Source organism: Eulemur rufifrons, chromosome 4, assembly GCF_041146395.1.
Source record: "Eulemur rufifrons isolate Redbay chromosome 4, OSU_ERuf_1, whole genome shotgun sequence".
NCBI classification, from domain to species: Eukaryota; Metazoa; Chordata; class Mammalia; order Primates; family Lemuridae; genus Eulemur; species Eulemur rufifrons.
The window spans coordinates 75,456,098-75,600,276 of NC_090986.1; the positions used below are offsets into that span (position 1 = coordinate 75,456,098).

General features: G+C 39.5%; 1 protein-coding gene, 1 non-coding gene and 1 pseudogene across 2 annotated transcripts; 2 read left to right on the top strand and 1 right to left on the bottom strand.

Moving 5' to 3' along the window:
• The first annotated feature begins 2,678 nt into the window (after positions 1–2,678).
• On the top strand, positions 2,679–2,738 carry LOC138383083 (U6 spliceosomal RNA; annotated as a pseudogene).
• Positions 2,739–61,281: 58,543 nt separating this feature from the next.
• Positions 61,282–112,027, top strand: KATNAL1 (katanin catalytic subunit A1 like 1). Its single transcript, XM_069467391.1, has 10 exons — positions 61,282–61,443; positions 64,395–64,555; positions 84,128–84,296; positions 85,970–86,097; positions 86,499–86,604; positions 87,182–87,340; positions 88,183–88,309; positions 90,510–90,644; positions 110,406–110,532; positions 111,803–112,027. The coding sequence occupies exons 1-10, from the start codon at positions 61,282–61,284 to the stop codon at positions 111,999–112,001; spliced, it is 1,473 nt and encodes a 490-aa protein (XP_069323492.1). The 3' UTR covers positions 112,002–112,027.
• Positions 62,966–63,072, bottom strand: LOC138383055 (U6 spliceosomal RNA). Its single transcript, XR_011233511.1, has one exon. It is a non-coding gene; the product is annotated as a U6 spliceosomal RNA (small nuclear RNA).
• Positions 112,028–144,179: the final 32,152 nt, after the last annotated feature.

A 144,179-nucleotide genomic window follows, 5' to 3' on the forward strand; every position in this document is an offset into this window, starting at 1 on the left:
CCTCTGATAGATCTGCTTGCAGGGGGTGATACTTAAAATATTTAACAGCCAGGCCTGACCAATCAGAGCTGTCACTGCTGCCCCCACCCCCAGCCCAGTCAGCTCCTGGAGGCCCCCTGCTGGGCCGTCTGTGCCCCACCTCCCGTGGGGGAGGGGCTGTTTACCCCCCAGCATGGAAGTGTTTGCATATGAGCCTTCACAGCTGAACCTCAGCCCGGGCTTAGGAGCCCGTGGTCCTGGTGGTCTCTCAGGGTGCCTGGCTCGGCCCGCATGCTCATCCCCAACCATGGTTGGATCAGCCTCACCCCGATCCCTGGCAGGACCGCAGGTATCTGTTCTCCCACACAGAGCCAGGCGGTGCCCGAACATCCCGGTGTCCAGCGGGGTGGCCTCTCCGCCTGCAGCATCCGGTGCCGTTCTGACTTCCGAGGAGCAGGCGGCTCCTGCTTCACCAGGAGGAATCTTCCTCTCCCTGTGTCGCCAGGATGACGGCTAAATTTTCCCCACGCAGCTGGAACACACTGTCGGAACGGATGCCTCATTGCATCGGGAATCCAGGGCTCTTCGTCTGTAAAACAGGAGGGGCCCGGCTTCCAGGACCACTAACAGATGTCTACGTGGCACAGGCTCCACACCTGCCAGGCCTCCGGCTTCCTTTCTCATTCTTGAGGGCTCTGAGTAACAGAGCGTTAGAAAAATGTGTCGTGTGTGCTGCGGTTTCCACTTTCCCTGAAGACCAGCTGTCGAATCTCCTGAGAGTGAGGAATCAGGCAGCCGAGCTTTCGAGCTTTCGAAGAGGGAAGGCTAGTGGTGACACGGGATGCGGTACACATGGTGCTCGGGGGTCCTCGCTTCCGCACACCGGCTGGATGACCGCGTGGGGGGGCTGGGCTTGTCCGGACAGAGGAGCCGGTGAAGATCCCTTTTGATTTTCACAATCTGGAAATTTCTGTTCTGGTGAGGCTCGAAATGGCAGAGCTTCGTTTCATTATTTTTATGTGTATACATACTATTTTTACTTCTAATATATATATAGTTGGAAAATTCAGATATTTACAAGCATTTGTAAAAAATCACAGCCCAGTAGCCTTCTGTCCCACCCACCGCCTCCAGTTACGGCTGCTAGAGTCAGCTGTTGTCTGTGGCTGGAGTTGTACTTCCGGTATTTGCAGCAATCACTCTAATACGTTTATAGAGCTGCATCTTTAGTTTTTAATTTCAGAAATGATCTCCTGACTTATTGCTATAGAAGATGAAAGGGTAGCTTTTCCTTCTGCCCTGAGACCCACTTTTCCTTCATTTCCCAATGAGGTTTCCCTATTTCTTCCTATCTTAGATGCCATCCATGATAAGATTTGCCCTTATTTTATGAGGCACTACTAAAGAACCTAAGTGTTCTCTAGCTATGCTGCAGTGCTTTCATATTATATTGACTATAAGATGTATTCTGACTTACAAGATATTAAAAAGGGAAAAATACATGCATTTTAGAATATGATGAATTATGTGACATCAGATCTTCTGATAAAATCACTGGTCAGTATTTGCATTATTTTGACTATGTAAATATTGTCTGAACTGTACTGTGATTACATTTCCACTCATGTACATCTTTTCCCCTCTGAAGTTAATAATTGCCTTGTCTTTATAAGTGATTTTATTTTATTTTTATTTTTATTTTTATTTTTTTGGTATTTAGGACTTAATACCATTCCTGAGCTTTCCTCAACGTGGGGAGCACACTGGTAATCTCTCAGTTGCGGTTCCCTCCCTGTGGGGATGTCCTCCTGGAGCCCTCTTCCTGCTCCACCCTCAGGCTAGTTTCTCCTCTGGTCCACTGCAGTTACCAGCCCAGAGCTTCCTTCACAACATCCTCTTGGGAATTCTCTTTCCTTCTCTCCTGTGTTAGATTGCCTGTTTCCTGGAGCTTGTATCTTCTTTCTTGGTTAATTCTTTGTTTTGTTGGAGCATGTCCTCTAGTAGCTTCCTGAGAAAGGGTTCATGGCAGGTAAATATTTGGAGACCTTGTAAATGTCCCTTGCACTTTCAACACATTTGTTTTCAACACACCTGTACCCATGCTTTGCACAGAGGGAACCATGATTGTGCGGTGTAGCTGGTTTGCTTCTTACAGATTATCCTCCCTTTGGCTTAGTTTTCAGCTTTCTCTTCACTGATGAATTAATGGCCCCATATTCATCTGCTTTTTCCATTTCCAGAATATTGTCAACATGTTTTGTCTGATATTCTCTCTGTTCCTGTTCTCTCTTTGTCCTTATGGGTCTGCGCAATGGTGTGCTGGTTAATGTTTGACAAACAGCTCCTGGGGGAAGGGAGGAACCCCGATTTGTAGCAGTCCAATTTCTGTGGTGTAAATATATCTACTGTGACTAATTTCAAGGCACCAAAAAGACAGCACTGAAAATGCAGTTGGAAAGAAATGCAAAGTAGCACACCATTATTCAAATGATCCCTGACTTAAAATGGTTCCACTTACAATTTTTTGACTTTATGATGGTGTAAAAGTGATACACATTCAGTAGAAACCATGCTTCAGTACAGTATTCAATAAATCACAGAGGTATTCAACACTTTATTATAAAATAGGCCTTGTGTTAGATGATTTCGCCTGACCATAGGCCAATGGAAGTGTTCTGAGCACATTTAAGGTAGGTTGGGTGCTCGGTTCGGCAGCACATACACTAAAATTGGAACGATACAGAGAAGATTAGCAAGACAATAATTTAAAAAAAAAAAAAGAAAGAAAAAAAAAGAAAAAATAAGGTAGGTTGGGCTCAGCTCTGGTGATGGGTAGGTTAGGTGCATTAAAGGCATTTTTAATTTTCAGTATTTTCAACTTACAAAGGATTTATTGGTATATAGCCCCATCATGAATCAAGAAGCATCTGTATATTTCTACAATATGGACACAATAGACGTGAACAATAGAAGTAAATAACCCCAAGAGAATATATTATTATAAAATTATGACAAAGTGATAAGTTTTGAGAATTTATTAGCTTTGTTTTTAATATTTTTAAATTGTAAGCTTATATATAATAATTCAGTTATTTTAAAAATTGTGATTGTGTTTAACAACCAGCTAGCAAAATTCTTGAGAATTTAACAGTCAGTTCTCACAAGTATCGGCTGACCCTACCATATCACTGCGTTTATGCCTTTGGAATGGTTTTATTGTCCTTTTAGTATAATTATTAATAATCTGTTTTTTAATTTACTGCTCTATAGCATACAATTACCTTTTCTCATATATTGTTAGCATAATGGTAATCCATTCAAAAGTCACATTGTCAGGCCGGGCGCGGTGGCTCACGCCTGTAATCCTAGCACTCTGGGAGGCCGAGGTGGGCGGATCATTTGAGCTCAGGAGTTCGAGACCAGCCTGAGCAAGAGCGAGACCCCATCTCTACTAAAAATAGAAAGAAATTATACAGACAGCTAAATATATATATAGAAAAAATTAGCTGGGCATGGTGGCGCATGCCTGTAGTCCCAGCTACTCGGGAGGCTGAGGCAGGAGGATTGCTTGAGCCCAGGAGTTTGAGGTTGCTGTGAGCTAGGCTGACGCCACGGCACTCACTCTAGCCTGGGCAACAGAGTGAGACTCTGTCTCAAAAAAAAAAAAAAAAAGTCACATTGTCTAATCGTAGCTCTCAAATTGTAGTGAAACAAGGATGACGCCTCAGTGGGACCAGATGATGCCTGATACGAGGGATAAATAGAAGGGTTCAAATAAAATGAGGTGTGGGTAGGAAATCAGTACCCACAGGTGGTACGGAAAGGAAAGTGGTGTCAACACGACTGGGCATGAGGTCTCACTAGAACAAGGCAGCAACTGCACCAACCTTTTCATTCCGATTTAATCTCAGTTTTTAAGAAGATCATTTAGTGTATCTGTGTTTCTTAGTAATGCTCTGAAGTGGTTCCAAGCAACTTCTTACCCTAAACACATATGACCATGCAGGGTCCGTGTAATAACAGCGAGGGCAGGCGCGGAGCCTTTCATTAGGTGAGCTCAAAGCATTTTCCCAGCAGCGCCTCATTAAGTCTCACCACACCTCAGTGTGGGAGTTGAAGGTGAATATCATTATCCCTGTGTTACAGATGGATAAAGCAAAGGCCTTAAAGCAAATCAACAGTAGCTGAGCCTGGCTTGTCTGCCCACAAATCCAGTGTGCTATCTTTTCGTGACAATAGAATCTTGAGCACTGGGTTATATTTTCTGACTCCATCTAGCCAAAATTTCGGGGTACAGTTTTGTTGTCTGACATACTAAGGAGTTCTTTTAAGTCCTTGTATGATTCTGGTTTTGACCTTTGTTGGCCCTCCCACACCTTCCTGCATGTGTGATTGATAGTATCCTATGGTACATTATCCAACATAACTCCAGTCTGGCTATAGGAATAGGGGAGTGTTGACAGGAGCAAAAGTCTGCATCATTTGGGTACAAATTAGAAGACCGGGCACTGTGGTTAGTCTCTGTGTTAAGCAGATAACAAAGCATTAGTAATTGCCAAAATAGACGATAGACTTTTTGAACATTTATTATGTGCCAGATACGGACTTTAGTACTTTATACTATTGCCACATTTAAATTATTTTAATCTTCACAACAACAATTTGTGGTTGGTATTAATATTATCCCTATTTTGTAGATGAAGAAAGCGAAGCTTAGAAAGTCTAAGTAGGTTGCGCAAGGACACACAGCTAGTGCATGGCTTTGAACCTAAGGCTGCCCAGCTCTAGGTCCATGAGCTTGTAGGGGTTATTGCCTTGCCTTTCTACTCCATCTTTTGGTAACAACTGGCTATGAGGATTGGTGTAAAGATGGACCTGGCATCCAACAGAGTCTGAACCCAGGATTTTCCTAGCTGCACCTAGCAGAAGAACCCCTTCTTCTTTGGTTACAGAGATGTTTGACTGTGGCCCCAGGGAGGTGGGCTCCCATGCCCACTGCTGTGTGAGGAAAGAAAGCTCTCTGTAGGGGGAGAGAATGAAATTCACACACAAAGAGAAAAGCAAAGATAAGGATGGGGAGAAAGAATCCTGAGGGCATTCAAATCCTTGCCTTCAAGTCCCTGCCTCCATTACCTAAGCTAGTTTGAGTTCAGCTGTTGTCCCTTGGCCACTGGGAGAGTCCTGACCGGTACAGTTTGCACACCATGCTAGCCTGCTGCTGCACCATGTTGACTAGGATAGGAGTGTTCGCCACCCTTGGACTTACCCCAGTCAATGTCAAATCTGTACGCTGGTACACTTTCCCCACAATACAACCTTTTTTCCACTTCTAAATACATTCTGTATTTCATCTGTAAGATTCTTCTCCATTCCCTGTTACTTGGCCCACACCTCCTAATACCAGTACAGCACGGTATGTAGTGATAACATGGGCAGCTTAGAGTTGACATGCATTTGGTCTTCTAACCTCAAGAGGCAGGAGAACAGTCATGGTACTAACAATATGAACAATATCATGACACTACTGACCTCAACTGCGGGTCCCCAGACTGTACGATTTCACAGGCCAGATTTTTTTTTTTTTTTTTTGAGGGGGTGAGGGTGGGAGAAACTCATAGAGTTGCCAACTTTTTATTTTGCCAAACAGGGCTAGTAGACTTAAATTTACCCTTCTCTAACTCTTCATTCATTCATTCATTTATTATAACAAGTATAGTAGACACTTTTCTGTAAGTCCACAGGTTACCAAGTAACCTTACCCAGTGACTGGAAGACTATAAAGTGTCACATGAATTCTTCCACTTCACTTGATACCCTTGGTTACCGTCTTAGTCAGTTTGCTTGGCTGTAGAGGAATGTAGGCAGTCCCCGGGTGACGGACGACCCTATTTGTGGCGTTCGTACTTACAATAGGCTCCCAAGGCTCCCCATAAGGGTAATTTATAATTAAGCATTGAAATGAATAATTCTGGGACTAGTTTCTTCCGTGCTTGTAAGCAAACCCGCATGGCGTGAGCGGTTCGTTGGCGCAGCACCTCTAGCGGCTAGTCTCATAGACAGAGATGCAACTGGTAGAAACACAAGAACACGAAGAGTCAGAAGATCCAGAGCCAAGAAAGTTTACACTGAAAGAATGAGCTGAAGACTTTTGTCTCATTGAAGCAGGATTTGCTAAGCTTGAGGAGCAAGATCCTAACGTTGAGTGGTTTACAAAGGTTTACTGTGCAGCTAGTGAGAACATCGGCTGCTACAGGCCATTTATGATGAAAAGAAGGAAAAGCTGTGCAAACAACCCTAGATGCCTTTTCAAGAAACCGGCTTCAGTGGTGAGCTCCCTCCTCCAGCCACAGAATCAAACCCTGATTGTCCGGCTCCCGCTCCATCCCCTCGGGCACCGGCTCCATCATCACCTTCCGATCAATGTCAGCTGCCTTCTTGCCTCAAAAGTGCCCCTTCCAGTAAGCAGGACAGTGACGCAACATCAGGTGAGTGTTAACCTGTTATATTCTTTTTGAAAGTTCTCCTATCTCCATCTAAACTTTTTGTATGAGTTTGTTTTTATGTTCTGTTTGAATGAAAAGAAAGAGCACAATAGTTTCTGTAACTTATTATTATAGTACAGGGATACTATTATTGTTAAAATATGGCACTGTATTATTACTACGACATATGAGCCATTATAGTATTGTTATTATTAATGTTATCATCTATGTGCTGTTTGCCAGGGATCCAAGTTACATACAAATCCAACCTAAAGACGTTCTCAGGAATGTATTAATATTTACTATCTCATTTGTAACCCGGGGACCGCCTGCATGTAAGGCTGAGTAATTTATAAAGAAAGGAGGCTCATTTGGCTCATGGTTCTGCAGGCTACACTAGAGGCATGGTGCCAGCATCTTTACCTGGTGAGGGGCTCAGGCTCCTCCCACTCAGGGCAGGAGGGAAGGGGGAGCTGGCATGTGCAGAGATCCCTGGAGAGAGAGGAGGCAGGAGAGAAATGTATTATGTCATCTACAATTATAATTTTAAATGGTTGCATAGTACTCTATTATACAGACGTGTCATAATTTCTTAAGTCAGTTCCCTTCTTTTGGACATAAATTTGTTTTCATTTTGCTATTATAAGGATTGCTAAAAAGAATATGCTTATAGCTAAATATCTGTACTTACTTTGACTTTCTCTCTTAGGATAAATTATTAAAATAGAATGGTTGGATTAAAGCAGATATACATTTTTAAAGCTTTTCCCACATATTGCCAAATTGTCTTCCAAAGAGGTTGTACCAGTCTATACGGACTGAATTTTATTAGCTGCTCTATTTCCTTGTACCCTTGTCAGCACTGAGTAATTATTTTTTATCTTTCTGTCCTTGTATTTATGTGGGAAAAACAAGGGTTTTTCAAGAAGTCTAGCTTACATTCAGAAATGGGCAGCAGCTTCAAGTGTGAGCAATTGGATTGTATAATCCAACACCCAATCAAGTGTGAGGGAATGGAAGTGATGAATTGACTCTTTTTCTCCCAGATTATGCTTAGAAGATGAGAAGAAGAATGTTGAAAATTGTGTGTGTTCAGTATGTAAGAAAGAAGGTCAACATAAAATATTTAAACCCTTTGGCCCTGTAATTTTACTTTTAGGAATTTAGCCTAAAGAAAAACTCCAGTGGAAAGGAAAAAGAGTATACACACAAAAGAAATTTATTAACATTATTTTATTAGGGAAACAATTCAACAGAAGAGAAATAGTTTAAGAAATTGGGGTATATCAAGTTGATGGAATATTAAACACTTGTTAGATTAGTAACTCTAAAGGTTATGTAGAAACATAGGAATATGTTCATGATATAATGTGACATGCAAAAAGAAGGATATACAATTTTTAGCATTTGACAATATGTACTAGTTAAATCCACGTTGATGAAGACTAGAAGGAAATATAAAAACTGCTAACAGTCGTGAAAGAGAGTGACACCCCATGTTTGAAAATTTTCTTTAAGGTCATTGTTGTGCAATTACAATGAAAAGTAATAATTTTGAAAAAGGTGGGAAGAGTTTCACGTAAGAGGCAAACGAACGTGCTACAGGGGCAGTCCTGGAAAACCGTGGGCACGTTCCTGCGAGGCGTTGCTGAACAGCGGAAAGAGCAAGGCACCGGAGGCAGACGGAGCTGGGCTGGGAGCCAGGCTCTGCTTCATACCAGAAGTATGAGCCCAGACTCGCTGTTGAACTTCCTGCAGTTCAGTTTACTTAGCTGTGAAAATGGATGCACAATGCTTGCTTGTGCAGTCGCTGGGGAGGGGACCATGCCTGCTTGGAGGCAGGTATGTAGTAGGTGCTCAGTGGGTGGTGATGATTATAGAAGGCGATGCTGCTCTTTTTCTGTATTCATCTTTTCATAATTATTGATACTACCATGGAGAGAAGGGAATCCTGCTTGTAAGAAAATACTTGCTAATGTGTTTCTGGGAAATGGAAATGAGAGCAGCTGTAAACCACACAGGCTGTCTGGACAGAAGAGAGTGAGTTCCTCGGCTGGACGGTTCTGTGAGCAGCGTCTCTGCTGCCTCTCTGTTAAGTGATTTATCCGGGCATCTGGGTTGATAATGACATAGGACTGAAAAGTATCACAAAACTGCAAACCTCCTGCTGTGCGTTGCAGGAATAAAATTGGCCATGAGAAGGTGATGGCCAGAAAAAATTTGGGGGGGTGGGGAATAGAAAATCTTACATAATATCTATCCCTGTGTTATTTAAAAAAAATCAGTTATACAGTCTAATTTTGAAAACGAAAGGTAGATTTTAGCACTTGTCAATCTAGTGATTTGAAATCAGCCCCAAGAGAGTGAGCTGCGCTGAATTTTGCTCTCTACAACACGATGAAAATTTGCCAATTACATGTGGATTTCTAGCATCTGTAGCACTAGGGAAATTCATAAGATGGAAAGAAAATGGCCTGAATTAGCAGATACTGAGCTGAGACTCAGGAGCCACCTGATGCAGAGGAACCTGTGACCTGAAAAAGTCTATTTGTGTCTCCTCCAGGAATTGAGGCCGAGAAGACAGGGGCAAGTTCCCAGCTCTGTTCCGCTGCTTTTATAGGGAGGAAAAAAAAAAATCAGTGCCTTGTTTGTACCAAGTCCTGTCCGACAAATTCCTTGTTGTATTAAGATGCCTTTTTTTTCTTCTTTAAAAATCTTTTTAGCAGTAACAGTGGCTCAAATAACTGGGGTTATTTCAGCATTGAAATGCAGGCTTTGTAGACCTCAGCAATTTAAAGGAAGCTGCTTTGGCTGGGTCTGTAGTGTTACACTGGATTTGGAGAGTTAATCTTCACCATTTCTGTGGACAGAGAAAAGCAAAGCAGAGCTGCTCTTTCAAATTCCTCCTCCCCATGTGCGTAGTCTCCTTTCGTACCCTGCAATTACTAAGACGGCGAAACCGAGTGGTGATCCTCTAGCCTCTTGAGGCAGGCTGGGCTCACCTTAAAAGTCCCCAAACAGATGGCTGTTGATCATAGTTTTAAAGATCCCAGGATAGACTCTCTGCAGCTTCCGTTGTTAACTGGTATCAGCGTTCAACCTTCTGTCATCTGAATAACTTTTGTTTTTTTATTATACCAACAATCATGGAAATTTAAATGAACCTCCCCCCCAAAATTGCAAAAGCTTACCACCCCAATAAATCACTTGCAGCTATGTTGCTATAGTTTAAGTTTACTACAGAGAGAGCTGAAGTTTAGGAGATACAGCTTTATAAGAATACAGGATTTTTGAGAGAGAGTTATGAGTACAAATGAGGCCTGTTTCTTTTGTCTGCTTCACTGAGAGTCATCCTGTTTTCAGAAACCTCCAGCTAAGAAGCAGGATCTGGCCTCATGCTCATGTGAGTCCCCCGCCTCCAGGGGACAAGCACCTGCGCTATGTTCTCATCACCCTTAGCTCCAGCCCAGGACCGGTCTGGAATCCTGCGGCATACAAGATGTCTGCTGGGAAGTGAGGTGTCACTGTCCCTTCCTGGCAGGCTCCTGCAGTGTCTGCGAGGGGGACTCTCGGATTAAGAATTGGCAAGCTACAGCCAGGGGCCAAGTCTGGCCTGCTGCCTGTTTTTGTGTAGCCCATGAGCTATGAATAGTTTTTACCTTTTTTTAAGTGGTTGAAAAAAAAATCAAGAGAAGAATACTATTTCGTGATATGTGAAAATCATATGAAATTCAAATTTAAGTGTCCATAAATAAAGTCTTATTGGAAGACAGCCTTGCTCATTTATTTATGTCTCATTCGTTATTGTCTGTAGCTGCCTTCACGCTACAATGACAGTATTGAGTAGTTGTGACGGACACCGTGTGGCCAGCAAATCCTAAAATATTTGCCATCTCGCCCTTCACAGAAAAAGTTTGCTGACCCTGTTGTACAGCCGCCCATCACAGCGAGGGAGGCAGGAACCTCTCCTCGTGAGCACAGCTGTCCCCCCTTCCCCAGGCCGTAAACCCCCAGATGGCCTCTCCGTCCCCAGTCTTCTCGTCGGGCTGATGGTGGTAGGGCTCAGTGAACCGAGGTCATGCTTGGCGGGTGGGAAACAGGTGCTCCGGTCCCTGTTGTTTGCAGCAGTCTTTAGAACACAAATTGCTGTTTTTTGACTGTGGGGTGTAATTCCAATTCTGAAGGATTAGCACCAACAGGATGTAGGATATGGGTGCCAAGTGTCAAGGATATGTCTGTTTGGGCTGTGTTGAGAGCCATGTATGGAGGGGGACAGACCAGGGCAGGAACGGGTTTGGCAGGGAGAAGGGAGAATCAAGATTCCACTTTGGCTGGACCAAGTCTGGGATTTGTTGAGAGGACTGGTAGACTGGCCACACGACTCTGGGATGGAAGCCTGAGCTTGCCAGGCAGCAGCAGAGGGATGGTGTGGAAAGCCTTGGTAGTGGATGAGATTGCAAAGGGGCAGGTACGGAGAGGCATGAGGACTTGTAACCGGTCCTTCCACATTTAGAAGTTGGGAAGAGGGAGAAGAACCCATGAAGGCAGGATCCTGAATGTCTTGTTTGCTGCTATATCCCTAGCACTGGACACAATGCCTCGCCCAGACTATGTTCTCTATAAATTCTTTGTTGACCATATAAGTGAACTTGAATTCCAATGAACTAGCATCGTCCACCCTGAAGATATTCCACAGCAGTAGCAACATCACACTTGCCTACCTTCTCTCCCGCCCTCTTCCTCTTCTTGCCTCTCTTTCCCTTTTCTTCTGCCTTCTTCTTCTTCTCTGATGTGTGTTAAACTTCCACTCAGGCCCTGGTCGTTCTGAGCATTGCTTGTCTGGCTACAACTCTGGGGACACCAGTTGCTGGGCAGTGAACAAGCCGATATATCTCCTTCTTTTTGTCTGTATAGATTTTTTTTTTTTTTAAGTTAACACTTGTTCCTGTTGCACCTCGCTCTCTTTGTGAGCCATTTCTTTAGTCAGTTGATGCTATTTTGACTTCTGTTCCTACAGTCTCCGACTAGTGCCTCACAACTTGGTGTCATCTGTGATTTAATTAGGAAGTTCTCAGTTGCGTCGTCGGGGTAAAGACAGATGTTCGGTGCTGGCTTCGCGCTGACATGAGCAAGGTCATGTGAGGTGCTTCCAGGTTGAGGCTGAGTCACCGATAAGCCACCTTTTGGGTGATATTGTTCAGCTTTTGGTGCCTGCACCTAGGAGAAAAGAGTGTCTCCTATTTCCTTCTATCTCATTGATGAAAAGTCGTTAGTGGAGGAATGTAAGGTCATACTCCAGCGCAGAGAGATAATATCTTTCGCTCGTTCCTTATCTACGTGGCCTGTATATCATCGAAGAACGTTAAATTGGTCTGCCGAGATTGGATCTTCACATACCATCGAGATGAGCGGAAATCGATTGCTTGTTGTTGCTGGACTCCGTGGGCTCAGGAGAGGAGGGGACTGTATCTCGCCTGCCGGGGAGCACCTGGGCGAGGGAGAGCAGAGAGACCTGCAGGATCTGAGGCCGTGCTCAGCACCAGGCGTTCTGCCGGGCTCTTATTGAAGATTTTCTCATTTAATGTCCACAACTGCCCAGAGAGGTTGGTATGGCTGTTTCTGCTTTCCAGTTAAGGAAACAGGCTCAGAAGGCAGAGCGTCATGGGCCAGGCCACACAGCTGAAGAGAGGCAGAGGTAGAACTTGAACTTACACCCCGCACACGGAGTCCGCCAGTTATAAATGTGTGGTGTCCTGACCGGTATTGCCTTGTGGGAAATACGGGTCTTTGAACTCCTGAAGCTTCATAAATCACGTGGATACAGATGACTTCAAAATGTATAACTCTGCCTCCACCATGAAGTCCCTGTCTCTGACGGCCTCCTGACGTTTCCACGTGGACACCTTCCCGAAGGCCAGAGCTCAATGAGAAACTCAAACGACCGTCTTCCCCCAGACCCCTGCCTCCTCCCCTCACTGTCCTGTGTTTTCACTGTTGTTGCAAACTCCTCAAAACCTGAGTTATTTTCAACCCCTCCCTGGAGATTCTGTGTCTGAAATATTTCTCGCCTCCATCTCCCGTTTAACACTCCGCCATCACTACCACCCTGGCCTTGATCACCGAGGGGGCGGGTGACTGTGGCAGTGACATATGTCTTTCCCAGCTGCCACAGTTTCAACACTGCTTCATCCAGTCACAGCCTTAAAACTGTGGACCTTGACTTTATCCGAATACTGGAATCCCCTGGGGAATTTAAAAAGCGCTAAGGATTATCTCCCCTTTCAGCATTACAGGGGCCACAGCAGGTGTATTTGTATCTCTGAGACCAACAATGTTGTCATGAGATTCTGGGGCTCAGACGCAGACCCCAGGCGTTAGCGAGGTGTGGTCATACTCTGGTCTCTTTGGGCAGGATGAAGGCAAGCGGTTGGTACTGCCAATAAAACGAGCTAAGTAGGTGAAATTTAGCATCATTGCACATTCCACTTTCCTATATGCCCCAGAAGGTGTCTGTTCTGTTTTCCAGTGACTTCCTTGGGTGATGGTGCCTCTGTGAGGCCTATGACCTGCCCACTAAAGGGCCATGCTTCAGACATGTCAGCTTCACAGTTTACGTATTTTCTGACCAACTTTCAGAGCTCTTACAGAAGGCAGTCGGTTGGCAAGTCTGGTCAACTATCCCAGCATATAATGGCAGGGTTCTTAATTTGTGTTCCATTTAACACCAGTACTGTAAGGCACTCTACAGAAAGGAAAGTTTCATGGCCAAATAATTTATGCAAATCTCTTGGAGATACACTTTGGCATGCTAAAGGCTCTGAGAAGGTCTGCATTAAAAACGTGTTTATTTTAGTTTGTTTCATTATTTTCCAAACTTATTTGACCATGGAACTCTTTTATTTTTAAGCACAACATTCCAGTAAAACTAAGATGTGAGTGCTTGTAAAATGCATTATGATTTCAGAGAGGTAAAATATAAAGCATGAGAAAAATGGCTGCTGCTGCAGCTGATAAGATACATCAATTGTAACAAACATCCTGATTTCAGGGACATTAAAATGTGAAAGATTGTGCATCTTGGTCTTAATTCAATCCAATGATACAGAGTAACTTCCCTTCGGCCTGGGGTTTTGTGGGATACCTGTGGGGAACTGCTGGGCAAGACAGCTCTATTTTACAGGATATTCTGGATATGCCCAAACACAGGCAAGGTGGTAGGAAGGGCAGATGGAAGAGGCATCTGAGGGGAGAAGGGATATCTAGCAGGTGCCACTGCTCTCCTTTCAGGAGGATCGTCCTGGAAAGGAAGGGACAATGTCTTCCTCGCCAGCATCCTGGGCTCTGACTGGTAGAAGACCACAATGACCCCATCCCACCTTGCCTGGACTTCGAATACCGAGAGTCTTTGGACTTGCCCAGTGAGAGGCATCATGGGATAGAAAAAGGTTCATGTATTTTGTTATCTGGTGGCAGGGGAGGGGTGGAGGACAGGTAGCTGATATGAAGAGGTGTTCAACACCAGCTGTGCCCTACTCTGGCCATGTAAATTTCAGTGAGTTTCTTAACCTCCCTGAACACCAGTATCTTAATATACCAGTAGAATCACCGTGATAATAACTATCAGATAGATCATGTTTGGGCTGCATATAACAGAAAGCTGACTGTGGTGTTTTAACCAATGAAGGCTTTTTCTCACATTTCCCAGGAAGTCCAGAGGTAGGCATTTTTAGGGAGGGCTGGTGACATCTGTGTCCTAGGTGGTTTCTTTCTTCCTGCTGGGTGATCCTCAGTGTGAAGCTTTTGTCTTCACATTTGTTTCCTCGTGGCTACAAGATGGCTCCTCTGCCTCCCACCTAAGTCTGCATTCCAGGCAGGAAGACGAAGGAAGGGAGCGAAGGAAGGGAAGCCCCCATACTAGAAAAGCAACACCTTGTCCAGAAATCCCTAGCCAACTTCCAGCAAGAACCGTGGGTCAACATCATATCGCACAGCCACCCTTAATTATAAGGGAAGAATCTGAGCAGGCACGCTTAGCGGGTTCTTTGCCGCTGTGAACAAAATTAGGATTTGTTAGAAAGGAAGAAGGTGAGTGTGGATACTGGGTAGTACTGACCTCTCAGGGCTGTGGGAGGTGCGAATGAGGTAACACACATGAATGTGCCCAGCTCTGTGCCTGACACAGAAAGGACATGCAACAGATATTCTTCATACATGTCCCACAGCCAGTAATGCTTCACCCTCACACAAAAGCAGACACATCGTATAATGAACCTGACGTACCCTTCCCCCAGTCAATTATAAACATTTTGCTATAGTTGTGTAATTTTCCCCTTTTCTTTCCTCTTCCTCCTTTCCCTCCTCTTCCTTTCTTCTTTTCTCCTGAATAGTTCTGTTTCTCCATTTTCTTTCATAACCACAATATCATTATCATACCTAAGAAAATTAACAATAATTCTTTAAATTATTTCAGACCAGACCCATGTTCAAATTTCCCTCATTGTCTCAAAATGGTTGGTTCTTGAGCAACGATCTCCAATTAATGTCCAGAATATGAAATAAGAGCCAGTAATGAATCATCTCCCTTTTTGCATTAAATGTTAGTTTAAATCCCACGTTCCTCCTCCACCCCAGGTACTGTCTGAAAATACTAAGGCTGACCTTTTTGTGGAATGTAATTGTGCTTGTAAAGTTAAAAAGTTGTATTTATCAATGGCCACTAAAAGTGAGAAAACAAGATATAAGCATGTTAGTTGAAAAAAGAGCTTATTTGAAATATAAATAAGACAACCTATGCATCTGCTCTCTTTTCCTTTTTTCTGCAGATAATAGCTAGCATTCTGCCTTTAGCTGTGACCTTTACTTGTAGCCCTGCCATTCTGTAATTACCTAGTGTTTCATGAATGCTTTGCATGCTACGCAGACCATACTATGTAGAATAGAATGCATATTCTATGCGGTGTGCTAAGAATACTACCTTTCGTAGTTTGCTAGGCATAACAAGGTTAAAAACCAATAAGGGGCATGCATATTGCATTAGTCAGCTTGGGCTGCCATAACAAAATACCACCGACGAGGTGGCTTAAAACTACAGAAATTTATCTTCTCACAGTTCTGTAGGCTAGAATTCCAAGATCAAGGTGCCAGCAAATTTTGTTTCTGGTGAGGCCTCTCTCCCTGGCTTGCAGACAACGCCTTCTTGCCACGTCCCCACATGGCCTTTTCTCTGTGTGTGTGCATGCACGTGCAGAGAAAGAAAGCTCTCTCGTGTCTCTTCTTCTTCTTCTTCTTCTTTCTTCTTCTTCTTCTTCTTTTTTCTTCTTCTTTCTTCTTCGAAGGACACCAGTCCTATAGGATCCGAGCCCCACCCATATGACCTCATTTAACCTTAGTTACCTTCTTAAAGGAACTATCTCCAAATACAGGAACATTGGGAGTTAGGGGTTCAAGATGTGAATTTTGTGGGACATAATTCAGTCTGTAATGTGTGTGTGCACGCATGCATGCACACACACCTCCTCCTCAGGATAAAGAGCAATGAGGGGGGAGCGAGGAAATGGTCATCAGATTTGAAATGAGTAGATCTGTAGGGACCTTACTGAGCACACTGCCTCTGTGCCATATAGGGAGTAAAGTATATATTGGAAATTGTCCAGAAGTGATTTCACTTGCAAAGTGGACACTTGAGGGACTTGTATTGGAAGAGGAGGAAAGTCATATCGGGTCAGCATCAGGTTTTTGTGGATATGTGGGTTTTTTAAGGGAAAGGAATGGGGGAATGAGCAACATTGAATGACAGATATTAGATCTGGAAGGAATCTCAAAAAGTCATCTGGTCCGATGGTGGAAGGTGGAGTCAGTGTGGATGAAGATGAGAATCACTGGTTTCAAAACAGCGAAGGGTATTGCTTCTGGAAGACTGGTGAGGTGCTGGTACTGCAGAGAGCGGGAGAGGGAAGGCCAGGATTTTAGAGGCAGATAAAAGTCACGCGAAGTTGGTAGTGGCTAGAGAGTCCCTGTATGACTTAGGCCATCTGCAAAGGATCATTTTCATGAAGTGACTGAAACGAAAGAAGGGGTGACATGTGGGCTGTGGGGGCTGGAATTAAAGTGAGGAGTTTTCCTGCGTCCTTTGACTTGGGTGACTGTCCAGTTCCCTTCCCAAAGGGGGAACAAGAAGACCCTGGACTGGCAAGTTGTATGTGTACCCGGCCACTGATCCTTCTTTCTGGCCGGAGATTTGTTTAAGGTTCTCCATCCGTTTGCAACGTGGACAGACACTTGTCTTCTGCCTTTTGGAAACTGTGCAGGAGATATTCCCTGCTCGGGGGTTTTGCTGTGGAGGTGGTCTGGGGCAGGGAGCCAGCCAGCCTTTGAAACTGAAGGAGCTGAGGGGGCCTTTGCCCTTGGGCCATACTCATGATCTCAGCAGCTGAGGATGAGTTGGATTTTCTTTTTTTGTGCTAGGAGATCTGACAGATAAGTTTTATTGTGTTAGATCCTGGAATGAAGGGAGTATCCCAACTGGTGCCAGCAAAATATCTTTCTAAAAACTGCAGGAAAATACTTGCTCTAGAGCCCCTAGGTTTAGAAATTAGCAATGTATTGAGGAATCCTTAATTTCGTGAACCCCTGTTTTAAAAAAAAAAAAATCTCCTTATTTTAGAATTAATTCCCCTTATTGATAAATTAGACTTTGGAAATGTATAGGGAAGAATTTTTGCTACTATTTTGCTACTACTTTGCTAAAAGTCACATGTAATTGCCAAGAATTTTGAAGAGACTGAGAGTTTACCCCACTTGCAAGCTAACAAGTTAGCTTAGCCCAACTTAGTTTCATGGATATTGGGAAGACATGAGACTGCTGGGTCAGAGAAGGACAGTTTATTATTCACAGCGGTATCAGTAGATTGTTAGTTTCTAAAAATTTATATTGGTTCCCCATGTCTCAAAACGGTGATTGAAGAGGGCCAGGTTACACCTGCACGTGGAGTGGGTTGTGTTTCAGGAGAGGAAGTCTGAGCTTAGGGACCTGAATCTTTTATAAAGGGCACTAAGTATGTATGCCCTTTACTTCAAGGGTAGATATTATCTCTGTCCTCCAAGGATGTAGGCAACCCTGCCCTTTGCTCCAGAAGTAGACATTATCTCTATTTTCCAAGGTTGTTCACTATAGAAATATCCTTCAAAAGATAGTCCAGAACAAAGGGCAGCCATTGCCTCTGCTCAAGATACACAGATGTGCAAGAAATCCAGAGAATTGTATCCCAGCAGTAATGTCATTAAAACCTCACATTCTGTTTCTTTTAGATAGGGTCTTGCTCTGTTGCCCAGGATAGAGTGCAGTGGCATCATCGTAGCTCACTGCAAACTCCACTCCCGGGATCAAGTGATCCTCCTGCCTCAGCCTCTCAAGTAGCTGGGACTACAGGCGGGCACCACTGCACTGGCTAATTTTTCTTTTTTTGTTTTTGAGACAGAGTCTCTCTCTGTCACCTGGCTACAGTGCAGCGGTGTCATTGTAGCTCACTGCAACTTCAAACTCCTGGGCTCAAGCGATCCTCCTGGCTTGGGCTCTTGAGTAGTTGGGACTACAGGCACGTGTCACCATGCCCAGCTAATTTTTAAATGTTTTTGTAGAGATGGGGTCTTGCTATGTTGCCTAGGTTAATCTCAAACTCCTGGGCTCAAGTGATCCTCCTGCCTCGGCCTCCCAAAGTGCTGGGATTCCAGGCACGAGCCTCTGCGCCCACCCTAAATACAACTTTTAAACAATGCAGAACTGAGGTATTAGAGTGGTGCCAAAGGTCTTGTTTTTATTTTATTTCTTCTCCTACAAATGTGTAATTCCTTCTTCCTCCTGTGGGTCTACCAAAAGCAAAAATAATACCAACCCCCAGATATAGAGGGAGAATTATTACTTGGACCAAAAGGGTCTCTGTTGCCAGAGAAATACTCTACATGTCAGCGGAGTGGCAGGTGGTACAGTAGGTAGGGGCTTCAGGACCTGCCCAGGCCTTATTGTACGTTTGTGGGTGCAGCAGCCAGAAGAGAAATGCAGAAGCAGGTGCTTCAATGATGAAGTAACACATAGATCTGTAAGTCCTGATCCAGATGAGTTCAGTTTTTTTCTTACTTCAGACTAGGGGTGAGGGGAGATGAGTTTTACATAATAGTTTTTGTAGGAGAGAGCTGTCCCACAAAATGCATTCTGACTTCGTATTCATTGTTCAGCTCAAATGTGATATTTTCTTTGCTTGAACTGGCAGTGGGGCAGGTGGGGAGGATAAATTTGGCTATAAGCTACACTCAGGGGCAGCAGAAAGCCTGGCTTTGGCCTCATCGATGATATTCACAAGCAGGTGTCCAAGAAAGATGGTAAAGCTCCAAGTATTTTTCAAAGACTAGAAGGTTCTTAACGTGGCAAGATTGATTTTGTGTGTGTACGTTGAGTTCTATGCATTTTAAAATGTATAGAGAATCCAGGTGCAGAACAGCTTCATCGCTCCAAAATTCCTTCATGCTATCCCATTTTAATCACAACTTCATCCCACCCCTGACCCCTAGCAACCACTGCTCTGTTCTCCGTTGCCATAGTTGTATCTTTCTGAAAGTGCCATATAAATGAAATCATTACAGTACGTAACCTTTTGAGTCTAGCTTCTTTCACACAGGGTAATTCTGTCTGTAGATCTTTCTTTAGCAATTCTTCTAGAGCATATCTGCTGCCAACAAATTCTCTTATTTTTCATTCATCAGAGAATGTTCTTATTTCACCTTCACTCCTGAAGGATATTTTCTTAGAATATAGAATTCCAAAATGACAATTTTTTTCTTTCAGCACTCTAACACTGTTGTTCAACTGCCTTCTCACCACCAGTTGTTTCAGGGGAGAATTCCACAGTCATTTAATCATTCCCCTATAAATAATGTGTTGCTTTCCCCTGGTTATTTTAGTGATTTTCTAATTTGCTTTTGAGTTTTAGATTTGTTTCATAGATTTGTTTTTTGGATTTTAGCAGTTTCATAAGGATGTGTCTGGGCATGGATTTCTTTGCATTTGTCCTGTTTGGAATTCACTGAACTTCTTTAATAGGTTTGTTTGTGTCTTTTACCAAATTTGAGGAATTTCTAGTCTTTTTTTTTTTTCAAGTATTATTCTGTATTTTTTTCGGGTATTTTCAAGTACTTTTTCCTGTCATCCTGGGACTTTGATAACACAAATATTAGGCTTTTGTTATTAAGCCCATTTGGTGAGTTTTAAATTTTTATTATTACATTTTTAGACCTAAAATATCTATTTGGTTTTTCTCTTATATCTCCTTTTTTCCCCCGAGGCTTTCTAGACTGTTTACTCTTACTTCTTGAAGCAATTTTATAATAGTTGCTTTCAAGTTCTTATCAGATAACTTTCACATCTGTGCTCTCTTCATATTGACATCCATTGACTATCTTTTCCCTTGTTGAGTTGAGATTTTCCTGGTTCACAGGCTGAGTATTTTCAGATCATACCATGGATATTTCGAATATTATATTATGAAATACTGGGTCTTTGTTCATTTGCTTATGTTTTTTTAGCAGGCAATTGACACAATTGGTTTAGGCTGCAGGTCCTGAGCGGCTTTCTGTGGGTTGCGGTTGCAATGTCCGATCTGTTCTCAAAGTCTTTGTGGTGCTGTTCAGATTTCTCCTGGATGCCTACTATTCATGGCCAGGCGGGGACCTAGATGGTGATGTAGCTGTAACCTCCACTCTCAAAGTCTTTGCTATGCTGTTTGTGATCAAATCCAAGTATGCATAGCTGGAGGGTGGGCCCAAAAGTTAGCAAGTAACTTTATGGGTTTGTTCCCAAGGTCCTTGCTCTCCACGGTCTGCCTGGCACTCTCTGGTTTCCTAGGGTTCCCCGTTTTGGTTGTCCGTGCAGAAAGCTGGAATTGCATTTACTCTGCTCTTCTGTACACTTCTTGTGACTTGGCCCCTGTCCAGAACCCAGCGGTGGGAGCACAAAGAGAGGAAGAAGCATGCTCTTGGGACCATGGCTCCTCTGACTGAAGAGGAAAGTTCCCCTTCCTCAACATCTTCCATGCTACAGGCCTTCTGTGCTGTGGCCATCACTGCCAGGAGACTATGTTCTCTCATTTTAAGCCCAAACTAGAAGGCGTATGCAGGAGCCCTCTGTCCACACGGACGCTCACTTCTGGCTCTCTGGCTTCCTTGGGTACAGTCCAGGGAATACCAGAGGGAAAAAATGGCAAGTCCACAGTCAGTTTGGTGGCACTTTAAATTCTGGTTTTCTTTCCCAATCTACCTGCTACTGTCGACTTTTTCAAGAATCCTCGAGAAGTTGCCCATGCCTTCTCTCCAGCTGTCATAGCTGTATTCAGTAGGAAAAACAGAACTAGAACCTGTACTTTGACTTCTGCAGAGCCAGTTATTCAATATCTCCTTTTTTTTTTTTGAGACAGAGTCTCACTCTGTTGCCCAGTCTAGCGTGAGTGCCGTGGCGTCAGCCTAGCTCACAGCAACCTCAAACTCCTGGGCTCAAGCAATCCTCCTGCCTCAGCCTCCCGAGTAGCTGGGACTACAGGCATGCGCCACCATGCCCGGCTAGTTTTTTTTCTATATATATATTTAGCTGTCTATATAATTTCTTTCTATTTTTAGTAGAGATGGGGTCTCGCTCTTGCTCAGGCTGGTCTCGAACTCCTGAGCTCAAACGATCCGCCCACCTCTGCCTCCCAGAGTGCTAGGATTACAGGCGTGAGCCACCGCGCCCGGCCTCAATATCTCCTTGATCTGAGAACTGGGGACACTTTCCTGGCTGCAAAGATAAAATGGACACTTCATTCTGGGAGTTTATAATGGCAATTGTCAAATATGTGAGTTTGTGTATTTGTGTGTATATGAGTGCTCCTTCAGTGCTGAAAACAGACATTGCGGGCTAATTCAGGCAACATGAAAGCTATAAGGAGGAACCAAATCCTTATCCTAGACTGGAGTGGTGGTCACCTCCTCTTATTCCTAGCCACTGCTAATGGGAAGAGAGCTTCCTCTGCCTGTTCAGTAATTATAGTACCGTGGGCAGCAGCCTGTCTGCAGATGTATTGTAAATGGTCTGTTGGGCATGTAGGATATTTTAAATATGGACCTGTCAGCCTTGCATCTCTTCGTAGGTGCATCTAAAACTTTCTTTCCTTCTCCTTTTATCCATTTCTCCTGCCTGCCCTTTGTTCTAGAGTAATGTGACGTTAGGACAGATGATTAGATCCAAATAACAGAAAGGGAAGGGTGGAGTGTTCATGGGAAGGAACAAGGTTTTTACATGTTGTCAATGTTGTAATCTAGGTTGGGGCAATCTTTGTGGGGAAAAAAGCTGCAATGCAGAAAACTCTTGATTGATAAAGATATAGCTGTGCTTGCCAATGTCACCCAAGGGATAAACAGCTTGGCCGCCATAAAATCTCATTAGTCCTGCCAGGAGAATGAGGAATTGTAAAGATTTGTGGCCCCAGTCTAACTAAGGCCATTATCTCAAGAATTCTCAGCAATGTGTTATGGGCCTATTTGAAGATTTCAATTTACCTGTAGTAGGTTTGCTTTCTTTTCTTCCACTGGAGGAAAACATTCAGCCTGTTTTATGGTTTTGGATTCATTTTCGGAACACTGAAAGCATCACAGCCTTTTCTCCAAAAAAAGTAAAAATACCAACCACTCGGGTGTCACCCCCCAGCACAGACTATCGGAAAGGAGATTTCGGTTTGTGCAGTGACAGGTCAGTTGGGTGGGTGTCCAAGTTGAATGATACAGTTGACACAGCCGTGAATCCATTTGTGTTTGGAAAACATGCTGAGAATCTTTAAACAGAGAGTCTCTGAAAAAGACACTGTAATTGTATTGTTATATTTTTCTTTTTTACATATTTGGTGAGTATAAGAAACATTAAGTCTTTCGACGAATGTTTATTAAGAACCTCTGAATGCATGGTCAGCGTTGGGAGCCGCAGGAGATATAAAGAGTACACTAAGAGCCAGGGTCTTGCTCTCTCACAGCTTGCAATCGGCTTATGAAGACGAGAAACTCGCAGGTGGCGCTATCTGAGTGTTCACTCAGTCGCCAGGTCGGGAAGCTTGGCCCAGCTTCAACTTCGCTGCTTCCTCACTTCCCACGTCCAGTTGGTTGCCAGGTCTTGATCTGATTTCCAAAATGCTTCTCAAATTTACTTTGTTTTCCTCGTCCCACTGCTGCTATGCTCTGTCAGGCTCTTACTTACTAGAATTGCAATTTCCTCCCAACCAATCTCTAGTCAAGTGTCATATCTGATCACATTTCTTCCTGTTCAAAATTTTTTCATGGTTCTTCGTTATGTCCAGAATGAGGCCCTAGCTCCCTAGACATCTCCTGGTCCTAGCGTCTGGCCTCAGCTTCCTCTTTCACGTCTGTCTCCCGCTGCACCTGTGATATTAGCTGCTGTCTGAGGAGGCCATGTATTCGCCTACCCCCAGGCCCTTGTTCTTGCTATTCCTGTTTATAGTTCTCACCTTCTTTTTTTGTGCCAAGTCAAATCAAATTTCTCCTTCAATACCCAGGTCAAATGCTATCTTTTCAGTGTGGCCAGTCAGTGGTGATAGCTCCCATTTCTAGGCTCCTGTAGAACTTGTTTAGGGATAATTCATTCATTTGATCTATTCATTAAATAAATAATACTTTACTACTGGACAATAGACTGGGTGCTGAGAATGCAAAGGTACGACACTCCTGGCCTCAAGAGACTTAGTCCAATGGACAGGTGAATGTGAATATAAACATATGCGATGAGAGAAGATAGTGGCCATAAAGGATGTGTGTACAAAGGTATGTGTGTCTATCTCTATGTCCGTGGGGGGGTCCAGGAGAAGAGCTCTTAAATCTACCTAGAGGAGCTTTCATAGGACAGAGCACTTGAGCTGAGGTTTAATATTTAGGTTATCAAGTATGAAATGTCCAATTTCCTTAAACACTAAGTTTGACAGTTGATATATCTGACATTTCACTTTGACACTTCTTATTTTATTTTTACTGTGAAGGTATATCCTCATTCTTTCAAACGCATGGTGTGGCTTGTGATTATCTTTCAAAATGTTTTTTAGGCCACTTTTTGTGAAACCATGGATAAGTCAAAATTTGTGTTATTTTTGAATATGAGTTCCATTGTGGAACCAATGCAGTGCAGACAGCTCAAAATATTAACCAAGTGTTTGGGAAGGGTGTGGCTAATGAACACACAGTACGTCGATAGTTTGAGAAGTTCAGTTCTGGTGATTTTAATCTTGAAAATGAGCCACATGGGTGACCTGAGACCAAGGTGGATAATGATGAGCTAAAACCTGCAGTGGAAGCGAATCCATCTCAACCTATGCCTCAATTAGCAGCAAGGTTTGATGTTACTATTCCAACAATATTGGACCATTTGAAACAAATGGGCAAGGTAAAGAAGCTGGAGAGATGGGCTCTGCATGAATTAAACCAGCATCAGAAGAGAAAGCTTGCTGTCACAATATAAAGGCAAACAAATCATTTCTACACCAATTGTTATGTGTGATGAAAAATGGATTCTTTTTGACAATGGCAAGCATTCGGCACAATGGTTGGATAAAGACGAAGTGCTAGAACACAGTCCAAAACCAAGTATTCATCATAAAAAGCTAATGGTATTTGGTAGGTCAGTGCTGGTATTATCCACTATGGCTTCATGAAACCTGGTCAACTGATTACAGCAGATGTCTACTGCAACCAGTTGGATGAAATGACAAGGATGCTTGTGCTTAAGCAGCTGAGATTGGTCAATGGAGACAGGCCAATCCTCTTGCAAGACAATGGTCAACCACATGTCACACAAGCAATGCTGATCAAACTACAGATGCTGGGCTTGGAAACTCTCTGTCATCCACCGTATTCACCAGACCTTGCACCAACTGACCACCGCTTCTTCCAGGCTTTGGACCACTTCTTGCAAGGAAAAATATTCAGTTCTCAACAAGCTGTGGAAAATGCCTTTCGAGATTTCATGGCCACCCACAGTCCAGGCTTCTTGGCTGCTGGCACAAGAAAGCTACTGTTAAGATGGCAAAACTGTGTCAAATAGTTTAGGTGCATACTTTGATTAATTGTACTGCTTCTTGTTTGAGATATAATAGACTTTTGATTTGAAATTGGACATTTCATATTTAATGACCTAAATAGTTGGGCAGAGTTTTCCTGTTAGACAAGTGGAAGGAGGAAATTTCAGGTAGAAGGAAGGGCACATGCAAACGCACTGAACGGTGACAGAGCAAGGCACCGTTGGGGACAGGGTTCATATTGACAGAATGCAAAGTGTGAGGGGTGGCTGTAAGGTTTGTAAGGTAGAGTGCAGGACAGTCACAGCTACCAAAGCAGAGGCTGTGTGATTCCTTCTGGAGATAATGCCCAGGGGTTCCTGTAACGGGTGGGAGGTTAGACTGTATGCTGTGACTAGATTCCAGGAGCAAAAGCATTTCAGGAAGATGTATGCTTTTAAAAATGTAGATAAGTAAATCTGTTGGAACCATTTGTAAGGGTACTCTCACGCCCCCAAGTGATAGCAGTATTAGTAAAAGAGTAAGATTATTTGTTTCTGAGGGCTGGGACCAATATATAAATTAAGTCCTCCCATTCTTTTTCCCTCCTTTATCTTCTTTCTTCCCTTCTTGGGAATTACTGTAAGATAGTACTTAAGGGATATATTTAAGTGTTGTTGAATTTTGACTGGAAATAGTAAGTCTAGAATTTAAAAATAGAGGAATATTCCGTATCTATTACTATAAAAACAACTAAATTGATCTTATTTTATTGACTTGTCATTATGCTTCTGCTTCCCACCTCCTGAGTGGGCCATGGCTCTCTTAATAAACACACACACACACACACACACACACACACGGCTTCCCCATTCCTGATGTAAAACATGAGCGCTGGATTCCTCTGCCCCATCCCCCCTGATCCAGGGGGATGTAGTGGGGCTCTAGAACTTCCAACACAAGCTCCCAGGTGACCCGATGCTGCCAAGCCGGAGACCACTTTTTGAGTAGCATTTCTCTACACGCCACTATCTCTATTATTAAATTCAGCACAGAAAACACTAATCCATATGTTACTTGCTGAGTTGAAAGGCATTTTAAGAGGTTATCTAGACTCATCCTCACTTTAAGCTACTATCCAATGAGGTGTCAAGTAAAGGCAGATAACTGTAGTTTCATGTCCTGCTGCTTGGAGAAATAGAATGCAGTTGTTCTGGTTATTACATTCTGTTAATCTTGCATAAGAAATGATCCCATGACATAATATGGGCTATGTTATCATACACATAACAAACACCACATCAACTTCCAAACTACAACAGTTAATGCCTTGGGACTAAGGTAACTGGCTAATTAAGCTTTTTCACTTGACCAAGAAAGCTATCTGAACCATCTCTCTGTATCTTCAACATTAAACCTGTTTTTCTTCCTCATCACCTTTATTGAGAAATAATTTAGGGACAATAAACTGCATCCTTTTAAAGTGTATACTATTCTCACTTTTTAAACTACTAAATTACTAATGACTTATTAATTTAAAATTATTCATCAACACAAATAAAAATAATTTTTAAGAACCCTACACAAGTGGAAGTACTACATCCTTTAAAGGGGAAAGATGAGAGTGTGGTTTTATCTTTTGGATCTGTTGGGCACACACATGATAGAAAGGCAAGAGGAAGTAAGTGGGAGTCAGGATGAGACAGGGACCTGGGAACAGTTTCCTGAGACCTGTGGGGTCTCTGTCCTCTAGTACCTGAAAAGTAGGTGAGATCGGCGGGAGGGGGCGGGGGAGAGAAGTGAGGAGCCCAGGCACCCTGGGAAACGGAACTGGTGCTCCTGAACTCTGCCTGGTGTGCTCAGATGACAGGCTGGTCTAGGCGGCATTTGAGCTGTGAGAATGGAGTGAAGGGGACAAGGACAAGTCTTATTCATGGTTTCATGGCTGTCACTTCCTTTTTGTTCCCAATGTCCCCACTCTGGCAGGTCCTCATCAGGTTATACCTAGATTACTATTAAACACCATCCTGCTTTTCTCCTTGCTTCCTGTCTCCCCCCACACGGACCTCTCTTCCATATCTGTGTTTATGCTGCTTCCCACCCAACAAAACTTCAGGGATGCTCAGGGTAAAGGCAGACTCTTCAATCTGGCATTTGTAGCCTTTACCCGTGTAACCTGTGCTTTGGTCAACCGATCTCACATAATTTCAGACACAGATCACCTGTTCCAGACAGACGGCTCTGTTTACTTGCCCTCACCTTCCTGTCTTCCTGCTGGGAAACCCCTGCACTTTCTCTGCATTTCACGGTCCAGATGTCACTCTCTATCAACTTCACGGACACAATGAAGACTTGTTTCGCTCAGAACTCCTTCCCTTCCACGTTTTGTAGCTCTTGCCATCTGAACTGCTCATTTTATACATAGTCATGAACTGCTTTGGATTTTTGTTTAATGTTTCATGGGGATATATATGTTCTGTCTTTCAAGTGGACTATAAACTGCTTGTGGTCAGGGGCCGTGTTGTGGAATACTTTCTTGGATTTTATGTAATGAAAAAAATGGTGCCTTAATGTATTTGAGACTCTCTACATAAATACATTTATGAATCTGAAAACTTAATCCTTTATTAAACCATGTGTCTTGTTTTTTAGTTTAAAAATATGCTATTTTTATAGGCACTATGGGAAATGCGAAGTGTGGTGATAATAACAACAAACATTTATTGAGTTCTTACTGTGCGTTGGAAATTTTTGCTAGTGCTGTTCCGTCTAATCCTCTTGACAACCCAAGTAGACAGGTATTACTATTATTATCCCATTCTACAGCCAAGGAAACCAAGGCACAAAAAGGTGAAGTCATTGTCAAGGTCAGAAAGCCAGACTTCAGGCAGCTGGGCCTGGTGCCCACAGGCTTAACCACAGCACACATTGCATCTCATTCAATAAGAAACATATGAAATGTAGGCTGTGTTGAGGAATAAATATTGTAATTAGAGGCCAGAGAAAAAGATTGTGAAGACCATGTCAAGATTTATGCCTGAGAAATGATGAGATGGAACATGTTCTCTGTGTAATGAAGGTGTTATAATCTAACTCAGGAGAAAAGAGTTCATTATCTGTAAGGTCTATTTTTAGATCCTTTTTCTTATGTCATTATAAAGGAAATATAAAGTTTCCAATTTGATTACTCTGTATATCATAGGTCTGATGTATTTTTTTTTAAAGATGCTCTCCCTAAACTTTGTACACTTTGCTGAGTTTTCCCATTAAAAATCTCCTTTTCAAACCTAGCAAATGTTTCATCTTCTCCACTTTAATAGCTGGAATTCTCCCTTGGGAGGTTCTAAGCTCTTTAAATATTTTTAGGTTGCCAGATTTCTTCTGTTTGCTCTACAGGAAGCCAATTTTGTTCCTAAACCCCTTAGAGAAGTCCAGCTCCATCTTTTGTGCACTGGCTGAATCACAGTAAAATGCTGCCTAATTACCGCCTTTGTGGGATCCCAGAGGTGTGAGTGTTTGTCTCCAGGCTATTGCTTCAGACTATAAACTCTTCACAGATGAGAGATAAACCTCTTCATTATTTAAATCTCCAGGTCTTGTAACAGGAGTTTCCTCCATTCAAATTGTTTCCAGTCTCATGGAAGAGTTGATCAAAGGAGACACAGCAACTCATCTCAAGATAATTTCTAAAGGGAACAGTTTAAGGGAATGTCCCTGTTGGGTGGTGCCCAGCTCTAAAGGAGGATCCTTTTGTTTTGTTTCTTCATTTCTGCTATGAGATGGGAGTTCAGAGGTGAATAGATGAGGAAGTGTTACTTCCTCTCCTGTACAGGCACAAAGTCAAAGTCTAATTATAGCTGTACTCTGGATTTTAGCTGGATATTTTCTTCTGATAATGGCTTCCTTAAGAAATTTAAGCAAATAGCTAAACTTAGGTTTTTACCAGAATCTATTTTTAATAGACAAGAAATATATTACATTTATGCTTATGAAGTCAATGTAGGCTTATTTGGGTTAACCCTAAAGTGAAAAATCATCTAGAATATGTATAATTTGCAAGTACACTGCAATTCAGCGGAAGAAGTTAATATTAAATAGTGCATGATTATTTCCTTATTATCTATGGGAAAATTATAGGATTGGCCACTAGTTGGCTATGTGCTTATCCTCTGAGAATTTTTTTTTAAAAATCAAGGTATTCAGGCCAGGCACAGTGATTTGGACCTGTAAATCCAAGCACTTATGCAAGCCCTTTGGGAGGCCAAGCTGGAAGGATTGCTTCAGGCCAGGACTTCAAGATCAGCCTGGGCAATATGGCAAGACCCCCGTCTCTACAAAAACTAAAAAAATTTAGTCAGGCGTGGTGGCGTGTGCCTGTAGTCCCGGCTACTCAGGAGGCTGAAGCAGGAGGATTGCCTAAGCCTAGGAGTTTGAGGTTGCAGTGAGCTATGGCAATGGAACTCCAGCCTAGGCAATGGAATAAGACCCTGTCTCAAAAAACAAACAAACAAAACCCCAACCAAATAACAACAATAAACAACTGAGATCACTTTCAGCAGCCACTAAGATGCACAAATAGTCCCAAATAGCAGTGGTTTCCAACCTGAGCTGCATATTAGAATCCCATGGGGGAACTTAAAAAAAATACTGATGCCCAGTTCCTCCCCACCAGATTAAAATTTTAATTGGTCAGGCTGAGGCCTGGATACCTGCATGTGCAAAGCTTCCCAGGGGATTCCGTTGTGCCACAACCTTGAGAGTCCCTGCTGGGAAGTCATGCTGAGAAGAAAGAGCTTCCCCCTCCCTCTGATGGCCAGCTGCTTGTGCACCTTTACAGAGGGTAGCAATGGGGGTGTTATATAGGTGATAAGCTGCAAAATTATTGAATGGCTGCAATGAAAGGCACTATCAAAGTAAAAAGATTATAACAAATATTACTATTTTGTTAGGAAAGATTGCTAATATCTGACATCTGTGAATTGCCACCTCAGGTATAAAGCACTTTCATACATACTACCTGTTGTCCTCACAAGCACCCTTTGAGGCAGATAAGGAAGGTATTGTTACATATATTTTTTTTTTTTTCAAGTGAGGAAATGAAGGTCAGAAAGATTAAAAGACATGACTCAGGTCATACACCTTAATAGCTGGTAGCCTTGGGTTTAGAGTCCATGTTTTTTTGTTTGTTTGTTTGTTTTTTGTTTTTTTTTTTTTGAGACAGAGTCTCGGTCTGTTGCCCGGGCTAGAGTGCCGTGGCGTCAGCCTAGCTCACAGCAACCTCAAACTCCTGGGCTCAAGCGATCCTCCTGCCTCAGCCTCCCAAGTAGCTGGGACTACAGGCATGAGCCACCATGCCCGGCTAATTTTTTTCTATATATATTTTTAGCTGTCCAGATAATTTCTTTCTATTTTTAGTAGAGACGGGGGGTCTCACTCTTGCTCAGGCTGGTCTCGAACTCCTGACATCGAGTGATCCTCCCGCCTCGGCCTCCCAGAGTGCTAGGATTACAGGCGTGAGCCACCACGCCCTGGCCGAGTCCATGTTTTTGATTGTTGTTCCCTTGTAACAGATTGGCACTATTGTGAAGTAGAATCCCAAAGAGTTCTAGTCACTTACTTGCTGTGTGACCTACAGACAGTTGTTTAACCTCCCTGAACATCACTTTCCTCACCTACCTACAAAATGAGGTTAATACTTGTCCCTACCATACAGGGCTGCTCTGAGGATAAAATGAGATAAAGCATCTCATAGGTTATAAAACTTGGTACAAATACAAGCTGTTGCTATTATTATTAACTAGTGGGAGAAGGCAGTATTTTGAGAGAGGTCAGGTTATTTATATGCTGTTTTTCTGCTCTTGGGATTTTAAATTAAGCCCAAAGCATGCGTGGTTACCTTACAATATTTAATTCTTTTTAATATAGCCTGCATCTGGTTTTGGCCTAGTTTATTCATTAATTCACCAGCCAGGGTTGCAGAATTGACCTGAGCAGACTGGGCTTCCCAGGGTCAAAGAAGTGCTCGAAGGGAGTCACTGAATCCATTTGGATCCACATTCCCTCCTCTGCTGCATTCCTGAATGTTCTGCCTCCTAATGGCCTCCGCACCAGCTGCTGTGTGTGTCCTTAACGACCCTTGAAGTCCGTAACATGCCATATTACCTCATTTTGGCTCCCTGGGACTATTTTGGAGGGCCTGAATTAGTCATGTGGAGTACTTGATTAAAAATCACTTGAACAGCTCTGTTCTTTGCTCAACACTGGGCCTCACTGTTCGAGAGCAGACCTGGGTTAGGAAAGCGATGTCTGAGGTTTCTCCCTTAAGAGATGAAAAGAGGGAATCAGTAAAGAGAAGGGATGAAAGAAATGAGTTCTTTCAATCCCACTTTCGTCATTCAATCCACTGGCAGGGAGACATCTGATGGTACTTAGTTGTAGATATAAAGAGTCCTTATTTATAAATACAGGTCATTTTATACGTATTTTTTTATTTAGCACTGTCAAATTCCACTATTTTTTTCATAATTCTCTCTAGCACAAAGTTCTACGTGCAATAGATTTTTCAATAAATGTTGTCAAGAACTTCTTTCTCTGTGACATTCATTTATTTATTTATTCACATAAGAGACATTTATTAAGTTTTTTTTTTGTTTGTTTGTTTTGTTTTTATTTGAGACAGAGTCTCACTCTGTTGCCCGGACTAGAGTGCCATGGCATCAGCCTAGCTCACAGTAACCTCAAACTCCTGGGCTTAGGCAATCCTCCTGCCTCAGCCTCCCGAGTAGCTGGGACTACAGGCATGCGCCACCATGCCTGGCTAATTTTTTCTATATATATTTTTAGTTGTCCAGATCATTTCTTTCTATTTTCAGTAGAGTCGGGGCCTCACTCTTGCTCAGGCTGGTCTCGAACTCCTGATCTTGAACGATCCTCCTACCTCCTCCTCCCAGAGTGCTAGGATTACAGGCCTGAGCCACTGCACCCAGCCCATTTATTAAGTGTTGACTTTTTATCAGGCACTATGCTAGGGCGAGGGCTACAGAACTGTGGAGACCCACTCCCTGTTCTCAAGGAGCTTATTGTTTAGTGGGAAAACGGAGAAGTAAACAGACGATTTGATTCGAGGCAGCATAGTGCGATGGTGGTGGGGGCAGCAGGTTCCATGCGGCACATAGAAAGAGGATAGGGGTCAGAGAATGGGTTCTTGAAGGGCAAAGAAGAGCTAGCTGGGAAAGTAGAAGGCACAGTGGAAGGTGGGCGTAGGAGAAGGAGGAGCTGTGTCAGCACAGAGGTCTGGCAGCATGAGGGAGTTGGAGCACGGAAAATAAGGAAAAGCCAGCACCATATACTCTGTACTATGTCCTGTATTTCTCTACATCTGTTAGTAGTTCACGCATTAAATGTATACGAAACAGAATAGAGAATGTCAGAGCACATAATGTAGTAAGTGTGTCATTTCATGAAACTTAACGTTTCAGTTATAGATACATGGTTGAGTGTGTTTATGTGTGTTTGTACATCTGTACTGAATAACAGGGTTTGATGATTAAAAAACAAGTGTTTGGGATTCTCTCTTGTAGGCTGGAACTACTACTGAAGTTTTACCCAGAGAAGTGATCTGATCAGACTTACAGTTTAACACAGTGATTCTGGCCATAGTATGTAAAATGAATTTGAGTGGTTGGAATGCAGCACCATAGCAAGTGCTGGGCAGCTATCTTGTACAATGAGGTAGAAGCTACATGGTGTGAATGGCAAATCAACGAGATAGAAGGAGCATGAGTTCCTGATGATTATGGAGCTGCCATACCAGCCCTACACTGTCTATCCAGACTTTTAAATGAGGGAGAGATGAATCTCTAGTCCACTTATTTAGGCCACCATTATTTTGGGTCTGTAATGGCAGGCTAACCACTATCGTTAACTCCTGCCTGTGGTGGATAGACCGTAAGATGGTCTGTAATGATGCTCACCTCCTATTATTCATCCTCCTGGGTACCTCCCTCCCCTTAAGTATGGGTGAGATGGGGGACTTGCTTCTAACCAATTGAATATGCAAAGAATGACACTTCTATGAATAGATTACTTAAGATTCTGACTTCTGTTTTGCTAGCAAGTCTCACTCTTATTGACTTTGATGAAGCAAGTTGGCATGTTATGAGCTGCCCTATGTAGAGGCTCATACAGCAAAGAACTGAAGGCAGCCTCTGCCTTCAGAGCCAGCAAGGACTGAGGACCTCAGTCCAATAGCCTGCAAGGAACTAAATTCTGACAACCACCATGTGAACTTGGAAGCAGATCCTTCCCCCATCATGCCTTCAGATGAGACCCCAGCCCTGGCCAACACCTTGATTACAGCCTGGAGAAGAGAACCCATCTGAACTGTGCCTGGATTCTTGACCCACAGAAATCATGAGACGATAAATACATGTTGTTTTGACACTCTAAGTTTGTGGTAATTTGTTATCCTGCTGTAGACAACTAATGTGCTACCTAATTTATATTTGACTTCCTCTGCTTCCTTGGCTTCAGCTCATCTTCCTGACTTGACAACACTCATACAGTGATGCCCACATCAAATCCAAATACGCTTTCATACTCATCAGACCAGCAAAAATAGAAATGTTGAATGATTCCAAGATAAGATAAAGTAGGAATTCTCTTACGTTGCTGTTGTGAGTGTAAATGGATACAGCCACGTTAGGGAACAATTGGTAAAATCTAGGAAAATTGAAGATGAACATGCTTTGCTATTCATGATTCTCCTTCTATTCCTATAAAACCTTTCACACATATGTACAAGGAAATATCCAAGGATGTTTATTGTATACTCTTTAATACTAGTGAAGGATAGAAAAAAACTAAACATCCATCAATTGGGAATGGATGAATTGTATTACATGGTTACAACAATTAAAATGAGTGAACTAAATCTATGTTTATTAACAGGGATAAATATCAGAAACACAATGTTGAACAAAAAAGGTCAATCTCAAGAAAGCATAGTATGACAACATCTATATAAAGTTTGAACACATGCAAAACAATATTATATAATGCTTACAGAGATGTCTAATAATAGTAAAAAGCATGTATCCAAGAAATAACATCAAAATCAGAATGTGGTGGGTACCAGTGGGTTTTTTGTTATGCAACACTCTATGATTTTTTTTTTTGGATGTTTTAAAAGTTAAAAAAGCTCAAAGGCTTATCTGTCATGAAGGTATAAATCCTGGCACAGATCAAGCAAGAAGAAACATATGTTTCTTCCAAATCTTATGTAATTGCCATCTTTACTTTATTTCATCTTAACTTCAACTTCGGATATAAAACCAGGTAACCAGTGATTTGGGGAAAAGGAGTTGGGATGAGGTTGAATAAGTGCCATTAGAATTCTTTACTGTCAGTGAAGGTTTTTCAGAAATGTGAAGTTTGAGGTGAGACTCGAAAAAGGAACAAGGCAGCCTGGTGAGCATAAGGAGCAGACATCAAGGGGAATAGGATGATGAACAGTTTGCTTGAATAGTTAACCATTTAGGAATGACTGGTGTAAGCCAACATTTATAATTTTGTACCATTTATGCACATAAATCACAAAGAAGACCTAAAATGCATCCGAGAAACAAAAGGGAAGAAAGAAAATAAAATTTTCCTCCAAAACTCATCACTGTTAGTTCTCTGTAGTTGAAGTAGAACAGGACCCCGGCACCAATTAGGAAAAGAAAGGATTTCAGGAATGGGAGGGGTCCTCTAGGGTGGAGGTATCTCCTTAGAAGGGGAAATCAGATCCCAGCTGTATTGCTCTTTTTTTTTCATTCAGACTTGAAATGTTTTGCAGTTGGGGCTGCTTGGCACAACACTGTCTTCTATGAATAGAAAACCTGATCACAAGCTGCTTTTCCTCTGTGACATGCCACCTACATTGTAACATGCTTCAGTGGATAAATCAGAAGGTGACATGCTTTTTAATTCACTAGAAGATACTCTGCCTGTCACAAATGAAGTGACTCTTGCCAACATTTGCCTGAGTAATTCACGTTTAGTTATGTATTCCTCTACTAAATGCAAAGTCCTAAAACCGTTAGGTGAAAGAAGTATTGCTAACGTATTAATATCTAGCAGAGTATACATGATGACATACTACAGTGCTCAATGAAAATACTATTCCACTAGCTATCACAGATGACTATATATTCATTCATTATGTGCCCACAACACTCAAAGTGTTACAAATCCACTTAACAGCCTCAAGTCCTGGGTTTTCTGTTCATATTTCTAAATTTGCATAAAGAAATGCAAAATCATAAGCAAGGAGAATCCTCATAGACTACTGCCAAGAGGTTTTGTGTTTATCTTGGCATACATAAGAAATATTTTGAATTCCTAAACTGTGGAATAGTTCTTTTCATTAGGAATATGTGATTAAGTGAGTCTCGCTTTTAATGGGAGACTGCAGCATAAGTATGGTTGGTCCATGAATAAAATAGAGCAAGACTTCATTTTGACTGGATAAAGCAGAAATGTAGGTATAAGGTATATGGTTCTTCATTTTCTTCTCTTGTGTATTATCTCCTCATAATACCTGCAAGAAAAGGCAGCATCAGGGAGACAAAATTGCCACGCTGCAAATACATCTTTTTAATGCTTCTCTTCCACTCATCAAGTTCCACTGTATGAGGTCTCTGGTCCTACTTCCTAGCTTTCTTCATCACTAACTTTCTGCTTCCTCCCCCTTGCTAATAAGGGGTAAAAAGAGGGTAGCTAGTAAAGAAGCTGAGTTTCTGCATGTCTGAGAGGTCAGATTCCAGATGAAGCTTGGGGTTCAGGACAAACTGGTGGACAACTGCAGTTTCACTGGTAGTGATCCCTATAGGGCAGGCTGGGTCTGGGGTCTGACAGTGACAGCTGCTGTAGTGGAATTGGGTCTTTGCTCTTCATGGACCTGAAATTCAGAGTACTTCTACATGTTAGGACTGGCCTCTTGGCTCTCAGGGCAACTGTCTGTTTTTTTAAGAACTCTCCACTCCTCTGAGGCAGTGTTTCTTAAACTCTTTTGTTGGACATTCATAGCAGGAAATATATTTTACTTCCCAATCCTTGTTAGTCAGGAAAACAGAAACTAGATTAAGTATTTCAAAAGAGAGAATTTAGCACAGGGAATTGATTAGATAGATGTTGGAGGACTGAAACATTAAAAAAGGAACACAAGTGACACATAGGTAATACCTGCAAGAAGCAGCTCTTGCCTCTAGAGCTGGAGAGCAAAGAGAGAAGAGGAAATTGGAGTTATCAGAACCCAGATGTTTGGAGGAGAGGCCCTTTGGGGTTATCAGAACCCAGACATTTGGAGGAGAGGTCCTCTGGAAGAGGGACACTGCCTGTCTGATGCTGGGAACACTCTGGAGCAGAGGGAGAAGAAATGTCATGAGGCCAGTTCTGAAGCACATGAAGCTGGAGACAGGTAAAACTGCCACCTGGCTAAAAGGCCATTGTGGAGGGGATGCTGTCAATCATAGTAGGCCAATAGAAAGGAGCAAGTTGTCTTCCTCTCTTCCAGACTTGTGCTCTTCCTCTAGTACCCCCAGTAGCCAGAGGACAAAGCAGAAATGTGGTTTGCACAGTTCCAGCCCCACCAACACAAAACAGAGGATAGAGGTTACAAGCTGAAAGACAACAGCTCAATAACTGCCACAGAATACTGTAACTATGAGCACACCCTCTGAATCTAATCTTCCATTGCATTCTCGTCTATTGTACTTTACCCTATACTACCTTGTCTTATCACATTTGAAATCTTACACAACTAGAAGGGACCCATCACATTGACTTCATGACCTACTAATAGGCTGTGACCCACAACAAGGAAAACTCTGCCGTAGGAGATCTTTACCAGTAGCAGAGAACTGAACATTGGAATTCAGAGCTACTTACCTCCTTAACTCCTTCCATAACAACAGTGACTTACAGGAATTTCCTCCCAAGGTACTCCATCCCCTCAATACACATGGGATATTTAAATTAAGAGGATGCAAATGTTCTGTCTGGTACTGGAAGGGGGAAAGCTACCAGATAAAGGAGGTTTTGCTAAGGAGAAAAGTTAAGGAACCACCAATCAGAATGATTTATTGCGTCCTTACTATATATAAGGTATTATGAAGTCGTTTTTGGGAATACCCAGAAATGCCACATTGGAGGAGCTTGAAATACAGTGAGGAGAAAAGATGAAAGCCAATGAGTAAATAATAGATGAGCTGCCGCTGGGCAGGATGGTTGCTTACCAAGTGAGTGATCTAGGCAGGAAATGTTGTGAGTACAAAGCAGGGTGGTAACGATTGTGAGCAGGAATGATCTGGAAACATGTCACATAGAGGTTTCATGTTAGTTTTTGCAGAAGAGGTAGAATTTAGATGACGAAAGGGAGTGAATCTAATCTTCCATTGCATCTCAGGTGAAGAGGACAAAAGAAACAACAGAACAAGGTGAGGAAGCACAAGGCCTGCTGGGTGCAGTAGTGGAACTTGGGGATCAGAACTAGCAAGAGAAATGTGAGCGTCACCAGAGCTGAGCGGTGGCAGCCTGGAGATGAAGAGGGTTTAGAGACTGAACCTTGGGAACTATCCCTACAGTTAAGGAGCAGGTAGAAGAGCTGGCGAATAACACAATGAAGTCTGGTCGGAAAGCTTTGAAGAGAACCAGTCATAGGCCACCAGCAAAGCCAAATGCTACAGAGGCCAAGAAGACTGAGAACCGAGGAAAGACCTCTGACTTTGAATTAGATGCATTAAGTCTTTTTAACAAGAGTGGCAGATTTTGACCCCACTGCCTGTGGTGATCAATCTGTTGTTACTTTCAGCCCCATCTTTTGGATTTGCACAGTGTGTTTATCATTTGGATGGGTCTAAAGTAGCCAGTGAAAAAAGTAAACTCCAGTTTATCATCAGTCCCCATTCCTTCCCAGCTGTCCATAGCCACGTGAGACGTTTTAAGGTTGTGCTTCAGTAGCTCCTGGTCTTCCTTTGAGTGACTGCTCACCCCCAGCTCTCTGAAAAGCAGCCGTTTCTTTGTGCTGCTGTCATCCATTCTCCAGTGGCTTGTCCTGCTGAGCTGATTCTCTGGGATCCTGGCTTCAAAAAACAAGGAGCACTATGCATTGGGACCTTGCCTTTGGAGATTTCTTCATGGCTGCAGTCTGCACTACAACCCTGGCCAGCTGCCTTGCTCAGACAAGCGACTGCTCACAAGGGAAACCAGATGAGGGATAGATGGATCAGGTGAACCTATCATCCCTACCACAAAAACATGTGTTCAGCTGGTAGCAGATCAGTATCATCACCTCTCAGAGTAAAGGAGAATCTATATGCTCATTACATATGCAGAGTTGTAACCAAATTGCTACAGGTGGTAGGTACAGGTGTTGCTTCTATAAGGATGTCAGGTGGCTTAATATTCAGATTTTGTTCTGGACTTTATGGTTTAAATGCTGTTATTTCTTCTGCACAATATAAACTATGGTTATGTAGACTTTGCTTTTCTTCCTCTTAGACAGCAGATTCCAGCTACTATCATTTGCTTCCTCATTTATACTAATAGAGTAAACCACTATTATGGATGTAAGAAAACGGTTTTCATAATTGAACCCACTATGAAGGTAATAGGTCATGTACGTAAGCTGCTTAATAAACTACACTGTGGACTGAATCAAATAGAATATGAAGATATACACTGGGACCCACAATATTAATAGCTGGCACCAGAGTTCCTCTTGGGGAAGTTACTTTGTGTAGGAAAATACTTTGATAAACAGTTTAGGAATAGTAGGTAGCCATGAAGGTATAGAATAGGAGTTGGAGATAACTAAAAATATTGAATAAAGAGAGAAAAGAGGAGGGGAGAGATAGGACCAGAGACATGGTAGATAGTGAAAAGTTGCAGCTTATGCTGAAGGGATGGGGGTCAGTGGATAAAAATGCTATGAGGGGAACTGGAGGAATTTTAAGAGCAGGGATTTTTAATTTTAGGTTTTTTCATCCTTCTTTGAAAACTCCTCAGTTGCTTCAAACCTTTAGAAGAACCAAAGAAAAGGGGTTGATTTCCACATTATGTGTCAGTAGGAGTAGGAAAAAAAGAGTTGCAAGAGATGAGATGTGAGGGAGTCTGTGTTCCGAGAAAGCAAAAACTCAGAGCCAGAAATGATGGTGAGATTGTAGACCCCCCAGGACTGTGCAATCATTGAGAGGACTCTAGCCTTGAGGAATGACAAAAGGTGGATAAGAGACCAAAATCTCTGTGACAGGGTGACCCAATTGGATTACACACATAGTAGCTTGCTATTTTCAACCATAATGTCTCAAGAAATTGACAAATTGAAAATGACAGGGTCAATAATTCACTCCCCCCACCTTTTTTTTCCTATTAAATCTCTAGGCCTCAGTTTCTTCATCATCTATAAAATCTGGAGATTGGGCCTAGAATATCTCTGTGATTTCATTAGCATCTACCGCTCTAATAATAACCAATATTTTTATGTTCCTTTCTGAGGTAAATTTACATGCAGTGAGATGTACAAATCTTAAATGTTGGTACATGAGTGACAGATGGATTTATTTCCGTATCTCAGCAAGATATAGAGCTTTTTTTTTTTTATAAATTTTTTTTTTTTTTTTTTGAGACAGAGTCTCACTCTGTTGCCCAGGCTAGACTGCCGTGGTGTCAGCCTAGCTCACAGCAACCTCAGACTCCTGGGCTCAAGCAATCCTCCTGCCTCAGCCTCCCGACTAGGTGGGCCTACAGGCATGCGCCACCATGCCCGGCTAACTTTTTTCTATATATTTTTAGTTGTTCGGTTAATTTCTTTCTATTTTTTAGTAGAGACGGTGTCTCGCTCTTGCTCAGGCTGGTCTCGAACTCATGACCTCAAGCGATCCTCCCACCTCGCCCTCCCAGAGTGCTAGGATTACAGGCGTGAGCCACCGCACCTGGCCAAGATATAGAGCTTTTTAATAACTACAGAAAATCCCTCCTCAGTTCAAACGTGTCCCCGACCATTCTTGACTTTTATCACGATGGATTAAATAATATTTCATAGCTATTGTTAAATGACAGGCTTTGTTTTATAGTGCTCCATCAGTATCAGTGCGCTTATTTCTCACAAGAAGTGCGAGACAGATACCTGCATTTTGCAGATTAAACGTTGAGGATCAAAGCAAGTAGGTAAAGTGCTACCAAGTACAGCGGCAGGACGTGAGCCAAGGCTCGGTTCTGGAAGCCCACGTTCTTACCCTCTTTATACTCTACTGCCTCTCTGAGACCATGCTGGAGAGTCAGCAAACGATTGCCTAAGAAATAGGATAGGCCCAAATTCAATAGAAATCAATGCCACTTTACAAGTTCTAAAACCTCCTGAATAATCAGTCGAGGCCGTATGCATTCCATCTTACTGAATAATTCCTTTCTAGCCTACTCCCCAGAAAATGGCAGAAAAGAGGTGTGAGAGACTGCAAATTCGATTTGAGCGGTGAAAAACAGGCAGCGTACCTTCCCCACGTCCCAGCCGGGGATGCTCGGACAGGCGGCGGGGGAAGGCAGCTGGACCAGACGCTCCGGGCCTCGTTCCTCTGACGCCACAGGCGTCCTCGCCAAATACCGCAGGCACAAACGCGCCGTGTCGCGGGGGCTGGCCGCAGCCGAGGCAGGGCTCACCAGGTACGACCAGCCCAGACACCCCCCCGCCCCCGTCCTCTTCAATGTCACGATCATCCTCCTCTCCCACCACGCGCCCTTGCGCCTCCCTTCCCCAGCACCCGGGCGGGCTCTACAGGCTCCTCCCAGAACTGACTCCGAGCCCCCGCGCTCCCTCCCCTCGAGGCCCCCACCGCACTGCCCGCGGCTGCCATGGCAACCCTACGCCGCCGCCGCCTCTTCACGCACGTAGCGAACTAACGGACTCCGCGGCGGCGGCTGGCGCCCCACCCCCACCCCACCTGGACCGCATCGCCAACAGTGCGCCGACCTGCGGCACCTGGGTAATGCATCTTAAGGAGTGGGGTGCGAGAGGGACAGCAGGTGGCGGGGTGCTCGAGCTGGCAGCCCCGCCCCGTCTCCCGCCGCCGCAGGCGCCGAGCCCGTGCACGGCGGGGTTCCTCCGGCACCGGCCGCCGTGCGGGGAGGAGAGGAGGAGCGGGCGCCAGGGAATCGCGGGGCATCATGGTGATTGTAGTTCTGCGAAGCCGCGGGCTTGCGGCCGCGGCGGGGCGGCTCGGCCTGGGGAACTACAAAGCCCGGCGGCCCTGGCCGCTGGCAAAGACCGATAAACTTTGAGCGGACCGGGAGGGAGAAAATCTTTCTTTGTCTTGAGGGGGCTGTGGGGTGGTCGCCGAACTGGGCTCTGTGCGCAGGAAAAGGGAAGTGGAGGTGAGACTCGTGCTTCCCGCCCTGTGGTCTGTCCCGCCCCGGCTGCAGCGCTCAGCCCCACCCAGGCTGGGCCACCGCCCAGCGTAGTCTCAGGGATGAGCAGCCGCCCAAGCTGCAGGGCCTCGGGCCTTCGGCGCCTCTGACCCTCCCAGGTTGCTGCCTCAGGGTGCAGAACCGTATGTATGTCACACATCTGATGGGAGACCCGAGAAACCGTATTTTAACAGGCTTTTTTTTTCCCTTCCCGGATTCGATTATTTCTAGGTATTTAGTCATGTTTAAAGTAGCTCAGAGGTGTTTGCATATTAAACCCATCAATTTTAGTAATGTTTAAAAGGTTAAGTGTGGAAGTAGAGAAAAGATATCATTGCTATTATATGCTGGTATCTAGTATTTTTTTACCGTTTTACGTTTTTGCATTTTACTTATTGAGGTTCAAGGTTGTGAAATGAGTCCTCCCCACCAACCTGAGCACTGTCTACACAGATTTTGATTCTATTTTGAAGATTAGTTCAGCTTTAAATTACTAGTAACTTTTAAAGCACAGACTTTTTTTTTTTTTTTTTTTAGCAGTAGGCAGTAATTATTTTCTTTGATTATTCCAGTGTTTTTTCAGAATTTCTCAGGAGCATGTTTACAGAATGAAAAATGCTATATTCTGATTTGTGTTTTTTTATGTTCTGGAATGCATCTTAGTCGTTAGAGTCAACCCAAGGCCTGGCAGTAAGGAAGCTGACACAGATTTAGAAAACCTACCTTGATTACCCTTGAAAAATTTTCAATAGGTAGATAACCATTCTAGATGTTTACTATTTTATACAGTAATTCTTTGATCATGGGCTTATTTGTTGTGTGTGTTTTTAGAAACAAAAAATAAGACGAAGAATCTTATACAATTAGTTTTCTCTCAATTAAAATGAAGCTGTAAATTTTACTTAAAAGTAGCAATTTTGTACAAGAAAGAGATGGAAAGTAGGTTTAGTAAGACCAATAGAAAAAAACCGAGGCCTTATGTTACACAGTGTAGGGATATGAAGTGTTTATTCATTCACGATTTGTGAAGAATTTACTGTGTGTCAGGCATTATGCCAGGTGGCTGGAATGAAGGGATGAATTGAAGATAGTCTGTGTCTTGATGGGCAAACAGTCGTGTCATCACAATAGTGTGATAGAGATACGTGCAAATTGTAGGGACCCAGAGTGGAAATAATCACATAATGATAACATTTATTAAATATTTATCCTGCATGAGGCATTGTGCAGAGTATTTTGCATGCAGCTTCCCACTTAATCCTTGCAACAGCTGTGTGAATTAGTTATTGTTATTTAGAGATGAGGAAACAGGTTTAGAAACTTTGCCCAGAATCATAGTTTGTCAAGTATGAACCTGGGATTTCAACTTATGTGACTCATGAGTCATTATATAAGTTATGATCTCAAGCACTGATGCCATTCTCCCCGTCAGTTCATAGAGAGATCCTGACTGTCTAACAAGGTCAGAGGAGGTCTTCAGTGTGATGTGACTTTTGGCTTGTGTTAAGACAAGTAAGCTTTCATTGGGGAGAGGATGAAGAAAGTTATTCTAGGTAAATGACACAGCATGAGCAAGGGATAGATTTAAGAATGAGTGTTTTTTATTTGGGGAACCCTAGGTAGTTCTGAATGACTGGATCCTAGAATATTTGCAAGTAGTGAGAGAAGCCAGATCTTAAAGTCCTTGGTACCATGATCAGAGTTTAGAATTTTTCTTAACATGGGGCAACCACTGAAAAATTTCACATAGAGTAGTGGTATCATCAGGTTTGTATTTTAGAAAGATAACTCCAGTTCCAGTGTGGAGGGTGGACCTAGGAGAGAAAAGATTAGAGTGGTGGTAGGGAAACCAGTTGTAGAAAACACGAAAGTCCAGTAGAGAAATGAAGAGAGTCTGAACTAAGTAGTTGGAGTTGCAGAAAGAGATGGATTTGAGGCATATTTAAGAGGTAAAATTGATATGACTTAATAAGAGTTTGGATGTTGAGAGATTTTGAACCCCAAGATGAGTGATTCCTAGGTTTCTGGCTAGGGATGATGGAGGGGATAATGAAACCTTTGACTGAGATGAGAGGTTTTTGTTGGGGTGAAGATAAACATAAATTAGTCAAGTTTCGAATATTTGTTCAAGGTTCCTGTGGGATATTCAGGTGGGATGCATGTGGGTCTGGAGTTCAGCGAGATCAGGGCTGGAGATAAAAGTTTGCATATGGATAAGTAATTTTTTTTTTTTTTTTTTGAGACAGAGTCTCACTCTGTTGCCCAGGCTAGAGTGAGTGCCGTGGCGTCAGCCTAGCTCACAGCAACCTCAAACTCCTGAGCTCAAGCGATCCTCCTGTCTCAGCCTCCCGAGTAGCTGGGACTACAAGCATGCGCCACCATGCCCGGCTAATTTTTTCTATATATATTTTTAGCTGTCCATATAATTTCTTTCTATTTTTAGTAGAGATGGGGTCTCGCTCTTGCTCAGGCTGGTCTCGAACTTCTGAGCTCAAACGATCCGCCCACCTCGGCCTCCCAGAGTGCTAGGATTACAGGCGTGAGCCACCGCGCCCGGCCGAGGATAAGTATTAATTGTTGAAGTTACAGGAGAGAATGGAACAGCTCACCTTGGAGGAATGAGTAAAAAGAAAACAGAAGAGGTTTGACTATAGAACTCTGGAAGCAGCATCATTTAAGGGGCGTGTGTGTTTGTGTGTGTGTGTGTGTGTGTGTGTTTGAGGGAGGATCCATGTTGGAGAAGAAATGGGAGAAGAGCCCTCAAATGAGACTGAGGTTAGGAGGCAGAGAGGAAGCAGACCTGGGAGAGAGCATAACAAACAAAGCAGAGGCAAGTAAGAAGCAGGCAGCAGAGCATCAGGTGCCTTTGAGAGGGCAGGTAGGGTGAAGACTGAGAAGTGTCCGATAGATTTTTGTGGCTAGAAATCATTTCAAAACTTTGCAAAAATGAAGAGGAATCAGTGAGTGTAGGCTACTTTAAAAATGTTTAAATTTTTCCATAGTAATACATATACAAAAGAAGGGAAAATAGAACGAGCCCTCATGTAACTGTCACTTAGCTTGAAGAGTGAACACATAACCAAGTTTGTTTCATCTATAATCCCTACCTCCCAGTTGGATTATTTTGAAGATATGCAGATATTGTATCTTTTTATCTGTAATTATTTCAATATGTATTTTTACAAGTTAAGGATTCTTTTTAAAAAAATATGACTTTAATATCATTATCCTACTTGACTGTACTTCCTTAATATAAAATGTCCGGTCACACTTTTTTTTAAAAAGGAGCCTGACTATGAAGAGAAGAAAGAGATGAGGCAGTAACTAACAAAAGTTTGTAGGGTTGTTTTTTTTGGTTTTGTTTTTTTTTTTTGTTTTTGAGACAGGGTCTTGCTCTGTCGCCCAGGCTGGAGTGCAGTGATATGATCATAGCTCACTGTAACCTCCAGCTCCTGGGCTCAAGCAATCCTCCCACCTCAGCCTCCCAGGTATCTGGGACTAAAGGTGCATGCCAACACGGCTGGGTATTTTTTTACATTTTTTGTAGAGATGGGGGTCTCACTATGTTGCCCAGGCTGGTCTTGAACTCCTGTGCTTAAGAGATCCTCCTGCCTCAGTGGGAGAGTGAAAAAATTGTTCTTGAATTAATTTGTCACATTCAAGAAAGATCAATTAAGGGCTAGCTGTATTCCTAGGCACTATGCTAGTATTGATAGGAGAGAAGCAGCACTGAGAAAGGAAGAAATGAGACTGGATATAGATATTTACATATTGGGTTTTAAAAAAGTGAAAGGTCAAAGCTTATGGTCTCTAAGAGGTAGATAGAGTAAAGGTCAACTGATGAGAGAAGAGATTAGGGTACGAAAGGAGAAAGTGGAGATCTGGAATAGCCACTGTGGGAAAGGAACTGAGCAAGGACAAGTAAGAATTGTTTTATTGAGTGAGGTTGGAAATCAGTTTTCAATGGCAGTAAAACATGAGGTTGTGTGATTTTTCTCCTTAAATTTTGATCAGTTTATCAAGGGGGAGCTTAGCACAGTAGGCTAATGTGCTGCTGAAGAGAACAGAATCCAGGCCAAGATCTGATGATTGGATCATTCCTCAACCATTTTAGATTTATCAATTTAACTAACTGTCTATCTTTTAAATAAATACAACACTAAACTAGAAAGGCCCTTATTAATACTTTATACTTTATTTTCTTGATATTTACGGTAATATTCTTAACATTTACAGTGATATTCTTTTATAGAGAACATTTCCCTAGCTATCGTTTATTGAATGTGATGTAGTGGAAGGAGCCAAGCAGATCTGACTCCTTGTATTGTCTAATTCTGGAACTACAGCTTACTTTCTGTGTGATCATAGGCAGGTCTTCAAATCTATACCCTTATCTCATAAGTGGTGTTAATACAGTCTATTTTATATGATTATGGGAAGACAAAACAGTTTAATGGAAGTAAACCCTGAGTGCTCAACTGAAAGCATCTCTCTTCTCTTCTTTACTGTTGCCTCCCCAACAGAGGAGTTCATTTGCTTGGTGGATATCAAGTCAATCGACAAAGCTAAGTTGGTTATAGCAAGGGGGTTTTTATTACTTGGCACAGGCAAGGTGCGCACTGGGAATGGTTCCCAACTTTTTGTGTCACCAAACAAAAAGTTTGAACTGGTTTTATAAACGTAGGGTAATGAGTCATGATCTGATTGGATTTTGCAATGAGTTGATTTTGGGAGCCATGATCTTACTGGGTCCTGCCAGGGTCACGCCAGGGCTTACTCTGATTGGATCCTGGATCCTGCATGTGGTGTCCACTTGTTAATTCAGTCCCCACTGTTGCTCGAAACAACGTATGGGTGCATGCTTGATTCATCTGGGCATGCTCATGTGACCTTCAACGTGGGGGTCCATGGCAACTGAAAAACAACTCACAACTTAGTTGCCTAAAAGTTGAGCCAGATTGGTCTAGTGTGGTTACATTACTTACAATGTGGCAGGACTGTCACTTCTGTCTGAGCAAAAGGCCATGTTCTGTGACTTTACTTGACCATATTAAGCAAGTAGATCAGGTAGTAGTTATATTACGGTATAACGATTTGACTATGTAGAAGGATTATTCTTTTAAACAAAGCCGCCTTCAGTGCTATAAAATGTTATTTTTATAGGCCATTAATACTAATGTGTTTTTGCTTTCTTTTCATCTTCAAAGAAATAGGAAGTTTCATTAGATGGTTTGAGATCCCAAAACCTCTAAAATATAATACTTTGATTCTCTGTATCTCATTTCTGAACTGATTTATATTATGATTTCACTGATATTTGAACATATGTTTATAAATTAAAATATGTGTATGTTTTAATGTGCTCAAGTGTATACAGGCATTCGCCAGATAAATTGTGACAGTAGTTTAAAAAATGGAGTAGGTGTTTAATTTTCACTTGATCTCTTTAGATATATTTCTTTTGCTAGGGATGGTTTGATTGTGGCCTTAATTGAAGGCATGGAAAATGAATAAATGACCTTTTAAGTCCTTTAACTTTGTTTCTGTCCATTGGTAATTGTTTAAAACTCCTATTAAGCAGCATATTAAAAAGTGAGTTTTAGTTTGAAATCTTTATTCTTTTTAATATGCCTTTGGTATGAAGCTATTTTTAGCAAACACTTTTATAGTTTTTAATCATGTCTCTGTGTTTTTTTGTGTTTTGTAGAGACTTTTATGCTTAATTACTGATTACCAATTGTATTTACTCCCCAAGGTCTTCTAGAACTCTTGAGAATGATAATTTTATGGACATTTATAAAGCACACATGCTTTGCATTTCAGTTCAAGAAACATTATTGTAAGTAAGTCTTTATGTCAAATAGTGCACCAAACTCTGACAATACACAAATAAGATCTGGCCCCTCTCAAAGGAACTTAGAGTCTAATCAGTGCTCAATAAATACCTACTTGTGGTATAATCATTCTTGTGGTATAATCATTCTTGTGTTTCTTAAGGAGAATCTTCAAAAAACAATGAATTTTATTTCTTTCTCTCATAACTTTTACTTGTTTGAGAGACAAATAATATAACTTCATTTGCTGTATTTCAATAGATCATTCCTTTAATTGCATTTATTTCTCTATCCCTGTGAATGTCTATATGTTAATATCCTTCTCTTTCTGTTTTCCCCTTCATTCCATTTTTCTTGGTATTAGGAGGTAAGAAAAGGAAACGAACAAAAGAGAGGAAATCAGTAGGTTTTGTTTTATTTTTCTTAGTTGTGGAAGAATATGGATGAAAGAGGTATTTAACACATACTTCCTGCTATGAATGTAGGTATTTTATACTCTTATTTTCTGTTACCTAATATCTAATATTAGATACTATTTGAAGTCAAGAATTAAGTTGGTAAATTCCATGTGGCCTTACATAGTTTCTTACATATGTACATAGATAATTGCTTAATGGGGTAGGTGCTTACTAATAGTGTAGATTGGATGATGAATGAGTGGATAAATATGATAAAATTACTTGTTTAAAGACTGCTTGATAAAGTAATATGAAGCAGATGGCATTGAAAGGTTTTATGTTATGTCATTCAAAGCACTATGAAATTAAGAAACAAATGAATTAGAAAATACATTATTTCTTCTAGTGAGCCTTTTATTTTTATTTTTGGATTAGCTGCATAACTTTAAAGGAGTCGATGTATTTTGAAGGGATTTGAGGCAGTGCAATATAATGAGCTAGGAGAGTGGGCTCTGAGTTAGAAATATCAGAAACATCTGGGTTCAAATCCAGGCTCTGTTGGCAAGTTGTTTAAATTCTTTAAAACTTCAGGTGCCTCCTCTATTAAATGGAGAAGGAGGATGAGTAACCATTTTTGTTTCATAGTGTTATGAGGATTAAATGAGATAATGGCTAGAAAATCATTTTTATCATGTTGTCTGTTGTGGAGTAAGCATTCAATAAATATTATTACTATTATTTTCATGCTAACGGGGTATTTATGCAGTTAAGGTAAAATTTATAGTTCAAGCTGCCATCTTGAGATAAAATGGCAGATGATCCACATTTTCTATCTTTTGTAATGTTTTCAAGATGCCAGTGGAAGTTAGTACATGAGCAGAAATTATTGTGTTGTTTACTTCTGAGAAACATTTACCCTCTTCGAACCATGTATCTCGATTCTTTTGTGTTTCATGGGCAATTATTTTTCTAAAATATTTGCAGAATTCGGGTAACTTCATTGCTACAGACATTCTTCTGTTATCTCTGGGTTTGTGATTAAGTTATATTCTCTCTTATTCATGGCAAGCTACAGTCCTTGAGAATATTACCCAACATAAAGAGATGGGAAGTATTGTGATTTTTAAAGTTAACGTTTTGGTGATGAGTACTCACATAATAGGTTAATTTATTGCTATTAACACATCCTTTGAGATGCATTAATTTGAGAAATTGTGGTTATGTATTTTCTTAATTGCTTGTATTTATAGCAGTCATTGCATGAAATAAATGAGACTTTGGTGATTTGGAGAAACATTTTTTTTCTTTAAATATGTAAAATCTAGACGTATTGGTAGATTTCTTTGTGGTAGATAATGCTGAAAGTCAAACTTGATTTGTTGTTTTGCTGACCATTGTTCTAACCTGTGTTACTGAGTTCATATTGCTGTAGTTGAGGCTGCTTCAGTGTTTCTAAAATAAGCATCTACTTTCAGGAATTTACAACTCATATAAGGAAAAGGAGCATATGAGAAATATGGAAGTGTGAGGATGAAAATAGTTTAAAGCAGAAATTTTTTTCTTAGCCTCATGTATTATAACTGAATTAAACATCATGCACATAAAATTATTAATAGTTTGAAAAAATGTTTTATTTCCTATGTAAAAACCACTACTATGGAGACAAAAGAGTTATAAATATAATTTCATTAAAAAATTATTAGTGACAACCCAAGCAGGATTGGGTTCTGGATACAAGCTAGTTTTTCGTTTTCCCAATTATATGTCTTAGTCTTGACATGAGATAAAAATTCACGCATGTTGGGTTAGAGAGCTCATATGTGAGAGAGAGAGTGTGTGTGTGTATATGTGTGTGTGTGTGTGTGTGTGTGTGTGTTGGGGATTTAAAGGAGAGAAGGGAGTGAGTGGTTGGAGAGGTAGCTGAGGAGATAGGTTGGGACCATGGCTTTATGTGTTATGTTTAGATCTGACTCATGAAACAGTGACACATCATAATTTTCCAGGACCAAATAAAGCAGTATTCCTTCTTGATCTGCGCACGAACTTGAACTGAGCTCCTCTGAGTCTGAAGGTAAAACTCCTTGATGAAGATATTATTTGGATCATTTTGTATGGGGTAACATTACTTGGTCAGTTCAGCAGTAAGTATTGCAAGAAGATGCTGAATTTATTTTTTGAATACGTGATAAACTCAAATAAGAGAAATGTTATCAAGTACTAGACATTGCTAAAATATTTCATGTCATTAGATTTAACCTGACCTTTAAAAAGTCCTAGAAATTCTTCTAATTTTTATTAAAGAATATTGAAAAAATTATTTCAAGATTATGGTTAAAAGTAATTAAAGTCATAGTATAGATTCTAGGAATTTATAGTGAAAACTGGGTCAGTTGATTTCTTGTTTATAAGGAAAAATTAGGTGCTTCAATTCTCTATATTAATGTTGACTGTAGAGTAAAAATAATACCTTACATTGATTCAGGGCTTGTTATATGCCGGGAATGATGCCAATGTATTATCACATTTACTTTTCAGAGTAACCTTATAATGATAAATGTTAATTTTTCCTGTTTTGTAGACATAGAACTGAGGCCTAGAGAAATTACATGGTTTGCCTGAGGTTACAACCAAAAATTTGTGATGCCTGGAATCATACCCAGGTTTTTCCATCTGAAATTTTTACATTGCATTTATAAAACATTAACTTGAATATTTTAGTTTGATATATTTGTCTGAAATTTTTATATTGCATTTATAACACATAAACTTGAATAGTTTAGTTTGATATACAGTTCTAAGTTGGCATCCCCCCTTTCCTTCCTTACCACTTGGAAGATATTATTCTCCTGTCTCCGGGCTTCTAATGTTCCTCTTGAAAAACTAGCTGTCAATATAAATATTTTTCTTTTGTAGGTAATCTGTCATTTTACTCTATTGCTTTAAAGGTTCTTCAGTCTTATTATATTGTCTCTAGGTTTGAACTTTATCTATTTAGAAACTGAGAATTATTGTCTTCTTTCAATTTTGGAAATTTCTCAGTGATTATATGCTTGAATATTGCCTCTCCTTTTTTCTGCTTCTGGAATTCATAGGGGACCTTCTCTTTCTACTCTTTGCATTTCTTAATCTTGTTTACTTATTCTATCTGTACATGCTGCATTCTGGGCAATTTCTACAGCTCTGTCTTCTGGTTTATTGATTCTCCTTTCATCTGTGTCTAATGTCTTGCTTACTCAGTTCATTGAGTTTTTCATTTCAGTGACTGTGTGTTTTAATGCCAGAAGTTCTTTTTAATTATTTTTCAAATATGCTTATTCATTTTTTAATGTCTTATCCCTGTGTTTTTAAAATATACTTATTTTATATTTTCCTTGTAATAGATTATCAAGGGCTTTAGATAATGGCATTAGTGCTGTCATATGTTGTATTATCAGACTCTCACAATGGATTTTTTTTTTTGTATGTTGTAGTTTTAGCTGTAATCTCAGTGGAAATAAAGTAAGGCCTGGGTCAAGGATATATCTTGTATTTTTGTGATTGTTTTTGTGAAGTGCCTGATGGAGAACTGATTAGTGAATAAACAAATTTTAGTATATTCATATAATGGGCTACTACTCAGCAATAAAAATTAATGAATTACTGATACATACAAGTACATGGTTGAATCTCAAAAGCATTATTTTAAATGAAAGAATTCAGACTCCAGAGAACATACTGCATGATTCTATTTATGTCATTCTAGAACAGACAAAACTGCAGGCATACCATGAAGATATTGTGGGCTTGGTTCCAGACCACTGCAATAAAGTGAACATTGCAATAAAGTGAGTCACACAAGTTTTTTGGTTTCATATAAAAGTTATGTTTACACTACACTGTAGTCTATTAAGTGTGTAACAGCATTACATCTAAAAAACAATGTACATACCTTAATTAAAAAAACTTTATTGCCGGAAAATGGTAATGATCATCTGAGCCTTCCGTGAGTCTTAATCTTTTTGCTGGTTTGGAGAGTCTTGCCTCGATGTTGGTGGCTGCTGACTGGTCAGGGTGGTGGTTGCTGAAGGTTGGGATGGCTGTGGCAGTTTCTTAAAACAACAGTGAAGTTTACCACATCACTTGACTCTTCCTTTCCCGAATGATTTCTCTGTAGCATGCAGTGACGCTGTTTGATAACATTTTACCCCCACTGGAACTTCTTTCACAATTAGAGTTAATCCTCTGAAGCTCTGCTGCTGCTTTTTTGACTAAGTTTACATAGCATTCTAAATCCTTCATAGTCATTCCAACAGTGTTCACAGCATCTTCACCAGGAATAGATTCCATCTTAAGAAACTACCTTCATTGTTCAGCCATAGGAAACAACTCTTGTCTGTCCAAGTTTTATCATGAGATGGCAGGAATTCAGTCACCACTACAGGCCCCACTTCTAATTCTAGTTCTCTTGCAGTTTCTACCACATCTGCAGTTAGTTTCTCCACTGAAGTCGTGAACCCCTCAACATTACCCATGAGGGTTGGAATCAGCTTTTTCCAAACTCCTGTTAATGTTGACATTTTAACCTTGAATCACCAATATTCTTAATAACATCTAGAAAGGTGAATCCTTTCCAAAAGGTTTTTAATTTACTTTCCTCAGATCCATCAGAGGAATCACTATGTATGGCAGCGATAACCATACAAAAATGTTTCTTAAATTGTATGGCTAGAAAGTCGGAATGAGTCCGTGGTCTGCAGAATGAATGTTGTATAAGCAGATCTGAAGATAACATTAATCTCCTTGTACGTCTCCATCAGAGCTCTTGGGTGACCAGGTGCATTGTAAGTAAGCAGTAATATTTTGAAAGGAATCTTTCTTTGTGATCAGTTGGTCTCAACAGTGGGCTTAAAATATTCAGTAAACCATGCTGTAAACGGATGTGCTGCCATCCAGACTTTATTCCATTTATACAGCACAGGCAAAGTAGATTTAGCATAATTCTTAAGGGCCCTAGAGTTTTCAGAATCATCAATAAGCACTGGCTTCAGCTTCAAGTCACCAGGTACATTAGCCCTTAACAAAAGAGCCTTTGCTTTGAAGCTGGGCATTGGCTTTTCCTCCCTAGGAATGACAGTTTAAGATGGCATCTTCTTCCAGTAGAGGGCTGTTTTGTCTACACTGAAAATTTGTTGTTTAGTGTAACCACCTTCATCAATGATCCTAGCTAGATCTTCTGGTAACTTGTGCAGCTTCTTCACCAGCACTTGCTGCTTCACCTTGCACTTTTATGTGATAGAGGCGGCTTCTTTGTTTAAGCCTCATGAACCAATCTCTGCTCACTCCACACTTTTCTTCCACTTCGTCACCCTTCTCAGGCTTTGCAGAATTGGAGACAGTTAGGCACTTGCTTTGGATTAGGCTCTGGCTTAAGGGAATGTTGTGGCTGGTTGGATCTTGTATCCAGACCTCTAAACTTTCCATATCAGCAATAAGGCTGTTACATATTCTTATCATTTGTGTGTTGACTGGAGTAGCACTTATAATTTCCTTCAAGAACTTTTCCTTTACATTCATATCTTGGCTAACTGTTTGGCTCAAGAGGTCTAGCTTTCAGCCTATCTTGGCTTTCAACATGCCTTTCTCACTGAGCGTAATCATTTCTAGCTTTTGATTTAAAATGAGAGAAATGTGACTCTTTCTTTTCACGTGATCACTTAGAGGCCATTGTAGTGTTCTTTATTGGCCTGATTTCATTGTTGTTGTCTCTCTGGGAGAAGGGAGGCCCAAGAAGAAAGAGAGAGACAGAGGAACAGCTGTTCAACGGGGAAGTCAGAACACACAAAACATTTATCGATTTAAGTTTGCCATCTTACATGGGCACAATTCATAGCTCCCCCAAACATTTATAGTAGTAACAGGAAAGATTGCCATTCACCATAGCAGATACAATAAAAAATGAAAAAGTTTGAAATTTTGTGAGACTTACCAAAATGTGCCACAGAGACATGAAGCACGCACATGCTATGGAAAAATGGCGCCTATAGACTTGCTCAGTGCAGGGTTGCCACACACCTTCACTTTGGAAATAATGCAGTATCTGCATAGCACAGGAAAGTGAAGCAGATAAAACAAGGTGTGCTTGTATAGTGATAAGTAAACAGAAGGATGCATGGTGAAGTTTGGGCGTTGACTACAGTATGGCAAAAGGGAGTTTTCTGGGGTGATGGAAATGTTCTTTATCTTGATTGTGGTGGTGGCTATGCAATTTATACATTTTTCCAAACTCATCGCTTATACACTTACAATTAGTGGGTGTTATTTTATGAAAGTTACACCTCAGTAAAGCTAATTTTTAAAATGCAGGCAAAACTCATCTATGGTGATAGAAGTCAGAATAGTGATTAAAGGAGAAGTACTAACTGGGAGGGGATGTGAAGGGATCCTTCTGGGAGCTGGAAATGTTCTGTATCTTGGCTATTACCTGGGTATACACAATGTATGTGCACTGTAAACATTCATTGAGCTTTCCACTTAAGGCTTGTGTACACTTTATGTGAGTTACACACTTCAATAAAAAAAGGAAAAAATTCTAGAGGAAGATTAGGATATAAAGTGGAGAAAATCTCCAAGAAAGTAGAGCAAAAGGACAGAGAGAAAGTAGGAGAGACAAGCTGAGAAAATTAGAGGAATAGCTTAGGAAGTCTAGTATATGAATAAAAGTTGTTTCAGAAGGAGAACAGAAAAAATGGAAAGAATTTATCAATGCAGTAATTCAGAACTTTCCTAAAACTGAAAGACATTAATTTTTGCATCTAAAGAGACTCAAACAGACCCATTTCAAAGCACATCATCAAAAACTTTAGAAACTCACGTCTAAGAGAGGATCCTACAAGTTTCCAGAAAAGGGGAAAAATAGGTACTGTATAAAGGATTAGGCATTGAAACGACTTCAGTCTTCTTAATCTAATATTGAAACCTCAAAGGCAATAAAACAATACATTCAAAATTCTGAAGGAAAATTATTTCCAAACTAGGATTTAACAGCCAGCCAAACTATCACTGAAGTATGAGGGCAGAATAAAGGTATTTTCAGACATGTACAGTCTCAAAGTCATTACCTCCCGTTTGTAGAAAATGTGCTTCGTGAAGTTAAGGCAGTAAACCAAGAAAAAGACATGTGGTACATAAAAAAGGATGGCTTCCCAGGAGGAAAGTACCACGTTGAACTGCCTTGGAGGGTAGGCAGTGTCTCCCTCCAGAGCAAAGGTCAGGTTTGCTTACAGCCTTAGACGATGTATCTCCCTTTAGATCAAAGTGTAGGCATACATAAGGTTCAATGTGTAACATTGATAGATTCAGGTTCTGTAAGTTTAGGATTGTGCTCCTGTAATTCAACCTACTTCATATGCAGACGTTGCCAGGCCCTTTTCAAATTGCCCTGTAGAAATTGGGGCTTAGGGAACTGGTGTAAAAAAATACCTTCTGTTAGGTTGTCTTCTGGAAGCTTTATAATATTTACTCTTATGTTTAGATCCATTTTGAGTTAATTTTTGTATATGATGTGAAGTAAGGGGTAAGTTTCAGTTTTTTGGGAACACTATGGACATACAATTGTTCAGTACCCTTTTTTGGGAAAAAATTGTCCTTCCCTCATTGAATTGCTTTGGTGCCTTTGAAAATAAATTGGCTGTATACGTATGAATCTGTTTCTGGACACCTTAATTTGTTCAGTTGGTGTATATGTCTGTCTTAATGTCAGTCCCACACTGTCTTGATTCCCGTAACTTTGTAGTAAATTTTGAAATCAGGTAGTAGAAGTCCTTCTTTTTCAAAACTATTTTGTCTATTCTATATCCTTTGAACTTTAGAATCTGCTTGTGGATTTTTACAAATAAGCTGCTGGTATTTTGATTGGGATTGCATTGACTCTGTGGATCACTTCCAAGACAACTGACATCTTACCCATATTGAGTGTTTCATTTCATAAACATGCACACATATGTGTATCCTTTACTTTAGGTCATCTGTAATTTCTCAGTAGCTTTTGGTAGTTCTCAGTTTACAAGTCTTGCACATATTTTGTTAAATTTGTCCCTGAGTATTTAATATTTCTGTATGATTTTACCGTTTTGATTTTAGTTTACAATTATTTGGTAGTATGTAGAAAAAATTGACTTTGTATATTAACCTTGTATACTGCAAACTTATACAACTCATCTATTAGTTCTAAAGCTATTTGTAGATTCCTTGGGATTTCCCAGAGAATTTTGTCCATTGATAATCATGTCTGTGAATAAAAGTACTTACACTTGTACAATTTGTATGCCTTTTATTTTTGTATTGCCTTATTGCACTGGTTAGAACTTCTAGTTCTCCTGTTGATTAAAAGGGGTTAGAGCCAATATCCTGGCCTTATTCTTGATCTTAGGCAGAAAGCATTCAGTCTTTCACAATAAATACGATACTAGCTATAGGTATTTCATAGATGTCCATTACTAGGTTGAGGGAATTGTCTTTTATTGTTAGTTTGCTAAGCGTTCTTATCATGAATTGTGTTGAATTCTGCCAAATGTTTTTTCTGTATGTATTGAGATGATCGTATGATATTTCATTTCTATTCTCTTAAAGTTATATTGGTTAGTTTTTAAGTATAATCCATCTTGAATTCTTGGGATGTACTCCATTGGGTCATAATGCATTATCCTTTATATATATTACTGGATTTGATTAGCTGAAATTTAAAGATTTTTGTATCTATATTCAGAGGGATATTGGTATGCAATTTTTTTTTACAAGGTCTTTGTCTGGTTTTGATAGCAGGCTAAAAACTGGGCTTAAAATATGAGTTGGAAATGCTTCTATTACTTCTATTTTCTGGGAAAGTTTGTAAAGAATTGGTTTTATTTCTTCCTTAAATACTTGGTACAATTCACTAGTGAATCTATTTGGGTCTGGAGCATTTTGTGTGTTTGGGGGAAGGTTTTAAATTAAGAATTCAATTTCATTAATCGATGTAGGACTATTCAGATTAACTGCTCTATTTCTTCTTGAGTAAGCTTTGGTATGTTATGACCTTCATAGAATGTGTCCATTTCATTAAGTCTCTTTTGCCTTTTAACATCTCTAAGGTTTATAGTGATAGCCCTCCTTCATTTCTGATTTTGGTTATTTGTGGGTTTTTTCCTTCCTTTCCTCTTCAGTCTTACTAGAAATTTATTCATTTTATTGATCTTTCTGAAGAACCTGTTTTTGGCTACATTAAACATTTCTGTTATTTTTCTGTTTTCTGTTTCATTGATTTCTTCCCTTTACTATGTCCCTCCTTCTCCTTTTGGTTTTAATTTGCTCCCCACCCCCCAGATTGTTAAGACAAAAGCCGAAAGCAGAAGTCAGCAAACTATAATCCAGAGGCCAAATCTAGCCTGCCACTTGTTCTTGAATGGTCCATGAACTAGGAATGATTATTGTATTTTTAAGTGCTTGAAAAAAATCAACCATATCAAAGTATTATTTTGTGACGTGGAAATTAAATGAAATTCAGATTTCAAGGTCCATCAGTAAGGTTTTAGTAGAACACAGCTACACTTAGTTGTCTGTATATTGTGTATGGCTACTTTTGTGCTAGAAGAGCAGAATCGAGGGATCGAGACAGAGACCATATGGCATTCTCATGGCTTTGCACTGCTGTTTGGTGCACTATAATCAGTGCTTCAAGTGTTGTGTGCATCACTGTGTTGTGACATTTTACTTTATTATCAGTGCATGCCCATCATGTAAAAACAAGAAAAGACGAAAAAAAAGTAGACTTGGAATGTTACACTTTTAAAGCACAGTGGAGTGTGGATTATTGAATTATATACAAAGCCTTCTGTTTATTATGCTGTAACACTATAGCTGTGTTAAAGAAATACAGTGTACACTGACATTACCAGACTAAGCACTCATCACAATATTTCCAACTCACAGGAAAGTAATGGTCAGAAGAGTTAGAAAACTTAAAAAGGAATATCTTATTTTAGTAGAATTTCTTCACAAAATTGAAAAATGAAAATGAGGCTGTACCCAGAGTAAATTTTCAAGTGGCTCATTTGTTAGCCAAGTGTGGAAGTCATTTGCCAATCAATGGTGGGTTAACTAAATCGTGTTTGATTGCAGCAGGCACAGAATTGTGTCTGGAGAAAGTAAACTTGTTTAAGACTATGAGCCTTTTGGCAAGAACAGTTGTTCCAAGAGTTGACAGCATCAATAATCAATTAAAAAACAAGGCAAATGATTTTGAGTGGTTTCCCTTGGCTCTTGATGAGTTGACAGCTGTTACCAATACTGCTCAGTTGTTTATTTGAGAAATCAATGCTGACTTTGAAGTTATTGAGGAATTAGTTTTAATGAATAATATGTGTGGAATAACTACAGACAAAGATATTTTCAAAAAGTTAAGAAAACACTTTGTGTATAACCTGAAGTGCAGTCTGCTAGAATGTATTATAACTGATGATGGAGTCTGTGTAGAATGGAAAAAGCTCAAGTGGACAAATTTATAAAGCTGTGAAAATTTAAGATGATTAAATTCTATGGTTATTCATTGTTTTGTTTCTTAGCAGGTATATATATATATATATATATATATTTTTTTTTTTTTTTTTTTTTTTTTCCTGAGACAGAGTCTTACTCTGTTGCCCAGGCTAGAGTGCCGTGGTGTAAGCCTAGCTCATAGCAACCTCAGACTCCTGGCTGGGCTCAAGCAATCCTCCTGCCTCAGCCTCCCAAGTAGCTGGGACTACAGGCATGTGCCACCATGCCCGTCTAATTTTTTATATATATTTTTAGTTGTCCAGATAATTTCTTTCTATTTTTTTGGTAGAGACAGAGTCTCGCTCTTGCTCAGGCTGGTCTCAAACTCCTGACCTTGAGCGATCCTCCCGCCTCGGCCTCCCAGAATGCTAGGATTACAGGCGTGAGCCACCGTGCCCGGCCCCTCTTAGCAGGTATTTTGCAGAGAATATTTGAATCTGTCGTGTAATATGGAACCAATAGTGTCATAACGTTTGCCCTTGTTGACTTAGCCATTGTCAGGTCCATGAATTTTTTTGTCAGAAATAAAAGCTGAATATCCTCATGCCCTGCAGTACAGTAGTTTGATTGCTTAGTGGTGGTAAGATTTTATTGCAAACTTTTGAGTGTAAGGCCAAGATTGAAATTTTTCAGAATGGGTTGAATGGCTTTAGAAATCAGTTTTTATTGCAGACTTGATAATGTTTCTTAATTAATTCACCCTAAAATTGCAAGACAAAATAGTGCTTATATCAAAACTAATATTGCAGTAAAGTTATTTTGATGGCAACTAATGTTGTTTGAATCACAAGTAATATCAAGTCATTTTATATAGCTTTTCATGCTGTCAAAATTAAAACAAAGAAATGAGGTTTCCATTCCTACCCAGAGTTTCAGTAGATACATATTTTTGAGCTCAAACTACAGTTTCAGCAGCATTTTTCAGACTTTGATGCAAGTACAAAGGAAATTTCCATATTATGAAATCTATTTAACTATGCAGTTGTGGCATTTTTAATTGGAGTGATTAATCTGCAATGTATTTATCTGATATGATAAAAGGGAAATACTAAAAGGAGAAAATTCTTTAAATGCCTTCCAAACAATGAATATACTTGAAATCATATGCTTGCGATTTGATATTGTTATGTGGCAGTATCTAACTGATACTTTTTGAAAAAAGACATTTTCAAAGATGAAAAACGTAAAATCTTATCAAAAATTAGCACTAATACTATAGGAACATTTGCAGTTGATTTTAATGATAGAGAACACTAACTTTGAATCCCATGTATTTAAGTGAAATATATCCCCCCAAAGAGTTCCATTCTTCTCATTAGTAGACCTGTCTTACAGAAAGTTGTACTCTGTTGTTATTACTATATTTTGAATTTCATTAATAAAGATTATGGACATTTTTGTCTCATTATATAAGTACTACATAATATCCTCTATTTTGCTCATCACCCCTCAAAGTCTAAAGTGTTTACTGTCTGGTCCTTTACAGAAAAAGATGTTTTGTATCCTTCATAGTTGTGTACCTGTACTTATTAGCAGAATTAATGTTTTTGTGTCATAGTGACTTTAATAAATTAATTAATTTTTTCCACTTTACCCCTCCTTCCTCCACAGTGACTTTAAAAGGAAATAATTTATGGAGCAGCTTTGTTTCCACTGGATTTATTAATTGCAGCTTATGCATTGTAATAAGACCTTACTGTTCTTTGTTAATGTTCCTAAATTTGAAGGAAGAGACTTTCTATGGTGTCCTGCATTCTGTGGATAGATCTACTAGACATTGAAATTTGTAATGGTGTAAAAGTAGTGTACTATTTGCTGCAGTGTGATTCTCAAGTCACATAACTCTACCTTCAAGGAACCTGTACTGGATGGAATAAGGGCCAAATAATATGCCAGAATGCAGAAAGCACTAGCTTTATTTTCAAGAACATGCTGAAGTCAGTTGAAATGCTTAGGACTAGTCATGTTTAATTTTGAGAAAGAATTTTTGAGCTCCTCAAGAATAGATAAAATATTGAGAAAGAGGAAAAGTCAAGCTCTCAAACCAAAAGTTTAATTCCCTAAGGAAGGCCTAGAGAAGTATTTTGATTTTCTCTACTACTTGTAGTCATTGGTTTCCTGTTCCAGGAAATAAGAGTAGGGCAGTTTAGACTCTTTTCCAGCATATCATTCTTCTGTCTCTGGACTCCCATCCTGTGTAGTCTTGGGAGGAAAATGTCTTTGCATGGAAGCCTTGGATGGTTCTAGGAGACTTTTGGGAAGCTTGGAAGAAAAGCCAGAGTTACTAGACTGGAGGACTTTGGTGGAAAGCAGAGGTTTAAAGGATATTCTAACTAGCATCTTATAGAAAGGAAAAAATTAATGATAGTTATTTGTGCAGTCAAAAAGCTGTAGAGAATGACAGGATTGTAGAAGATTGCACATTGAAGAGTAAAAAGGGTTCAGATAGTTTAATTCATAGTTTTTGTGTATGGGGCAATTAAATGCATATAAAAAGTGCATGTGCAGCTATAGGCTGGCTGTTCCTTTAAAATGAGTTCCTTAAGTATAACTTTTTATTTTGGGGGCCAAAAAGTTTTAGTGAGAACTAATTTCTACAGTTTTAACTAACATCAGCAGAAATATATTTATGTGATATTTGTATATTTATTTCTACATTGTCAAGAATAAACTGAATAAAACAAGGCCATCTTTGCTATGATTGCAGCTTGTGGTTATTATAAATGAACAAGGAAAACTAGTGTCCAATTTATGTACCTGTAAAATGAATCAATAGTTCAGAGCTCTGTAACTTCTCTCCCTGTTAGCTCCTTGGTTATTCTATTATGATCACCTTTGTACTTCCCAAATTGGAAACTTTGTTCAGTTTTATAAAACTGTGGTTCCCCAACCCCCGGGCTAACGACTGGTTCTGGTCCGAAGACTGGTTCTGTCCCGTGGCCTGTTAGGAACCGGGTGGTACAGCAGGAGGTGAGCGGTGGGCCAGGGAGCCAAGCTTCATTTGTATTTACAGCGGCTCCCCATGGCTCACATCACCGCATAAGCTCCACCTTCTGTCAGATCAGCAGCAGCATTAGATTATCATAGGAGTGCGAACCCTACTGTAAGCTGCACATGTGAGGCATCTAGGTTGCCTGCTCCTTAGGAGAATCTAATGTCTGATGATCTGAGGTGGAGCTGAGGCAGTGATGCTAGCTCTGGGGATTGGCTGCAAATACAGATTATCATTAGCAAAGAGATTTGACTGCACAGTGAATGTAATGTGCTCGAATCATCCTGAATCCACTCCTGCTCCCCCCACTGCCCATCCATGGAAAAATTGTCTTCCATGAAACTGGTACCTGGTGCCAAAAATGTTGGGACCACTGTTATAAGATGTATTCAGATAACCTTGAATGAAAGGTAACTATTTGACTTTCAAAGTAGTTTTAAGCAGATATTTTAAAGAACAATAAAAAATGTTTTAAAGTTGGTGCTAAACACTTAAAGTCATTATGTTTTATGTTTAGGTCTCTGAAAGAAGATGAATTTGGCTGAGATTTGTGACAATGCAAAGAAAGGAAGAGAATATGCACTTCTTGGAAATTATGACTCATCAATGGTTTATTACCAGGGGGTGATACAGCAGATTCAGAGACATTGCCAGTCAGTCAGAGACCCAGCTATCAAAGGCAAATGGCAGCAGGTAAGATCACGTTAAAGTATTCAGTGAACGAGGGTGGCAGTAACCTGTTACACTTGAGAGATTACAGTTAGAGAATTAGTTTGAGGTATTGTAAATAGTTCTTATTTTTCTGAATGTTGAAATATATTTAAAATGTACTTTGAATAATTTTCTAATGTCTTGCCTAATTAATGTTTTATTTATTCTTGATCATATATTTTTTTTTCTTTTTCACATTTTAATATCTCTAAAATTGAAGCATGTCTTCTAATCGATATTTTTTTTTTTCAATTTAATTTTACAGAATCAAAGAGTCTAACAGTATATCTTGTTAGATACAGTATGTCCTCATAATGTATACATTATTTCTTGTACAATGATATGAAATAATATGGGAAATATTCATGATAAATTATTAAGTGAACAGTGCAAGTTAAAAACAACAGTTTCATATTTTTTCCCCACCCCCCCCTTTCCCGAGTCAGCACCTTCAAGTGTTACCACTCCCCAAACGGTGCGCAATGCACGATCATATATTTCTTTCTTTCTTTCTTTTTTTTTTTTTTTTTTTTTTTTTTTTTTTTTTTGAGACAGAGTCTGGCTCTGTTGCCTGGGCTAGAGTGCCATGGCGTCTGCCTAGCTCACAGCAATCTCAAACTCCTGGGCTCAAGCAATCCTTCTGCCTCAGTCTCCTGAGTAGCTGGGACTACAGGCATGCGCCACTATGCCTGGCTAATTTGTTCTATATACATTTTTAGTTGTCCAGATAATTTCTTTCTATTTCTAGTAGAGATGGGGTCTCGCTCTTGCTCAGGCTGGTCTTGAACTCCTGACCTTGAGCGATCCTCCCACCTCGGCCTGCCAGAGTGCTAGGATTACAGGCATGAGCCATGGTGCCCGGCCTGGATCATATATTTCATGAAGTATGTTTTGAAGATATTTAATTCTAATTGAACCTACTTTTAATTTTTTTTCTGCAGTTACTTAATTGTGTGTGACTACAGATTTTCAAAATAAAGTATTTCTACTTGCCCTTTTGCCTTTCATTTTTACATGTAGTTTTTACCCATTTCATAAAACTTTTCAAGAAAGTTTCCTCATCTTTGGAAAGACTCATTACAAATAAAAATGAGTTCGTAATCTAATAAAAAATTAATATGTTTGCTGTCTTTTCCTATACAACTTGATTATTTAACAGTACAGTCAATAAAAACTTGAATTATAATTTTCCCACTTAACTGTTTTTTTAATTTAGTTTGAATTTGATACTTTAATTGATCAATATCTTTTAACATAGTTCTTGTTTTTTGGTGGTGCCCTAATTCCAAATTCATTGTAACTTTAAAAAAAAACAATTTTTTTAACAAGTAATACTTACAAGCAATATATCTTTATTTAAGAAAATGAATAAATAAAACCGTCCATCTTCAATAAAGTTTAGTTAAACAAAATTGGCTTTTGTTTTATACGGGCTTATTAAGTTTGTATTTTTCACCTGTTATACTAAAACAATATACCATACTTTTTCGAAAACTTTAAGTCAAAACATATGGAACACTTCATAAGTTTGTGTGTCATCCTTGTGCAGGGACCATGCTAATCTTCTCTGTATTGTTCCAATTTTAGTAAATGTGCTGCCAAAGCAAGCACTCTCCACTCAGTGTTAAAACTTAAAATCTTTTTAAAATTAAAAGTACAAAGTCAAGCATTTCTTTGAAGTTTCCATTTCATGTACTAATGCCTTTCAAGTGTTTCTTCTAATTTTTCCACTAGTTAGAAATTGATGTTTTACTAAGTTTTGAGGGTAAATTTGGCTTATTTTCTGATTTAAGTATTACCAAATTATAACGAGTGAGAATAACACACTTGGTGTAACTCAGGCTGAAATTTTAGTTGTTTTCTTCTACCCTTCCTACAGCCACAGGCAAATTAGTTTGTTAATCTATTATGGAAATATTTTTGACATATTATTAATTGTGTATGTTAAATCATGACCATTTCTATTCAGATATTTCTACTGTGTTCTTTACCTTGGTTTCTGAAATTCATTTCTCCTAGTACGGCATATTATATAATTGTATGTATTAGTAATTGAATTTTACCTAGATTTTTCTTTGGTTCTGTACCTCCTTCATATGTTCCTTTTAATATAGTATTCAAGATAAAGGTAAGGGAAAGTTTCTTATGCTTTGCTTTACAGTAAAATATGGCTTCTGGTTAAAAAAAAAATTAGAATCATTAAAATGGATTTATAAATGTAATTTTCAATCTTTATCTGTTTGCTTTTGAAAATTTTTTGAGCTCAGAGTTTGAAAACACAAAAATTCCCTTACAGTAGGTGCTCAGTTAAATTTTTTAAAATAGGAAAAAATCTTGCTTTTGAACTCAAAATAAACTTTACACGGGACTTGAAAGTCTAAGTAAGGCCAAAAGAATTCAGATTTTAGGTGAGGAGAATTTAAATAAAAAATGGAAGTGTATAATTCGTACTGTTATACTGCTTTTGACTTTTAGATACTCGTGACAGGCATTTTATATTTTGTGATATTGGGGATAGGAAATGCTGATGAAAATTTGGCTGATAATTTTTTTGAAATCTATGTATAAATATATTAAAAGGATTTAGCATAACATTTTAGATTTCTGGAAATGGATAACTTGTTACTAACTTAGTTGCTTGTTTTAAATTGTATTAATGATCATCACATTTTTTGGTAGAAATAGAGTTCCATTATGAAAGATATATAATTACTTCCCTTATTAAAAGGTGTATATAATTATCTTTTCTCAAACTAATTTCTGCCCTTCCCTCTACCTTACTTTAAGTAGTTCTTTGTATTTCTGAATATGTTTTAATGATTCATTTTTGCATACTTTGAATGGCATTAAGAAAACTTGCATTCTGTAGCAATTGATTACAATTTATGAAATCTTTAAACAGTTTCTAGAGTAAAAGCTAATTTTTTTTTAAGGTTCGGCAGGAATTGTTGGAAGAATATGAACAAGTTAAAAGTATTGTCAGCACTTTAGAAAGTTTTAAAATCGACAAGCCCCCAGATTTCCCTGTGTCCTGTCAAGATGAACCATTTAGAGATCCTGCTGTTTGGCCACCACCTGTTCCTGCAGAACACAGGTAAATGGGGCTTTACATTCTCTTTAGGTACTTCAAGTTTATTGATATTCAGAATGGAGCTTGATTTGAACAAAGTATGAAAAAGCATTTTTGAGGACGTGTAAATTTAATATGTTTTAAATTTTCACACTTCTAAGTTTACAGTTGGTATTTGATAAAAAGCAGAACTAAATCACTTGTCCTATATCTTGCTTTTCAAATGCTTTATTACTATAATAATAATAGAAGCCTGCTAGTCCTAAAATTTATCAGTTAAGAGAGATCTTTTGGGTTTCATAGTATCAGCATCAAAACTTAGATAGTTTTGCTTTTTTTTTTTTTTTTTTGCTTGAAGAGACTCTTAACAACTTCAAGTGAAATTGGATGTATCTAGTTGGGCCTGTAGCCAATTTCCAGAGTCTTAGTGTAGAAGGAACCTTACCAATAATGTTTGAGAGGCTTATTTCTTAAAGGTCAAATTTCCTAATGTGGCATATAAGGCTCTAAGTTTCTCTCCCACCAGTTTTCCCTGACATCCAGTGTATGCATCCTCTATACTAAACCTCTCGCTTTTTGCCTTTTCTTGTCCTCTTGTCTGTGCACGCTCTGTTCTTCAGGGAATATCCATAATCTCCGTCTCTAACTAAGCAACTCATATTCATTCTACAGGTTTCAGCTTCAGCGACTCTCCCCTCTGCAGCCTTTTTGATTTGTCTAGGGATAGCAGTTTGTTTATAGCAGTTATCATGTTGCACTTATTTGTCTCTTCACAAGATTAGGAGTGTTGCAAGGACAAAGGACATGGTTTTTTTTTTTTTTTGAGACAGAGTCTCACTCTGTTGCCCAGGCTAGAGTGAGTGCCGTGGCGTTAGCCTAGCTCACAGCAACCTCAAACTCCTGAGCTCAAGGGATCTTCCTGTCTCAGCCTCCTGAGTAGCTGGGATTACAGGGATGCACCACCATGCCCGGCTAATTTTTTCTATATATATTTTTAGCTGTCCATATAATTTCTTTCTATTTTTAGTAGAGATGGGGTCTCGCTCTTGCTCAGGCTGGTCTTGAACTCCTGAGCTCAAACGATCCGCCCACCTCGGCCTCCCAGAGTGCTAGGATTACAGGCGTGAGCCACCGCGCCAGCCAGGACATGGTTTTATTTACTTAAAACAAAAATCAAATAACAAACCATTGCTAACACAGGGTTTGGCACAACATAGTAGGCGTTCAACCAACATTGAATGAATAACTCCATTAATTTCACAAGTGAGGAAACTGAAGCCTGGGAGACCCTGACTTGTAAGTTAGGCTAGACCAGGATGTGAGTTTAGGTCTTTCTGGCTTGTCTGTCTACTTTATTGTGAAAGTGATAATGTGGCCAGAGTGTGGGACCATAGAAAATAAGTTTTTCCTTTGGTCAGTAGCTACAATCGTCTGTTTAACTTACTGATTTCTTGAAGTTTTCTAAAAACATTTTAAGAATTATGGAAAGTGGTTAATTTATTCCTTCAGGATTTTTTCCACTGAGTTGCAGATAATTTTGTGATTTTCATTGCAAAAACACTAGATAAGGATTTTTTTTAAAGGTTTACAACAATTTTTTTTTCTTCTGACGTAACCACCTTCATATGTTTTTGGATTAAGGTGACTCTTATTCCTCAAAAGATAGTGTTTGAAGAGTTGTAGGATTGTTATCATGGAAGTTCCAAAGTAAAGACTGAAAAAAAAAAAATGGCATTGTGATCTATCAGAACTTGAAATTTTTCTGTATGTGTATATAATGGATACCTTGTTTTTTTACTGAAAGTTATTAATTCTGAAATATACTCTAGTTTAAAGCTAAAAGCTGACAGTAACTTTAAATATAGGAATATATGTTCAGAATTGCTAGAGCACCATGATTCATTTCTAAAAGCAGCGTCCACGGTTAATAGCTCTAATATTCATGGCTCAAACTGAATAAAAAATTGTGGATGGCATTTTCCCATTGATAAATATTAACCTGAAAACTTTTCATTAGAATAACAGGACAATTTTCTTTGTCCTATCTTAATTGTTCATAACATAGATCTAATTTAATTTTAGACTTGTTTTTAAATCCTTTTTCTTAATGAAAGTGAAAGATGAATGTATCAGAATGTATTTCTTTGAGCCTCCTTTCTCTGTATTAAATTTTTAAAAAAGTTTCCCTTGTGTGTAGCCATTGTATGTATGTTTTTTTGTCCCTTTGTGAATCAGAAATCCTTAATCATAGCAAATGTGAGACTGTATATTGCCTGGAAAAAAAAAAGATTCCCATTCCCACGTATATCATCAACAGTAGGAAAACAGCTAACAACGCCACAAGGGTTTTTTTTTGTTTTTTTTTTTTTGAGACAGAGTCTCACGCTGTCACCTGGGCTAGAGTGCCATGGCATTAGCCTAGCTCACAGCAACCTCAGACTCCTGGGCTCAAGTGATCCTCCTGTCTCAGCCTCCTGAGTAGCTGGGACTACAGGTGCACGCTACCACATCTGGCTTATTTTTCTATTTTTTAGTTGCCTGGCTAATTTTTTCTATTTTTAGTAGAGATGGGGTCTTGAACTCCTGACCTCAAGTGATCCTCCCACCTTGGCCTCCCAGAGTGCTAGGATTATAGGCATGAGCCACCGCACCTGGCCCACAAGGTTTTATCAGAGAAGGAATTATGTTTAATACCTTGAGTAATAGCATGGGATCAGTAATTTTAAACTTTATGAATAAAATCTTTAAGTAAGCAAAACAACAGGTCCTTCATCAATTAACAATGTAAGGCAAATGTTAATGAAGTAAATCTTACACTGGTTCATAGCACAGAATGTGTACAGGGCTAAAAAATAAGTAAATATTCAGATTGTAAGTTTAGAGTTAAAAGTTGCTGGAAGTTAGAATTGTATATTTTTCTCCTTTTACCAACTTTATTTCTTCTCCAAATCATGTAAAACAAACATAATAAAATTTTCGTCTAGAGATATAGTCCTTGGATATTCTTGGTTTAATGGAAAGGTACTTGACTTAATCTATGAGATCTTGAATTCTGCTTCCGAACATCTACTTGCTTTATGACCTTGAGCAAATTATTTAACTTCTCTAAACATTAGTTTCACTATCTCTAAAATGGAGATCTTTACCTCATGGAATTAGCATAAGAACATTTAATGTCTAAGACAGTAACTGGCAGGTAATAAGTAATTAAAATTAATGGTCAACTATGAAATAAAGTACTAAATATTCTTTCAGACAAATATCAAGAGAATAACAGAATTAAAAAATGATAGCCTCATTTATAAAACTTCTTAAGTAATTTTATTTGCTCCCTGAAAATTCTATATAATTCCTTAGTTTTCTGAAACATTTTGAGTAATTGTGGCAGAGAGGATATGGCTTTTTAAATGTCCCAGTTTTATGAAGTTGGTGATTATTTTCAGGGAAAGAATGATAGTTAATAATTATTAGTCACTTACTATGTTTTATAAGCAGTATCTTATTTAAACCTCCAGTGATCTTATGAAGTAGGTACCGTTACTGTGTACCCATATTGTCATTGCTAATTCATTATTATGAACCCCATTTACAGCTGAGGAAATTGAAGCTTGTGGAATTTGTTATTTTTCCAAAGTCATCTAAATAAGAAAGTGGCAGAGCCAGAATTTAAACCCAAGTTTCCTCAACATCAGGAGTCTGCTTTTATCTACTCTGCTATATCACTTTTGCACACCATACTCAGTGGTATCTGTGGGTATATTTTGATATACATCTATATATCCTAATATTGTTAAATTGTTAGTGGTAGGAGAATAAAGAAACTGAAAATGCTTAATGAAATAAATATTGATATTTTAAGTATAACTAAAAAAATTTTCTATGGGAGCATCACACTGAAATCACTTCACTTCATTAACTTTTAAGACAAAACTACTTCTTCATCCTACTGCAGCATACCAAGGTAATCTGTATACCATGGTTTTCTATCAGTGGTTTTGCCACATTGCTTGAAGTTTTACCTTCTGTGTCATGCATCTGCTAAGTTTAATCATTATTATGGTTTTTTTGTTTGTTAGTTTTTTTCTAAGAGATGAGGTTTCACTTTGTTGCCTAGGCTGGAGTGCAATGGTATGTGATCATGGCTCATTGCAGCCTCAAATTCCTAGGCTCAAACAATCCTCCCACCTCAGCCTCCTGAGTAGCTAGGACTACAGGTGCACCACCATGCCTGTCTGATTTAAAAAAATTTTTAGAGATGGGGTCTTACTGTTTCCCAGGCTGGTTTTAAACTCTTGGCCTCAAGTGATCCTCCCACCTCAGCCTCCCACGTTGCTGGGATTATAGGTGAGAGCCACCGCACATGGCCCATGACCATATTTTAAATTACCAGCAGTTGCTTGAATAAATCAGCACAATTTTTTAAAGAGATTAGATTCATTGCCTTAAATGTGAGGAAATTGAGCTACAAAAGTAGGATTATGATGGGAAGTAGTGGCAATATTAGAATTAAAATCCAAAGAGATGGAGGCTGCATATTGTTCTTAGTGTCCTAAGTTAAAAGATTTATTGATGGGCCGGGCGCGGTGGCTCACGCCTGTAATCCTAGCACTCTGGGAGGCCGAGGTGGGCGGATCGTTTGAGCTCAGGAGTTCGAGACCAGCCTGAGCAAGAGCGAGACCCCACCTCTACTAAAAATAGAAAGAAATTATATGGACAGCTAAAGATATATATAGAAAAAATTAGCCGGGCATGGTGGCGCATGCCTGTAGTCCCAGCTACTCGGGAGGCTGAGACAGGAGGATCGCTTGAGCTCAGGAGTTTGAGGTTGCTGTGAGCTAGGCTGACGCCACGGCACTCACTCTAGCCTGGGCAACAGAGTGAGACTCTGTCTCAAAAAAAAAAAAAAAAAAAAAGATTTATTGATGAAATGATTTTATAATATTTTACTTGTAGGCTTATTAAGTACATTATCTTTAATGAGTTGGCCTCTTCCAGTGAGACCTGTAGCCATGAAACTAAGATTTTCTGTATTGGAGCAGTATTTGACATAGCATATATTTGATAAACTATTCTTTATTCAGCTTAATTGAAGTACAGTTGACAATTAAAAATTGTATTTATTTAAGGTATACAATTTGACGATTTGATATACATTGTGAAATAGTCACCACAGTAAACTATAATAATTAGCATATTCATCACCTTACATAGTTTATCATTTTTTCTTCTGTTTTTCTTTTTCATTTTGTGGTGAGAACAGTTAAGATCTTCCCTCTTAGCAAATTTCAAGTATATATTATTGTTAACTATAGTCACCTTGCTGTATGTTAAATCTCCAGAACTTACTTATCTTACATTACTGAAACTTTGTACCCCCTAACCAACATCACCCCATTTCCCTCTCCCCCACCCCCTGGTAACCTCCATTCTATTCTGTTTCTATGAGTTTGACTCTTTTAGATTCCTCATATAGGTGAGATCATACAGTATGTGTCTTTTTGCATTTGGCTTATTTCACTTAGCATAATGTCCTCCAGGTTCATCCACATTGTTGCAAATGGCAGGATTTCTTTTTTTTAAGGTTGAATAATATTCCATTTTGTGTGTGTGTGTGTGTGTATATATGTGTGCATGTGCACACACATACACCACATTTTCTTTATCTGTTCATCTGTCAACTGACATTTAGTTTGTTTCTATTAATATATCTTGACTATTGTCAATAATGCTAAAATCAACATGGCAGTGCAGATATCTCTTTGACATATTGATTACATTTTCTTTGGGTATATACTCAGTAGTGGGATTGCTGGCTCGTAAGGTAGTTCTATTTTTAACTTTTTGAGGAACCTTTATACGGTTCCCCATAATGACTATATGGTACCAATTTACATTTCCAAGTGGTAGGTCTTTTTTTTTTTTTTTTTTTTGAGACAGAGTCTCACTTTGTTGCCCGGGCTAGAGTGAGTGCCGTGGCGTCAGCCTAGCTCACAGCAACCTCAAACTCCTGGGCTCAAGTGATCCTCCTGTCTCAGCCTCCCGAGTAGCTGGGACTACAGGCATGCACCGCCATGCCCGGCTAATTTTTTCTATATATATTTTTAGCTGTCCATATAATTGCTTTCTATTTTTAGTAGAGATGGGGTCTCGCTCTTGCTCAGGCTGGTCTCGAACTCCTGAGCTCAAACGATCCGCCCACCTCGGCCTCCCAGAGAGCTAGGATTACAGGCGTGAGCCACCGCGCCCGGCCTCCAAGTGGTAGGTCTTTTTAAGTTACATCTTTTAAGAGCATTGGCAGTAAGAATAGGATACACAAGCCTGAAATTAATCATTTGGCTTGGTATGCATAGTGTGCTAAAACTCTCATAGGCCTTCTAATGTTATTTCATCAAGAACCTAAGGAAGTGGTATAATGTGTTTCTGTGTACATATAGATCAGAAGATTGATTTTTTTTTATTGAATTAGTGCTGTTATGTAGATTTTTAGCAAAGGGAAAATTCTTTTTGACTTAGTATTAAAGTTGTTGCCTTGTGTTTCTTTTTTTTTTTTTTTTTTTGTTGAGACAGAGTCTCACTTTGTTGCCCAGGCTAGAGTGAGTGCCGTGGCGTCAGCTTAGCTCACAGCAACCTCAGACTCCTTGGCTTAAGCGATCCTACTGCCTCAGCCTCCCGAGTAGCTGGGACTACAGGCATGCGCCACTATGCCCAGCTAATTTTTTCTATATAGATTTTTAGTTGTCCATATAATGTCTTTCTATTTTTAGTAGAGACGGGGTCTCGCTCAGGCTGGTCTCGAACTCCTGACCTTGAGCAATCCACCCGCCTCGGCCTCCCAGAGTGCTAGGATTACAGGCGTGAGCCACCGCACCCGGCCTTGCCTTGTGTTTCTTTGGGTACTCAGATTAAGTAGGTGGTAGCATTTTAAATCCCAATTTGCAGTGAAAACATTAAGGCCAAAATCAAATACTGGTAAGAGAGCAAATTACCCTCTCATTCATACAGATATTTCACCCAGGTTCTGGCTCAGTTATTTTGCTGAGATTAGAAGGCTGGAGAGCAAAGTTTTTATCAGTTCCACTACTGATTGTGCAAGTTCACTTGTCTATGCTTTATTTTTTCTTCTGTAAAATGTATATTGTAATGAGATTGCTTTGTAGGATGCTGGCACCTATTATATGCCAAGCACTGTACCTGGTGCTGTCCCATATATGGTGGGATACAGAAACAGACATGTTCCTTGCCCTCTTAAGCTTATATTCTTGTATTAATAGATGGATGTGAGAGTCATTGCTGAGGTGGAATTGACTGGATTTGGTGATTAGTGAGATATAAAGAATGAAAGAAAAATTTGACCAGATAATTACATATCTAGACCAAGCTGTTGAATAGAAGTGAGAACCAGACTTGGAGAGAGATTGAAATTAGTGATAGTTATTTCAGGATCATGAGCAACTAAAGACAAGAAAGAAATTTTAAGGTCATTCTTTATATGGTAGAGTAGGTTATTTGCCTAATACTACTGGCAGGTTGAGATTATACTCATTTTCATAATATTATGGAGTCATATTATCTTCCAGAATTCTGTTTCTGGAGTATGGGATGGACTCTATTTTTAGAAAATGAGTAGAATGTAGGTAGCAGGGCTGATTAACCCCAGTAATAACTGACATTTATTGTGTTCCTAGCTGTGAACTAGGTACTATGCTTTTACAAAAAGTTTTATTTCTTTTTTAATTTTCATAACCACATTTTAAAATAGGTACTATTATTATCACTCCTATTTTTTTAGAAGAAAAAACCCAAGGTTTAAAGATTCTAAGTTACTTTATCAAATGCTGCATATAGGTCAAATAGGGTGAGGATTGAGGACTGGATTGGATTTGGCGGCATGAGCGCACTGGCAGCCTTGACACAGTGTTGGTAGAATGGTAGACAGTGTTGGAGTGGGTTCAGAGAATGGAAGAGGGGAGCTGAAGACAACAAGTATGTATTAATATAACACAGTTCTTCCAATGAAGCTTGCTGAAAAAGGGAACAGAGAAAATGGTAGTTAGGGAAGGCAAGGAGTCAAGGTTTGTTGTTTTAGAGAGAAAGAATAACAGGATGTTTATATGCTGATGAGAATGTTGCAGTAGAAAGGGGAAAACTGATGATTCATGGACCAAGTGGACGACTGCTGGACCAGTGTCCCTGAGTCGACAAGAGGTGATGAGATCTCAGGCATGTGTTGAGGGAGTGCGTGGCTCAGAGTCACCCAAGGCAGATGGTTATAAGGGTGTGAATGCAGTGAGGTGGGAAGATACAGAGCTGAGCGCTTGTGCGGGTTCTTTTGTGATCATTTCAGGGAGGAGAAAAAACCAAACAAGACTGTCTGAGAATGAAGACTGAGCAGGTGTTTTTCAGGGTCTAAATTCTGATCTGAAGTGTCCTGGGGTGGGAGGACATTCTATTTGGCTGTTTTATGTTATTGTTTCCTTTATGTAAGTTTTCTCTAGGGAGTATTTGTCTTATTTTATAGAACTCAGTAGTCATTCATTTCAAATTTCTATTTTGGAATTCTAGGTATTTAGTTTAATAAGTGTCTAAACACTTGGTATTTCTATTTTTATGTTACAGAAAAGGCAACTGAAAGATAGAAATTGTAATTCATTAGAGATAAACTAAGGAGTGGGAACGAGATAGTGGTAAGTCAGAATGAAGCATAACACGTTACTTTTACATTTTCACTGAGAAGATCTTTGCCTTGCTGCACGTGAGCCTCTGTCATTTCCCCTTTTCGTGGCAAACTGCTGTATAACTGTAGTGTACATTTATTGACTTCCACTGTCCTTTTTCTCTTAATTACTAGAAATCCTGGCCTTCCAGTCATTGTAGCATTGGGACAGAATTTTTGAAAATATCGGATATCTTCCCAATTTAATAATGGGATACATTTTCTTATTCTTTCTAACCAAACTCTCTTTTCCCTCTTATGGCATCTGTGACATTATACTATTCTGCTTTTCTTCCTCTTATTTTTTATTCTGACTGTGGTCCCCTCTTCTTGTTGTTCCCTGGTTCTCAGCCCTCTGCTCTTTCTATAGTCATTTCAGCTCAACACACTCAGCACCGTTATGTCTGGGCACTATGGATGCAAAGACCAGTGGGAGGAAGGTTCCTGCCTCCGTTTTCCTTTGCCCAGAGCTGGATAATTAACCAGGCTACAAGGTTCTTACCCTAGCCCTGCCACATAGTGTCTTTGAGGACAAGTCATTCACCCTGTCCCTCGTTTTCCTCCTCTGTGAATTGGCGATCACTATGAAAGTTACCTCATAGGGTTATTGTGAGAACTAAATGATTTAATGCAAGTAAAGTGTGAAGAACAGCCTAGCACATAGGAAAAGCTCAGGAAATGTATGCAGTTTTCCTTCCTCACTCCTCACTTCCACTCCACTTGATGTGCAGTGGCCAGTGCCCTCGCCTCATTTAGACCTTTGTTCAGATGTCACCTAGAGAGTCCTGCCCTGACCACACTATTTAAAATATTTACCCCTTCACCTGTCACCACTCTGTCCCCTCTGTGCTTTATTTTTCTTCATAGCCGTTATTGCCACCTGATACTATTCTGTGTGTGTGCGTTTTGTTTATCATCTCCTCTAGATTGTAAGCCCTGTAAGGTCAAGGCCTTTGATTTGTTCACTGCTGTACCCCGAGCAATAAGAGTGTGGCCTGGCACAATGTAAGCATTCAATGAACATTTGTTGAAAGAATGAGTAAGTAAGTGCTTATTTAGATTTATTCCTGTGTTTAGCAATTGTTTTGTTTATCATTCCTTGCATGTTACTCTTTCTGAGTTCAGTTTCATCCTTGCTAAAGAATATTTAGTATTAATATTTCTTATACCAAAGGTCTCTGTTCGTGGAAAACTAAGTTTTTATCTCAAAATATCTGTATTTTCCTGACACTCTTAAATGATAGTTTAGTGTAGAATACTAGGTTCGTGGTTATTCTCTATGCTTTGAAGATAACATTAGTAATAGTATTATTACTTCTGACTTGTATTATCAGTCTATTTGTTGTTTGTTTATAGGTAACGTATCTTTTCTCTCATTATTTTTAAGATTTTATTTTTTGTTTTTTGCATTAAACAGTCTCAGTTCTCTAAGCGTAGATTTATTTTTATTTATGTTACTTAAGACTTGTATATTTTTCACTTAATTCTTTTTTTAAATCTTTACTAAACATTTTAAACATTCATTTTGTAGTCTATAACTGGCAGTTCTATTATCAGAAGTTATTGGGAGTCATCTTTCTTTTTGTTATTTCTGATGAATCTTGTTTGTGGTACAGTTGAGAATGTCTCTTCCACAAGTTTTAATCAGTCATTCCAACATGTGGCTTGTTTAAAAGGGGTTGTTACTCCTGAGAGGTCTGTGTTTGCTTCAGCCAGGTGCCTCAGGGATGTAACCTGCGTAGGACCACTTTTAGGTAAATTTCTTTGCTTAGGGTAGTATAAAATTGAGTCTCAAATCCTTTGAGGATGGGCCCTTGGCTACTATTTCTAGGGAAGACATTTACTTCATTCCACAAATACAGAGCATAGACCCCAGTGGACAAGTGTACTTATTTCTTCCGTGTGTTTTAAATTCTACCCTTTTACTGAGATTCTTGCCCTTTGAGGGTCCAGGCTTTATGCAGTATTCTCAGTTCAACTTCTTTGACTTGTGTGAGCCTGAGACCCTGTCTCAGGTCTCACTGTGTGGTCATTAAATCTGAAGCCCCAGATGTCGGAAGCCCCAAAACCCTAAAGGATGGCCATGTCATCAGCTCATATGCTTACAGTTTTCTCTCTCTCTCTCTCTCTCTCTCTCTCTCTCTTTAAATCCAATAGGTATTTCTCATGCCTTTTGGTAAGATCAGCATGTATATAAAAGGATATTTATTAAATGTTATCCAACATATTTTTACATGTTTTATTATGGAGAGGTTTTCAGTTTGTTTATTTTTGTAGTCACCATGTATTATTTTTGTAGTTCTATTAATGATAATAGAACTGAGGGTCTTATCCTACAATTTGTTGGTCTTTTTTTTTTTTTATTAAAAAATATATTTTTGGCCGGGCGCGGTGGCTCACGCCTGTAATCCTAGCACTCTGGGAGGCCGAGGCGGGTGGATCGCTCAAGGTCAGGAGTTCGAGACCAGCCTGAGCAAGAGCGAGACCCCATCTCTACTAAAAAAAAAAAATAGAAAGAAATTATATGGACAACTAAAATATATATAGAAAAAATTAGCCGGGCATGGTGGCGCATGCCTGTAGTCCCAGCTACCCGGGAGGCTGAGGCGGTAGGATCGCTTAAACCCAGGAGTTTGAGGTTGCTGTGAGCTAGGCTGACGCCACGGCACTCACTCTAGCCCGGGCAACAAAGCGAGACTCTGTCTCAAAAAAAAAAAAAAAAAATATATATATATATATATATATATATATATTTTTAAGGCTAGTCAAGTGAAGCAGTGAGAATGGAGAAGGAACAAAAATCTGTAACTGGTTGTGGTATTATTAATAGTTGTAAACAGCACTGTACTGGACCGGCCCAGTTTGTTGTGTTTGATAACTCTTGTTTATAGTTGGGAACTTTTCTTTATTAAGACTTTAGTTGTAGGTTATGTGTGGGCAGAAGGAATATCCCATATAATTATAAAATGTATATGTATATATTTTCAACTAAATTATAGGCTTTTTGAATGCTGGAACTATGTCATATGCTTTAGTGTTCCTTTTTAAAAAATTCTGTTTTTATTTTACTTTTAAGACAAAGTCTCACTCGGGTTAGAGTGCAGTTTGTCATCATAGTTTACTGGAACCTCAAACTCCTGGGCTCAAGTGATCCTTCTGCCTCAGCCTACCCAGTAGCTGAGACTACAGACACCTGCCACCACGCTTGGCTAATTTTTATATTTTTTTGTAGAGACAGGATGTCGCTGGGATTACAGATTGGAGCCACTGGTAATCCTGACCAGTATCCCCTTGTTTTACAAATCAGTAGAATAATCTCAGAAGTCAGACAGAGACCTGTGAGATTTTATCTGAAGTTTGACTGATAGTATGTTGTTATCTGTAGAGATTATGTAGTCTTGATAATCTGAAAGAATACCATTGTTCATTTAGTTTTAAGGTCTTTAGAGTTAGGCAGAAAATAAATTAAATATCTTAGGTTGTTCAAATTCAGAGTTCTTTAGAATTAAATGGAAAAGATAAAGGTGTATCTTTTTCTTAATTTCATAATATTATGGAGGTACAAACATTTTGCTACATGAATTACTTTCGTACAGTTTGAGTCTAAATTATAAATGTGTCCATCACCCAGATAGTGTGCACTGTTCCTATTAGGTGTGAATATACCCATCCCTTCTTCCCCTCTCCCACCTGTTTGATTTCCATTGAATTTTACTACCATATGTACACATGAGTGTTGATCATTTGGTTCCAATTTAATAGTGAGTACATGTGGTGTTTGTTTTTCCATTCTTGCAGTACTTCACTTAGGAGAATGGTGTCCAGTTCCTTCCAGGTTGTTATAAAAGGTATTAGTTGACCATTTTTTTTAAATGGCTGAGTAATACTTCATGGTATACATATACCATATTTTATTAATCCACTCATTTATTGATGGCACTTGGGTTGTAGCCACATCTTTGCAATGGTGAATTTTGCTGCTATAAACATTCGAGTACAAGTGTCTTTTTTTTTTTTTTTATAAAATGTCTTTTTTTCCTTTGGGTGAATACTGAGTAGTGGGATTGCTGGATCAAATGGTAGGTCTACTCTTAGTTTTTTGAGGTATCTCCATACTACTTTCCATAGAGGTTGAACTAGTTTGCAGTCCCACCAGCAGTGTGTGAGTGTTTCTTCTCTCCGCATCCATGCCAGCATCTGTTTTGGGACTTTTGATGAAAGCTATTCTGACTGGAGTTAGGTGATACTTCATTGTGGTTTTGATTTGCATTTCCCTGATGATTAGAGACGTTGAGCATTTTTTCATATGTTTATTGGCCGTTAGTCTATCTTCTTTTGAAAAGCTTCTGTTCATGTCTTTTGCCCACTTTTTAATGGAGTCGTTTGATGTTTTCTTGCTGAGTTGCTTGAGTTCTTTGTGGATTCTGGTTATTATCCCTTTATCAGATGTGTGGCATGCAAATACTTCCTCCCATTCTGTAGGTTGTGTACTTGCTCTATTGATTGTTTCCTTGACTGTGCAGAATCTCTTTAATTTAATCAGGTATGAGGGTGTATCTTTAGAGCCAAAGAAAAACAAGATAAAACCCAATAATTAATTAACTTGCCTGGGAATGGTAGAATCCTACCATTAGACTAAAGAATTAGTAATGTTACCACCACTCCCCGACCTTTGAAGTGATAGAATGACTGGCTTAGCAACTTTAAACAAGATTTAGTATGGCCCATCAGAATCACTGACAAGAATCCAATGTCCTAGCTGAAATAACTGGTTGTGGGTAATATCAGAATGCTAAGAAAGCAACCCCCAACATATTAAATGGGATTGGATAATATTTAGTATAAAAAGTAGTATATCTGCAGCTCTGTATCTCATACAAGCTGAAATTTCTGGTTAACTATTACTTGGTTAACTTGGATGATAAGCATCTTCTGTAGTGGTTAAGCATCTTTCAACTCCAGGAAGATTTAATATTATGAATAGACATATCTAAGAAAATCAAAACTATAGTAATGCTATTTTTCTGTTAAGGGATATGTGCATGTTTATTATTTTTACGTACTTAGAATATTTAGGAAAACATGGTTAATGAGGGTGATATGCATGTAATTCCACTTTAAATGTCTTGTGGAATAATTTAGATTTGTAATTTTTTTTGACATACTGTTACATGTTTTATTGGAATACTTAGGAGAAATTTAAGATTACCTTTTAAGTTTAATTTATTATAAAATCTATAAAAGTATGTGTAAATTATGCTTTATTAAGTAAGGCAATGAAAGAACTAAGACGGAAATAAAATATACTAAATATATAAAGATAGAGAAAAAAAGTTGGTGGCATTTTAGTAACTGGGTTTGTAAATAGGACCAAATACTATTCAAAAGTCTCTTAAAAGTGACTTCTAAAATCTACTAGGCCTGTACATGGAAAAACAATTTGTAGCTGAATCTAAAAAGCTTTAAGGAGAACTGAATTTTTTGCATTTTTAACTTTAATAAGTTAAATATTTTAAAAATCAAAATAAGCCTCTAAAGAGTATTTTCTTCAGAAAAAGCACCCCTGAGGGGAATAACAACACAACTGAGATCAAGATTGCCTGTGACCATCAGTATGTTTCTGAATGTGATTGATTTACTTAGATGAAGGAAGAGTTAACCCAATAATACAGTCTTTTATATTGTGTAACATAGTGCCTTGTGTTCAGGAAGAGTTCAGATGTTTGTTGAAAGAATTAATAAATATTTTGAACAGATTCCTACTTATATATGTTTATAATCTTCTGATAGAAAACAAACATTTTTAAAGTCCTTTTTAGAGCTGGAACTTATCGTTAAAGATTAAATTCTGTGAAGTCACTTGATTTGTGAAGAAGACACCAATTGAAGTTCAGTAGGGAAAGGTGGGTCTTATAAGTAGATGCTTCTGAGTCAATTTAATACTCATTTGAGTGGGAAAAAACCATGATACTCCCTTCCCCACCTCACACCATACAAAAATTAATTTAAAATAGATTAATACCTGAAATATAAAAAGTAATAAAATAAAGGTCCTAGAAGGAAACATGGGAGAATATCATTATGATCGTGGGGTGGGCAAAGATTTATTAAACTGGACACTAACGCATTAAAGATTGCTAAGTTGGACATCTAAAATTATGACCTTCTCTTCATCAAGATAGATACATTAAGAAAGTAAATAGGCAAGCCATATACTGGGAGAAGATACTGGCAATGCATATGTCTGACAGAAGACTTGCCTCTAGGATATATAAAGAACTGCAAAGACAGTCTGATTTTTAAAAAATGGACAAAAGACTAGACCAGGCTCTCTACAAAGGAAATTAAGCATATGAGAAGATATTCAACATCTGTACTCATTCAGGAAAGGCAGAGTTAAACCACAATGAGGTAGAACTCCATTCCCACCAGAATGGCTAGAACAGAACAACTGGCACTCTCATATGTTGTTACTGGGAGTATAAAATGGCATCACCACTTTGGAAAACTGTATCTACTAAAGCTAATCTTTCATATACCTTATGATCCAGCAATTCCACTCTATTATGTACTTTAAAGAAATGAATGCTTTTGTCTTCATTATATGATCACAATGCTCATATTCATAGAAACTTTAATGATAACCTCAAACTGGAAACAACCCAAATATCCATCAACAGTAGAATTAGATAAACTGTACCTGCATATTTTTCCCCCTTCCTATAGGGAAATCTCAAATAGGAGAACTGAGCACAGTGTAGACATTTTTGCCTTTTATCTGTAATAGAATACTACACAGCAATGAAAGAAGATAAGCTAATGCTTTGTGCAGTAACACAGATGAATTTTACAGGTAATATTGAAAGAAAGAAACCAGACATAGAGTATATACTATAGGATTTTGTGTATGTGGCTCTTAAGGACAGGCAAAACTAACTTATGATATTAAGGTCAGAATAGTAGTTATCTTTAGGGGCTGGTATTGACTAAGAGGGGACATGAAAGGGCTTTCTGAGATATTGGGAAATGTTCTATGTTTGATGTCCTGGTGGTTACATGTTATAAAATTTTTTGAGTTCTATTGTTGATATATGTTCATTTTACTGTATGTAATACCTCAATGAAAAATAAACTTTAAAAATTCTATGAAGTATTATTATCTACATTTACAAAGGAAGAATGTGAGGCTTGTAGATGTTAAGTGATATCCTCATATAATCAGTAATTGGTAGACTTGGGAGTAAAAAGATACCAAGGTTTTAGGATTCTAAATTTAGTGCTGACTCCAGATCACCATTCTGTTTCATTGTGAAGGTAGAAATAGTGTTTGGAGTATTTTTATGCTAACCATAACATCTAGCATAGTTTCTGTACTTATTAGGTACACAATAAATATTTACTGATTTGAAAAAAATAACAGTTATATATTTGATGAGTAGACATTAAAATTCATAATCATTAATGTTTAATTTTGGGTCATAGGTTTAAACTTTGTTTTCTGCCTGCTGATTTTTCACCAGATAATTTCTCATGGACTCAGAAGTCTCAGCTGTTGACTCTAAGTCCTTATAGTGAAAATGTCAGTGTGGACTACTTAGAATTTATGTTTCTTATATTTTTATTAGCTATAAAGAGAGGTGTTTTCTTATTTATTTTAAAGTTATATAGACTAGTTTGATAGCTAAGTTAGGTTATCTTTCTTTTCCAGAAATTAACTTTAAGTAATCTGGCTTATGTTTTGGGCAAAAATTGTACTTATTACAAATTACTTACTCTAAATAATACCAGAATTCTAACAATGTATCGACAAATAGATGTAACCGAAGAATTTTAAATAATCATCAAACAGAAAAGTAGAGGAAGTGGAAAGAGCACAATAGCTCCTCAGAAGGAGAGTTTTGTATCTATCTATTGGAGAAAATTATAACAGTAAATTAGACCTTATTTCTTAATATGGCGTGAAATGAAGGCATCTTCAGAAGGATGCTTTCAGCTTGCCTTTTCACTGGACATTATTGTCCTGAGAGTCACGTATGGTGATTGCATGTAGCTGTAATTCATGTTCATATTTGTATTGTATTCCATTATGTGAATATTTACTAATTTATGTATCAGTGATGAACATTTGGATTATTTTCAAGTATTTATTACAAGCAGTACTGATAAGAACATTTACATATAATACTGATATTTAATATAGCTTGGAAAGAGGAAGTATTGGAATTTGGAGGAAATCAGGAAATTATTTGCATGTGATAAAATAAGGCATATTTTCCTCCCTTCCTATAGGGAAATCTCAAATAGAAGAACTGAGCACAGTGTAGACATTTTTGTCTTTTATCTACAGGTCAAACCAGTTATTCTTTATCTTTGAAGTGCTATAGTTCAGTATCAGTCTGTTTGACCATTAGAGCAGAGGTCAGTGATGCTGTGTAACCTTACTAAAGTCTCTTTTTAAAAACAGACTAGTAAAAGAAGCATTGAGACTTTTATTATTTACACAGCCTGGAAGCTGTCACTGAGTTCTTAAATTGAAGCATGACATTGTGCAGTGATGCACTAGTGGACAAAGAAGTATGGAACAGAATCAAGGATGTCCTTTGGGAAGTTGACAGAGTCTGTTACAAATGTAATATCAAACTACAGTGAGATGGAACTGTAGACTTACAAAACACAGGCACACTTCCTGTGAGACATGGGACTTGCCACAAATGGCACATCTGGCTTCTTGAGCAGTTTCATTCAGGCCATTTATGAGCCCATCAGAATATTGAGTGGCAGGACAAGGTCAGTAACAGCAAACACTTGAAATGCAGCCTATGAACAAGCTTTGAAATAATTCTACAACGCAGCTTTACTGAGCTGGATATGTGTGCAAATGGACTACAGCAGGACTCCTAAGTGACTACTAAATAGCACGCCGAGGTGGGGAAAGCACAAGCTGAGAAGGCAGAAGAAATGTCTCAAGCTTTGCTGTCGTTCACCCCTAAGCAATGAGGTCTCACTGGGCAAGCCCAGCAGCTGACTAGCAGCCTGACATGCCGCTGTGAGGGATGGGCTTGCTGTTTGTGAGCAAAGGCTTCAGACCGGCTGTTGGGTCTAAAAAGCAGGACCCCAAACTAGGACAGAGTATTTAAGTGGCATGCATAGCCATTAACAAAAGGGCAAACTTGACACATGGTCTGTGTGGAAGAGATTATCTTTGACCATACCCATTAATCTGATTCAGAAAAGACATTTATACATCCACAAGTACATATAAACAAAAGTAAAGTTGTACTCTACTACTTTCCACAGCTTCACCAAAACAACAACAAAAAAAGTTATGTCAGAAAATGGTGGTTATGTTGAAAATACTAGAAACAGAGTAATTTAACATTTTAAATTTTTTATTTTTTAACTAGTCTTATTACATTTTGATTTTATTGACAGAATGGTTAAAAGACTACTAATACCCTAGAACCAATGATGTAATAATATTTTGAATTTCAAAATGCCTCACAACCATCTTACTATGCACTATTTTCTAGTTCCTTTCCTGTGAATTTCTTTCACAAGATTGCTTATTTATCTTTGTGTCCTTCTAGGGCCATCACAGTAGAGACTGTGTATCACCTAATGGGTGTTCAATAGATAATTACTTAACTGGACTGAACTCCAGTGATTAAGATGTCAGTATATGGTAATAGACATACAATTTTCACCAGCTTTTCTTACCTTTACCAATTTCATGATGTAGTCTCATTACAACAATTTTGAGTATGCTGTATAAGACTTGCAACATGTTAACACAAAATTTTAACCTTTTCTGCCCCTAGTTTGCAACTTCCATGGCTTCTCTTCCATTTTCCTATCATGCTGGATTCACTGAATTATATGCATATGTCATCTTTTCTCATACCAGGAATGAAAACTCCATGATGAGTTAGGTGAATTAAAAGTGTGAGGCTAGAAGGGGGATCATAATAGATAAGGCACCTGGATGAAAAAGGAATACACGTATAGGATCTGAAGGGCTACAAATACAGGCACAACTATAGGGAGAGAAAAGGTAGGAAAATAGAGGTGGAAACAGTTCAAGAAAAAAGAACTAAGATTAGGTACGAAGTTGTAGTCTCTTACCCAAGACCCAAAAAGAGACAAGTACTTACTGAGGAAAACTTGACTATTTGAAGGAGACATATTTCACATGACATAAAACAAAATATGCTACTTTGTATAGTTACATTTATATATTTATCAAAATTCTTAATCACATTCGGAGACCTATGTAATTGAAACCATCCTGTGATTTTAGACACCTGCAAAGTATGAATATTTTTACATATAAATTACTGTGTTTATAAGAAAGTAATTGTTAAGCCCTGTCACTTGTAATCTGATGAATGAAATGTTGAGTTTTCCAATACAGAGCAGAGAAAATCATCTTGATTGTAAAAAAATAAATAAATTAGTAAACTGAAGATAGACATATTTTGAATTTCTGTCCTTTCAGCTTTTAATGCTTTTTTTTTTTTTTTTTTAAAGTTGCTTATTCTTGGTTTAGGACAGTAATGAATAAAATTATTGACTTTTCATTACACTATTAAGATTAGATGGGAGTAGTCTGTGTTGCCCTCTATTGGTGATTGATAGTTACTTTTGACAAAATAATTGCTACCATATGTGTCATTTATATGTATTTAATAATTGTATTAGCCAGTACATTTTAGCGAAAAGAATTTTTAAACACTAACCTAATAGTTGTAGCCACAAATTGGCAAAAGGTGAAAAAATGAGATTTGGGGCTTCTTGATTTAACAGTGTTACTGACTAAAGTAGTATTGAACTACTTTTGCCTTTGGTTAATTTTAATTTTAACTTTATTTATTTTCTTTTGTCAGAGCTCCACCTCAGATCAGGCGTCCCAGTCGAGAAGTAAGACCTCTGAGGAAAGAAATGGCAGGAGGAGGAGCCCGGGGACCTGTAGGCCGAACACATCCTATATCAAAGAGTGAAAAACCTTCTGCAAGTAGGGAGAAGGATTATAGAGCAAGAGGGAGAGATGACAAGGCAAGACACTGTTTCTTTGTAACTCACTGACTTGAAGCCTATGACTTTCGGTGAATATTATGATTTTTGTTGGCTTTTCAAGGTTTTGATGTGGAAGAGTTAAAAAAGTCTTGATTCAAAACCCAAGCCTTCTTTCTATTTTGAAGGCCATGTTGCAGTGCAAATAACTTCAGAATAATATATATACCCACGTTAAAAATATTTAGTAAACTGGATCCTTTATAGCAATACTCAAAATAGAGTTTTAAAATTTTTTGAAAAATATTTTAACAAGTATTCTGAATTAAAATGAACAATAAATGAAAACAGGCTGGGCGCAGTGGCTCACGCCTGTAATCCTAGCACTCTGGGAGGCTGAGGCGGGAGAATCACTCGAGGTCAGGAGTTCGAGACCAGCCTGAGCAAGAGCGAGACCCTGTCTCTACTAAAAACAGAAAGAAATGATTTGGACAGCTAAAAAATATATATATAGAAAAAAGTTAGCCGGGCATGGTGGTGCATGCCTGTAGTCCTAGCTACTCGGGAGGCTGAGCCAGGAGGATCACCTGAGCCCAGGAATTTGAGGTTGCTGCAAGCTAGGCTGACGCCACGGCACTCTATCCCGGGGAACAGAGTGAGCTCTGGGGAGATACTTGGCTCTGCCTGCTCAAGTAGTTCCAGTAGTTGGACTATCTTTGGCAAATGAGTACATTTCATTTAAAGCTCTTCAAAACTGAGTAAATCTTGGCAGAACTGTATAGAAACCATAGCATATAATTCTTTTTTTAAAAGCACCATATTATTAAATGAAGAATTTGGAGTAAATCATACTGCTTTAATGGTGTTAATACCATTTTAAAAAGATCCTTTTACCATTGTCTTTATGATTTTATCAAGTGACTTTATGATGTGTCCTAAGGACCTTACTAGGAAGAAACCCTGAATCCTAAGGAGGTACTTAAAGTAACAGGGAAAAGGCTTTGTGAGATGCATTGCAGAGTCCCAACTCTTCCTTATCTGCAGCCTCTTTCTTGGATGCTTTGGAGGATCTAATTGTTGTGCCATACACAACCTGTTCGTAAGCTTTAAGTGACTCAGCCAAGTACAGGCAGTATGATATGAACGGCATAAGTTTAGGGAGGCAGGAAGAACTGAGTTAAAATCTCTACCCTGACATTTATTAGTGAACTTGATTAAGTTACTTAGCCTTTCTGAGTCCTAGTTTCCTCATCTGTAAAAAGAAGGAAAAATAACTATCTACCTTGTGGAGTTGTATGAGATGAGATAATGTATGTAAGATTTTCTACCACATAGTAGGTTCTAAGTAAATTAATTTTCTTTCTTCCTCTACATTAATATTCCAAATATTCTCTAGCAGTGGTGGAAACCCTCTGCATCCACCAATTCAGAGGTAGCCTTTCCTAATCTGTTGGGATCTAACAGGGGTCATTTTAGTCTTACCTGCACTGTCCCCCACATGACTGTAGATTTTCAGTTTTTAACAAAGTTGACCAGTCCCTCTATTTCTGATGAATTAAATAGAGGAGGATGGCATTTGAGTAATAAGAAAATACTATCTTAAAATAATAAAAATTATTTAAAAAGTGATTATATTATACTGTTTAAAAAGTTTAATGATGTTAATTAAAATTATCCTGTTATTGACCAGCGCTTTTTTTTATACCTGTCACCAGGGAAGGAAGAATATGCAAGATGGTGCAAGTGATGGCGAAATTCCAAAATTTGATGGTGCTGGATATGATAAGGATCTGATAGAAGCCCTTGAGAGAGACATTGTATCCAGGAATCCAAGCATTCATTGGTTAGGGTCTTTTAAGTTATTGAATTAAAGTAGAAGAGAAAACAAGTTATAGGCTGGCTTGTTAATAAGTCTTTTCTTGCCATTCATTAATCTCCCGATTATGACTTCATCCATAATATGAGAGTACAGAATTGATGGGACAGTTCCTCTGTCAGAGTATAGCCAAGGACATTTTACATGTTAATTTGATGTTCATATAACTGACAAAGGTTGTTAAATGAATAACATGTCCTAATTAATAACTGCAGTATGTTTTCACTGATTTTTTTATGCAGTAAGAATTAGAATAATTTTCTTAATAAAAGAATAATTTCATAAGTAAAAAAATTAAAAGAATAGTTTTGACTATAGATCAAGCTGTCCCTGAATAACCACTATGAAACTTTGCTGTTCTTGCAAAGGGATGACATTGCAGATCTGGAAGAAGCTAAGAAGTTGCTAAGGGAAGCTGTTGTTCTTCCCATGTGGATGCCTGACTTTTTCAAAGGAATTAGACGGCCATGGAAGGTGAGAATTTACTAAAATAGTTTTGGTATAAGAATGATAATGCATGATAATGAAAGGCAGCATTGGTGTAGTTTTTTATGTATTTAACACAGTTTGTAAAGGTTGGGGGAGGCTTACATACACCGAGAACACCTGGGTTTGAACTTGTAGTTGAGATGTGCTACATCTGCATGACAGGAGAAATGGACTTGGAATGTAGAAACCATAGTCTTTAGGTAAAGTTGCTTCCCTCAGATGTGCAGAGCTAAGAATAGTTTTAAGAATTTTCTAGATGTCTCTGTAAATAAAAAATTTAATAAATAGAAATGGTGCGTAGTCTTAATAATTCGACCATATACATACTTTTCTAAAAGTTGGCATATTTCTCAGTAATCATTAATTATTTTGATTATTATTTAATCTAGGCTTGATATAATTCTCAAACATAATCAGAGTATTTGTTTCCAGCTTGCCCCTGGCTTAGAGGCAATTGAGTTTATCTTTTGATGGGAAAATCTTTATGTACATTAATAGTTGATAATTTATAAAAAACATTTTAATTTTAGAAATCATTTGAGTTCTTCTTTTGAAATTTCAGGGTGTACTGATGGTTGGACCCCCAGGCACTGGTAAGACTATGCTAGCTAAAGCTGTTGCTACTGAATGCGGTACGACATTCTTCAACGTTTCCTCTTCTACACTGACATCTAAATATAGAGGTGAATCTGAGAAGTTAGTCCGTCTGTTGTTTGAAATGGTGAGTGATGATATATTCAGAGTTCAAAGTACTATTTGTATGGGTGTATGATGCCCCCATAAGTTTAGGTCTGTTCACCTAGGAACCTTTTTTGAAAGGGCAGTGTAGTTGTATTTTAATAGTTCTTGACACACTACTAACAAGTCATGGGTGGTGGGTTTTGTTGGATAGTTGATGTGTCTTCAATGTATCTTTCTCTCCCAGATAAAAGAATGTTCTTTCGCATCCTGTCCAGTGAGAGTAGAGGAGGAAACTTTGGTCACGTTTATGGGTTGACTGGTATTTCTGCCATCCAAGTACTAACCAGGCCCGACCTTGCTTAGCTTCTGAGATCAGACAAGACCAGGCGTGTTCAGAGTGGTATGGCTGTAGACTGACTGGTATTTCTGGATCACTAGTGAGCTGATGAAGTAGAAGAATAATTTAATATATATTTACAAAATCAGTTAGAAACTGATTTGTCCTTAAGGTTTGTTCCCTTTTCATAAGGGATTTGCAGTAATTACTAAAGAATGCATGTTTGAGGATAAGAGGTTGATTTCTTTTTTAAAAAATTCTCATTATGGAAATTTCCAAACATGAAAGTAGAAAGAATAGTATAGTGAATCCCCATATATCTGTCACCTAACTTTACCAACCATGTAACTTTCATTTTTATAAATTTTTTTTCTGATGTGAATGATTGATTTAGCCTCTGTCAATAACCAGATGGTGGCATTAAAACAGTGAGAAATTTCTACTCTCTTTTGCCATTGTTTTAAAAGGAGAAAATGGTATTTTAAAAAATATTCAGATTATTTTATGAGATCATTGAATTATTTCTTTAAAATATTTTCCCAAAGGCGAAATTTTATGCCCCTACCACAATCTTCATCGATGAGATAGATTCTATCTGCAGTCGAAGAGGAACCTCTGATGAACATGAGGCAAGTCGCAGAGTCAAGTCTGAACTACTCATTCAGATGGATGGTAATTGATATTTAATTACTGTTTCAAAACTTACCTTTTTTAAAATTTTGTATAAATTCATGCTTTGGAAATTCTCAATGAATGGACTAGAAGGCAGCCTGAATTTTTAAAAATTATTTGTTTATTCATACACTCAAAAAGCATTTTATCACATACTTGTTATAAATCATGTACCATTTCAGGTTCTACGGTTACAACAAAAAGACTGCCATGGCCTTCAAGGAGCTTAACTATTTAGAGCAAAAGTTCTAGAGGTGTGGTCCAGAGTTCCCAAGGGTCCTGGTCCCTTTAAAGAGTGTGCACGTTCCAAACTATTTCCATAGTGATAAATAGCAAGACATTATTTGCCCTTTTCACTCTCATTCTCTCACATATGTGTATAGTGACATTTTCCAGAGGCTAGAAGAAGTGGGATATCATAAAAGATGGAAAGCAGAAGCAGATATAAGAGTCCAGCTGTTCTCTATTTAGTCAGATACAAAAGAGATTTACAAAAATGTAAAAAAAAATGCTACCCTCCTTAATAATTTTTTTTGGTTTTGAAAAACATATTAATACTTAACTTTTCATAAGAATATGTAAATAAGTCATGGACTTATTTTAAAATGAATTAATACTTTAAAATTTCTATTTTAATTTTTAATGGTAAATATTGAAAGATGCACTCCACACACACAAAACTCTTTGGAGCTCTTAATAACTTTTAATAGCGTAAAAGGGTCTTGAGACTAAAAAGTTTGAGAACCACTGATCTAGATGGGAAGCAAGTAACTGATCAGATAATTATAAGACATTATGATATATTCTGTGGTCGAAGTAAACTGTGGGTGCAATGGAAACATAGTAGGAGAGGTACCACCCAGACTTAGGGAGTCATGGAAGGAGATAGTGGAGTTGGGCTTTGAAGTATTGATAGGAGTTATCCAGATATAGAACAAAAGGCATTGGGGAACCACAGAAGGAAGAGAGTTACGGTCTCAGAGCTGCTTTTTAGAGGTGTCTTAGTATGGTAGTGGTGTGGTAAACAAGAGGCTGTTAAAGCAAACCATGAGCAAAGATAAAATGTGTTTAAAAATATTCAAAGTCTATTGTTTCAAAACAGCCATGATCACCAACTGTGGTTGGTGTGTTGTATACGGTGCCAGGCACTGTAAGATACATAAAATAATGTACTATGAGTTCTTTTCCTCAATGAGTTCACCATTTTAATTTTTGCTAAGGTATGAGAGAAAAAAGTGACTGTGTTATATTTTGGGGGAGGGATGTAGGGGAAAATATTAGGTGTTTAAGATGGGAAAAAGAAATCACTGAGTGTAAATTTGGTCAGCTGAATTTCATTGAGCAGTATATGTAACTATTGTTGATTATTAGTTAGCTTGATTCTTCATAATGATTGAAGTAGGAGGTTAGTAATAATTTATTAAGAAAACACCATATTGAACTAGGTTGCTTAAAATCCACTGGCATTTTGTTATATGTCAGGCTAGAAAGTCTTATCAATAGTTTGTGGGTTTTTGATATATTTTTTTTCACTGCGTATTTCCCAGTGTCTGTTGTGTGACCTGAAATTTTTTATTCTAAAATTTTAATGCTGAAAAGTAGAAAAACTTTGTATATATATATATATAGTCAGTTTGGTTATTTTTGTCAGTGATTATTAGGTTCATCTTAAATTTCTTTTCGTATTTATTTTTTTTACAAGTCACTTAAAAGTTTGAAGGACAACATTATTACAATATGACCTGTCTTTCAGAATTATGACTGCATGCTAGTATATTAAGTAAATGTGAACCCTCTTCTGTTCTTTCATCTTGAGAAAAGTCAAATAAATTAGAATAGGAACTAAAATAAAATTCTTGAGGAAATTTCCTCTTACTAATATTTTTTATAAATCATAATAAAACAGAGCCTAATCTCCTATGCCTTTTCAGAGGAAATACATTTTTCTTGTAGAAAAGTTGTTTTTCCTTATTGGATTAGAATCCTACACTAGATTATATGGATTCATCTACTTCTTTGTTTTGAAGTTATCTGTTGATGTGTGTGGTTTTGCCACCATACAGAAGTCAGAAGGACTGTACTGTTTTCATCACTAATCCTACCAGCCAACCATTTTGGCTAACATTTAAAATGTTAGTTGAATGAAAGCATAAAGGGCCAGAAGAAAAATCCTGTCTTTTTCCCCTCTTACTTTGTGTAGGAGTTGGAGGAGCTTTAGAAAATGATGATCCTTCCAAAATGGTTATGGTACTGGCAGCTACTAATTTTCCGTGGGACATCGATGAAGCTTTGCGAAGGAGATTAGAAAAAAGGATATATATACCACTCCCAACAGGTATGATGCCTTTCTTCTACTATATTTTGAGCTTTCTGTTACTTTCTGGTATTTTTTCTGTTTATTTAAATCTTTATTCTATTGTCATTCAAGTTGATAGCATCACAAAACTAATTTGTAGTAGATGGAAACAGAGGCTACAGTACTCTGTTGACATTCCTTACATTTCGAGAAATTCTTGCATTCAGAGCAATATTCATGTTAATAAATTTGGTAGCACTTTTAAGTTTTTACTTTTAAACCTCATGAAGAGTCTTTATTAAACCTCATTTAAGTGATTAAGAATAAAATTCTTTTGGGATCTTTTTCAAAATATGCTGCTTTGGAAAATATAATTTCATTCTGTTAATGAATATTGAAATTTCCATGAGTGAATTTTTCTTTTTCTTTTCAAATAAAATTTACAAATAGTGAAGTGTACATATCTTAAGTGTATGATTTGATGAGTTTTGACAAATCTATATTCCTGTTTAATTGATACCCTAATCAAGAGGTAGGGTTATTTCTATCACCCTAGAAAGTTTCTCTGTGCCCCCACCAGTTAATTCAAACCTCCATTAAGCATTCACTTTACCTGATTTTTATCACCGTAGATTAGTTTTGCCCCTTGTTAAACTTCATATAAATGGAATCATGACAGCATGTACTCTCTGTATCTGGCTACTTTCAGTTAACAAAATGTTTTGGAGAGTCATCCATGTGATTACATGTATTAGTAGCTTATTCTTGGTATAATTATATCACAATTTGTTTATTCTCCTTTTGATGGTCATTTGAATTTTTTCTAGTTTTTGGCTATTATGAATAAAGCTATAAACCTTCTTGCACAAATCTTTTTATGGATGAATATTTGCAGTTCTTTTTGGTAATTTAATAAGAATAGAATAGATGGATCATAGGGCAGGTATATGTTTAGCTTTATAAAAAATACCCAAAGTGTTTTCCAGAGTGGTTGTACCATCTTATATTCCCATAATCAATGAATAAGAATTTTAGTAATTCCACAAATTTGTGAACATTTGGTATTATCAGTATTTTAATTGTAGTAATTCTAGTAAGTGTAAAATGGTATCTTTATTTGTATTTCTCTGATGACTTATGATGCTGAGTCTCTTTTCATGTGCTTATTGGTCATTGGTATATTGTTATGTAGTGTCTTTTCAAGTCTTTTACCTAGTTTTTAATTGGGTTATTCGTTGTTTTATTAATGCTTTATATGTTTTTCTCACATATGTGCATTGTGAATATTTTCTTCGCACTGTAGTTTGCGTTTTAATTTTCTTTATAATGTCTTTTGATAAGCAGAAATTTTTAATTTTGATGAAGTCCTCTTATCAAGTTTTTCTTTTATTGATAGTGCTTTTTGTGTCTTAAGAAATCTTTGCTTACCCTGAGGCTACAAAGTTTTTCTCCTATATTTTCTTTTAGAAACTATATTTAGAGCTGTGATCCCTCTTGAATTAATTTTATATGTATGTGTGTCAGGTAGGATATTGAGTTTTCTTCTTCATGTGTATATTCAGTTGTTCTACTACCACTTGTTGAAAGGACTTTTCTTTTTTCATTGAATGATTTTGGCACCTGTGTTGAAAATTATTTTGCTGTATATGTGTGGGTCTATTTCTGAATGCAATTTTGTTCCATTAATGTTTTAAAAAAGTATCTATGGGGCTGTCTGTTCAAGTTAATTTATTTCGTCTTGAGTAAACTCTGGGAGCTTCTGTCTTTCAAAGAATTTGTCCATTTCCTCTAAGTTGTCAGTTTATTTGCATCTGACCTAATACAACTGTGGAAGCTGGCAAAATATGTGAGGCTCTGGATTTCATGTCTGGTCCTGGAACTTGAAGTTGATAGAGAGGGCACTGAGAAAGAGACGATGAACGTGCAGTGGTGGAAGTAAGGACAAGCTGTACCTGTAGGGATGAGGAACCCATGAGGATAGATTGGAATCCATGTAGGGCTCTTATTTCCTTTAAGATTCCCAACTTTAATGACTGGGAAGAAGAAGCTGGCTAAATGTATACCTGGCTCAGGAGTCAAAAAAGTGGAAGGAAGAAAGATGACAGGAACTAAAAAGAGCTGGAGGCAGAAGTGCTGCCCCACACTAACAGGGTGAACCAATAGATATGTGACAATATGCATCAACTTTCTGAGCCTAGTTTTTGCCTTTCAAATTGCAGACATAATGACTCATGTAGTCAGCACTAACCCAGACAGAGCTAGTCAGTGAAGGGGATTCAGGGAAATGAAATTCCAGCTTCACTTAGATTGACACAATACAAGTCCACACACCTTTTTTTCCTTTTATTGTTTGTAGGATCTGTATCAATGGCTCATTTTTTATTCCTAATATTAATTTTATCTCTATTCTTGATCATTTTGGCTAGAGATTTACCAATATTATTAATCTTTCCAAAGAACCAGATTTTTCCTTTAATTTTCTGTTTTCTATTTCATTGATTTCTTCTCTTATTTTTATTATTTTCTCCTTTATACTTTATTTTTCCAAAGTTAGAAACTTAGGTTATTGATTTTAAGCCTTTCTTCTTTTTTAATGTAAATAATATTAAAGCCGTAAATTTCTCTTTAAGCACTGCTTTGGCTTCATCCCAGAAATTTTGCTATATCATATTTTTATACTATTAAGTTAGAAATATTTTCTAAATTTCCTTTTTCTTTCTTTTTTCTTTGGCCCTTGGGTTTTTAGAACTGTCTGGTTTAGTAGTCAAATATTGGGATTTTCTGGATACCTTATTGTTGATTTCTAATTTAATTCCATTATAGTCAGGAACATATTCTATAAGATGTCAATTTTTGAATATTTTTCAGATCTATTTTATGACTCAGCATATAGTATATCTTGGTGAATGTTCCCGTTGCAATTGAATAGAATGTTTATTCTGTGCTTATTATGATATTCTATAAATGTCAGATCAGGTTGGTGTGATGTATTCAAATGTTTAAGATTCTTGCTGATTTTTTAAGTCTAGTTTTTCTATCAATTACTGAAAATGGTTTATATAAATCTTCAACTGTGGCTGGGAACTTGTTTATTTCTCCTTTTAATTCTATCAGTCTTTGCTTCATGTTTTGCTTCATGCATTTTGAAGTTGTTATTAAGTACATAAATCATTATTGTTACACCTTCTTGGTCCTTCTGTTATGAAATACCTCTATTTATCGCTGATAATGCACTTTGGCATGATATCTATTTTGATGGATATTAATACAGCCTCACCATCTTTCTTTTGCTTACTGTTTGCATGATATATCTGCTTTCCTTTAATTTTCATCCTGTCTTTATGTTTACAGTATAGTTCTTGTAGACAGCATGTAATTGGGGTTTGTTACTTATCCAGTCTATCTCTGCATTTTAATTGGAGCATTTAATGCATTTAAATTTAATACAATTATTGATGCAGCTGTGTTAACTCTGCCATCTTGCTGTTTGTCCTATTTGTTTCTCTGTGCCTCCTTTCGTAATTTCTTTTGGGTTGACTAATTTTTACTATCCATTTTAATGTCATTATAGGAATTTTAGTTATATCTAACTATTTATTTTACTAGTTGCTCTAGTGATTACAGTATGCATAGTTTTATTTAGTTATTTTTTATTTTATCCTTTAAATTCTATACCTAAATTAAAAGTGATTTATGCATCACCATTACATTATTACAGCTTACTCTATGTGTATATTTACCTTTACCAGAGAACTTTATACTTTCGTTTGCTTTTGCGTCGCTGTCTAACATCCTTTTGTTTCACCTTGAAGGACTCCCTTTAGCAATTTTTATAAAGCAGGTCTCAAAAGCCCCTTAGCTTTTGTTTATCTGGAAACGTCTTTATTTCTTCTTCATTTTTGAAGGGCCATTTTGCCTGATAAAGTATTGTTAGTTGGCAGGCTTTTTCTTTCAGTACTTAGAATATATTATGCCACTCCTTTCTGGCCCGTAATGTTTCTACTGAGAAATTTCCTTATAATCTTATGAATACTCCTTAGTAGATGACAAATAGCTCTTCTCTTCCTGCTTTCAAGAATTCTCCTTATCTTTGAATTTTGGCAGTTTGACTATAATGTGTCTCAACTTGCCTGAACTTTGGGTTCATCCTACTTGGAGTCCTTTTGAGCTTCTTGAATTCAGATGTCCATTTTCTTTCTCCTATAGGTAGACCTCATTTTGTTACACTTCTCTTTATTGCACTTTGCCCATGATGATTTTTTTTTTTAACAAATTGAAGGTTTGTGGCAACTCCGTGTCAGGCAGGTCTATCAGCACGATTTTTCCAACAGCATGTGCTCATTTTGTGTTTCTGTGTCATATTTGTTAATTCTTGCAATATTTCAAATGTTTCATTATTATTATATCTGTTAAGGTGATCTGTGATCAGTGATCTTTGATGTTACTATTATAATTATTCTGGGGTGCCACAAACCATGCCCATATAAGATGGCAAACTTAATAAATGTGTACATTCTCACTGTTCCACTGAATGGCCATTTCTCCCTCCCTCTCTTTCCTCAGGCTTCCTCATTATCTGAGATGCAACAATATTGAAATTGGGTCAATTATTTTTAATAGTCTTACAATAGCTTCTAAGTGTTCAAGTGAACAGGAAGTGTCACACATCTGTCATGTGGAATCAAAAGAAATGAATAAGCTTAATGAAGAAGGCATGGTGAAATTAAATAGGATGAAAGCTAGAACTTTTGTCTCAAACAGTTAGCCATGTTGTGAATATAAAGGAAAAGTCTTGAAGGAACTTAAAAATGCTACTGTAGTGAACACATGAATGATAAGAAAGCAAGGGAGAAAGTTTTAGTGTTTTGGATAGAAGATCAAACCAGCCACAACATTCCCTTAAGCCAAAGCCTAATCCAGAGGAAGGCCCTAACTGTTCAGTTAGTAAAGGCTGAGAGAGATGAAGAAGCTGCAGAAAATAGTTGGAAGTTAGCAGAGGTTGTTTCATGAAAAAGTTTAAGTAAAGAAACTGTCTCCACCACATAAAAGTACAAGGTGAAGCAGCAAGTGCTGGTGAAGAAGCTGCAGCGAGTTGTCCAGAAGATCTAGCTAAGATCATTGATGAAGGTGGCTACACTAAACAACAGATTTTCAATGTAGACAAAACAGCCTTCTGTTGGAAAAAGATACCATCTTAGACTGTCATAGCTAGAGAGGAGAAATCAGTGCTTGGCTTCAAAGCATCAAGGGACAGGCTGACTCCCTTGTTGGGGCTAATACAGCTGGTGACTTGAAGTTGAAGCCAGTGCTCATTGACCATTCTGAAAATTCGAGGGCCCTTAAGAATTATTGCTAAATGCTGTGCCTGTGTTCTATAAATGGAACAATAAAGCCTGGATGGCATCACATCTGTTTATAGTATAGTTTACTGAATATTTTAAGCCCAACATTGTGACCTACTGCTTAGAAAAAAAGATTCCTTTCAAAATATTACTGATCATTGACAGTGTACCTGGTTACCCAAGAGCTCTGATGGAGATGTACAAGGAGATTAATGTTTTCGTGCCTGCTAACAGAATATCTATTCTGCAGCCTGATCAAGGAAGAGTCATTTCGACTTTCAAGTCTTATTATTTAACAAATACATTTTGTACGACTATACCTGCCATAGATAGTGATTCCTCTGATGGATCTGAGCAAAGTAAATTGAAAACCTTCTAGAAAAGAGTCACTATTCTAGACAACATTAAGAATATCTTTGGTTCATGGGAGGATGTTACAACATCAACATTAACAGGAGTTTGGAAGAAGTGGATTCCAACTCTCATGGATGACTTTGAGGGATTTGAGACTTCAGTGGAGCAATAACTGCAGATATGGTAGAAATAGCAAGAGAACTAGAATTATTGATAGAAGTAGAGCCTGTAGATGTGACTGAATTCGTGCCATCTCATGATAAAACTTCAATGGATCAGGAGTTGCTTCTTATGAATAAACAAAGAAAGTAGTTTCTTGAGATGGAATCTACTCCTGGTGAAGAGATACTGTGAACATTGTTGAAATGACAACAAAGGATATAGAATATTTTATAAACTTAGTTGATAAAACAGCCTCGAGGTATGAGAGGATTGACTCCAGTTTTGAAAAAAGTTCTACTATAGGTAAAATGCTATCAGATAACATCGCATGCTACAGAGAAATCTCTCATGAAAGGAAGAGTCAGCTGATGCAGCCAGCTTCACTTTTACTTATTTTAAGAATCTGACACAACCATTCCATGCTTCAGCAATCACTACCCTGATCAGTTAGCAGCCATCAATGTTGAGGCGTGACACTCCACCGGCAAAAAGATTAAGACTCACTGAAGTCTCAGATGATCATTAGGATTTTTAGTAAGAAGGTATTTTTTTTAAATTAAGGTATGACTACTGGGTTTTTTTAGATGTAATGCTATTGCACACTTAATAGACTACAGTATAGTGTAAACATAACTTTTATATGCACTGGGAAACTTAAAGTCTGTGTGGCTCGCTTTTTTGTGATATTTGCTTTATTGTGGTGGTATGTACCCGAACCTGCAGTATCTTTGAGGTGTGCCTGTATTTGGGAAGGGTTGGCCATTATTTCTTCAAATAAGCTCTCTGTCCCTTTCTCACTGTTTCCCTCTGGAACTTCCATTACATGCATATTGGTCCATTTTATGGCATCTCATAAATTTCTTAGGCTTTTTTCATTTTTCTTTTTTTGTTTCTTTGACTTGATTTCACATGACCTGTCTTTGAGTTCACTGATTCTTATGCTTGATCAAGTCTTCTGTCGATCCGCTCTAGTGAATTGTTCAATATAGTTCTTATATTCTTTAGCTCCAAAATTTCTCTTTGGTTCTTCTTTAATGCTGTGTCTGTTTGTTGCATTCTCATTTCATTCATGCATCGTTTGACTTCATTTAGTTGTTTTTCTGTGTTCTCTTGTATAACACTGAGGTTCTTTGATGATTATTTGGAATTCTTTGTCAGATAATTCACAGATCTTTGTTTTTTTAGTTTGGTTCCTAGAGATGAATTTTTTCCTTTGATTGGGCCATGTTGCTCTGTTTCTTCATATGCCTGGTTATTTTTTGCTGTGATTTGTGCATTTGAAAGAACAGCTACCTGTTTCAGTCTTTATGGACTGGATTTGTACAGGGGAAGACATTCACTAGTCATTCCAGCAAGAGAGTGTGGGGGCCTCTCCAACCTTTTATGGAGATGCCTCCTCTCTGGGGCTTGTGTATGTACTTTCCCAATTAGAGAGGTTTGCTGATTTCTCGTTCAGGAGCTTGTAGTCTGTTGCTCCCTCTGGTGTCTGTCTGTGGTACTATCGGATCTCTGGTGCTGCAACAAGGGCTTAACTTTCTTTTGTTCCTTGTGGCCCCCAGACCTCTAAGGTATGCCAGTTCCATCAGTGCTGTGAGTCTGGTGAGGCAGAAATCAGTCCCTTGGACAGTCTTCTGAAAAGCTGGAATGTTAGACACATTTTCCACTCTTTCTTTCCCAAATGAGAAGCCACAAGCTGGATACGTTATCCCAATCATGTGGAGCTGTGTCAGCTTTTGTCTGTGGTGTTATAAGTTGCTTATGCTACAAGAAGCTGCGGAGCTCTCTTTTGTGTGCCTGCACCAAGTCTGGCGAGACAGGAAGTAGTCCCTTGGGCAGCCCTCTGAAAAGCTGGAATGTTGGATGTACCTTCCACTTTTTCTTTCAATCCCAAGGGAAAAGCTATGAGTTGAGCTTTTCCTCCCAGTTGCACGGAGCTGTGCTGGCTTGGGGAATGGGCTGACTTGGTTGAAATGAAATGGCTTTTCTTACCCATTTCAGTGCAGTTCTAGGCTTTGAACTTGCCAGTGGTGCTGTGACTTCCTAACTGGTTTCTAGGATTCTCAGAAAGGCTTTTTGAAACATATACTGTTGTTAGTGTCTCTGTGGGGGAACTTCTATAGGAAGTCTAGGGCTTCCTATTCTGCTACTTTGCTGATGTCATTCTTGGCTACTGTTGTTTTTTGATATGAGGTCAGCTACCATGCACATTATTGTTTCCTTGTGTTTATTGTGTCTTTTCCCTCACAGGCTGCTCTTTTTGTTTTTTTAAATCAACTTCATTGAGGAATAATTTGTATACAATAAACTTTATCCATTTAAAATTCGATGAGTTTAACAGTTGTATACAGCCATAAAACCATACCACAATCAAGAAGGAGACCGTATCCTTTATCCGCAAAAGATTTCTTGTGCCCCTTTGTAATCCATTTTTTCCTCTTCTCTCCATCTCTCTTCCCTCAGGCAACCACTGATCTGATTTTTGTCAGTATAGATTATTTTGAATTTCATATAGAGTCACACAGTATATATTATTTTGTGACTGTCTTCTTTCATTCACTTAGCATGATGATTTTGAATTTCATCCATATTGTTTGTTGTTTTTTATTGGTGAGTAATACTTTATTATATGGACATACCACAGATTGTTTATCTATTTTCTTATGAATGTTTGGATTGTTTCTAGTTTGGGTTATTGTGAATAAAGCTGCTGTAAACATTCATGTTCAAGTGTTTGTGTAGACAAAAGTTTTCATTTCTCTTGGATAAGTACCTATATGTGAAATGACTGGGACATGTGATAGTGATCATATATGTTTAACTATCGAAAATAAGTTGGCATTTTCTTGAGTAGTTGTCTTCTATTGTTGTTTTTAAGATATTTTATTTATCTTTGTGTTTTAGTAGTTTGACTATGATGTACCTCTGTAGGGTTTTCCTTTTATTTATCCTGCATTTATGTTGGACATTTTCATATTGTTGTATGGGCCATTGGGACTCTGTTAAATTTTTTTCCATCTTTTTTCTGTCTATTCTTCAGGTTGGATAGTTTCTTTTTTTTTTTTTTTTTCCCTCTCCCCAAAAGCTAGACGTAAAGCAGGGTTGGATAATTTCTATTCCTCTATCTTCGTGTTCAGTGAGCCTTTCTTCTACAATCTCCTGTCTGCTTTTAAACCTATGCGGTGAATTTTTTGTTTTAGATATTAGATTTTGCAAATCTAACATTTCCACTTGGTTATTTTTTATAGTTTTCATTACTTTGCTGGGATTCCTCATTGGCTCCTGCATTTTTGTCTCTCTTTTCCTTTAATTCTTTGAATTCTTCCCTTTAGAAGGTGGGACTTAATTCCCCTCTCCTCGCATATGGATTGGACTTAGTGATTTGCTTCTAAGGAATACAATATGGCAGAAGTGATGCTAAATGATTTCTGAGACTAAATCCTAAGAAGGATAATATTTGCCTGGCTCTCTCACTTGGATCATTTGCTTTTGGGGAAGCCAGTTGCTATGCCACGAGGACGCTCAAACAGCCTGTGGATAAGCCCACATGGGAAGGAACTGAAGTCTTCCACCAGCAGCCAGCACAACTTGCCAGTCATTGAGTGAGCTGCCTTGGGATGACTGGAATCCTGACCCATGTGTGGACTACAGCTTCATGAGAGACCTTATGTTCGTCAGGGTTCTACAGAGGAAAGAGAACCAATAGGATGTGTTTATATGCAGAGAAAGAGATTACTTTTAGGGAATTGGCTCATGCAATTATGGGCACTTACAAGCCCAAAATCTGCACAGTGAACTGGTAGGTAGATACCCAGGAAGAGCTGGTGTTGCAGTTGAAGTCTGAAAGCCATCTGCTGGCAGAATTCCTTCTTCCTGGGGGGAAGTCAGTCTTTTGTTTTATTCAACCGATTAGATGATACCCACCCATGTTATGGAGGGTAATCTGCTTTACTCAAAGTCTGCCAAATTAAATGTTAATCTCATACAAAAACTTCCTCACAGAAACATCCAGAATAATGTTTGATGAAATGTTTGGGCACCGTAGTTCAGCCAAGCCATTATAGTAAATTAACCATCACAGACCCTAAGCTAGAACTTCCTAGCTAAGCTGCTCTTAAATTCTTGGTGCACAGAAACTGTGAGGATAATTTGTTGTTCTAAGCCTTTAAGTTTTAGTATAATTGGTTCAGAAATAGATAATTGGTATACTGCTTTATAGATTTTTGTCAGCTAATTCCAGCATTTGATTCATCTGTTTCTATTGGCTACTTTTTAATTTTCTTGATTATGGGTCACATTTTTCTGCTTCACATGTCCAGTAATTTTTATTGTATGCTCTATGTTGTGGGGAGTCTGAGTTAATGTTGCTTTCCTTTAAAAGAGTGTTCTGGCAGGCGTTCAGGTTACTGGCAAAGTAAGAAAACTTCGTATTATAATTCTCTGCTGCCTGTTGGCTAATACATGAAAGCAGTTGCCTCTTATTTTTGTCTCATATTATGTGTTTACCATCAGAGGGCAAGTCTGGTACTAGTTATTTCATGGCCAGAAGGTGAAGCCTCACCTTTGAATTTTGAAACTTAATTTTTATAATACATTCCTTGGTTACTTTTGTGACTAGACCTCAAGGTTGTACAACACAATTAATTGATAGATTTTTAGCTCACAGTTTCCATTTTATATTGTCTTTTCTGGGTGTTACTCTGTATTCTGTTAATTTTAATCTCATTACTTAAAAAGAAAACTTTTCTTTTTCTTAAAATAGTGTTTAATTTACTGATTGAGCTCATAAAAAATTAAACTTATTTAAAGCAATAGCAGAAGTGATTAGATTTAGAACCCATAAACTGTCCTGGAGTGTGACACCTCCCAGAAGAAGAACCTCTTTTAGTGCCTGGCCCTCTATTGTATCAGTCTTATGAAAATTTGAAATTTGAGTGATTTTTTTCCCCATTTCTGATTTTATAAATTTCTTCTTTTTCCTCTTTTCCCCTTTTCTCTTCATCTTTGATTTCTGAATAAAATATGTATATGACATCTAGTATATTTGAAAGTTTTAATTTTACTGACCATATTATAGTGATTATTAAAGAAAAATTAATACCGATGGGAGGGGGAATAAAATTTTTACTGCTTGAACTGGCATATTATTCACACTTTTGTTCTTTGAACTTTTAATTCACTATAAAAAGGGAGAAAAAATAGTAGAAAAATAGTTGAGGACAAGAAGTTCCTGAACTGCTAAGGAATGCTTAGGTATTGGGGGAGGGGCATACTTTATGTTACTATTAGGTTGTTAAATATGAAGTGTTCAACTTCAAACCAAAAGTGTAGTTTATTATATCTCAAACAGGAAGCAGTAACAATCAACACAGTTTTGCTATCTTTACGGTAGCTTCTTTATGCCAGCAGCAAAGAAGCCTGGAGAGCGAGTGGTAATGAAATCATGAAAGGCATTTTCCACAGCTTGTTGAGAACTGAATATTTCTCCTTGCAAAAAGTGGTCCAAAGCCTGGAAGAAGTGGTGGTCAGTTGTTGCAAGGTCTGGTGAATACAGTGGATGACAGTGAGTTTCCAAGTCCAACTGCTGTAGTTTGAGCAGCATTGTTTGTGCGACATGTGGTCGAGCATTGTCTTGCAGGAGGATTGGCCTGTTTCTATTGACCAATCTCGGCTGCTACTCACAGGCATCCTCATCATTTCATCCAATTGGTTGCAGTAGACATCTGCTGTAATCAGTTGTTTCATGAAACTATAGTGGATAATACCAGTGCTGGACCACCAAACAGACACCATTAGCTTTTTATGATGAATATTCGGTTTTCAGCTGTGTTTCCAGGACTTTGTCTTTATCCAGCCATTGTGCTGAACACTTGCAATTGTCAAAAAGAATCCATTTTTCACCACACGTAACAATATGGAGTAGAAATGGTTTGCCTTTATGATGTGACAGCGAAGAAAGGCAGGCTTCAAGACGATTTCCTTTCTGATGCTTGTTTCATTCATGTGGAACCCATCTATCCAGATTCTTTACCTTGCCAATTTGTTTCAAGTAGTTCAATATTGTTGGAATAGTAACGTCAAACCTTGCTGCTAATTCACATGTAGGTTGAGATGGATTCGCTTCCACTACAGGTTTCAGCTCATCATTATCCACCTTGGTTTCAGGTCACCCACGTGGCTCATTTTCAAGATTAAAATCACCAGGATGGAAATTCTCAATCATCAGTGTCCTTTGCGTTCATTAGCCACATCCTTCCCAAACACTTTGCTGATATTTTGAGCTATCTGCACAGCATTGGTTCCACAACAGAACTCGAAAATAACACGAATTTTTGACTTATCCATGGTTTAACAAAAATTACTCTAAAAAAATTTGAAAGATAATCACAAACCAAACTGTGAGTTTGAAAGACTGAGGATGTGCCTTCATAATAAAAATAAAACAAGAAATGTCAAAGTGAAATGTCAGAGGTATCAACTGTCAAACTTAGTACTTAAGGAAATCAGACATTTCATACTTAATCATCTAATATAAAAGTAGGAACTCAGTTTCCTTTGGAAATATAGAAGAACAAAATAAATTTGGCTGACTAAAGGGCTTCCTTCTAAGCTTGTTTTCCCCTACAGAAAGTTTGTGTCTGTTATAGCTGATCACATTTGAGTGCTTCTCTTTGCTCGTTATGCGCCTGAAACTGTGTATGACCATGGAGAAATGCTTTCTCCTAAAAGGGCTTCCAAAGCGAAATATTAAAAACGATTGATCTCATGGAGACAGAGACTGATGGTTATTAGAGGCTGGGAAGGGAAGATAAAGTGGGGATGGTTAGTGGGTGCAAAAATATAGTTAGATAGAATGAACAATATTTGATAGCACAACAAAGTGACTATAATCAACAATAAATTACGGTGTACTTTAAAATAACTAAAAGAGCGGAATTATAATGTTCCTAACACAAAGAAATGATAAACACTTGAGGGAATGGACACTCCAATCACCCTGATTTGATTAATTCACATTATATACCTATATCAAAACATCACATGTACCCTATAAAGATATGCAACTATTATGTGCCCATAATAATTAAAAAGAAAAAATAAAAAAATTTAAAAAGGGCTTCCAAACAAATAATTAGAACTCTACTCTTTGTATTATAACTTTTTCCTTTATCTGTATTAATTCATCAACAAGTGTTTATTTAGCTCTTTGCTATTTGAAAGACATTTCTTAGGTACTGTGGGAATATGAAGATAAATAATGTACAATCTTTGTCATTAGAGAATTTCCTTGGAAGGCAGACATATACTTAACCTCATTGCAATAAAAACAATGAAATGTGTGAAACCAGAGCTCTATACAGTGTTTTTGGAGTGGAGGGTGAGGAATAGTAAATTCTGACTGACATGCTTTGGAGAGACTTCACAGAGGAAGTTGCATTTTAACTGAATTTGCATAGAGAAAAACAGAAACAAAGGCCTGGATGCTTGAAAATAAATAGATAGCTAGCTCTTGTGGCTGGAGCATCTGGTAGGATAAAAGGGTCTGGAAGAGATAGAATAATAAGGGAATTTGGAAAAATGAGAGATCTGAAAAAATGGTTTGGAAATTCAGTATAAAATTAATGGAAAGAAAAATAGAGTGTATTAAAATAAAAAACATTGAAGGACATTTTGTAAGTAAAAGCAACCGAGAACAAGAATTTTTTATTTAAAAAAGGCAAGAAATATAAGAATGAGAAGAAATAGATGAAACAAGAAAAGCTACCCAGTGAGCCTCTTCATATAATTTATGTAAAGGAATATGCATATTTCTTCAAGATTGAGAATTAGAACTTGGTGGCGAGAAAAGTCAATATATCAGTTACCCTTGCTGTTTAACAAACCAAAAATTTAGTGGGACAAAATGATGGTATTATTATGCTCACATCAGATGGGGCACAGCAAGGATGACTTATGTCTGTTCCATGATGCCTGGGGTCATAGCTGGAGCTGACTCCACAGCTGGCCCTGGGATCCTCTGGAATGTCTTCACTCACATGGCTGGGACCTCAGCTGGGACTGTGTTTCTGGAGCAGCTACATATTATTTGTGGCCATTCCATGTGACATTGGGGTAGTTGGATTTCATCATACCTGGTAGCTCAAGGCTCCAGATGTGATTGTTCTACTCGAGAAGGTAGAAGCTGCATTGCATTTTATGACCCAGCCTTGGAGGTTATGTAGCGTCACTTCTGCCATACTTTGGGTTGAAACATTCTCAAGCCTGCCCAGATTCAAGAGGAAGGGAATTAGATTTCCTTTGGGTGGGGGAGTGGTCAGGTCACATTGTAGAAGCAGGTGTGGGATGAGAGATACTGTCACAGCCATCTTGGTAAATACAATCAGCCATAGTCAACAAAAGGCAAAATCATAGACACAGGTGGAACTCTAATGTCCTTGCCTTAAGTCTCTTTTCTCACTTTAAGTATCTAAACTATGGCAGCAACCACCTGATAATCTAATGAACTCCTTTCTTCAGTCCCCTTCATTTAATCATATCTTGCTTGTAGACTGACCTCCTAAACCACCAAGGCATTACAGAGTCTTTTAGACCCTGAGTGATTCTAGCTTCCTATCACATCAGGGTCAGAGTCCTTTTGTTTTTTTATTCTTTTTACTGCAAGTTCATACATTATGTGTCCTATCTGGGTCTGTTTTCATCTGTCAGTATTCTGTTATATATTCCTACCTTTTTCTTCCATTTTGGCACACGCATGCTTCTTCCACTTCCATGTCATCATCTGTGGTGCTCCCATTTCCTGGGTTGTTCACTCTTCCCTTCTATTTAAATTTTATTTACTTTTCGAAGCTGACATTAAAGTATACCTACTCCACGCAGTCTTTTCCCCAGCCTGTCTCACTCGTGTGGACTTCACGTCCATGGGTGTTTGCTCTGGGTCGGTGCTGTCTCAGGTGCTTATGGATCAAAGGGATACTGGGTTTTCCCTGTCTCGCAGTAGTCCTGTTGGTTGACTGCGAGTGGTAGGGAGGCAGTGAACATTTGTTCAGCGCTGACTACGGGCCAGGCTTATATCTGTTAACTCGTTTAGCCCCCACGATAGCCTTTATGAGGTAGATTTTGTTTTTTATTTTACAGATGAGGAAACCGAGGCACCCAGAGGTTAAGTGTCCCATGCGGAACAGCAGCACAGCCATGTGAGTGCAGGCAGCCTGGCTGCAGAGTGCACACTCCGTCCACTGCGCTGGGTGCTCAGTGTGCTCAGGAAGAGCTGTGTGAGACATGTATGAGTCTCTTAACTATGTTGATGTAAACTTAGAATGTGTATTAATTTTGTTATACAACATCAGCATTTCTTTATACTATTATTAGCAACACATTAATCCCTCATTAAATCTTTTCACGAGGTTATTAAATATCATTAATTTAGTTTTAGTAGAGTTGATAAATCTTACTTAGAATCTTCAAACAAATCACTGATATAACCAGTATTAGAAGTTAATTTCCCTCAAAATCATAGTTGCCGGGAAAAAGCAGGATGCTTCCCACTAAGCTTAAGTACCACCAGGTTCTCAATTACGAACAGGTTTATGTTCCAAAGTTAATTTTACGTTGGCTGTCTGGAACTTCGTTTCTACAGGAAAATATATTAAACGTGGTATTTAGGTCCTTAGGAATGGTATGCTAACATTGAGCTTATAATAACATGTATGTGTTCATACTCCTTCACTAACATACATTCACCTGCTCTGTGTGGAGCACTGTGTAACAACGTTCTTGTGTTAAAGCTGGCAGTTCTTCCTTGGTCATCAGGAGCACAACCAGCTTCTGTTGCAGTAGGCACAGGAGCTTCCTCCCCTCCGCTCTCTCTCCACCACACCTCTGGCCATCCACCTGAGTAGATGACTTTAGCCTCTAAACCACCTGTTTACCAGGCACTCCCTGTGAGCTGCATGGTGGGCCTGTTGGCTGGGGTCAAGGTTAGGGAGCTCCCAAGATTAAGGAATTCTGGCGGTACAGGTTTTCTAGTCACATTCTTCCTTTTTTCTGGCAATCCCAAATGATGCCTGCTTGCTTCTTCCACTCCTCTTGAATTGCTTTGCTTCGTCTCACTTTGGGTGTGTGTGTGTTTGTGTGTGAAATCTAACTCAGACACAGAAACATTTACTAAAATGTTCAGTGTATCCAGTAATTGGCAAAGCAGACAGCCCTGTAACCACCGCTAGGACAAGAAGTGGAGCACCATCAGAAGCCAGCAGCTCCCTTCCTGCCCTCTGCTGCTGATCGCTGTTTTTCCTCTTGTGGAAGTAGTTTATTGCTTTTCCTTATAACTTTATCACCGAATAATGTATCCCCAAGCAAACAGTTGTACCTCCTCTTAAACTTTACATAAATGAAGCCACACTATTGTGTTCATTTGTATCTTGCTGTTTTTGCTCAGTATATTTTTAAGATTCAGCCGTGTTGCCACATATAGATGCATTTCATTTTTGTTGCTGTGTGGTATTCCATTGAATACCACACAATGTTTGCTAGGGCTGCCATTAAACAAATACCAAAGACTGGGTGGCTTAAACAACAGAAATTAATTTTCTCACAGTTCTGGAGGCTGGAAGTTGAAGATCAAGGTGTGAGTAGGGTTGGTTTTATTTTGGGGACTCTCTCCTTGGCTTGTAGGTGGCCATTTGTTCCAGTGTTTTCATGTGGTCTTCCCCTTAAGTGTGCATGTGTCCTGATCTCTTCTTATAAGGACACCAGTCATATTGATTACAGCCCACCTGTATCACCTCATTTTGCCTTAATTACCTCTTTAAAGGCCCTGTCTCTAAATATGGTTATATTCTGCGGTACTGGGGACTAGAACTTTAACGTAAGAATTTTGGGATACATGATTCAACCCATAGCATCCATTATGTGATTATACCACAATTTATCCATCATATTATTTGATGGACATTTTGATTCTTTCCCGTTTTAGGCTGTGATGAACAATGCTACTATGAACATTCTTATATGTGCATAGGTGAAAATGCCTGAGTTTGTTTGGGCCAGGGATGGAGCATTCCATCCTAGGAGTGAATTGCTAGGTCATATTGCAGAGCTACAACATTAATAGGTAAATCTAATATGTTTTGCAAAGTGGTTGTTCCATTTTACACTCCTGCTAGTCTATGACAGTTCCTGGTGTTTCACATTTTTCCAACACTTGGTATTGCCAGACTTTTAAATTTATACCACTCGACTGGTATGCAGTGCTATCTCATTGTGGCTTCAGTTCTATTTCCTTTATTATTAAAGAGTTTGAAAATCTTTTATTTATTGTCCACTTGGATTTTGTGATATATCTGTTCAGGTGTTTTGCCTGTTTTCTATTGGGTAGTCTGACTTTTTCCTACTGATTTACAGGAATACTTTAAATACTTTGGATATAAGTCTTTTGTTCCTTATGTGTTATAACTATCTTCTCAAACTCTGTAGCTTGTCTGTTTTCACTGTATTTACAGTGTCTTTTGATGAACACAAGGTCCTAATTTTAATGTGGTCAGATTATCAATCTTTTCCTTTGTAGTTTTTGAGTATATATCTTGAGAATACTTCCATGGGATCATTAAGATATTTTCTTATATTATTTTCTAAACTACTTACAATTTTGCATTTTAGGTTTATATGTAACATATCGGGCACTTATTTTTGTGTACAGTGTGATGTAGGACCTGATTTCATTTTTCTCCCTGTGGATAATCAGTTATTCTGGTACCATTAGTTGAAAAGACACTCCTTTCTCTTATTTGTCATAAATCAAGTGTCCATAGTATTGTAAGGCTGGTGGTGGGCACCCCTCCCCTCCCTAATGAAAAAAAGAAGAAGCCAACAAGACCTGCCAAAAACAATGCCTGCAGGGCCCAGCTAAGTTAAAGAATAGCACACCTGGATGGTTACCCTGATAAGGGTCTCGGTTCCTGGAATGCATACATACCACCAGCCCCTCCTAGTTCTCAATACCCACCCTAAAACCATAACGGAAAATTCCTAACTCTCCGCGCCAAAACTGTTTGCCCCGAAAAACCCCCATCCCCCAGCTCTAAAACATACATAAACCCACACAAAACTTCTAGGTGGCGTGACTTCTTGGGCCCCTCTCTCCCGGGACCTGTGAGCCTCGCTTGGGCCCCTCTCTTGGGACCCGTTACCCTTGCCCGGGAGCGCTCAAAATAAAGTCTCGTTGCTTACCCCTTTCAACTCTGCTCATCTTTCTTTCTCTGGCACCGACCATCCAAAAACCTTACAAGTATATGCTTTGATCTGCTTTCTAGACACCTTATTCTGTGTCATTGATCCATTTGTCTATCTCTACAAGTGTGATTTCAATCCTATTACTTTGTAGTAAGTCTTAAAATTTGATAGAGCAATTCCTCCAACCTTGCTGTTTCTCTTCCAGAGTGTCTCTGTGGTTCTCCATTCTTTCCATTTCTGTAAACATATAAGTATGTACCTGTCAGGTTCCACAGACAGACCTGTTAAGAGGATCTTAATTGGAATGCTTTGGCTCTGTAAGATCAGTTGGGGGAGAATTGTCAATGTCAAGAAAGACAAAACAAAGTAAATAAAAAATAAACAGTGGGGGACTATTTTAGATGAGAGAAGACTAATGAGACTTGGTAACTAAATGCAATATGTGATGGTTTATAAAAGTTATAAAGGCCTGGTGCAAATGGGGAAATTTTACTTTGAATTGTGTATTGGATGATACTAATGTACCAGTGTTAAATTTCCTGATAAGGGTGATAAATGTATATATACCTTTGTTCTTAGGAGAACCATGCTAAAGAATTTAAGGTGAAGTATTATGATGCCTACAGCTAGCTCTCAATTCAAAAAGGGGGAGGGAAGAGGAGGAGAGGAGGAGGCAGCTAGAGTAATAATGCCAAAATGTTAACAATTGGCAAACTTGATGAAAGGTAAATGGGTCTTCATTGATTTCCCCCCCACCAACAGATTTAAAAATTTTCAAAATAAAAGCTGAAGAAAGTTAAATTTTATTTTGTGTCTCAGAAAATAGTACAGAGCCAGATAAACCAGTAACAGGTTATCTTAGTGTGCTATGTTAAGCAGATTTGCACTAAAAGCAATAGTGAAACGGCAGGCATAATTGATTATTTAAAAAATTCACCAGTTTGAATTCAACTCAGTACACATTTAATTCACACTGGAACAGCAAATGTCTTTGGGCTGGCTCTTTAAGTCAAAAATACATTAGTGAGGCTTTGTTTTTTTGTTTTTTTTTTTTTCTTTTTTGACAATTTCTGATTTCCAGGAAAATTTTTTTAAACTACTAATGAGAGTTCTGGAAATCTGTATCATACTAAAAAGTGAGCAAAGTAGTTCATACTTAGGAGTTATACTTGATGCAGTCTAGTTTCCTTTCGTTCTTGTTGTTGAGACAAAGTCTTGTTCTGTCACCCTGGCTAGAGTGCAGTGGCGTCATCATAGCTCACTGCAACCTCCAACTCCTGGGCTCAAGAGATCCTCCTCCCTGCGCCTCCCAGAGTGCCTGGATTACAGGCATGAGTCACTGCACCTGGCCAGGAGTTATGCTCAGTGGAGTTTAGTTTTGTAAAACTAGGCTAAATATTTTTTACTAGAAGCATTTCTAGTGCTTGAATACTAATATTTATATTTCTCATATTCCTTTATTTTCACAGCACGTATCCTCACAGTCTATAAGGAAATTTCTGAGTTTTGTTTTAATTTTTAGTTATTGCAGCAAAGACGTATAGGAAATTAACTGATTCTATGAGTCATGCAATGAATTGGTGATACTAGTGGACTCACAATTATTGACTCTTCTTTGCATTGGCCTCTTTCTTTTCTTGAATGTTAATATATGATTTCTCAGACAAATGATTTGTAAAGTAAAACATCTAACAACAAAAAAATCTTCCAACAGCAAAAGGAAGAGCTGAGCTGCTGAAGATCAATCTTCGTGAGGTCGAAATAGATCCTGATATCCAACTGGAAGATATAGCAGAGAAGATTGAGGGCTATTCTGGTGCTGACATAACTAATGTTTGCAGGTATCTTTTTTTAGTGATCTGTAATCTTAGACATTAGTTATAGATTTGGCAGGAGGACCAGTCTTAATGTAATTAGCCCTTGACATGAAAGCAGCTACCTATTTCTTTGAAATGGTTTCCCATTTGTCTTGATTTTTTTCTGTTTAATTTCATTGGTCATTGTTAGATGAATAATTAGGTAACAATATATACACTGATGTTTTTGATCTTTTGATTTTTAAGAAATTGTTGTGTCTAACTTGGTAATAATGATTTTGACAACTTAAGGTTAATTTAGCTCTATGTTAGAGCCTTACTGCATCAACATAAAGTATAATAATATCATTTAGTTTTGGCTGGCATTATTTGACCACATGCAGACGAACAAAGTTGATCAATTTAAACTGTGAAAGATAAATACACAAGCATATACACACATTTTTAAATTTCTCTTTCAATTTAGTGACATTTTTAGATAATTCATATTACTCAGTGAAGAGGACTTTTTTGTTTAGATCTTATTTTTATTTTTCTAAGATTGACTTTAGTAGCCTTTCTTTAAAGCCATAACATCTTTCTCTCACCTTCTCTGGTAGTATTTTTTCTTGGTGCATCTAAGTTTAGTGGCACACAATAAGCTTACAATAGTTTCTACTATCACTATAGTAAAATACCTAAAAATCTGAAATTTTGGTTGCTTGGCCTTCTTAATAGCTTTTTTTGTGATCACAAATCATCCATTTCTTCCAGACCCTCATATTTATTTATAGTTGGTCAAATAGAGCTGAAAATGGGATCAGGGGAAGCCAGGGTTTATGCCTTTAGTTGCCCACAAATATTCCATGTAGGGAATTTCATGTGCTCTATATATGTCCTCATATTCATGTTCCGGAGAAAGAGGTTCCTGGCTTTACCCATCTAATTAGGCTGTAGACAGACCAGTCTATGGTTTGAATTATCTTAACATTAGCCATATACTCATTTCCAAGTGTACAATTCAGCGTTTCAAAGTTCAACTTCAGTTTCCTAAACTTCTTGGTTTGTCCTTGAGGAGTGGGTGAGAAAGAAAATTCAGGGCTACCTGAGTTCAACCTAGACTTTTAGGGTTCATTAACTATACATTTCATGTTTTAAGTTCTTTGATTCCTGTTTAACTTCTCCTCAACCCTCAGGATGGAAAATTCTAAGCCGTATCATAAAAACATGTAAAATAATCTTGTGAGTGTTTTCCCGTAAGTTTGTTACAGTTGAAAGTGTTTAAAACTATTGACTGATTTTGTTATATTGTTAGGGATGCCTCTTTAATGGCAATGAGACGACGTATCAATGGCTTAAGTCCAGAAGAGATCCGTGCACTTTCTAAAGAGGAACTTCAGATGCCTGTTACCAAAGGAGACTTTGAATTGGCTCTAAAGAAAATTGCTAAGTCTGTCTCTGCGGCAGACTTGGAGAAGTATGAAAAATGGATGGTTGAATTTGGGTCTGCTTGAATTCCTGTCAGCTCCTTCATTTCTGGTATTATTGTTTATAAAATGTGAAGAAATTCCTGCAATTTTTTTTTTTAAAAACAGTTTTGGAATTTTTCATTGGAGAGATTTTCACTTAAGGGAAAAAAAAAATCTAAAACTACAAAGAATATTAAACGTAGTTGAGAAATAAGAAAAGCTACATAGAGAGCCTGATCATCCCGTCCCCCAGCTTTGTGCTGGTATTCCACATACTCGTGCACTCGCTTTTGCACCCCCAGCAGTCTGTCAGAGAGGAGGAAGAAAGTAAGCAGTGTGCTATTTTAGGAACTTGTTTACAAGAGATTTAGAAGGACGTCTATTTCTCAGGTGTATCTGTCAGCTTTTTTTTCCCCTAGTTCTTTGCCTTGTCAATTTGAGGGACCTATCTATATATGTTGGTTTTTAACATCAAAACTGGGTTTCAATAGGTTCAAACAGATACAGCCATTACTTTTCTTAGCTCCAACATGGTTTGGTTTTTGTGGAATTTGACTTTAGTGTTTGCGATAAATACTTGGGCATTCTGAACAAGTCCACTCTCTTGTGGCTCATGCAAAACAAACAAAATCTTTATAGTTTTCCAGATAGCTTGTTTAACAAAACAGCGTTGAAAGTAATAAATGATGTTCATTCAAAAATTTTAAAATTCTTCCTTGTCTACGTTGAGAACTTGCACACACAGTAAGATTAGTATAGAAATCTGGTAGGCTTACTCAGTTCAGCAGATATTAGACAGTACAAGGAAGCCACAAAAAGTAAGTGGCATATATCTAATCATAAATGAAATATCCTAGTGTTAGTTTTTATAATTACATTTGTCCTGTTTTGATTATTAGGCAATCTATGTTGTAATGGTTAAGCTTTTTAAAATTTATATTTGATGATATCCTGAATTCTCAATTTTGGATAGCACCTACTGGTTTAAAACTAAAAATAACATAGTATTTTAGGCATTAAAAAGTAAACGTTTTAGCATCTTGCTTAAGAGATTTTATTTTTTCCCTACTAAGAACTACAGATGCCTTATGTTCTTTTTAGATAACTTAAGTCTGACTCTATTTAAACTTCAGTATTCATCTGATGCTATAAATTGCCCTCTTTCCTGAGACACAGATTATAAGACTTGAAATCATAAGGCATCATGATTTTATTGTAATTGAATTAATTTATCTTAAATATTGAAATGAAAGGTTTTCTTTTATTTATGAATTTTTAAAATAAATCAATAAATAAACCCACTAAAATTATCTTGCAAACTATTGCCATCCAGTAATGTATTTTTTTTCCCTGAAGCTTTGGAGGCAATTGCTACAACATTGGTTTGTGATTGTTAAAACTTGTTTTTAATACTTTAATTGATTGTTAGACCTTCTGTGGGTTTTGTGTTATTTATCTTGGCATGCATTTAATTTTTTCTGAATTCTTTATTAATAATGACATGGTAATTGTGATTCTTTTATTGCCAGTTTAGCAGTATTTGGAAATTCAGACTTCCTAGAAGCTTACCTTTACTATGTTCAGTGAGTCAGGTGTGTTTTTTTATTTCCCTATTTTCTCATTTTGCTCTATCAGTGGACGGTAAATGCTTTGTATATCTTAACACATTGACTGCCACACCAGAAAAATTTTTTTTCCTTGGGGCCATGGTGTTTTATTATGAAAACAGAATAAAAACTTCAAAAACAAAATGATCCTTTCTAATTTAATGAAAAATTTGTTATTTTTTATTGTTTTCTGTGCATGAATTATATGCAAGTTGAAAAATAGTTCTCCTGGCTCCTAAGGTGAAGAGACATGTGAGTTATGTATGCCTCCTGAGACCCTGGGCTCAAAACTAGCATGAGTTAAATACAACTCACATGGCAGTTAATGTGTTAATCCCCTTAAGGATCTTAAAGAAATCCCTTAGGTATAATCCAGCATATAATGTATATTGTGTATACATTGTCTTTATTGCAAAAGACAGTGTGTTGCCTTACCCAGAATGATATAGAATTGTTTTGCCTTGTTTTGTTTTTCTGTGTTGCATTATCAAAGTGAAATATTTGGTTCCTTTAATCCTCTAAAAACATGAGAATTTTGGGTTCTGAAGCATAATGATTTTAGGACTAAGTTATATATATTTAATAATTCTGCTTTGCAGATATTTGGTCAGGTAGTCCCTTCATTCAGCAGACACATATTAGTTGCTTACTGTGTGCAAGACACAACGAGTGGAAGCTCTGTGGCTTTCAAAGCTGGACCAGACAGTGCAGTCTCAACCTGGCACTTTCTCCAAAGACTGACTCTGTGTAGCTTCTGGCTTCTACTGAAACAAGTTTAGGTCATAGAGGGAGAGGGGCAATAATCTGTGTGTGCTTTGGAAAGATAATATATAAAAGTTTTTTCTCTCCTTTTTGCTCCTTAAATCTGTTTTAAAATTAGAACTGATATCCATTTGTTTGAACAATATATAACTGTTATAGATCTATTTTAATGAACCATTTCTTACCATTTTCTAAGCTACATGTTTATTATAAACATGTACACATGTAATTAATGGTAATGCTTACTATATAGCTTACTATATAGCTATATGCTTACTATATAGTAGTTATATGCTTACTATAAAGATTTTGCTTCCACAATTCCTTTTCTTAAGGAAATTAATATTGGTGAAATGTACCAGACAAACCACTCTTTAATGGAGGCTGCAGCTTTCTAATTAGCTGAGTAGAAAATAGACAGTGGCATCACAGACTTCATCTTGTAGTCTATAGCAGTGTAGTCATTCCAGAATGGCCAAAACATACATTAGGCTTTGACTACTACCTCCCAAAATAGCAAGCCATCTTGGAAGGGGAACATGATGTGGTCTAGCCGGTATAGCTAGGGGCTTCATTTGAGCTACTGAGATTGAAGTTTTTGTGATATGATATTTGACTCTCAAAAATTAGGATGAAATCACTAATTACTCAAAAAGTTAGCACACAAATATCTGGTCAATCTATGAACAGGCACACAGGTATATCAGGGGAAAATATATATTAATATATGCAGCCCAAATTTGCAATATAATTGACACACATTCACTTTGCTATGCATAGTGTGATTCTGTTGAACATGAAATTATTGGAACTCTATTTTTTAATAGCCTGAGTTCATTCCTTCCTTGGAAATAAGTTTCTATATACTGCTGAATCTGTGATGAGAATCATAAAACAGTAACCAGTTGACATGGTTATGTTTTACATGTTTTACTTTTCCCGAACCCTAACTTGAGATAAAATGAAGGACCTAGGCAGGTATCGTATTGCATGTGGTGTGAGTGCACCTCAGCCCCTTCATTGTTGTCTTTGTTATTGTCTGTCTTTGCATAACAGTAGATTCCCACTCTTCCTTTTATCTTATTAATGATAAATCACCTTGGAATATACTCTGTATAATAGGCATAAAAAGTTAAGGGTGTGTGCTGGCCTTTTCCAAGAAAAGGACACCTAAACTTGTATGAGGTAAAAATCATAGCTATTCTCTTTTTTTAATCTTTTTTTCCTTAACTGTTTTGATTGTATATTTTTAACATACTATTTAATTTGTGACGCACATAATATTTATGTGAATCTAAGTCTGTGTCACAATAGAAAAAAGTAGAAATTATAGGTGGAGGACATGTTAGGGGGATAAAAATATCTAAACCTCAAATGTTTTACTCTCGTTTTCACTATTTTTGCAGAAAAAGCAAAAAACTTTTGTAATTACTACAAGTTTACTTATTTATACTTTTAAAGTAGGCTTTCACACTTATTTATTTAATTTTTTTGACATTTGTTTTAAATATTTGTTTCTTAATTTAATTGGAAACTGTAAGAGTATTTGAAAATATCAAATCCTTAAGTCAATAGATGTGTTCTTAAACATTCACTTCATTAACAATAATTTGAATTTTTATTAGGTTCTTTTGGCTTTGGACAGCTCTTTAGCTTTAATAATATTTCTAAATTTCCACTGACTTATTAACAAAAACAGGAAAAATATTAAGGTAATGACATAAAATTATTTTTATTTTACCTTTCTCATTTCTTGAGAAAATAAATAAAAATTAAACCTGAATATTGCTTTATCACCAGCAGTGTGTAGGCTTTTGTCATTTGGAAATTTGGCCCAACAAATTGGAAATTAATATAGAGAAGTTTCCCTCTCACAAAAGGGCTCCCATTTGTTTTATGTTCAAAACTCTAAAATGCACTTTTACTTTACAGTCTCTGAAATGACTCACTTGCCCTTTGGTGAACCTGAATCTTTGCACATGTTATTCCCAGGGTCTACCTCAGTTAGCCAGGCTTAGTTTTAGGCAAGAGTGAATTTAATTAAATTCAGTTCATCATCTACACAGATTTGTTTCTTTAAGCATTTCCTTCCTTTCTGTTCTTTCTCTGTTCTCATTTACTTTTTTGTTTAACATTGAATTTTGTATTTAAATTATTTTATCGTCTTCTTCTGGCAAAGACTTGTATTCCAAAGTAAGCCTCTCTGAAATGTCTGAATTACTTTTCCCCTCTTTGTTGTGGCCAGCTTTGTTATTTGACTGTATTTCTTCTAAGCAATAGCTTCAAACACACTCACATCCTACTGTTTCCTCATAGCTTCATAAATACAAACTAATGTGACAATATTAAAATTTTTGGAGCCTAACTGTTCCTGTGTTCATTCTCTAAGGACCCAAGTACTCCATGAAAACACACAAAACTGGACAAATATGTCTATCCTTATGGCGGTACAGCAGCAGGGAGTCACCTTCAGTTAGCATTGTTGTAGACACAGTATCTGGGGGATCACTGCATGTTACGATGGCTTGTAAATGGATTGTTAAGATTTCTGTTTCAGTGTTTTGTCTCACAGTATTTGAACCTAATTTTTAAAAAAAAGACGTTTCTAAATTGTATTTATTAAATATGTTTTTCCTTACATTTTTGTGCTGCTACTTTGCTAGTCTCATGAGCTCAGTTGTGTTTGTGTGTAGGTTGTAACTTGGTAATAAATTTCTAGAGTGTTGGTTGTCAGTGTTTTCTTTGTGGTTCATTTTGATCTACAGTCACAGGTCCGCTTATTGCCACCAGTGGGAACAACAAACCTCTTACTAGCAAGGAATGGCTTTTCCCAGAATTTTGTTCTCATAAAATCACGTATTGTAAACCTGACATTTTGTGTTTGCTGTGCATTATACCAAGGTGTAATGCAAGGTTGATACAGGTAAGATGTTTGTGTTTTCAGTTCTAACTGGTTTAATAAATAAAGATACTTGTCTTATTCGTGTAGCACCATTGCAAATTGATGTTCCATGTGGTGAGACTCAGGTGACGGAATCTTATTTTATGACCCCCTGCAAACAATTTTTTAGTTAATAGGCTTGTTTTTTAGAGCAGTTTTAGGTTTACAGAAAAATGGAGCAGCAAGTATGGAGCTCCCATAAACTCTGCCTCCTCCTGCCCTGCAGTTTCTCATTTTATTAACATCTTACATTAGTGTGGTACATTTGTTAACAGTTGGTGAAATTATATTGATCTGTTGTCATTACTAAAGTCCATAGTTTACATTAGGGTTCACTTTGTGTTGTACAGTTTTGTGGGTTTTGACAAAAGCATAATGCCATGTATCCATCTTTACAATATCATACAGGATAATTTCACTGCTCTGAAAAGTCCCTTGTGCTCCACCTGTTCGTCTTTCCCTCTTTTCCCAACCACTGATCTTTTTATAGTCTCTCTAGTTTTGTCTTTCCCAGAACGTCATATAGTTGGAATCATAGAATGCAGCCTCTTTAGACAGGCTTCTTTCACTTAGCAATGTGCATTTAATGGTTCCCCCGTGTCTTTCTGTGGCATAATAGCTCATTTCTTTTTAGCACTGACTAATACTCCATTGTGTGGATCTACCACAATGTGTTTATCCATTCATTTATTGAAGGACATCTTGGTTGCTTCCAAGTTTTAGCAATTATGAGTAAGGCAAAGAGTTAGTGAGACAAAAGTAGGAGACGTCTGTGGCTAGAGCCGTCCCTCTCTCCCTTCAGTGCTTTCTCCTTTCCCCAGTGTGTGTGGCCAGTGCCGCCCAGTGATGTGGCAGTGAGGCAGGCAGGAATTCAACTGGAAACCACGAGGGAAGATGTGAGCATTGTCTGGCTCCTTCCCATCCCAGCATCAGCTGCAGCCTTTCCAACGGATGAGCAGAAAGGCCAGGCTCAAGGCTCACCTGGATAGGTCTGTCAACTCATGCCCAGATTCTGGAGGCTGGAGCTGAGGTGCTTCCCCGACCTGGACTGGATGTTACCACAGTCACTGCACCTGACCCAGCGGATGCGGGGCCTCACCTGAGCATCCCACTGGCTCCTACTACATGCAGAGTAGGTGACAAAGGGATCAAGGGAGCAAGCACGTGTGTTCAGTGGTTACTTGTTACCTCTTTATGATCGACTCTTATGGCCACCTCTCCCCTAGTTTCACTTATTCTAGTATCTTCTGTGTAAGTTTTGAGAGGCTCACCAGGAACCTACAACATTGAAAGCTGAAAATGAAAGCAAACGACTTGGTCTCCTCATCTTTTAGGTGAAGAGCTGAACCCATGAAGATTTAAATATGTGTTGAAGATCACATTCTGACCCGGGAAACAGCTTATACCTATTTCTGATCTTGAGGAGTGCTGCAGACAAGACTTAAAGAAAGCAAGTCAGGCAGCAAAACACTTACCATGGACCTTTAAGGCTGTAGCATCGTACCAATACAGATATTCACACAAGCTGATCATAGTTAAGAATAAGAAATAAAAGATAAATTGACAACATGGGGTTGGAACTAACATTTGCAATGTTTACTACATACTAGATACTTTACTTTTATTGTGAAGTTTGTATTAAATTTGTGTGTTCATATGTATTCATATATTAGCCCTAAGATGTACTTACTATTATGCTTTTTCTGCAGAAGAGGAAACTGAGGGTTATAGAGTGACCTGTTCTAGCTGCATGGCTTCTAAGAAGTGGAAGAAGGATTAGAACCTAGGGCAGTTTAGTTCCAGAGCCCATTTCTTTGCCACATTCCAAGATTATGTTCAAGAATGTTAAACACAAAAAAGTACTCAATTCTTGAAATAAATGCTGCATTCACTCGTGAGGTAATCACTTTTTTATCTTTGTTACAATGCTTTTTTACCAGGATCAGGTCGATTACTGTGCTATGTTCTGTCACAGTATTTATGTTAACAGTGATAGTGCAAAAAAAGGGGGCTTTTGAGTTGTGGGATTTAAATGAATTTGGGACCTTTGCTGCCATTTGCTATGTCAGAGCGCAACTATTGTGCTTCAGGGCAAAGCTTTATAAAGTGAACTAATTCTAAGAGCATGAATTATATTTAGGCCACCAACTTGAGTGACATAGGACTCTGACAATTATTTTTATTACTAAGATCCCTGACAGTGCTCTGCTAATTGGATGACAGGCCCAGAGCACTTAGCTGGATGTATAGTTGTCATCAGAGCATAACCAAGGCGCTGGGCTCAGTGTCCGTATTGGAAGCACTACCCCAGAGCTGAGTTTAGTTCTGAATGTTCAAAATCTTTCAATTAGCACATCTTAAATAATTTTTTAAGCACATGACTAATCATGGTATGACTACTGTATTCCATAACATAAATTCTAAACTGTAGTGTTAGTAATTATTATGTAATTAGAGATGGATGAATTGAGCTTCATTTGTGGTTTATAAAATACCTGAAGCTATTTTTTAAACATTTTGAAATGTTTTGTAGTATTTCTCAAACATTCTTAGCCAAACATATTTCCTCTAATTTTTAAAACCCTGGTGTATTTTAGGGGAAGTGTAATCCATGTGTTTCTGATTCATTTGTACTTAACTCATCAAAGTTGTGTTTTAAGAACAATTTGGTTTCCAGGAAGCCTGAGGCACCCTTTTATGAATTCTGTCAGTCCTTAAAAGCCTTTTCCCAATTAAAACTTTTTTTCCACAGAGATAAATAAGTGTGAGTGAAATGTTTTAGTTTCATTTACAATACAAAGCGCTTATTTCAAAATCTAAGCTAGTTCTGAATTTAGGATAATAAATTATTCTACCTTTACTGTAAGAACTCAGTTCATTTGTTGCTTTTCAAGGCAAGTTTCTGCAAAGGGCTTCTAATAACTGTGCTCTCTTGAAAACACAGAGCATTGACATTCTTATACTGTCTTCCCAAATTAATAGCCAAGGTGACAGGTGGGTTGATCATACATACCAAACTAAATCAAATAGTTATTGGGGATCGATCTATCATGTATGCTGAATATATACTCATAGTCACACATATATATATACACATGAAAATCATTTTTATACTTTAGCTTTTTTCTTTTTACCTATAATTATAAATTTTAAGAACATCTTTCAGATTAAAATAATAATTTATCGTGAAGTAACTATAATTATTCTCATCTCTCTTTGGGAGTGTTTTTCACCTGAGATTTAGTTCAATAGGTTACTGTTGCCTAGCAGTAGGTTTTTGAGAACAGCTTTTTGTGTAAATTTAATTGATCAAGTTGACTGTATGAAATCTTAGAAAAAGTAAGGTCATTGCAAAGAAGGTAAAAGGAAATATGCTGACAACTAATTGGTTGGAATGTCATAAACCATAGTGGCTCTGGAAAAGACTTGCAGAAACATGGCAACAAAAGAATGACATTTGCTCAAGGTGGCTAGAAACTGCATTCAAAAAATACTCGTTGGCTTGGTGCAGTGGCTCACACCGGTAATCCTAGCACTCTGGGAGGCCAAGGAAGGAGGATTGCTTGAGCTCAGGAGTTCAAGACCAGCCTGAGAAAGAGCGAGACCCCATCTCTACTAAAAATAGAAAAAAGCTAGCTGGGTGTCATGGCGAGTGCCTGTAGTCCCAGCTACTTGGGAGGCTGAGGCAGGAGAATCCCTTGAGCCCAGGAGTTTGAGGTTGCTGTGAGCTATAGTGACGCCACTGTACTCTACCTGGGGTAACAGAGTGAGAATGTCTCAAAAAAAAAAAAAAAAAAATTCATGTTAAAAGGCACCGTTTTCCTTGGTTCTCACTGGGGAATTGTGTAAAATAATGTATTTGCTAATAACAAGAAATAATAATGTCTTCAGTTCCCACTTCTAATGGAAACTTTTATTTTTTCCTGAGTTCTTGAGTATGGGATTATTAGACAACAAAAATATCTTTTCTGTACGTTTAAACTAATTTCTTACATATTTCATTAGTTTGTGCTATCAGTGAACTCTTAATATTTCAGGAAAACACTTTTATGATACATAAATTCCTTTTAAGAATTAACCCTTAAAATTTTCTTTATTTGAGCCAAAATGCAAAACCTCTTGCTTTAGGGGAGACTTTTTCCTTTTATTTTGTATTCTTTTGCATAACAATTATTTTACATTATAAAAGAAATATACTTACAAATTTATTAAGGTTTTAAAAAGCAATATCTGCAGAAATCAAATCAATACCTACCGTTACTTCTGTCTCCCCAAAGCCCTTGGGCCAAGAGTCAGTTGTAGCTCTCCACCCCATTTCACTGGCCCATAGGGCAGGATTGTGTTGGTCATTGTCACTCTGACCTAGGACAGTGCTTTCCCAGCTACTTTGACAATGCCTCTACAGTAACCAAATGTTAGTTACACACTATTACTATACTGATAGTTTAAGAATATTTGAAAACTACAATAGTGTTTGTAATTTATAAAAATACTTACAAAATACAGGTTTAAAGGCTATATATATGAAAACACTAAAAAATAATTGGCACAAAACCCTTCCAAAAATTTTGAATAATTTTATTGAGAGCCATGAGATTATACTTTTTTTTTTTAATCTTGGGATAACAATTTAGGGACAGTGATTTAGTTTATTTCAGTGCTTCATTTTAATGATTGCTATAGCTGGAAAAGTAACTTCACAAAGGTATGTAGATCCAAGTGGAGGAAGCAAATTATTGGCTGCAGTTCCAAGTCATGAGCTTCATTTTTAAATCATGCCCACTAATTATGCAGTTTTTATTTAACTTTGGCTATTAAATTTGCATCTTCCTTGCTGTCAGTCAGTTCTTGTAAATTAATTGAAAGGTTGCATTTTGTATTAATCAAAACCCAGTGAACCTATTCATTTAGAAGATTTTTAAACAAGGAGGAAAATTGTTTCAAGTTTAAGTTGCACATATTAAAGTTTACAATAAGAGACTCAATGTTTTTGGCAACAACATCATGTACCAATAGAAACATTTCGCAGCATCAGTTTCCTCCACATAATGTGGATTTCTTTCATATGGTAGTACTTTTCTCATACATTAAAAAAAGTAGATAATTAAGCATTTCATTTTATATAGGTATGTATGAGTTTATACACACACAGCAAAAGTTTAATAAAATAACTTTTGCCCTTGTTACATGTAATGCACTCTGATATTTTCTAATAGGTTTCATTTTATGAAATTGCTGGACCTGCCCCAGGGAATTGATTTCATTACTTGTTAGTGGCTGGCAGCTTGCAATTTCAAACTGCCTCCTGGACCTCAGGGTGCCTGTGGGTGCAGCCCTGGCCCTCTGCGAGCTTTGTGCTGATTACTCGGTGCCCCATTTTAGAGGTGAGCTGGTGAGCAGCAGGGGCCCATGCCTGGTTTCCTGGACACTCAGGGGCCCATCCTTCACCATGCTGTTCCCGACAGGCTGTTGAGTCTGTTTGTTGCTTGGACCTGGCTGTCAAGTTCAGGTTCAGGCACTGGGCATCCACTCTTTGCCTGCCTCCCTGACCCTCCAGTGCCCAGGAATTCTAACTCTTCAGTCCATGGATTGCTTCCTGATTTTGATTGGTCTATACATGATAGTCCTTGGGTGATTTAACACAAGCCTAATTCCTGTTGAGTTTCATTTCTCAGTGTTACAAGTATTCCCAACTTCTAGATATGAATGTGTCACTGTCCATTTCTTTTTTTTTTTTTTTAAAGTGAGTTATCAGTGATCACTGTGCCAATGTCCACAACAGTTTTTCCAACTATGTTAAAAATGCCCCCTGGGGAAGGATCAGGTCGTTGTGGTTCTTGTACTAGTATGGGACATTTAGACAGTTATTAACCCCTTAAGGCAGCACAGCTGCTTGTTGACCTCTCCGTGTTCTTGGAGGAGGAATGGGGCCCTTCCATAACCGTACATGGGATTGGAATGATTCAAGGGAGGACAGGAGAGGAACAGAGACTCTTAGTTACCAACAAGACAGTGATAGACTGTGAGAGTCAGACTGGAAGGAAGAAACAGGGAAGGAGGGCACGGAGTTTTCAGAGGAAAGGAATCCTGATGTATTCGTTGTGACTGGGCGAGGAAGGTTGGCAGGAGCCACAAATGTGCCTCCTCTGGCCAAAGCGCCGTTCCTGCTCTTTGTCTGGATGCCTGTTCTCTGCTTAAAACCAGGCACCGTGGGCTCAGGAGAGGCATTTTGGTACTGTGAGAGCTTCTGGTCCCGCTTTACCATTTCCAAGCTGTGGAACTTTGGCCAGTTACTTATCCTCTGTGTGTGTGTTATCTCACCTTAAAATGGAGATGATGGTAATAGTACTTTTCTCACAGGACTATTGGAAAGGTTAAATGAGATTCTGAATTTAATGTGCTTGCCAGTTCTGGCCCTCAGTAACAGACCCTCAGTAAACCTTAGCTGCGGCTGATGTAGAGCCTTGCACACCAGGCCGTACCAAAGCCAGTTGCTGAATATAAGGAACGTTGCAAGCCCTTCAGCCTTCGCTAGGGGACATCAGTCATGGTGAGAGTATGCAGACGATGGCAATCGGCAAACACTGCAAGTCAGGGCTTTCTCCATTCCCTGACCCCCTTGGAGAGCTAGTTTACCAGCACATCACTGGTTTGCTGGTTTTATTTTGTGCGTTTTTTCCCCCCCTGCAAATAAAGCAAGTCTGAATGTCTAAGCTGGCTCTTTGTCACACCTTCTGAAGCAAGTGGATGCAATGACGAGTAACACTACCAACCCTTGCCAGTTATGGTGAATGGGGTCAGTTTGACTTTCAGTGAACTGTTTTTGACTCAAGGGTTAAATGACTGTTTTGGGATCTGCCAAAACTGGGGGCCACTCTCTTCTCTGAACTAGACTAGACTCTGACACTTTTATTTCAGTGTTACAGAAATCCTAGGACACCAGAAGTAGACCAAAGTATTCTGTTCCCCTTTTATTCCCTGACAAATGCAGTGTGAGCTGTATCTAGGCGATACCCACACTGCTTCCAGCCTTTTGCCAAAAGTGGGATTCTTCAGTCATCCAGAAGGCTTTGAACCCCACAATTGGCACGGCTTACCCAGTGGCCGTGGTAGACTCGTGCACACAGAAGTGTTTGGCTGAGGGCCTGTGGGAGCTATTTGGCTACTTTTGCAGCAAAGGTGGAAAGGCAGAAGGAAGAAGGGTCCTGTTCTCACCCATTTTAGTGCCTTTCCTGAGCTACAAACTGCAGGTCGGCAGTAGCACCCAATTAGAACTCTCTTGCCTCATTAGCACACTAAGGATCAAATTTCTCCCTATTTTTAATAGAAACAAATATGTAATTTCATAATAGAGAGGCTTTTTTTTTTTTTGAGACAGGATCTCACTCTGTCACCCTGGCTAGAGTGCAGTGGAGTCATCATAGATCACTGCAACCTCAAACTCCTGGCTCGAGCAATCCTCCTTGAAAAGAAGCTGGGACTACAGGCGTGCACCACCACGCCCCGCTATTTTCTATTTTTTGTAGCGACAGGGTCTCACTCTTGCTCAGGCTGGTCTCAAACTCCTGGCCTCAGGTGATTCTCCTGCCTCAACCTCCCAGAGTGCTAGGATTACAGGCTTGAGCCACCGTACCCGGCAGTCCCATTTGCTTTTCACAAGAAAGAAAAAGCATTACATGATGTCAGAGGGTCTCAGGTTCCACATAGAGGATTTCTCCCAAGGTCTCCCATAAGAAAGTTTCCGTGTAATCCACAGGGAAGGGAGAAATCCACACAGAGAGGACTGTGGAGGCTCGAGCCAAGACTTATTTTTCCATCTATTCTAATTTGAATCTTGTGCAAATATTTATGTAGGCCTATTACTTAGACCTGTATAAAATTAGTCCAACTTACTGAATACCCCATAGATTTGAGGCACAACCTTTGCCCTCAAGGAACTTGCGTCCTAGTAGAGAAAGCCATGAAACGATCGTAGGATACTGTCTGCGGTAGTAGCAGCCCACAACCCAGAAATGGTCTGGAGGAGGAGGACAAAGAAGGTGTCACAGAGGAGGTGACGTCAGCCACGTTCTGAAGCAAGCAGAGCAGTTTACCAGGTGGCACAGGAGGGAATACTAATCCAGGTGTAGGCGGCAGTCACCAGCTTCCTGGTAATTTATGGTAGAGTCGCACTGGCCTCTTCCTAGACCCCTTTATGCGGCTGCCAGATGGCAAGCGCTGTGAGGGCAGGAGCGTTCTCTCCTCATCGCCGCCTCCACAGGGCGCTTCACACTGTAGGTGCAGTGAGAACCCAATCACACAAAAAGGTCTCCTTTCTTCACTGTCACCGTTTCTTCATTGTGGCCCCAGTTCCGAAGAACAGTGACGTGAAGAAACATTCACTGCATGACGATGGCAAAGCTTGGATCCAAAATCAGCTACTGAACAGAAAGCTGGAGCAGAATTCATCAGTCTGTGGATTGGTCAAGATACGTGCAACACTTCGCTTCCTTTCTTATTTCTGTGACTTAAAGGTACTTTATACTGATTACTTGGTATTGAGTGGTTGATAAAAACTGCTCTGCCTGCTTTCTCAAGGGGGAAAGTGGCTGCCCCAGCTGCAGCAGTCCCTGCGGCCACGCGGTCACCCAGCAGTCCCTGCAGCCACGCGGTCACCCAGCAGTCCCTGCAGCCATGTGGACACCGCAGCAACACTCCTCCCAGTGGCTTAAGTCTTACCTGCCCAGGATGACAAGACAGCGATACAGTCACAGTATCTTTTCAGTGCTACAAAATTTCCCTCCATTTTTCCAGGTCCACATGCAGTCTGTTAGCCCTGTCTTGAAGTTTTCTATAGGGTAGACTTTTTTCCACTTGTGAAGGAAGCCTACTTTGAAAATCAAAAGGCGCTTCCTAATTTGCAGTTGTATATTACCTTCACACGTTTCAGATTGAAATTCACACAATCTAGTTTGCATTACTGACACTTAATAGTAATTTCTTTTGGCTATTGCCCTTAGGCTATGTAAGAATGGAAAAAATAGATTTGAGCTCTTTAGTTTTACTGTGTTCACAGATTGTAAATCTAATTAGTTCTTTGGGTTTTTTGTTTTTTTTTTCTTTTCAAGTAACATACACATTGCTCTCTGAACAGAGATTGGTGAGGGCAGGTTTGCCTTAGAGCCATGTTCATGTGGCCTAAATTAATCCTGTTATTTCACTTGAAAATTTCATCTTTTTTTCCCTGCACTAATATGCTGCATCAGGTTGATGTGTGCGCCAGTAGGTATGGTATCCTCCTGTGAAGTGGGGAGGAAAATTATGTCCATATTAGGCAATGCTTTAAGATTCATCTGTTCCAGAGCTGGAAGGGACCTTACAGATCATCGAGTCCAGTGTTTCTCACACTGAGTTGGAGAGTTCATTTGTTCTATGAGAAAATTTGAAATACTGTGTTTTCATTTAGGTGAGCAGCCACAAAAAACCCCCACAAACACAAGCCCATGGGAATAACCTCTCTGAATCGGGATTGTTCCGAGGTCACATGACGTGGCTCTGGGGATAGGATCAGACTCTGCAGACTTGGAGGGATTCAGCAGTTAGGGAGTGGCCTGGGGTCTACCGATGACGAGTCCTGGACCCCTGGTCACCAAAATGGCTTCCAATTAGAGATACGGTGACTGGGGGCATGGCCGTGATGGCTGTGTCACGCTGCCCCAAATTCCTGTGGGAAGCAGCCGCGGAGCAGTTGTTTATCTTGGTGTCCTTGGTACTGTTGGAATTACTAGGCTGCTGCTGCTGGGAGCTTCCATCCTAAGGGCATGTGTTATCAAGCCATCCCTGCCATTCTCTGGGTATTTATCACATAAACCCAGTGGAGGGTGATGAATCAACCAGCTTTCTCTAGAGGAGACCGAGGTAATGAAATACCCCCAAATTCCAGTGGCTTGCAACACCAAAGGCGTTCCTTGTTCACATGTATGTCACCTGCAGCCCTGCTTTCGCTGTGACCCTGCCATGTGCATCATCTTGTTTTGAGGCCCATGATGCCCGTGGTAGCCCCTGTTCTCATGGCACAGGGGAGAGAGCAACAGGCCTCAGAAACATTCAAAGGCTCCTAAAACTGCCTTCCCAATTCGGCACATATCACTTCTGCTCACATTCCGTTGGCCAGAAGAATACGGCCAAACCCATTGTCATTGGAACCAGGAAATACTCTCTCCGCCTGGCGTCACGTGGCCATGGGTGGGGACGTACAAACCTCTTCCAGGGACGGAGGCTGAACGACAAGGGACAATAACGCACTCTACCACAGGGTCGTCTGTCCACCCGTGCCACCACGTCTCACGGACAGCCACTCATCGTCACTCTGAGTCACTGGGCTATTCAGTTCAATTTTCTGTTTTTCATTTTCACTTTTTCTTATTTGGAAGTTTTAGAACTGGAAAGTCAGAAAGCTTTAGGGCTGGGTGGACATTTAAAGATCTTATCTAGAGCCCCTGCTTCTCTGGTAGGGGAACCGGCGCCTAGTGAGGCGACTGGCCCCAGATCTCACCGCAAGACTCACTATGGTTCTTTCTTCACAGCCTCAGCTTGGGAAAACACTGGAGAAGAATTGCTGCTTTGCTAATTGTAAAATAAAACGTCTGTTGTTCCTGAAGTCATATCCCTTCTGAAGGGGAGACAGAGATAAAACAGAACCTGAGTGATTAGTTATGGAAGAAAACTAGCTCAGTTTTCTATCATTTTTTTTTTTTTTCTCAGCCACATTTGTATCACAGGGAACTTTTTAAAATTTATTATGTAGCATCAACAGAACACTAGGAGTTGTTTAGTACTATAATAAGTCACAGTTCCTGCCAAGGCAAATTGCATCTCTATTTTATAAATAGTCTGCACCCTGTGCTGATTTGATTTAAAATATAACCTGTATGTAGTATTTGGTATGTTTTCTTTCAGCCTTTGTGTGGGGATGGAGTAGGTGGATGGCTCTTAATACCGGAGACATTAAGCTGGGCAAGAGCTGTTCAGCAGGCATTCTGTGGGCTTCTAATGTGCTCATGGTGCTCGACTGATAAAATAACAAAGCCCAGCACTGTGTGTGTGAAATGGGGATAACCTTGATTCAGTCACCGACTTTCCCAGCACTCCACTTCTGCTCTGCAGAGATTTAAAATTCTGAGGTCAATGACCAATGAAAAAGTGATAAAATAGATGGAAGGCACTGGGTGAGTTCCCAGATAGAGGACTGAGTTTGGCAGACAACAGAAAGTGGCAAAATAGGAGCTTCCACAGCTTTGCGGAGGGGTAGTCATGGGGGAGGCAAAAGTGCTTATTGGCCGTGCCTGGTGGCTCACGCCTGTAATCCTAGCACTCTGGGAGGCCGAGGCGGGAGGATCACTTGAGCTCAGGAGTTCGAGACCAGCCTGAGCAAGAGCAAGACCCCATCTCTACTAAAAACAGAAAAAATTAGCTGATCAACTATGTATAGAAAAAAAAAAATTAGCTGGGCCTGGTGGTGCACACCTGTAGTCCCAGCTATTCGGGAGGCTGAGGCAGGAGGATTGCTTGAGCCCAGGAGTTTGAGGTTGCTGTGAGCTAGGCTGACACCACAGCACTCTAGCCCAGGCAACAGAGTGAGACTCTGTCTCCAAAAAAAAAATAAATAAATAAAAGTGCTTATTGCGTGAGAGGCTTCCAGATAAAAGGGAAAGTGAATAAGACGATTGCTGAGTGTAATCTTGTTCTCTGAGGAAGCTCACGAGTGATGAATGACTACGCAAGTCTTAATCATACTTCACATCCTAATGTCTCTTACATTTGTGATTAACATAATTTAAATATATGTTTGCATTGGCCAGTGTCTTAGACAAGATAGATCCCCAAAGTAGGGAATTTCTTGTGTAGCTGCCAGCATGGTTGAGGTTAAGTTGCAAACAAGGGTCGTGTTACAGCTGTGGTCCCCAATCCCCCAACTGTGGACCGGTATCAGTCTGTGGCCTGTTAGGAACTGGGCTGCATGGCAGGAGGTGAGCAAGCAGGTGAGCAAGCAAAGCTTCATCTGCATTTATAGCTGCTCCCCATTGCTCGCATCAATGCCTGAGCTCCGCCTCCTGTCAGATCTGTGGTGGCATTAGATTGCCATAGGAGCACGAACCCTACTGTAAACTGCACATTAGAAGGATCTAGGTTGCCTGCTCCTTATGAGAATCTAATGCCTGATGATCTGAGGTGGAGCTGAGGTGGTGATGCTAGTGCTGGGGAGCAGCTGCAAATACAGATGATCATTAGCAGAGAAGTTTTACTGCACAGAGACCATAATTAATCAATTGCTTGCAGACTCATATCAAAACCATATCAGTGAGTGGCAAGTGACAAGCAGGCTTTATAGTGGCAAGTGAGCCTCTTACTTCAATTGTACAGCTGCGTCTGGGGGCCGGCTTTAAGTCAGAATCCGACACTTATTTTAGTCTGTGCATGGCCCGCCCATTATTTTATTTCCCACTTGCGTCCCCACCTCTTCGCCACACTGTGCACTTGTCTCAGTCACAGTTTTGGAAAGCCCACAAGCTAACCCAGCAAAAATGAGTAAAAAACAAACGTGGCTGGAGAGCTTCTTTGAAAAGGGGGAAAGACCCAATGAGACAGCAGAAGACTCCAAGACTGCCAACAAAACAAAAGCTACATTTGAAAGTAAATACTCAGAGTCTTACTTAAATTACAGGTTCATTGCAACAGGTGATTCACATTCTCCAAGCCCATTTTGTATAATACTTGGCGACCGGCTATTCAAAGAAGCCATGAAACCTTCAAAACTGCTTTGCCACATGGAGACCAAGCACCCTGAGTTAAAGACAAGGCTTTGGGAGTTTTTCCAAAAGAAAAAAACGTGAACAAGAAGAACAGAAGCAATTACTCAAGGCCACCACTTCATCAAATGTGTCTGCACTGAGAGCATCGTGCTTAGCGGCTAACCGCGGCTAACCGCATTGCCAAAGCTAAGAAGCCCTTTACTATTGGTGAAGAGTTGATCCTGCCTGCTGCTAAGGACGTTTGCCGTGAACTTTTAGGAGAGGCTGCTGTTCAAAAGGGGGCATGTGTTCCTCTTTCGGCTAGCACCATAACTAGATGAATGGATGAAACAACAGAGGATATTGAGGCACAATTGTTAGGATTAATGAGTCACTATGGTACGCAATCCAGGTTGACAAGTCTACTGATGTTGACAACAAGGCAACAATGCTTGTTTCTGTGCGATATATTTTTTAGGAGGATGTGCATGAGGATATGTTATGTGCACTTTTGTTGCCAACCAACACCACAGCTGCAGAGCTATTCAAGTCTCTGAATGATTCCATATCAGGAAAACTGAATCGGTCATTTTGTGTCAGTATATGCACAGACGGAGTGGCTGCCATGACTGGACGGCTTTCTGATGTCACTACTGGGGTTAAGGAGGTCGGTCACTGCTGAATGTGGGTCTATGCACTGTGTCATCCATAGAGAAATGCTGGCTAGCCGAAAATGTCACCTGAACTAAACGATGTTTTACAGGATGTGATTAAAATTATCAGCCACATTAAAGAACACATGACCTTAACTCACATCTGTTCACATAGCTCCACGAGGAGGTGGACGCAGAACACACACGTCTTCTCTTATACGCAGAAGTGAGGTGGCTTTCTAAGGGTAGATCACGGGACAGAGTCATGAGAGTGGCTCCAGAGATTTCTTTTAGAAAAATAGTCACCACTGGCAGCACATTTTGGTGACACAGAATGGGTTGCAAAACTTGCTTACCTGTGTGACATATTCAACCTGCTCAGTGAGCTCAATCTGTCTTCACGGGAGAAGGACAACTGTGTTCAAGTTGGCAGATAAAGTGGCTGCTTTCAAAGCCAAACTGGAATTATGGGGGTGACGAGTGAACATTGGGGTTTTTGACATGCTTCAAACGTTAGCAGAGATTTTGAAAGAGACTGACCCAGGGCCTTCCTTCTCCCAGCTGGTGCATGATCACCTATCTCAGGTTGGGAGCATTACTTCCCAACCACTAAAGACCCCCAAACTGGGAAGGGATGGATCCGTGACCCAGTTGTGAATAAGCCAGGTGAATCGACTTTGTCCGCGCTAGAAGAGGATCAACTGCTTGAGATCGCAAACGACGGTGGCCTTAAACATATATTTGAGACAACTTCAAATCTCCATACGTTCTGGATTAAAGTCAAAGCGGAATATCCTGAGATTGCCACAAAAGCACTGAAAAGCCTCCTTCCATTTCCAACATCCTCTCTTTGTGAAGCTGGGTTTTCTGCAGTGACAGCAACCAAAATGAGATTACAGAGTAGACTGGACATAAGCAACACACTTCGGGTGTCACCGTCTCCCGTCACCCCTGGATGGGACTGTCCAGTTTTAGGAAAACAAGCTCAGGGCTCCCACTGACTCTGTGTTATGGGGAGTTGTATACTTATTTCATTATATATTACAAATAAAGTGCACAATAAATGTAATGTGCTTGAATCATCCCGAAACCACCCCCCCCCCCACCCCGCCACAGTCTGTGGAAAAATTGCCTTCCATGAAACCAGTCCCTGGCGCCAAAAAGGTTGGGGACCACTGTGTTATAGAGTAGAAAGAGCACCCCCTCCCTGGGTACACACAGATTCCAGCTTTTGCACAGGGCAGTGCAAGGAGAGAGGAGGAGGAGAAAAGGACACACCTAAAAGAGCTCATTGAAACTGTTTCAGCATCTGGAGACTGGAAGCAAAATTAGTCTGAACAAACTTTGCAAAGCGCTATTTCTGTTTTTCCACTTCCTTTCACCTTATAGGGGCAGAAAAATTCCACCTCTACCTTCTGAAGTTTCCAGCTACGTCCAAGAATTAAATTGACGTAACCATAGACTAACAGCAGAAAAGCATAATGCAAAGTTATACGTGGCATGAGAGGCCTCACAGAGACATGGAGACCCAAAGAAGTTAGAGTCAGTTACTCACACCCTGGGTTGGACAAAGCAGCGAACTGGAAATGCGATAAGACAGACGCGCTTGGGCCAGGTAGTCAACTGGGAAGATAAGGGTTGGTGTAACAAGGCTCCTTTGTACAGAACTCCTTTGGCCTCAAGTCGTCCTTGATAATAAAGATGTTGCATCTTTCTAGCATAGGGAGGGTGGCTTTCACGTGGGAATTTCATCTCCTGCTTTTAAGAAACAGCACGACACGACGGTCAAAGCGATTTTCCTGCACCTGCTTTTTTTCCAGTGCCTTTAACTTAAACCATCAACACACTAGAATAGCATATTTAAACACCTTCAGCCTCCTAAACCATCTCCCAGTGAATCAAGTACCCGGTTCACTTAGGCTTTCCAAAGCCTCACGCGATAACAGCCCACTCAGCCTGCTCCATATCGTGTCAGAATAACCCCATCCATCTGCCATCTCAGAATGCCTTTCCCTAGGCCACGGTGTTCAGAAAGCAATCCGATTGACATAATCATTATGCATGTTGAGACTCTACCTCTTCATTTTGCCTTCCCCAATCTTTCTTCTCCCTTTGGTTGTAATTTCTAATTACCTCTGGGTACAAAATCTGTACACATAATGGTTTTCAACTAGGATGATTATTAGGACCACTTAAGGAGCTTTTAAAAATATAGATGCCTAAACCCCTTTTCCTTGAGATTATGATTTGGTAGGTTTCGGAAGGTCTGGATTTTTTCAAAGTCTTCGTGGGTGATTTGAGTCAACGTCCCCAGCAAAGAACTCTTGTGTAGGGAAGTCTACTTTCCCCTTGTGCGTGCCGCAGTAGATGGAGGCATTCACCTGTCATGTTAGTTTCTTAATAACACTGGAATCAGCTTCCCAGGAGGCATTTCTTTAGTTTCTTTTCTCTTAGAAGATTGAACAAGTATTCTTAGACTTTGTTCTCCCTGCCCAAATTCCTAACTTGTAAATTCAGCCCCCTCCAGGGATTGAAAACACTTGGACAAAGATACACTATAATCCTCGGAATTACTAGGCTTAAAGAAGAGCAGCAGTCACCCTTAAACTTGATCTTACAGATGGCACTAATTCTCTCTGCCATATCCCTTCTTCCTTCTTTTAGGATCTCTCTCTCTCTCTCTCTTCTTTTTCTTTTTCTTTTCTTTTCTTTTTTTTTTTTTTTTTTGATAGAGGGTCCTCTGCTGCCTGGGGTAGAGTGCAGTGGCATGAACACAGCTCGCTACAACCTCAAACTCCTAGGCTCAAGTGATCCTCCTGCCTTAGCCTCCCAAGTAGCTGGGACTACAAGCACACATCCCCATGCCTGGCTAATTTTTCTATTTTTTTGTAAAGATGGGGTCTCGCTATTGCTCAGGCTGGTCTTGAACTCCTGGCCTCAAGTGATTCTCCTGCCTCAGCTTTCCAAAGTTCTAGGATTACAGGCGTGAGCCACCACACCCAGCCACGATCTCTCTTTACCTAATTCATACCCCAGGGACTTTTACTATGTAAGGAAATCATTTCAATTGTGGATGTTGTATCATTCCTATTTGATTGCCATACAGCACTATCATGATAGTGCATATCATTAAAATGTATTAGATTCACTTTGTTGTATGTTTTATTTAATACTAACACTGAATTCTACACGTTGCCCTGATACCATGCCTGTCTGCTCACAAATTAAGAAAGGGGGACAATTGTCAATAACCTTTCACTTCTGTTTGATAATTTGACACCATGCAACAAAGCCCAGCTGTAAACAACAGGCCTGAGTTTTCTAGAATGTCCAGAGCCAGATCCTTGGGTAGTGTCACTTCACATGTTGAATTTCAAAGCAATTCCAATCTCTCCAGCCTTCTACCAAGATAGGGATGTGTGTACGTGTGTGTTTATGTCTTTGGGGATGGAAGAGGGATCTTTGTCAAGGTATTTGGTAACATCTCCAGTGATGTCCTTGTGGACAAGGTAGAGAAATTCAACCTCGATGATAGTTTGGTTCTTCACTGGTTGAATGCCTACATCAAAGGGCATTATAGACTAGAAAGGAGGCTTTAATACCACACTAATATGTGACCCTGCTCTGCAAGTGTTTTAACTGAAGATGAAGATGAAGATGTCAAATTTCCAGATGACCCGAAGCTGGGAAGGACAGATTATATTTAAGATAGGAGCTCAGTAGGATGGAAGGGAGAGCTGAAATGAGCAAAATGAAATGTAAAGAAATGAAATGGGGTGGGAACAGATGTGAACTCCTACATGTACCAATGGCCTGATGCGTACCATAGGGAGACCTGGTATGCTAGTCACTATATGACAAAGGTTTGCTCTAATATGTGTCACCTGGAGGATGCTGGCTTCCCAAAAGTTGGTCATGAGGGTCCCAGAGGGCTTTTAGTCAGGTTACTGTGTCTGGGGTCTCCTGAGGGCTCTAGCCATGTAAAAGGCCGGTGAGAGGCGCCCTGGAGTGCCCATGCCCTCCCAGTATCCCACATTCGCAGCGCCCTGCACCTCTGCTGAGCCCGGCACTCAGCACAAGGCATCACAGTTAGGTTATTTGTGCAACTGTGGAGGCTCCTAAACTGGACACTTCTCTAGGATAAGGACCATGTTTTACTCCTTTCGGAGTTCTCAGGGGCCTAGCGCCTGCACAGACACAGAACAGGGTGACCCCACTGGCAGGGATTGTTGTCTTCCCTGTTTGTTTTGTTCCCTCTGTGTCCGCGGGACCTAGAATGATGCTTGGCATGAGTAATCCTCAATACATGTTTGTTGAAAGAATGAACGATACATACAGATGCTTAATCTTAAGCCATTCATTCTCAATGTGAGGTGGCGTGTCCTGTTGGTAAGTCCCTGCTTGACTGTTCTAAAGGCTTCAGAACTTTACATCCTCTTTCTTTCTTATGCTTCTCAGTTCTTAGTCTGTTCCCGTCTCTGATCGTAGTGTCGGGTTAGTGGAGAAAAGCCCAAACAGGACATAGAGTTCAGTGATCCTTGGTAGAGACGGGCCTCAGACCTGATGATGCCTCTCTCTCTAGCAGGGAGTTAAGTGCACGGGCTGAAGGCGGATGGATCTGGGTTCAGGTTTTGACTTGGACAGAAATTTATGACTTCGGGGGAAAGTCTCATTTTCCTGAGGGCTTGATTTTCTCATAAACGTGGATGAAACACTCCAGAGGGTAGATATGGTATGTATAACACGGTACAGCCTTAATAAATGCCGCTATCATTATTATTTCACCAAGGCATTGGCTCAAATAAGAGCCATAAGTAGAGAGAGAAAAAACTCTCTAGGAGGAATCAGGGAAAAAGAAATTGGAAATTGCTAAAGGCTTGCCTTCAAGCCTTAATTCTTTTGCATGTCAAAGCACCTGCTCCTGTTAGACAAGTAAGCTCCTCCGAGGGGGAAATGGAGGCCCTGCTGCCGCGGGAGCTCTGGTCTCCATGGTAACGGCACATTAGCTTCTGGTGCAGGCACACCTGGTATTCTCAGGTTGCTCCGCCATATGGCACCTCGTATATTTCATCAAGGAAAAAAAAAACTTGCCTTGACCTCCCTGCTATGCCGCACAAACACCCTCCCCCTCCCTGTCTCTCTCACACACAGGAAAACAGGCCCCTCCAGCGCGCGTGTGTCTAATCCGCCGCCGCTGAAGCGATCTAAGCCCCTGTCACAGAGACTGAGACACAGTTCCGAAAGCCATTGAATCAAACAAAGGCCAGAACGGTTATTCCCGCTTCAAAGCGGCGCCCAGGAGACAGGTGCCCGGGAACGCGGAGCCGCCGGCCCGGCCCTGCGGGAGGGACAGCGGCCCGTCCCCTCCGGCGACGGCGGGGCCTCCTCGGCGCCCTGACTCGGTTCGCGACACCGTTCGCAAAATGGCCTCGCAGATTGTCCCTGCTTGTACATGGCCATTAAATGCTCTGCTTTGAACTCGTCTAAAAGGAAAAAGATTTCCCGGCAGGGTCTTTAAGAGAGCGGACGGCCTGTAGGTGCCGCGTGACACAGCCCTAGAACCATGGCTGCTCAGAGATTTCCTGCTCTGCTTCAGAGACAGAGGTTTTAAAACTCCGTGTTAAAAAAGATGTCAGAAGTTGGGTGCAGAAGTCACCGTTTCTTGCAGCATATCAAAGTCTTCCATTTTAACGAGCATCTTATTGATTGGGTTTCTTCACACCGCATTCCCTGGAAGGCCCATGAAATTAGCCAGGCCTGCTGCTTCCCGCGCCCGGTGCGGGGCGCCTTGGTACGTTGTGCTTCCCAAAGCGCCTTTGAAGACGTCTTAAAAAGCCACGGTGGAGAAACGTTAGAACTTAGGATCTAGAAATGTCGGCTGGCTTATGTTGCCCATGGTGGCTTTTTTTTTTTTTTTTTTTTTTTTTTGAGACAGAGTCTCACTCTGTTGCCTGGGCTAGAGTGCCGTGGCATCAGCCTAGCTCACAGCAACCTCCAGCTCCTGGGCTCAAGCGATCCTCCTGCCTCAGCCTCCCGAGTAGCTGGGACTACAGGCATGCGCCACCATGCCCGGCTAAGTTTTTCTATATATATTTTCAGTTTGCCAGATAATTTCTTTCTATTTTTAGTAGAGATGGGGGGTCTCGCTCTTGCTCAGGCTGGTCTCGAACTCCTGACCTGGAGCGATCCACCCTCCTCGGCCTCCCAGAGTGCTAGGATTACAGGTGTGAGCCACCGTGCCCGGTGGGTTTTCTTTCTTTAAAGTACCTTGGTAGCCTACTGAGCGAGAAATAATAATGGCCAAATGGATCCTCCCAGCATGGGAAAGTGAGCTGTGCTCTATAAAGTTTGTAGTTTATGTTTTGAAACTGGCTCAATGTGCAAGGTTCCTGGATCATTACTTAATTTTAATTTGTGGAAAAGTTATTATGTTTAAAGCAATAAGAACTTTTCCTTCTACGCCACAGCAACCTTTTGGCGAGCTCACTGGCTCTTTCCCTCAGTTGCTTCTCCACCCCATCGGTCATGAGGGAGTGTTGTGATCGCCTTGTAACCCCACAGTGAAGTGCAGGTCTTTGGGGGCACGCCTGACCTCTCCTAAATGTGCCAGGTATAATCAGACCTTTGATTCCAATCAAGGTGAAGTAGTCCGATTCCTCCCAGCTCCTCCTTCTTACAACTAAAAGACCCTGAACATGACAAAATAAAAAAGCATAAAAAGATTCCAAATGGCAGAAAAAACATGGCAGACTTCCCAGGGTCCTCAGAACTGGAGGAGCCCCACAGTTGTGGGACGCCCGGGTTTCCTTATTTCCTCCCGTATATTCTAGACAGAGCACCAACCCAGAGCTGCCAACAAAAATCTCCAAGAAAAGCTTGTTCCCCAAAGGCAAATCACCAAGAAAAGGGGGGTCTAATAACAGAAAACCTTTTTGGCAATGCTCCTCCAAGCTAAATAACAGTGGAAAAACCACATGTCCCCCCTCCTCTGGAATTTCAGTAGGGCTGACCCTGGGAGCTGATCGAGCACAACCCCCCTGCCCTGCAGAGCAGGTGATAATACTCTAACTCCCCACCCAGTAGGGCTAAGCAGAGGCCTCTTCTTCCACCCCTGACTTGGTGGACGCATGCGGTGCTAGAACTCTCCTGTTGGGTGCAGTGTGTGGGCTGAGTGGCTGGTTTGTCTCCCATTCTCTCCTCCATGGAAGCTGGCGGGGCTCTGACTTCCCCCCCAGGGTGATGTTAATGGAGTCCAGTGGCCTCACAAAGCAGTGTGAGTCAGCCCTCCCCTTTCCCACCCCCAGGTGTCAGTGGGGCCCAGAGGGGAAACTGAGCTCACACTCACCCTTGGAGGCAATGGACCAGTGTGAGTTTATGCCCTACTTTTGCTGGGAAGGTATTTGTAGGGTTGAGCTATAAATCTATAGATTAAAGAGACTGGGTGAAACCCAAATGAGATAAATCCAAGTGGTATGAAATCTATGCCAAGACACATCATAATCAAACTCTTAAAAGTTAAAGAAAAACATTCTTGAAAGCAGCCAGAGAGAAACAGCACATTACTTACAGGGGAACACTAATCTGAATGACAGTGGATTTCTCATCTGAAACCATGGGAGCCAGAAGAAGCTGGTACAACAGTTTTCAAGAATTGAAAGAAAAGAACTGTCAACCACAAATTCTACATCAAGTAAAAATATCTCTCAGGAATGAAGGAGTTGTCTAAAAGGTGTATCCAACAACAACAACAACAAAAGAATAAAGGGAGGCTGGGCATGCTGGCTCACACCTGTAATCCTAGCACTTTGGGAGGCTGAGGTGGGAAGATTGCTGGAGGTCGGGAGTTTGAGGTTGCAGTGAGATATGATGACACCACTGCACTCTAGTCCAGGCAACAGAGTGAGACCCTGTCTAAAAAAAAAAATGAATGATGAGAAAATAAAGACATTATCAGACAAAGAAAAACTAAGAGAATTTGTAGCAAACCTATCCTTTAAGAATGCCTAAATGAACTTTTCTATAGACAAAAGACAAGAGGCCAGGCAAGGTGGCTCATGCCTGTAACCCTACCACTTTGGGAGGCCGAGGTGGGAGGATCACTTGAGGCCAGGAGTTTGAGACCAGCCTGAGAAACATAGTGAGACCCCATCACTACAAAAAGTAGAAAAATTAGCCTGGCATGGTTGCGTGCACCTATAGTCCTAGTTACTTGGGAGGCTGAAGCAGGAGGATGGCCTGAGCCCGGGAGATGGAGGTTGCAGTGAGCTATGATGACGCCACTGCACTCTAGGCAGAGTCTGGGAAGCAGAGTGAGACCCTGTCTTAAAAAAAAAAAGGTAACAGAAAAAGGCTTGGAACTTCAGAAAAGGAGAAGGAACATTGGAATGCATAAAAATAGGGGTAAATATAGGAGTAAATAGACTATCCTACTTCTCATGAGTTTCTTAAATCATATTCGATGGCTGAAGCAGAAATTATAATACTATCTGATGTAGTGTTCAATATATGTGGGGAAAATATTAATATTTAAGACAATTATACCTAAAAAGTGAGGTAAGTAAAGGAACCAAAATGGAAGTAAGGTTTTTAGTCTTCATTCAAGTGGTAAACTTGAATACCAGGAGACTATGATAAGTTATATATATGGACTGTAATATCTATAGCAACCACTAAGAAAACTATGCAAAACAAGATACTGTAGGCAATTGTGACACAATGTAAGCATTTGTCAGTGAGTGATTCAGTCATGTGCTATAAATACAGTCATGTGCTGCACAACAACATTTCAGTCAGTGATGGGTTGCATGTACAGCAGTGGTCCTATAAGATTATAAAGGAGCCAAAAAATTCCTGTTGCCTAGTGACGTAGCTGTTGTAATAACACCGTAGCATTGTAGCCAAACACATGACTTGTGTATTTGTGCGGAGGCTGCTGTAAACAAACCTTTGTGCTGCTTTTTTACTTTTAAAAAGTAAAAAAACAAAATTTAAAAATTTAAAAATAGAAATAAAATGTATAGGATAAGATATAAAGAAATAAAATATTTTTATACTGCTGTACAATGTGTTTATGCTTTAAGCTGTGCTGTTACAAAAGTCAAAAAGTTTTAAGAAATTAAGTGTATAAAGTAAAAATGTTCCAGTAAGCTAAGGTTAATTTATTATTGAAGAAAGAAAATTGTTTTTATAAACTTAGTGTGGCCCAAGTGTGCCGTGTTTATAAAGTGTACAGTAGCGCACAGTAATGTCCCAGGCCTTCACACTCACTCACCGCTCACTCACTGACTCACCTGGAGCAATTTCCAGTCCTGCAAGCTCCATTCATTGTAAGTACCCTACACAGATGTATCATTTTTGATCTGTTATACCATATTTTTTACTGTACCTTTTCTATGTTTAGAGATGTTTAGATACAGGAATGCTTACCATTGTGTCACAATTGCCTACAGTATTCAGCACAGTGACATGCTGTACAGGTTTGTAGTCTTTAGGAGTGATGGGCTACACTATTAGCCTAGGTGTATGTATCATAGGCTAGACCATCTAGGTTCGGGTAAGCACACAATGATGTCTGCAAACAACAAAACTACCTAATGACACATTTGTCAGAACTTATCCCTGTCGTTAAGCAACCCTTGACTGTATATCAAGATGGAATCCTAAAAAAATGCCCAAGTAACCCATAGGAACATAGAAAAGAGAAATGGAAGAATTAGAAACAGAGGAAACAAACAGAAAACAAATAATAAAATGGCAGATTTAACCTTAACACATCAACAATGACCTTAGATGTAAATGGTTTAAATAGACTAATCAAAAGACAGAAATTGAATGAGTGGATAAAAAAAAGATCCAACATATGCAGTCTTCAAACACTTGAAATATAGCAACATAGGTAAGAGGATAGAAAAGATACACCATGCAAACAATAATTTAAAAATAGGCAGGAGTGGCTATATTAACATTAATATTTGAAAGTAGACTTCAGAGCAAAGAAAATTACTAGAGACAAAGAGGGACATTTCATAATGTCAGAAGACTCAAGCTACCAGGAAGACAAAGCAGAGAGAGGAAAACAAACCACTGCCTTGGTTTTGGTGGCCATGTCCCTCTTCCTCCCTGGACTGTAAGAGCTTTAGAGGGCAGAGATCACACCTGTTGGCCTTGCTCTCTCACCCTGCCTGCCCCAGGTGCTTAAAAAGTGTTCGTAACTAAATACAGTGGAACTCAACTGCGCTTGCGGTGTGGCTCACGGGTCCATATCCACTTGGCCTCTGAGGGAGTGAGGGGCTGTTGGCTACTCGAGGCAGCAAGGCAGGTGGGTGCCCTTGGAAGCCAGTCATGTGCTGACTGGCTCTCTTTTGGGGTATGGGGGGGCTTGCTTTCCCAGCATGCTCTTCTTTGGGGTTCCGGTAGAGTCACCTCATGGGTGGCTGGGCCCTAAATGTGGGGAATCTGCCCTTAAGCTGCTCCAAAACCCTCTTTGTAGGTGCTTCCAAGAAGCCTTGGGATTCTTATGCACATAACTTCCCAGCTCTCCTGAGAGACATATGCAGATTAGGCCCCTCAGTGACCCAGGCAGGAAACCATACCCATACATCATCCCAGTTGTAAGACACACCGGCCGCCGGCAGCCCGCCAATTAAGCAACACACTGAGGTGCAGCGAGAGTCCCACCTCATGGGAGTCTGAGAGGGACTGGCCAGGAATAAGCAAAAGCCTTTCTTGTTTGTATGATTATGATACTTGGTGGCCAGAAAGGAAAGTATTTGCTTGGGAAATCTCTGCAGCGACATTACGAGATTGCTGGTGTGTTGCTAATGGTTTCTGTGCTCCCGTTTTACAGTTTAGTATTTGCTCAGTGCCCAGAATTTACAGGACGTGATATGGCAGCAGGTTTGCCTTGTGACCTCAGGAGGGAGGTTCTCCCTCGGGGCCTTTTAGGGAGAGGCACTGAACCCGGAGCTCCCAGACCCGCAGAACTCGGAGACCCAGCCCAGGCACTGCCCGACCGCACCCTCCCTGTGGATTCACCCCGGCTCAGCTTTCCACAGTGCCATTCTGCTGTGGCACCCAGACTTCAAACTGCTGCTGTCCCTGACACCCCGGGCCAGGGCCCCTCCTCACGCTGGCCTGACCCAGTGGCCTCAGGCACATCGTTGGCTTCTGGGCTTGTCCAGCTCCTGAACTTCAGAATTCATCTTGGCTTTCACTTGTCCTGTGGACCTCCCCAGCTGTGACCTTTGACATTCTCTCGGACCCATCTTCACCAGCCCCCGGCTGCTCTCTGTCATCGCCCGCCTGGCAATAGCCTCTTTGACCGCAGCCCCCACAGGATGCTCCCGCGTCTCCACCCTTCATCCCTTCACCTCGACCGTCCTCACCCATGAGCCGTCACCCCAGGAATCCAAGGTAGCATTTCCAAAACCCCTCTATGAGGGGGCCACCGCTCTCTGCATCCTGTGTCCGTCACTGCATGCGTGGCCTTCACGCTGAGGGCAGGACTGCGCGCTGGTCAAAGGTGGCCGTGCAGCTCAACTGTGGCCAGTTCAAGTCCCGCTCCACCTGTCCAGCTTCGTGACGGAGGGCAAGTTAGTGAGCCTTTCTGTGCCTCGGGCTCCTTATCTGTGATATCGAGATCATAACCGTAGCTCCCCTACAAGACTGTTGGAAAAAGCAAATAAATTAGTCTACATAAAGCGTTCAGAGCAGGGCCCAGCACACAGTAAGAGCCAGGTGTTTACTATGTTGCTAAGTTAATCTTTAAGAAGTAAACTGGCGTTTAAAAGCTGATTTCTGTAGTTCTAGGAACGCCGCCATTGCGTCATGCGTAGCCTGCCGTGGCCACCCAGCCTGAACCGGAAGGCTGAAACCAAAACCAGCTTTAATAGAGGTGACGGGAATTCCAGATGCTTTTCTGTTTGTAATTTTTGAAGAGTGATCTCTCCCCTGATCTCTCCTTAGTGTTAGCTCCTGCGGCAGATGACTCTTGAAGAACAACTTCTACTGGAGGAAATGCCTTCAGAGAGTGGGTGCCGTTACCTCTAATTCTTAATCTCCTTTGCCAGCCAGGGGGGATCTTAGCTGCAAAGCTCTTCCGAGAGGGTGTTTCTGCGACAGGCTGGCTCGTCACAGCGTCACAGTGCTGGGCTCCGTATCTCTCAGGGTTGAGCTATCCACTCATTCTTAGCCACAGGTGGCCTCTACCCCTGCTGAGGATGTTTGTGTTCCTTGCAAGAAAGACCTTAATTTATTTTGCAATATTCTTGCACTTCTAGTTATTTCCTTTCTCTAGCAGCAGAGGGAAGAAAGAAGTGCTTCAAAGCTGCATGTTGGCCATGGGAACAAATTTCTGGGACAGGCCTGAGAGTCACAGCTGGTGGCCGCATCGCCTGGAGAGCCCAGCTTAACCCCTCTTCCCTGCACACTGGCCCTCGGTCATCCACCCTCAGCAGGGCCACACAGCCCACCCCGCTGTGCCACAGGTGTGCTTCTGCGTCTGGGGCTGCTGGCTCAGGCTTTGGATGAGGACTGTTTCCTGTGATGATGGAAGGACCTGGCCCTTTGGCCCTGATTGTCCTGGCCTCACATCGGTGACCTCGGCAGATTCTGTCCTGCAGCTGGGATCACTGTGGAGTGATGGGTGCTAGGAGAGAAGGGTGTAGAACAGCGGGTGACCAGTGCTCCCTGGGGCCCAGGGGTGGCGGGTGATGGGGGATCCAAAGGGGCCTGAACTGAGTTTTCAAAGGTGAGTCAGTTACACGAGCTGACTGTGGGGGAGGGGTGGGGAGCTGCAGGCAGAGGAAGCCCCTGGAGTGAGGATGGGCAGGAAGGTGCAGTGACACATGAGCTAGCAGGGGGCACCTAGCACGCCTGGGCTGACTCAGGGCGCCCCGACCCTAAAGTGAGTGCAGAGCTGTACTAAAATCATTCGCTCTGGCTGGTCAAACAGGCCAGGTTTTGCTTGCAGAAGAACCAGAAGCCTCCCTCCACAGAGCCCCAGTGGTGTTCTGGAACAAGGTCGTCCTCCAGGTGCAGGAAGAGACTGGCCAGCACTGAGAAGGAGGCCGGAAGGCACTTCGGGGGAAAGCCTCCACCTGGAGAACGGGCGGGCGTTCTGGGGGGGAGGTGCAACAAGGGACTGGGATGGAGTCGTGTCCACCTGTCCCCAGGATGAGCCAGGTGAAGCTAATTTGACCCGCGCCCCCAGCCCTCCCCGGGCAGCAATCCCAAAGCACGGTCCTGGACAGGTCCTCGGGTAGTGTGTAATTACCCATTATAACTAATTAGCTAGTCGTCTCTATTTAAGTAATTAATTAAGCATTTATTAAATGGCATCCACATGCCAGGCATTGCACATCCCACAGGGGATGCGAGGAAGAGTAAAACTTGGTTCCTGCCCCGCAGGCGCTTGTGGCCGGAGAGATGACCCATACACAAGTGCCGCCAGCGCTGGACCCACAGCTACGGCCACGCAGAAAGGCAGACAC

Excerpts from the sequence above, each read along its gene's own strand:
- KATNAL1 (XM_069467391.1), top strand. The coding sequence starts at position 61,282 with ATGAATTTGGCTGAGATTTGTGACAATGCAAAGAAAGGAAGAGAATAT. Across the intron at positions 86,605-87,181 it reads GAATTAGACGGCCATGGAAG|GGTGTACTGATGGTTGGACC; the intron begins GTGAGAATTTAC and ends TTGAAATTTCAG. Across the intron at positions 87,341-88,182 it reads TCCGTCTGTTGTTTGAAATG|GCGAAATTTTATGCCCCTAC; the intron begins GTGAGTGATGAT and ends ATTTTCCCAAAG.